This window comes from Cornus florida, unplaced genomic scaffold, assembly GCF_030987335.1.
Source record: "Cornus florida cultivar Cherokee Brave unplaced genomic scaffold, ASM3098733v1 CherokeeBrave_3.0.0_Hap2_Chr08, whole genome shotgun sequence".
NCBI lineage: Eukaryota > Viridiplantae > Streptophyta > Magnoliopsida > Cornales > Cornaceae > Cornus > Cornus florida.
In genome coordinates this window covers 38,102,625-38,246,803 of record NW_026775578.1, presented here as the reverse complement: position 1 = coordinate 38,246,803, position 144,179 = coordinate 38,102,625, and the positions used below count along the sequence as shown (strand labels likewise).

General features: G+C 35.2%; 6 protein-coding genes across 8 annotated transcripts; 2 read left to right on the top strand and 4 right to left on the bottom strand.

Annotated features, from left to right (window-relative positions):
• Positions 1 to 25,313: 25,313 nt before the first annotated feature.
• Positions 25,314 to 26,306, bottom strand: LOC132270078 (protein FAR1-RELATED SEQUENCE 9-like). Its single transcript, XM_059771285.1, has 2 exons — positions 25,558 to 26,306; positions 25,314 to 25,380 (listed from the first exon to the last, which is right to left on the bottom strand). The coding sequence occupies exons 1-2, from the start codon at positions 26,304 to 26,306 to the stop codon at positions 25,314 to 25,316; spliced, it is 816 nt and encodes a 271-aa protein (XP_059627268.1).
• Positions 26,307 to 35,523: 9,217 nt separating this feature from the next.
• On the bottom strand, positions 35,524 to 42,495 carry LOC132271354 (F-box protein PP2-B11-like). 2 transcript variants are annotated; one of them, XR_009469706.1, is made up of 4 exons: positions 42,138 to 42,495; positions 39,854 to 39,972; positions 37,107 to 39,763; positions 35,524 to 35,793 (listed from the first exon to the last, which is right to left on the bottom strand). XR_009469706.1 is itself a non-coding variant. In XM_059772705.1 (4 exons), exons 1-3 carry the CDS (start codon positions 42,435 to 42,437, stop codon positions 39,256 to 39,258), a joined length of 927 nt encoding a protein of 308 aa, XP_059628688.1. In that variant the 5' UTR covers positions 42,438 to 42,495; the 3' UTR covers positions 35,524 to 35,793; positions 39,248 to 39,255. The 2 variants fall into 2 exon arrangements, 1 of the variants encoding a protein (XP_059628688.1); XM_059772705.1 differs by having other exon boundaries at positions 39,248 to 39,763.
• A 12,638-nt stretch (positions 42,496 to 55,133) lies between these two features.
• Positions 55,134 to 106,813, top strand: LOC132271352 (sterol 3-beta-glucosyltransferase UGT80A2-like). The gene is made up of 14 exons (XM_059772702.1): positions 55,134 to 55,689; positions 60,833 to 61,008; positions 64,080 to 64,319; positions 68,359 to 68,470; positions 71,756 to 71,926; positions 74,087 to 74,150; positions 74,283 to 74,340; positions 74,454 to 74,631; positions 78,005 to 78,135; positions 99,846 to 99,948; positions 100,101 to 100,177; positions 104,149 to 104,196; positions 104,281 to 104,430; positions 106,415 to 106,813. The coding sequence occupies exons 1-14, from the start codon at positions 55,512 to 55,514 to the stop codon at positions 106,583 to 106,585; spliced, it is 1,857 nt and encodes a 618-aa protein (XP_059628685.1). The 5' UTR covers positions 55,134 to 55,511; the 3' UTR covers positions 106,586 to 106,813.
• Positions 106,814 to 106,996: 183 nt separating this feature from the next.
• On the bottom strand, positions 106,997 to 116,668 carry LOC132271353 (protein LUTEIN DEFICIENT 5, chloroplastic). 2 transcript variants are annotated; one of them, XM_059772703.1, is made up of 16 exons: positions 116,462 to 116,668; positions 116,201 to 116,363; positions 115,238 to 115,451; positions 115,040 to 115,111; positions 114,800 to 114,910; positions 114,401 to 114,592; positions 114,050 to 114,211; positions 113,505 to 113,600; positions 113,327 to 113,428; positions 112,448 to 112,480; positions 112,269 to 112,349; positions 112,076 to 112,158; positions 110,740 to 110,871; positions 108,198 to 108,258; positions 107,944 to 108,009; positions 106,997 to 107,445 (listed from the first exon to the last, which is right to left on the bottom strand). In XM_059772703.1, exons 1-16 carry the CDS (start codon positions 116,571 to 116,573, stop codon positions 107,287 to 107,289), a joined length of 1,839 nt encoding a protein of 612 aa, XP_059628686.1. In that variant the 5' UTR covers positions 116,574 to 116,668; the 3' UTR covers positions 106,997 to 107,286. The 2 variants fall into 2 exon arrangements, with proteins under 2 accessions (XP_059628686.1, XP_059628687.1); XM_059772704.1 differs by lacking the exons at positions 116,201 to 116,363; positions 116,462 to 116,668 and adding an exon at positions 115,628 to 116,192.
• Positions 116,669 to 132,648: 15,980 nt separating this feature from the next.
• On the top strand, positions 132,649 to 133,794 carry LOC132271351 (2-hydroxyisoflavanone dehydratase-like). Its single transcript, XM_059772701.1, has one exon. It carries the CDS (start codon positions 132,795 to 132,797, stop codon positions 133,695 to 133,697), a length of 903 nt encoding a protein of 300 aa, XP_059628684.1. The 5' UTR covers positions 132,649 to 132,794; the 3' UTR covers positions 133,698 to 133,794.
• A 1,016-nt stretch (positions 133,795 to 134,810) lies between these two features.
• LOC132271350 (probable UDP-arabinopyranose mutase 5) lies at positions 134,811 to 138,885 on the bottom strand. The gene is made up of 4 exons (XM_059772700.1): positions 138,721 to 138,885; positions 136,617 to 136,743; positions 135,320 to 136,520; positions 134,811 to 135,166 (listed from the first exon to the last, which is right to left on the bottom strand). Exon 3 carries the CDS (start codon positions 136,385 to 136,387, stop codon positions 135,326 to 135,328), a length of 1,062 nt encoding a protein of 353 aa, XP_059628683.1. The 5' UTR covers positions 136,388 to 136,520; positions 136,617 to 136,743; positions 138,721 to 138,885; the 3' UTR covers positions 134,811 to 135,166; positions 135,320 to 135,325.
• Between the last annotated feature and the right edge of the window lie 5,294 nt (positions 138,886 to 144,179).

The window sequence follows — 144,179 nt, the reverse complement described above, 5'->3', positions numbered from 1 at the left end:
TTACACTACAGCACACTTCCATGCTCTAAAAGATAATCTAAACTGACTTAGGAACTTGATTGAAAACTGAAAGAAAAGCTTGCAAAGGAGAAATAACTAAATGAGTAGGAATAACTGAATAAGTGGGAATATGAACTTTAACTGAAACCACTAAAGAAAGTGGAATGAAGCCTGAATTAAATAGAATAGATGCTGAAAATACTTTTCTGCAAAAGAAATTATAATATCTTAAACTCCCACTGGATTCACCACTCTCATTAAATATACATGACATATTCCAATAATCTCCATAGGTCTACAGGACAGTAAAATCTCGAATCTTTTAATCTTTCAAGATGCCTAATAAAATAATCATTGATAGTGTGAGTATCAAGCTCCTTTATATCAGCATTATCTAACTATTGCTCTTTAAGACATCCTCACACTTTCTCTTTTCTGCAACTTTATTTTGCGCAGGAGAACTAAGAATGGTGTACTGTGCCATAATGCCATACTCTTTAAGTATGTACTGAAAGTACTACGATTTATACCCTCCTTACCATTCTCCTAATAAAACTCATCACCTTAGTCTAATCTTAAAACCATAATCACTATACCCAACTACTTTCAACTTTAGTCCGGTATATTTTACACACATCAAGTGCTTCGGACTTCTGGTGGATTAAGTACACAATCATACCTGAAGAACCCATCAATGAAGACAATGAAATACCTTTACCGCACTCGAGCTACAATAGTAAATGAACCACAAATTTCAGTATAAATATAGTCCAAAAGACCAAATGACCGATAAGCCTCGAAATTGTATTTCTTCTATGTCTTCCCATCGACACAGTCAACACATTAATCATAATATGAAAATTTTAGTGGTCTAATAATACCATTCTTGACCAAGCATTCAAGTTTCTTTCAAGAAACATTCCCCAATATCCTATACACAACATAAATGAATCCTCTCTAAGTCAAACACGTTTTAATTTGGAAGGCATTAAGTCTATTGAAAAACAAGAAGCAGGTAGGATCACACCCGAATCCATCTACCATGTCTTTACTTATATTTTTACTAAATTAGGCTCAAATATTAACATATCAATTTTCTTTCATGCTTTGTTTTTCTTTTTCACCACAATAACCTTTTTCTTTTTATGTCCTTTTATTTCTACAGAATCAACATTTATCATTCTGTGATCAATGTCTTTTCATGTATTGCTTTGCCTTTCTTTATTCTATTTAGCCTTATACACTTTCGTGCCGCCTAGTTTCTTCTTGAAACTATTCTTGTTATCACGACAAGATGAGCTGACTCAGTTTTAACACCTTGAGTCGCTCCCCTTCAATCACATAAGTGTTAACAGCTGGTTAATGCCACATTTAACTTCTTGTGAATTATAATTCACCTTGAAAGGCTGAAAAAACCTAAGCAGAGAATAGATCACCACGTGGACTAATAACTTATCATCAAATATAATTCCCTACTACCTCAGATCATTAACCAGCTTGCACATCATATAGATGTACTCCCTCACTGAACCATTGCCATCATATCTGACTAACATAAACATGTCAGATAATAGTATTGTAGTTGCTTCTTAATTAATGCCCATTAATTCTTTCTTGATAAAATCAAGAAGTTCATTGGTAGTATCAAAAACCAAAATACCATCCTGAATAATATCACCAATAGAAGCATAAATTCCTAATAGCATAGTAATATATTTAGTCCACATAAAAATGCAACAACTTTTCTACCTAAGAAGACTCTGCACTGGGCATATGGTTTTCTTCCTAAAAAAAAAAAAAACACATACTCGTAGTCCAAGAAACCCAATATAATATCAAAACGTGTCTTCTAGGCAATATAATTTTAACCATTCAATGGTTCAATCCCTATGAGCTATCTTTAAATTGCGGAAGCGTTTGTAACCTGAATAAATGATATATTGAATAACATCACATAAACAACATATAAAATAATATGTCACAGCTTTAGGGATTTTTACTATAATTCGTAATTGAGGTTTTAAGCCGAATTTCTCAGGGTGTTTTACTATGTATAAAAAAAACCGTCCACCCTATGGGAATAGATAAAATGCCATAAAAAAAATATAAAAAAAATAAAAATCACCTTTTGGCAGAAATTTAGATTTTACTTTACCCCCCAAACCTGCGATAAAATCGCACATAAACCTATTTGATTGTATTTAAATTATTGCTAAACACTTCCACATAGACCTATTTGATAATACTTGAATTATTGCTAAACACTTCCATTACCTTTTGGCAAGAGAGTTATTTAGTTATAATTTAAGCACTCTCAAATATTCTATGCACTTATCACACACTAAGATATTGATCACCTTTTGGCAGAACAAATGCCCTCTTATAAGTAAATGCACTATGAGACCTCAATAAAACCAATGCCTTAAAATTTCAAAAAATAATAACTTCCATGAGTGTGTCACCTTTTGGCAGGCATCACCTACTTTGGCTACCACTTTTGAAAAGGTCACTTTATCGGTCTTCCTATACCCCAAGGAAGAACCTATACTACAGAAGTTTCATTTATTTAAGTTCAACAATTTCTTTATAATGCATATAAACTAAACCCAAATATCATGGAACCCTTGATTTCATTGTAATATAAATGACTTTAATACAAATAAAATTAAGCATCCTCATATATATCAAGAAATTACAGTTAACATTATAATAACATGCACATCAATCAAGATTTAAAAAATCTTAGTTCTTTCTGTACTTTAATTAAAAGAAAATAATAAAAACTTGATGTATGTATATTATATATCCGATAATTAATTTAAAGTACTTCAATCTTTAAATCAATTAGATCAATAATACTTGTTTATGGCATTCAAGCCCCCATAAGTTTTTCAACTTAAAATTGAACAAGTATTATGAATTACTTAATAAAAGTATTGTACATAAGGTGTGGCTAGACTGTCAGTCTGCCACACAGCTTCACGATCTTGTATATGTATATATTACATGAAATAGTTTATCCATACATAATATATACTGGACAAACAAATCATTACATGATGGTGCACGTAATCCAAGATCTATAATCTCTTTACATGAATAATTTCATAAGAAACAATTCAAAAGAAATTCTTTTGAATCACTAAATGAATTAATATAATAAAAGGATGAACCTTCAATTGCCTTAACTGAGTCATGTGCCAGAGATCTGTGTTATATACATATTATATATATGTGTGTGTGTGTGTGTGTGTGTGTGTGTGTGTGTACAATTGCATACAAGCAACACTCAATTCTCAAACCAAAATCAATCTTCTAGATTAATTTTGAATGAAAGACAAATACCTAATAGTTTTCTTTTCATACACACATTAATTCATATACACATATAGTTAAAGACTTTTAATCTTCGTGCGTATCAATATATAATTCACATAAATCAAGACATTTAGTCTCATTGTACATCCATGTCAAATTAATTAGGTATAATGATGCACTGCTCATGAATGGTTAGATAATTACACATTACTGCATCAGTTACTATACATGCGTATGAATATATGATTGAATACCAAATTAAATAAATATCCAATCCTGATTTCTTTCAATATATGTTCAAATAGTTTATGGGAATATATATATACAATCACATATTCACATCTATATAAATAATTGTAAATCCATTCAACATAGAAAACTGCAAATCCAAATCGGAATTATAAATCCAAGTATTTATAATTTTTTTTTCAATTTGGTTTCAAAAAAACAATTGGCCCACAATACAGCGGAAGTAAATGTTGGAGTTATGTTTCAAATTAATTTTTAGTAACTCTATATTTATGAAGGCTTTAATTTTTGACTTTACTATTTACTTACGAAGACATAAAGTATTTTTACAAACTCTAACTCAAAGGATCTTCACCTGATGCAATTAAATCAACTATACCAATATGCTATTTATGAGTTAAGTTTAAAGTTATATTAAATACTTTATTTAATTATGTCTTTTATATTTTACTATAAATAGTATGGCATACGAGGCCTACAAATCACACACTCTCAATACAAGTAAGAGAGAAAAAGATATTTGAAAAAGTATTTTCAAACTATTGAGTTTGAGTGTGTGAGTTTCATATTTTCTGTTGATCAGACGGAGATAAATACACAGGTTCATGAAGAAGAAGTGCAACCTTCATGAACATACAGTTTTGATATCTGGGCTTAGTTGAATCCCGGAGATAGTGCTGCCATTTGTCTTCCGTTGCACGTGGGAGAGGCTTCAACTATCTTCAAGAAGCGATTACGCACCTCTAAGCCTCGATATTCCCCGTTTTAATATATTGGTTCCAACAATAAACAAGTATATATGTTTCCACACTTATATCGTTGTTTTTCTCGTTCGGCATGTAGGCTTTATAAAGGAAACAAATTATACATTGCATAACAAACTGATTACTTATACATTCCACAACAAACTGATACTTTAAAAAGATTCTCGTTCAGCGTGCATAATATATTATAGTATTTTAAAAACAAAACATTGCTTAAATATAAATCAATTACATATCCATGTAAAGTTTAGGCAACCATTGCGATTTCAAATACACCGATTCAAGTATATTAGATCATAAATCAATCTTTACTATTTTGATTTCTACAAACCCTAACTTGGCTCTGATACCAATTGTTGGGTTTTAATCAAATAATTTACATGTAGAAATCAAGAATATTACAATTAATTAAAGAGATAATTTAGTCTCGTACCTGATTGATGATTATAGCACCATAAATAATTTTTATTATTTATATATAAAAATTTCCAACATATCTTACTAGTGCTGGACATGGCTTCGCTTCTTTAGCATATGACTTTATTTTTTTAAGGGTCATGCACCTCCAATAACCAATGTCATACACAGAAACGAACCCAAAAAATAACGTGAGAGGGGGTTGTAGTGAATATTTTTTATAATTTTAGTGGAGACAATAGCAAAATTTGATAGGTATATAGTTCAAAAATAAAAAATTACAAGGATATAATACTAAAAAAAAAAAAAAAAATTAAAAATTCAATGGGATCTGTACTTGGTTCCACAATCTTTATATTTCAATTATATAAATTTTAAAACCCCAAACTTCCTATCCTTGACCAATAGCAAGGGGCTATTTTTGGATTTTCACAGGCTTTTCAGTTCACATTTGATAAAATTGAATCAATAAGCTACCTATGCCATAATCCATATAATTGTCCTCTTTGTTTTAGGTTATATATATATATATGTTTGGGTAATTTAAATGGACCTCCCCTATGGTTCGCCATAATTACACGGACCTCTCTTGTGGTTTGGGAATTTACACAGACTTTCCCTAAAAATGAAACTAATCTACATGGACCACTCTTCCTTACAACGGACCTGTCCAATTTACTTAAATGCTCTTATATTGTTACAATAAATTACTAAAGTACCCATTAATAATAGGGGGGGTCAAGCCCACCCAAAACCCCCATCAATCCGCCTGCGCACAATCATCAATACCATCCTCAAGACTTGCAAGACCCAATTGGAAAACCAGAAGGTATACCTAAATTAAAAGGATTAATTTGTTGATAAAAGGTATACCTTCTGGTTTTCCAGTTGGGTCTTGCACGTCTTAAGGATGGTATTAATGATTGTGCACAGGCGGATTGATGGGGGGCTTGGGTGAGCTTGACGCCCCCCCCCCCCCCGCCCGCCCCCCCCCCCCCCCCCCCAAAAAAAAAAAAAGAGTATAGGAAAATTTAACCCAATCTCAAAACAAAACAAATTAGTAGTAGTATTAGCCCCCCCAAGTATTAGCCCATCTAAACAAGTCCAAGATTTAAGCCACAGTTTTAAAATAAAGGCCCAACCAAACATGCCCAAGCCAAAAAAGCCCTAAAACCTGACTACAGAGCCAGAGCACAAATCAGAGAGCTCCTTCCAATATATCTAAATTCCTAGTTTTTTATGTGACCTAGACTCTCTCCCTCTAACCCTATTTCAGTATTTCCTCCAAAAAAAAATTCAACTTTTTCATCTTTCGATCCTCATTCATCGTTAGCCCCCCCATTGACAGTTCCTAGATTCGCCCTTGTGATTATGCACGGCCTTTAATTATTTTTTGATGATCGATCCATTGAATATCAACAGATCCAACCCAAATAACATGAACAAGATCACCTCAAATTGACATGTCCACCATCAACACGCTGTAACTGTACCACCCCATCCACCATCACCGTTGCACCACCTCTTAGACTTGGTATATCTTCTTATTTATTTAATTTTTGTGACGGCCTTGGTTTTCAAGCCAATGCGTCCTATAATGAACCAAAGTTTAACCGGATAACGGATCCAAATGCAAAAGCAAAAATAGAAAACCAGTTTCTAAAGATGCAATGCATCTTTAAGACACCAAAGTGACCTTCCATGAGGCCACGGATCTCAATGAGAACAAAGCGGAAGAAAAAGATCAGAAAAAAGACCAAATATGCCCTTAAGGGCAAAATGGTCTTTTTACATAGAAACAATGTCTCTAGAAATGTATATCATCCCTAAGACACAATCATGACTTCTCGTGAAGCCACGAAAACAAAAGGGAAACAAGCGGAAGCCACGATTTAAAAACGGACAAGTTTAGCCCCGAGGGCAAAATGATAATTTCTAGCAAGATTTGGGTGCCACCGAGCATACCATTAAATAGACAACGAAAAATAAATCAAGTTAGACTCAAAAAGCACTTGATTCGGAGTCCGAATGGAAGAGAAAAGTCAAAACAAAGCTTTGACGTCGCCTCGGCCGTAAATAGTGTTTTAACAGCAATGAATAGTGTTTTGATAGCAGTGAATAGTGACTTGGGCAAAATGCTGAAATTCGTGTGTCGTTTTGAGGCACTAAACGACATTTTTTGGAGAAATACGAAGAAAAAACCCCCCTCAAAATAATTTTTCCAAACTGACCATGTCGAAAGAAAATTTTATTTTTGACGTAAAATTTCTAAAATACCCTTATAACAGACTTTTTCAAAAAGTGCATATGTACATAGAAAATCAAATTTGACGCGGGGTTTTCGAGATCGAGACAGCATTTTCTGGAAAAATATTGTGAAGAAACCCTCCCTAAAATCACTTTTTCTATGTGACCATATCAAGGCTGGAATTTATTTTTCAAAGAAAACTCCCGAAATGTCCCCAGATCAGATAAGGTTAAAAAAACGATGAAAAACAATAACCAACTTTGCACCAAGTGTTCATTTGACCCTAAATGGTGTTGTGTGCTAAAACGATCATGCACGCAAATGTATTTAGTGATTTTAAGCGCGCGGGAATAGTCCACGGCTCCCAAAAATGCCCAATGCAAAATACGACCTATTCGAACCTCAAAATGTAAAGAAAATGCCTTAAATGTAAAACCTGAGACCAATAAGTATTCATTTCATACAAATGTGATATTTTGTGTAAGGTGAGCATTCACACAAACATAATATACATATTTACACGCGTTCCAATGGCCTACGGCCTCAATGGTTGCTAAATATAAAATATCACCTATTAAACCTCAAATTTTGCCAAAAATGGCTTTTAAAAGAGAAACTTGAAACTAAAAATTATAAAATGGTTTTAAAAGACCGTTTGGCCATTGGTCACACTTCATGCATAAATAAAAAGACCCTATGAAAGTGTTAAAGCGCACTTCCCACACCCCGTGCAAATGTAGTGAAGTTAAAACATGCCGTTTTTCTATTTTTCAATAAAATCACTTAGAAATAAAAGTACTTAGAATACAAAATGAAAGTTCTTGACTCATTGCCTCATTACATAAATGTTAAATACATCGCAAATGACGCACTTAAATGTTTATTACATATTTAGAACCAAACATACAAGTTTTGACATTTTAAATAAAAAATAACATTTCATGCTAACATTTACATGAATTAAATACGTGAAGTCTATAAAAACATCCAAGTGATATTATGAGATACCCCTCGGATCCGAGACACGGGTTGATCAGGCCCAGGCTCAAACCCGAGGGAATATCAAACAATTAATATTTTATAATAAACACGGAATACAAAATAAATTAAGAAATGAAATTAAAGCTGAAAGGAACTAAAAATAGAATCCGTAAAATATTATAATTATTAAAATCCATAAAACCCAAACTCCAAAACTCCATCAGTTTACAACTTGGGAATCCACCTCTAGTGGACCCCTATTAAATATCCAAACGGAAGATAGAACAACTGTAATAAACGTCCAGAAATAAAACTATAGAGAGAGCCTTACATCGTCGAAAGAATGAATAGAGACCTCTGCTCAGCACGAACACGTCTAAGCCTGGAACTGTCGTGTACCTGAAAAATAGAAGTGGGTCAGGCCCACGCGCAAGTTCTATACTACTACAATCCAAACAGAGGCCCGATACGCATGTACATCCTAAACAATTCAACAATAGCTAATAGTCCGTAAATATATATATATAGTCACACTAAAGGACTCTCACTTGACTACAGGCCGGTCTCAACCTGAATAGAGGTAACATGCTAAAACGCACACGAAGTGGGCATATGTACCTATACCTAAACAGGGTACACCTCCAACCATCGTAGCCAGCTACACATTCCGATGCATATACGCTCCCTAGCCATCGGTCCTAAGGCTCAAGCTCATACCGAGGCACCATAACAGTACATATATAAAATCCATCCAAAATCCCTTGTATTGCCGCTCAACAAGTAGTTGCCATGACAATACAAATCCACGGGACTTAACTTTTAGTTAATCCCATCCTTATTCCAAGTAGGTGGGTAATAGTATTGTTTTAAAAACCAAACCCATCCTTAGTATGCCACCGTCCCATACCGGTACCTACTTTCCAATCCTCCAGTAGTCAATAATACCAATAAATCAAGTATATATCAACTAAATTCCAACATCCAACATTCAATGTTAGCAGTGATAAAATAAGCATTGATAAACAGGGTCACAACTACAACATAAACATGCCCAATTTAAGTTGTTCCCTTTAGTCTGATATAAAGACAGAATTAATTAAAACTTCCATTTAACACTTTACAAATGACATACAGATATGTAGGGTATGTATCACAAAATCCTAACCTCCACAGTTGATACTAACTGTGATAATGTAAGCATCAAAACAATATTCACAGTATGTATGTAGACATGCTCAAATTATAGTGTTCCACAAAACCGATCTAGTGTTAAACTCAAATCCTCCTAATATTTAAGTTCCAACAGTTGCTATTACAGAAGTTAAGATAGCTATCATCTAGACCCATCCTTCCAATAATTTATACTAGCAGTGGTAAGGAAAAACGTGAACCACAGAACCACAATGCATCCACAAACATGCTTAGTCTAGGTTGAACAAGCATACAACACTACTGTAACTACCAATTTCATAGCAAAACAGATATCATTTTAATTTGGTTTAATCTTCATTAATCCTGAAATCATTTAAGAGTGCAAAGAGTATGAAGCCTAAGGGAAAGAGTAAGGATAGAATCTTGCCTCAGAAACTTTTGTTCAAAGTTTTAACGTCGTCTTCTTAAAAAATCCCGGCGAGTTCCAAAACCTGGTTACTGTTCACGGGTACGAAACACTGTTCCCGAGGTCAAACTCTGATCTCCACCGTTCAGATTATGCGTCAGTGAGTCGTGAACCTCTCCTCCAAAATTCAACTCGATCGGACCACAGACGAAGCGGGATCAAATGTTTGATGAAATCTGGGCAAAATGGAAAAAACCTGCGCGACCCAGTTACTGTTCACGAGTACGAATCACTGTTCCCGAGGTCAAACTCTGATCTCCATGGTTCAGATTGTGCGTCACTGAGTCGTGAACCTCTCCTCCAAAATTCAGCTCGATCGGACTACGGAGAAAGCGGGATCGGATGTTTGATGAAATCTTGGCAGAATGTGAAAAACTACGTTTTTCCTTCTCCACTTCCACAAAACGTGTGCTTTGTTTAAAAAAAACCCTACACAGACGTCTACCTTATACTTATAGAGTTGTCCTAAACCCTAGGTTCATTTAAGTCCAACTCACAATCCTAACCGGCCCATCCAATTAACGTAGAAACCTACGACAGCTATAATATAAAACCCTAATTTATACTGTAATTAAAACCCTAGTTAGATGTATTTACCTAATTACCCTATTCACCATTAAATACTTAACAAATAATCTAATTGAACAAAATAATAATTAGTAAACCCAATTAAACCAAATAAGACACACATAAAATAAGACACACATAGAATAATTAAACCAATTACACTTAAACCATTAATGCCAATTAAATAATTAAAACACTAACAAGTAATTCCAATCAAATAACTAAAAATAAATATCATTTAAATAAATTAAATCACCACAAAAGAAATAATTAAGCACCTAATAAAAAAAATAATGACACATAATCAAATAAAATGCACTTAAATAATAAATTAAATACCATTAAATACCAGGAATATCCTTTTTAAAATTAGGGGTATTACATTCTTCCCCCCTAACAAAAGGAATTTCGTCCTCGGAATTCACTTTTACCTTCTTCCAATATTTCAGGAAACCGTGAGCGAATGACATCCTCTCATTCCCAAGTGGACTCAGATTCATTGTGATGACTCCACTGAACACGAACCAAAGGAATAACCTTATTACGAAGAATCTGATCTCGTCGGTCGACAATACGACACGGTGGCTCTAAATAAGTTGCATCTGGCTGCAACGCAATCTCTCTAACATCGATATGCTGATACCGATCCTCATCTCGAAGAAATTTCGGCAACATGGAAACATGAAACACGTTGTGGACGCGATCCAAAGTATCCGGAAGTGCCAACCGATAAGCAACAGCTCCAATGCGATCCGTAATCATGAATGGACCAACAAATCGCGGTGACAACTTCCCTTTCTTCCCAAAACGCATAACACCCTTCATAGGAGACACTTTGAGTAGAACCTGATCTCCAACCTGAAACTCCAAAGCCCGAGTACGACGATCAGCATAGCTCTTCTGCCTACTTTGGGCAGTACGCATGCGATCTCGAATAAGAGCAATCTTTTCAGAGGTATCCTTGATGAACTCAGGACCTAAGAATCGATTCTCTCCAACCTCCATCCAACAAACAGGTGACCGATACGGTCGACCGTACAATGCCTCAAATGGTGCCATACCAATAGTCTTCTGGAAACTATTGTTATAAGCAAACTCCACAAGTGGCAAATATTCCTCCCAGTGGCCCTTGAAATCCAGAACACACGACCGAAACATATCTTCCATAATCTGATTCACCCTCTCAGTCTGTCCGTCAGTCTGAGGATGATAAGCAGTACTAAGGTGTAACTCCGTACCTAAAGCCTGCTGAAAACTCTTCCAAAATCCAGATACAAAGCTCGAATCCCTGTCCGATATAATAGACAATGGAATGCCATGTAGCTTCACAATCTCTGAAATGTAAAGCCTCGCCAACTGCTCCGAAGTGTAGTCAGTGCAAAAAGGCAAGAAATGAGCTGACTTGGTCAACCTATCCACAATGACCCATATGGAATTATGCCCCTTGAAAGAATTTGGCAACCCTTCCACAAAATCCATAGATATGCTCTCCCATTTCCACTCCGAAATTGGTAGTTGCTGTAGAGCTCCTGACGGCCTCTGATGATCAATCTTAACCATCTGACAAGTACTACATTGAGAAACTAAAAGAGCAATGTCCCTCTTCATACCTGCCCACCAAAACTGCCGCTTCATATCTTGATACATCTTATCGCCTCCTGGATGAACAGAGAACTCAGAGTGATAAGTCTCAGTCATCACATCCTTCCTCAAATTATCAGCAGAAGGTACCACTAACCGTCCCTTGTACCTTAAACCTCCATCAGCCCCAACATAGTAGAATGGAACCTCTCCGGAAGCTATCTCTGCGACCTTGTCGACACACTGCTGATCGGTGAGTTGTGCTTATAAAACCTTGCGAATGATGGAAGGTGTAACCACCACGCAAGCCATAAAAGCATCCGATAACTCATCCACACTCTTTAAAGCATTCCACTCAGTAGTGAATAGAGCAGAAAGACTACCAACAAGTCGGCGACTGAGTGCATCCGCCACTACATTTGCTTTCCCTGGATGGTACTGTATAGAAAAATGATAGTCTTTTACAAACTCCAACCACCTGCGCTGTCTCATATTTAGCTCCCGCTGAGTGAACAAGTACTGCAGACTCTTGTGATCACTGAATAATCTGAAGGACTCACCCAACAGATAATGCCTCCAAATACGCAAGGCAAAGACCACTGCTGCCAACTCCAAAACATGTGTTGGATAATTAAGCTCATGAGGCTTAAGTTTCCGAGATCCATAAGAAATCGGTCGCTCCTCCTGCATCAATACACATCCAAGACCCTGCAACGAAGCATCCGTGCAAACAAGATACTCTATCCCGCTCTACGGAGTAGCCATAACCGGTGCAGAAGTCAGCTTCCTTTTCAGCTCATCAAAAGCTCGCCGACAGTGTTCATCCCACACAAAATATACACCCTTCTTGGTCAAATGAGTGAGTGGTCATGCTATCTTGGAGAACCCCTGGATGAATCTCTTGTAATATCCTGCCAGACCAAGAAAACTCCGAATCTCAGTAAGTGATGTAGGCTGTCCCCACTCAACCACCGCTGAAACCTTGGCCGGATCCACTACTATCCCCTTTTCTGACACCACGTGACCCAGAAATTTCACCTCCCGCTGCCAAAATTCACACTTCTCGAACTTGGCATATAACTGGTGCTCACGAAGCGTCTACAAGATTATGCGAAGATGTCTAGCATGATCGTCCTCCGACCGAGAATAGATCAAGATGTCATCAATAAAGACAATAACAAACTGATCCAAATAAGCCCGGAAGACTCTATTTATTAAGTCCATGAATACTGCAGGTGCATTAGTCGTCCCAAACGGCATAACTCGAAACTCATAAGAACCATATCGCGTGAGAAATGCTGTCTTAGGAACATCCTGCTCCCTGACCCTCAGCTGATGATACCCAGAACGCAGATCAATCTTGGAGAAATATGTGGCTCCCCTTAACTGATCAAACAAGTCATCAATCCTGGGCAAAGGATACTTGTTACGAATCGTAACCTTGTTCAACTCCCTGTAATCTATACACAGACGAAGCGAACCATCCTTCTTCTTTACAAACAGAACCGATGCTCCCCAAGGTGATGTACTCCTATGAATAAAACCCTGGCTGAGTAACTGCTGAATCTGATCCCTCAGCTCTCTCATCTCTACCGGTGCCATCCTATAGGGTGCCCTAGCAATAGGCGCAGTGCCTGGAGCTAAGTCTATCACAAAATCAATCTCGCGACTAGGTGGCAACCCTGGAATCTCCTGAAATACATCCGGGAAATCCTGTACAATCGGTATGTTATCCAATGACACAGTAATCCCCTCCTCATTTTCCTCCTCTACATGGAACAAATAGGTGCTACCGCCCCCTTTAGAACGTGGCATATCTACTACACACATATCCTGACCAGGTATGGTAAAAATAATAGATCTATCAAAACAAATAACTTGGGCATGGTAGTGAAACAACCAATCCATCCCAAGTATCACATCATAAGTGTGCATGTCCAGGACCAATAGATTGGCTAGAAATCTGAGTCTGCCAATATCTAGTGTCACAGGCCCATCACTCTCATGTATAATAGCTGTATCACCCAATGGTGTAGAAATACCCTAAGGTTTAGTGCATACCCTCATCCTCATCCCAGACAAAGCAACAAAAGTCCTAGCTATAAATGAGTGTGTAGCACCCGTATCAAATAAAACACGTCCATGCAAACTATGAATAAGAAACTTACCCTCAATAGTCTGAGGTGCCTGAACATCCTGTGGCATGGGGTTATATACCCTGCCATAGTGCAACTGCTGTGGTACCTGTCCCTGAGTCTGCAGCGGTGCCGGTAAAGCCAGATGTGTCTGTCCTTGAATCCGTGGAACCTGTGGAGCTGGTAGAGGCACTGGCGCCCTCTGTCCCTGCTGCACATACTGTCTCTGTCCCTGTCCTTGTCCTGCTTTAGGACACTGCCTGGTGGTATGACTATACTCTCCACAAGTGTAACAACTACCCTGGAAAGTACCAAATGGCCTCCTCTGTCGGTTAGCCTGTGGCTGACCCTGTCCTGCCTGTGGTCCCCCATTCTGTTGCCTCTGAATAGGTGCCCCATTCCGGTGAGCATCTGAACCACCTTTGTGCTTCTTCCAAGGCTGTTGTCCTTGGAACTTGCCTTTGTCATTCTGCCGGTGACCATTGCCATTTCCCTTTTCAGCTGACTGATTAGTAGAGTCTTTATCTTCCCGCTTTTCACCACGAGCCTGTCTGATGTCCACAGTCAACTGATACTGTTGTAGAGCGGCGTCTACCACCTGAGCATAGGTAGTATAGGCTGGACTACCTGTAATAGCTCTCTTGATAGACCACATCAGTCCCTTGACAAAACTGTTGCGCTTCTTCTCCTCTGTATCCACTTCTTCCGGTGCAAAGAGAGACAAGTGTGTGAACTGCTGCTCATACTCCGCCACTGTCATGTTTCCCTGCTGCAGACTTAGAAACTCGGTCTTCATAGCTGCCCTGACTGCACAGGGAAAATATTTCTCATCAAAGCGAGCACTGAACTCACCATAAGACAATGTCATCCTCTCCTCTGAGGTGGTAACTGACTCCCACCATTGTAGTGCATCCCCAACTAACTTGAAAGTAGCAAGCATCTGCTTCTGAACCTCCGTGCACTGAACCAAACGAAGATGACGCTCAATGTCCTGTTTCCACTGGTGAGCTGCTCTCCCATCGGTTGAGCCTGAGAACACAGGTGGACTCCCCTTTGTGAAAGAGCTCCTAACCTTTCCCCAAGAATCCGTCTGAACCACTGGTGCTGGTACAGGTGCCGGCTATACCTGAGGCTGATTCCGAAGTGCAGCTGTTACCCCAGCCTCTATAGCCCGAGCAACGAGGTCATTGAGGTGAGGAGGAATCTCTGGATCTCTGACCTGGTCCAGAGTCTGTTGAACATTCTCCTGTTCCTCCTGAAACTGATCCATGTCATCTTGAAACCTAAGCCTTTGCTGCTCTTCCTCCATTTGCTGACGCCGTAGGAGATATTGTTGCCTACGTGCCGTTCTCCTTTCCTTCCTAGTTCCTTGCATGTTCTGTCCATTTCTAGCGTTAACCATCTGTTAACACGAAAAGACAGACGTCGGTACCCTTTCTATACGAACCATAAGGAATACAATGAATCCTAACTTAAGCTCTATTCAAGAGAAAACGCTACGCGGAAGACTTAATACGAAACATCCTAGAGACACTTGAACCTGGAGTGCTCTGATACCAACTGTGATACCCCTCGGATCCGAGACACGGGTTAATCAAGCCCAGGCCCAAACCCGAGGGAATATCAAACAATTAATATTTTATAATGAACACGGAATACAAAATAAATTAAGAAATGAAATTAAAGCTGAAAGGAACTAAAAATAGAATCCGCAAAATATTATAATTATTAAAATCCATTAAACCCAAAATCCAAAACTCCATCAGTTTACAACTTGGGAATCCATCTCTAGTAGACCCCTATTAAACATCCAAACGGAAGATCGAACAATTGTAATAAACGTCCAGAAATAAAACTATAGAGAGAGCCCTACATCGTCGGAAGAGTGAATAGAGACCTCTGCTCATCACGAACACGTCTAAGCCTGGAACTGTCGTGTACCTGAAAAATAGAAGTGGGTCAGGCCCACGCGCAAGTTCTATACTACTATAATCCAAACAGAGGCCCGATACGCATGTACATTCTAAACAATTCAACAGTAGCTAATAGTCCGTAAATATATATATATAGTCACACTAAAGGACTCTTACTGGATTACAGGCCGGTCTCAACCTGAATAGAGGTAACATGCTAAAACGCACACGAAGTGGGCATATGTACCTATACCTAAACAGGGTACACCTCCAACCATCGTAGCCAGCTACACATCCCGATGCATATACGCTCCCTAACCATCGGTCCTGAGGCTCAAGCTCATACCGAGGCACCATAACAGTACATATATAAAATCCATCCAAAATCCCTGGTATTGCTACTCAACAAGTAGTTGCCATGACAATACAAATCCACGGGACTTAACTTTTAGTTAATCCCATCCTTATTCCAAGTAGGTGGGTAATAGTATTGTTTTAAAAACCAAACCCATCCTTATTATGCCACCGTCCCATACCGGTGCCTACTTTCCAATCCTCCAGTAGTCAATAATACCAATAAATCAAGTATATATCAACTAAATTCCAACATCCAACATTCAATGTTAGCAGTGATAAAATAAGCATTGATAAACAGGGTCACAACTACAACATATACATGCCCAATTTAAGTTGTTCCCTTTAGTCTGATATAAAGACAGAATTAATTAAAACTTCCATTTAACACTTTACAAATGACATACAGATATGTAGGGTATGTATCACAAAATCCTAACCTCCACAGTTGATACTAACTGTGATAATGTAAGCATCAAAACAATATTCACAGTATGTATGTAGACATGCTCAAATTATAGTGTTCCACAAAACCGATCTAGTGTTAAACTCAAATCCTCCTAATATTTAAGTTCCAACAGTTACTATTACAGAAGTTAAGATAGCTATCATCTAGACCCATCCTTCCAATAATTTATACTAGCAGTGGTAAGGAAAAACGTGAACCACAGAACCACAATGTATCCACAAACATGCTTAGTCTAGGTTGAACAAGCATACAACACTACTGTAACTACCAGTTTCATAGCAAAACAGATATCATTTTAGTTTGGTTTAATCTTCATTAATCCTGAAATCATTTAAGAGTGCAAAGAGTATGAAGCCTAAGGGAAAGAGTAAGGATAGAATCTTGCCTCAGAAACTTTTGTTCAAAGTTTTAACGTCGTCTTCTTAAAAAATCCCGGCGAGTTCCAAAACCTGGTTACTGTTCACGGGTACGAAACACTGTTCCCGAGGTTAAACTCTGATCTCCACCGTTCAGATTGTGCGTCAGTGAGTCGTGAACCTCTCCTCCAAAATTCAGCTCGATCGGACCACAGACGAAGTGGGATCAAATGTTTGATGAAATCTGGGCAGAATGGAAAAAACCTGCGCGACCCAGTTACTGTTCAGGAGTACGAATCACTGTTCCCGAGGTCAAACTCTGATCTCCACCGTTCAGATTGTGCGTCACTGAGTCGTGAACCTCTCGTCCAAAATTCAGCTTGATCGGACCACGGACGAAGCAGGATCGGATTATTGATGAAATCTTGGCAGAATGTGAAAAACTGCGTTTTTCCTTCTCCACTTTCACAAAACGTGTGCTTTGTTTAAAAAAAACCCTACACAGACGTCTACCTTATACTTATAGAGTTTTCCTAAACCCTAGGTTCATTTAAGTCCAACTCACAATCCTAACTGGCCCATCCAATTAACGTAGAAACCTACGACGGCTATAATATAAAACCCTAATTTATACTGTAATTAAAACCCTAGTTAGATGTATTTACCTAATTACCCTATTCACCATTAAATACTTAACAAATAATCTAATTGAACAAAATAATAATTAGTAAACCCAATTAAACTAAATAAGATACACATAAAATAAGACACACATAGAATAATTAAACCAATTACACTTAAACCATTAATGCCAATTAAATAATTAAAACACTAACAAGTAATTCCAATCAAATAACTAAAAATAAATATCATTTAAATAAATTAAATCACCACAAAAGAAATAATTAAGCACCTAATAAAAAAAATAATGACACATAATTAAATAAAATGCACTTAAATAATAAATTAAATACCATTAAATACCAGGAATATCCTTTTTAAAATTAGGGGTATTACATATTATGCATCCTGAAACCACGTCTTCTTACCTGAAATAGGTCGCATTCAGCGAAATGTGAGTAACATGTATTACTCGTAGGGAATGAGCATGCATAGACCTAACTTTTTACAAGTTTATCACATTAATATGAAACCATTCATAAAGTTCATGCCACCTAACGTCTATGTCAAAAGTGAAACTCAGAGATTATCCTAAGTTACTTTAAAACATTTCTAGTATAAACCACAATACTTATGCAAGTAAATAACACAGGGGCATATAGCGTAACACACTGAGACATAGGTATTCAAAGTTGTCAATTTGGAACCTAAAATGCAAAAACAACAAAAACAGTTCATGCCTTCTAACGTCTATGTTCCAAATAAGTCTAAGGAATCATCCTAGGCTACATTAAATAATTAATACCCAAATTACAATTTTAATGCAATTTTAACTAACATTAGAACTTGTAATACAACGCATAAAAATATAGATTATTAAAATTATCCATTTGAAACCTAAAGTGAGTAGATAATTAAATATTACAATTTAGTAAAAATAAAAACCCTAATACAATGCATCAAGGCATAGATTATCAAAGTTAATAAGTTGAAATCTAAAATACGGAAATAACAAGTTATAGCAATTTAGTGCTATTAACTTGTATTGAAAAGTAAGGCATGCAAGTATACTAAGCACATGTATACTACACCTAATTAAAATGTCAAACACCCTATCACAAGTTATAAATAATTCATATTAAACAACTTGGAATTGAATGCGAAAAGTAGTGGTGAAAAGACAAGAACATACTTTCTCAATGACCAAGCAAGCTGATCTCGGGTTACTAGCCCGCAAGGTACCACCTAGTGTGCACTAAACCCAGAATCAAACCGTATATGGGTGTTTTAGGATTACTAGACCTCAGGGAACCACCCAGTGCGCACTATATATTGTAGGAGGAGCTCTCATCCCCCGTACTAGAGCCATGCCCTTGCCATAACATATTACAATGTCCTTATAAGATTTCCTAAAATCAACAAGTTGTGCATCAAGGTATAATACATATACACAATATATTGGTCGACTACCATGCACAAACAAGTCAAGTAAAACATACAATATTCATCCTATATCTTCAAGCTATAATGACATACAATATGTCAAATATATGATGTGCATATAAACAAGTTAAACTATAACTTTTACTCATAGAATACTATAATGTAATCATACAACAAGTTCCAAATTTACAAGTTAAGCATGAAAACAACTTCAATACCTGACTACCTCAATGGAAGCATAAAATGGAATTTAATTAAATTAAATAATTAAATTCTCAAGATTACAAAGTAACTCCAAATATTCTAAAATTAATATAAGTTAAAGGTCATGGCAAGGCCTACTTTAATAATACTTTACAAGTTATTTTTACCTAACTCAAAACCAGGTAAATTAAACTTCATACAAGAAAATAATTAAATAAAGTTCTCCACACTCATTCAAATATTCTTTTTTTCATATATGTTAATGAACATATTAAGACCTAATTTAATATCGCATTGTAAGTTCATTCCAAGCTAAGTACAACCATGTAAATTAAATTTCATACAAAGAAAATAATTAAATAAAAGTCTCAAAACCTATTCATTTATTCTCAATTTAATGTATATGATAGAACATGTCAAGCTCATCAATAATATCAAGTTAAAAATTCAATTAAGTGAGTAGAACACTTAAAATAAAATTAATTAACCTAATTAATTAATTTTTTCTAGATTTTAAAACAACTCCGAATATTCTCAAATTCACATATGTTAAAGAACATACTAAGGCCTAATTTAATATCACATTACAAGTTGATTCCATACTAGTTACAACCATGTAAATTAAATACCATACAAAGAAAATAATTAAATAAGAGTCTCAAAACCTATTCAATTATTCTCAATTTAATGTATATGATAGAACATGTCAAGCTCATCAACAATATCAAGTTAAAAATCTAATTAAGTGAGTAGAACACTTAAAATAAAATTAATTAACCTAATTAATTAATTTTCTGTAGATTTTAAAACAACTTCGAATATTCTCAAATTCACATATATTAAAGAACATACTAAGGCCTAATTTAATATCATATTACAAGTTGATTTCATGCTAGTTACAACCATGTGAATTAAATTTTCATACAAGTGAAAGATTAAATAAAAGTTGCTACACTTATTCAAATCCTCTCAATTTAATATATGTTAATAAACATATCAAGGCCTAATTTAATATCATGGCACAATTTAATTCTAAGCTATATACAACCATGAGAATTAAATCTTATATAAAGAAAATAATTAAATTAAATTTTAGATAAAACACCTAGGCATGCATACAAGTTGTATAAGCTTATAAAATAATCAATACAACATTTATTTAAACCTAAAGCATCCCCTATCTTACTTTGAGATGAAATCTCAAATTTCCACCGGAAGGAAATCGCTCTAAATCCAACGATACTTCTAGGTTATGACGGGGATTACAAGGAAAGTAACTTTAACCCTTGTGGCACCATGAAAATCCAAACCCGAACTCAAAAATGGTCGAAATCGGCTTCTAATAAGGGGGAAAAGACCGCCTTGCCAAGGCCTACGACAAACGCTAAGGCACTACGGCATTTTACAAAGGGAAAGAAGGTTAATTTGAGAGAAGAAGGGTGGCAGCCCCCTTGAACTACCATGGCTGATCTGCAACAGTGTGAGAAGAAGAGGATGAAATGTTTTTAATTTTATAACCCCCTATTTATAGTAAAACCCTAAAAGTGCCTTGAAAGGGCCCCGCTGGAGTCCAGAAAAGTGAAATTTGCGCAAGCGTGCTCAAACAATAAAACACTGTGAACGAAAAAGAATCGAAATAAAAAATAAAAAATAAAAAAGATGAACAATGGAAGAAACAGTGTCAAAAACCGGTCCCGTGCAAAATATATGCCCCGAATAAGTTCGGCGGCAACCGAGGCCTAAAACCCTAAAACTAGGAAAAACGACCGTGAGGAAATTCTAAGAGTACTCGACTCGATGAAAAGTGAAAATGAATCCCGTACGACGATCCAGGCTCAAAACGATACATTTTACAATAATTTTCGTTAATTGCACAATGGCCCCTACAAAAAGGGATAACTGCAAAACTGCCCAAAATGAAAATATCTTCCAAAAGATATTTTCTTAAAAACCACTAATCAAAATATCTCTAAAAGATATTTATGAAAAACACCCCAAGAAACATCAATATTTTTGAAGAATCCTTTCATCCACACCCCTACGGGAGAAAGAAACAACCGGTGAGCTTTTCTCCAAAAGTAAAGTTACGCGTTTTGAGAAAATCAACTAAAATGAAAACTTGTGAAGTCAAAACTCAACTCCGAACACGGAAAGTGAGGTTGTGACAACAAAATGACAAACGGAAAAAGGACGAAAGTGAATAGTGTCCAAAAAAATGAAAATGTGGAAATGACTCAATCTTTAAAGGAAGTTGTCAATCCAAAGGAAAGAGTCTCGGAAACCATTTCTGAGCACTCGAGACGACACTAAGTGATGAGTAACCGAACTCTGAAAAGAAAATTCAACAAAAAAAATTTATCCGTAAAATTTGAGAAAAATGAAAGGAAGGAAAATGACAAAGTCATTACAGTTTTCTTATATCATTTAAAATTAATCCCATTTTATTCTAGACCAAACCCATCACAAGAAATTCAAACTAAACAATTTCCCTAATACTCTCTCTCTAAAACCCCATTAGCAGTGACCCATAATTTTAGAGACCCAAATCGAGAAAGGTTTAGAACAATGACCAACCGACCGGTGAATTTTAGTCCAGATCAATCACTGGAACGTCATTGAAGACCAGAATCCAATGAGTTATATAGTACACACCCAACCCCTAAAATGAAACTTGAATTTTAATTTTTTGAATTTCAACATCATTGCTCGAAATTGGCTAATTTCATAAGAGACCGAGACGAGGTGGAGCAAAAGGCGTTGAAGAACAAAGGAATGGGAGTGGATAAGAAGCGATATACACACCATAATTTGGTATAGGTTTCGCTGGAATTAATGGAGGAATCGGCCGTCTTTAATGCAACTCCAGTCAAAATGGATCTTTGTTGGGTTAGTTTGAAGCTCTGTATTTTCGCCAGTTCTGTAGATATGAGTTTCTATGATTTGGTTGCCGCAACTTTATGGTGTAGACACCCCATTTTCCCTATAAAATTTATTACAAAAACCTACTAAAATTTATTACCAAAAAAACCTACTAAGGATCGTAATCTTATTCTTTTTAATATATTTACTAGTTTAGCCAAATTTGAAAAATAATAAGAAAAGTTGATTAGCTAGATTATAAAATACATATCAATATTGAGTCCGAAAAAATCCCAAAAACCTTGGGGTGCACCTAGAGTTTTGTTCGTAATCGAACTCGTAGGGCTCAATTAAGAAAATGGGCGAATTCATAATTTTGCAACCTAAACTCGTTCAAATCTGTTTAAAACTTAAGAAAAATGATATAATTGGATTAATAAATGGACTCCATCATTTTCTCAGGAGTGGGTTTATGTGAATTAATAAATAAAAAATAAAATAATAGTATAATAAAAATAAATAATAATAATAATAATAATAAAATAGAGTAATAATATTGTTGTTGTTGGTTAATATTCTGGCACACAACTAAAGGAGTTGCAAAGCTTTACAAATGATCTTTGCATTTTATATATTATATAATAAGATAAAATAAAAATAAGGAAAATAATGCCCAGGCCTTCTACTAATTTCCATTTTTCGCCAACGCCAGTTATTAAAATGGGCATATGTTTCAACCTATGAAGCACGGACACCGACACGAGATACGGGTACGATACGATACGGATACGGCGATACGGTAAATTTTAAAAAAATAGAACACGGATACGGCAAAGATACGGTAATAAAATAATAATATATATTTTTATTATATATAAAATTTTAATTTCTCTTAATTTTTAATTTACATTAATAGACATGATCCATTTAAATTAAGTCCAATTCAAATTCTATTAAAATTCAAACAATAAATACATAGTATATCTTTATATCCAATACTAGAATTTGTATCAATACTAGAATAGTTTTAACTTTATAACCAAACACAAAAGATAAGGTTAACTTTGTAACCAAACACAGAAAGATAAGATTACAATCTTATCTTTCTATTTTATTTACCAATAACCACTCACTGACAGAGGAAGAAAAAGGCGATCAAGCCTTTTATTAGATCTGTTCGAAATTGACTCTCTCTCTCTCTCTTCAAAATTGTATTCCTTTTTTATTAACCAATAACCACTCAGTAACAGAGGAAGAAAAAGGCGATCAAGCCTTTGGTTAGATCTGTTCGCACCGAGACGAGAGAGACTCTAGCAGAATTGGAATCTTTGCCAGACGCCATCTCCTCCTTCTCTTAACTTTCTATCTTCATTTTCCTCCATCAATAACCAACCAGAGCATGATCAGTTCATCATCATCTTTTTGTTGATTTTCCCTCTCCCTTCCAATTTCTCTCTCATCCCTTCCATTTTTTTTTTATTAATCTGAACTACCGTTTCCTACATCGGTGTCCTTCGATGTACAGCCGTGTCCTCCGACATGTCTCGGCCGTGTCTTATGGCGTGTCCGGTGTGAAAAAATGAATAAAAAAATAGGACACTGGTAGATCCGTGTCGGACACGTGTTCGAGGCTAGGACACCCGTGTCCGACACTGGTACGTCAGCCCTACAACGGGTGTCCGTGCTTCATTGGTTTCAACCTTTTGTCTAATTCAATCCAAGCTATATTGGGTTCATTAGATAGGTGTAAATTTGGTTTGCCCAAAAGGTGTGACCAAGGCTGCATGGACATGCTGGTTATTTGCAAATCGTTTTGTTCATTATATATATATATATATATATATATATATATATATAGTAACACAGTGGCGTTCTATTGCTCCCTGGAGAGCATAGAGTAGTATACTCACTTTTAATCTTAACCTTAGAATCTAATCATACGGTAATTAATTAATCAATGTTTGTTTTTTATATTTAAGGCAATTGCTTTTTTTTTTTTTATTACCATTCTGTATTATTAATAAGAAATGACAAAACTATACAAGTTTTTAATGGAAACAAATTAAAACAAAATTGGTAAAACTTCTATTTTATATCTTTTATAGGAATTCCTTCCCATCCGAATTCTCAAACCATACCAATTAAAAATAAAAATTAAAAATTAAAAATAAAAAATTAATTATTTCTAATCTCTTCAACGATAGAAGGTTGAAACATAGAAGGCAAATTAAAAAATTGAAATTTCCAATCCCTTCGACAATAGAAGGTTCATTCCCTTCGTTCCTATCTATTCAGTCAAGGAATTCTCAAAGCATAACAATTAATTTTTTTTTTTTTTTAATTGGTATGCTTTGAGAATTCCCTTGCTGAATGGACGGGAAGAATCTATTTATTTATTTATTTATTTTTTATTTTTTTTGAGAATTTCTTAATTAGCTTGCTATACACAAGTTTGCTATTCATGTTGATTTCTATTTGTTATTCTTTCATCTCTCTAGCTACTTGAAGAGACTAAGAGAATTAATTTTTTTTTCATGTTAAATAGATTTTGAAAAGCAGATTAGAGTAAAACAATGTTCAAAGGACCATTTTTGCCGGTCTTTCTAACTACCTGGAGGATAAATTCACCTCATTCACTACTGATCAAAACAAAAAAATTACCTCATTCACTATATTAGTGAATCCAAATTTGAGATCAACAGTTCAAAAAAAAATATTAAAAAAACTTAAATTCAATAATTATTTTACTTAGAATATTTAACTCAAAACCACATTCAATTCAGAGTTTCAAATTTTGTACCCACCTGTAAAGAAATTATTTCAAATTAAAATATGTATACTAGAATTGAATAATCTTCATTAGGGAAATAGAAGTTTAATGTTACACCAAGTGACTAATATTTAACATTGTAAATTATGCTCAACTGAGTGATGTACAGGTCCAAACAAAACGGTAGAGGTACACAATGAAATGAAATAATTTTAAAACATGATTGAATCCTTCCAATAAAAATTCTACATTGAATTCACGATAATGTTAACTTAATAAACAACCCAAACAACCTAGCAGAGTTAGTACAAGGTTTTTCTTCTTTACTGTATCTCCAACAAACACCTACAAAAAATAGAATTATGATTTTAACTAAGTAAACTCAAAAAAAAACTTTAAATAAAGCAAAAATAAATAAATAAATAAAGATATACCTTGAAAATGATTCATTCACATCCACTATCGACATTTTCTAACTCATTTGAAATATCATCATCAATATTTGCAGTTGACCTGTTTAAGAGAAAAGAATAAATGTTGCAACTATTTTAATAAAATTAAAGGAAAAAAACAGTATGTAAGAAACTACTTTGCCTATTATTAAGTATTGGACAATTTCTTTTATCATGGGTTTGTCCGAGTTTGCCACAACCATTACAACGCCTAGCTTTTGTCTTTCCTTTTTCTTGCCATGACTTCAAACGTTTACCACACCCTTTTGCCCTAACTTGAAGGGGATCATTAAAATTTCGTTGTTGAGGAATGTCAAATTGCTTCTCTTGCACATAACTATTATTCTCTTCAACTTTAATTGCTTTAATGCCTCTAACTTGTTTAAGAACTGTTTCCAATGCCCTTGTTAATACTTCACTCCATTCTTCCATGACTGCAATTTCATCAATGACGGTAGCTACAAGTTGAGATAATTTAGTGCGCCTTATCAAAATAGACTTATCCGGCGCATCTTTAATCTCCATACCATCTTGAACTACAATGCTTTCAACTCTTGCAAACTTCATCCATCTTTTCATGATATAATATTTTGGCAAAAACATGATTTGTTTTATTTTGAAAAATGCAAGAATGTGCCTACATGAGATGCCTTCAAATTCAAATTTTCGACAATTGCAGTTGACCACATCAGTGCCTTTATCATGTAAAAGTCTTCGCACTTTAAATTTCCCTTTGCACACTTTGGTAACCTCATAAAAACTTTGATTTTCATCCTCTGATATAAAATTTATTACATAAGCACTACTTTCGTAAAGCTCGACTTGGAACTTATGAAAGTATTGTTTTGTATACAAATCCATAATTTGCATCTCCATAGGCATCGCAGATCTTAACTTTGGCTGTTCATTGACATCAACATGGTTGTCAGTCACCTCTTCATGCCTCAAATGACTAATTGCCCTGTTGAATCTTATAATAAAATCCATTAATGAATTATTTTTATCGCAATATTTTTTGAAGAATGCATGTGAACTTTCCGCTCTTTGACTGCTTGACATTCCGGCAGAAAAATATTTATTAACAAATACAGGAACCCATCTATCACGTAGTGCGAACATTTTTTTAGCCAATGATTATCAAGTTGCTTACTTGCTTCCAATGCATCATTCCAAGTTCTTTCAAATTCTTCTACAGTCTCTGAATTCCATATAGATGATTTGAAAAGATCATAGTGATCTCGAAAAATCATTGAGTCTTTTCAAGAAATTTTTTCATGATGTGCCAAATGCAGTACTTGTGGAAGGTGTGTGGAAGCGCTTGAGCTATAGCCTTTTCCATTGTTGGATCTTGATCAGTGATAATAATGTTCGGTGCACATTTTGGCACTGCCTTTAGCCAAGTCTCAAATAGCCAAATGAATGAATCAACTCTCTCACCACTTAAGAAACCGCATCCAAAAATTGTTGTTTTCCCATGGTGGTTCACGCCTAATAGTGGAGCAAAAACCATACTATAACGATTTGTATTATATGTTGTATCAAATACAACTACATCACCAAAACAATTATATGTTTTTCTTGCAGTGGCGTCAACCCAAAAGCACCTAGTCATCTGACCATTTTCATCCGAGTTAAATTCGAAAAAGAAAGCAGGATTTTTTTCTTTCTCTATTTGAAAGTACTCATACAACATATCGGCATCATGACCTTTGAATTTTTCTCTCATATCTCGCTTGTAGTTTCTGAGATCTCTTTCAGTACAACCAACATTTTGAATTCCACCAGCTTGTGTTTCTAAAATATCAAACTGTTGATATGTAGGCATATTTATAATTCCAAATTGTTGAGCCAGTGCTTTTTTTGCATTTGAAACCTTGCAATGTGACCTCAAAAGGTGTACTTTGCTGGGGGTTGCAGGCGGATGGCTATGGCCTTCATCAAATTGACTGACTATATAATTTTCTCCACGTTAAACTACAATCAATCTTGCTTTGCACCCTTCACGTACTTTTCCTCGACACCTTTCTAATTTCTTTGACCCGATTTCAACATTATCATTAATTTCTTTTTCTTTTTCTTTTTCTTTTTCTTTTTTTCTTTTGTAGGTTGTCTCATCTATTTCTCCTTCTTTATAACAGACATATTGTCTCCAATATATTTCACCGCTATCCTTATTCTTTTTATTCTTATCAATCCGCACACTAAAACCCCCTTCACGTGCGTCCTTGTTATAAAAATCGTAAATCTCATCTAAATACTTGAACTCCTAGCCTTCTTTTGGTTTTTTCTCATAAGCAACTTGAGGAATATATATTTTCTCATTTTCATTTTCCCACAATTTTATACCATCCATACCTGAATAAAAATAAACGTTACAAATAAAATTTGACTATAACTTCTAAAAAAATTTAAATAAAGTTCTTTATTAATTATCGAAAAAAAAAAAAAAAAAAACGTAGCTCTTTATTAAAATTTTGTAAATAAAGGACACTGGAAAAACTTAGAAACGGTATTGAAATGATATTTATACACCTTTTGGCATGCTCTCACGGAATTAACACTTTGAACCATGCAATTTGAATCCAACTTTAATACTCAAAGATTTTATTTGAGGTCAAAACCATGATTTATCCAAAAGATGGAAGTACCATGGTATTCTAATTACTAAGTATCCTTTATCAATCAACCAAAATAAAATAATAATAATAATAAATTTTGATCACACAATCTGTAACAAATACCTAACAATGATACAAGTTATGGAAAATATGAAACAATCAACAAGAGATTTTAGAGAGATACCTTTTAATAAATTGACCGAAGGAAGTATTACAGGATGATGCAATCAACAAGAGTTGCAAAGAAGAGATGTGCCACGCTAATGCCTATGCCAGAATCTATGCGAATTTTTCAACTGGTACTGATAGAAATGAAGGGAATGATCCTTTTATCGTTGAAGAGATTAGAAATAATTAATTTTTTTTATTAATTGGTATGGTTTGAGAATTCGGATGGGAAGGAATTCGTATAAAAGATATAAAAGAAAAGTTTTACCAATTTTGTTTTAATTTGTTTCCATTAAAAACTTGTATAGTTTTGTCATTTCCTATTAATAATATAATTGCCTTAAATATAAAAAAACAAACACTGATTAATTAATTACCGTATGATTATATTCTAAGGTCAAGATTAAAAGTGAGTATACTATTTTATGTTCTCCAGAGACCAGTTGAACGCCACTGTATAGTAACAATGATAATAAAATAAATATGATGACAATAGTAAATAAATAAAATATAACGAACCAAAGTATATATATATATATATATATGGCAATAATAAAATTTTAAACTAAATAACACCTGGTACATGATGCAATATTATTACATTTTATGTTATATATTATTCTGTTATAATAGCTAAGTATTACCTTCTAATAAGATATATAGAAACAAGATAAATCTCAGATATACAAGAACAAGTTAAATTTCAATTCATTCTTTCATTTCTGTTAGTGATAGATCATATCTCGCAATATTATTACATTATGTTATATATTATTCTGTTATAATAGCTAAGTATTATCTTCTAATAAGATATATAGAAACAAGATAAATCTCAGATATATAGAAACAAGTTAAATTTCAATTGAGCTTTTTCATTTCTGTTAGCGATAGATCGTATCTCTAGAAATTCACATTCTTGATTGGCCACGTACTAGAACAATATAAATAGGTCCCTCTCTTTCACAAGAAGGGGGGAAGAAAACAGGGACAAGGAAAAAAGGCATAGAGATACGTAGAAATACTCCCTTTATTTGCAAAACCCCTCCTTGTTCCTAAAGGCCCTCCAGTGTGGTGACGGCTCCGCTCAGCAATCTCAGAGAATCAAAAGACGAAAAGCAAGTTGTGCACCAATCAAAAGGTACCTTTCTTCATAATATTTTTTTTAAAATTGTCGCTCTTATGCATTATTTTTTTTATATTACATGAATATATCCTGGTCATTATTTTATGTTATTTATTCATATTCTCTGATGCACAATATATGAATATCTTATTTGCATACATTTGCTTATTCTCTTGGGCACTTGGGTCTATTGTTATCTTATGCACGTTTTCTTTTGCTTATTTCATGCACATTGTGGTTATCCAATACCGTCCTTGTATTGGCCATAATCAGGGACGGAGCCAATGAAGGGCCGGTCCTCTATAATATATGTAGTAATTTTTTTATATTTTTTCTATATATATAAAAAATGGTATACAGTGCCCCTCCTGGCCTGCTTATACAGTGCCCCTCCAAATTTTGTGTTTTTTAAAATTATCCCTTTATTTTTTTTTTTACTCTTCAAATTTCTTAAATTTTCTTAAAAGAAAAAGTTAAATTTACCTTAAAAGAAAAAGAAACTCTTAACTTTTTCTTTTTAAAATTCTCTTATTTTTCTTTCCTTTTTCAATTTCTACTTCTTAAAATTCATCTTTTTAACGTGCATATTTGAATTTTTTTTTTCTTCTTCTTTTATAGTTTATATTTGTAATGTTTACATACATATAGTGCCCCTCCTGACTTGAAATCCTATCTCAGTCACTAGCCATAATGATTGAACTCATATATGTTTTTATATAAAATATTTACTATGGCTATATATACACTCAAATCATCATGTTATATCATTTTAATTTTTAAAAAGGGAGTATAGCTTCGTGACGCTTGTTATCTTTTAAAAAAAACCAAATAAAATAGTTACATTGCCTAGTGAATGTGATGTTGGCCTATAATTCCTATCCCCATTGTGTATATCGAAATCCTCTTATTGATTTCTTGTTAAACCCAAGTTGTACTAAAAGTGTTTTTTTTATTTTTAAAGTTTATAAAAAGTTCATAAAGTGTCCATCTATAGTTTATAAAAAGTTCATCCCTCAATTAGAACTATCATGCTAAACCAAAAAAAGTGGTCTTGTCTCCTGAATAATCATATTTGTTAGAGACATTGTGTTCTTAGAGATCATGTTTCCTGAATTATATTAATATCATTATTATTATTTTTACTCTCTAAAAATGATTTAATATTTCTGTCTTTGAAGTCCAAGGTAATTTTATTGTCTTAGACTCCTATTTCGTCTCATCCTCACTATACCTTCTAAATTGAGTCTTCTCAAATCCATTCATCACTGCAAGTTGTAAATCTTGCAAATTTAGTTTTCTTACAAAAGAAAAAAAGCTTCGTTAAGTGCAAATTATTGTACAATTTTAAATTCTATTTTATATTTCATCATGATTTTCTTAAAGATTACTGTAAATAGTTTCTGAGCAAGTTTTCTCAAAAAATAAGTCCAAGCTAGGCATGTTTCTAAAAAACAGGTTTTTCTCCTGTTCAGTATATATAAGGACATATTTTAGACCCTTCGCCAGTTTTTTTTTTTTTAATCTCCAAATAAAAGTATTCTAAAACCTTTTAATACGAAGGTACTTCCAATGCAAAAATAAAATAAATAATGATGAGCTTTAAAATTATGCTTAAAGTTTAGTTATTCTTGTATTTCCAAAATTCATGTTCCTTTTTAATAAAAATTTGTTCAAAATATCAAGATAGTATTCTTACTAGAATTCAATATTTTTTAGGACTCTTACGCTCCATCTTCTAATTAATTTCACTTGGCTAATTTGGAAAATTAAATGCTTATATAATCGTCTTTAGCCAATTGTTTTCTTTATATAATTCTTTGCCATGACTCTTTATATGTTGGCCGGTGATCCATCACTGAATTTGTGTTCCATGCTTGTATTGAAAACTTGTATTATTTTGAGAATTAAGTGGTCCCAATAACAATAGACTTAGCTATTGCCAAAAGTTATTTTTAGAGAGTATGAATCAAGAATGGTTAAAACCATTGTTTTCTTAATGTTAAATCATATTTTTTTAAAAAAAATCAACCTTTTTATAGAAATGTTCTTTTAAAAATCAAATATTGGTAACAGGCATAATTTTAAAATAAAACTTTTCTAAAAAGCTATTCTTCTTGAGAGAAAATTTACTTATGAATTATTTTTCTCTTAAAATTAAGCTTTCCTGAGCTAGTGATCTTAAATTTCAAATTCTCTAAGAAATATATATATCTTCTTAAATTATAATATATTTTAAAAATACAAATTTAATATATATTTACTTTCCTTATAAATATACTTTATTAAACTATAAGTTTCCTTATATATATATATATATATATATATATATATATATATATATATATATATATATATTACAAGATTTCCTTGGAAACATATTTAAGATACAAATTTATTTACAAATATATATACTTTCTTAAATAATAAAGTTTCCTTAGAAACATTTTAAAGATACAAGTTTCCTTATGACATACTTTCTCCAATTATAAAGATTCCTTAGAAACATCTTTTAAAAATACAAATCGGGTTGGAATATGTATATTTTTCCTAAAGTACAAGTTTCTTTAGAAATATTTATTTTTTAATATAATCCTCCTAAGATATACAAATTGAACCTAGGTCACTCCTAGGTTCGGCCATGTCATCATCTAAGATTTATATTTATTTATATTTTCTTATAAAACTCATAAACAATGATTTTATTTTCATATAAGTAAGGTTAATCTTATTTAAATAAATTATCTTTATTATCAAATTATACACATGTTTTTTTTTTAGGAATGCGATATAAAAATAAGGTAACCGTATTCCAAGGGTGTCCTGGGGTGCCTAACACCTTTCCCATGCACAATCAAACCCCCGAACTCTTTGCTCTGGTTTCATAGACTAAAACGGTGATCAAATAATAATATTTAAATATTTTCTAAAGTCCTTAGACATCCTAGGGTGACCTAACACACCAAAACCATATGTTAGGTGGCGACTCCAAAAATAAATAATATTTGGCAATAGCCACTCGTCGCATCGAGCCCTTTTTCTTCCCTCAAGTTTAGTATAACCCCTACAGAGAGGGTAAGAGAAAAATATGGGTGCGGGTCTCACATGTTTTTCACAAATGAAGCTTCTCCGGCTGTTTAGGTAGATGAATCACAGTGTATATATATATATATATGGCAATAGCCACTCGTCGCATCGAGCCCCTTTTCTTCCCTCAAGTTTAGTATAACCCCTATAGAGTGGGTAAGAGAAAAATCTTGGCGCAACATCTGGGTCTCACCTGTTTTTCATAAATGAAGCTTCTGCGGCTGTTTAGGGAGATGAATCACAGTGTGTGTGTGTGTATATATATATATATATAATGGTAGGGACAAGGGTACAATGAGAATTTTAATAAATTTTGTACATGACGTCAACACATTATGTCCTTGACTGACGTTGACTATAATAGAAGGGAGATTCGAACAAATTCCCAAACCACAAGAAAAGTCTATATAATTATGGCAAATCATAGGGGAGGTTCGTGTACATTACATATCCTATTTATTAGGCTAATGGGTTATCGGATTCGGATCGTAATCAGATTGTTGGATTTTTTGTTCAATCTATATCCGACTAATCGGATCGGATTCGGATCAGAACGATCTGAATCTGATCCATTAATATGTCTAGTTATAAGGAAGACTTTGTCTTACAATGAATCTGGATGGAGAAGTGAATGTGTATATATAGGTTGGCTATTAGTCTCATCTAATAGCTTAAACTTTTGGATCGGATTACAAAACATTTGACCATTACACTAGCCCAGTCACGATGGTGGTATGCAGGGGTGGAGCCTTTCATCAAAAAAAAAATAATTTACTACTACTATGTCCCATTAGCCCAACAAACCAAAGTTGACCCATGAAGAAGACCAAACTATTCAGCGTAATTTCAAGCAAAATAAAAACCCTTTTTATGTTTTTATTTACCAAAAAAAAATCCCTTTTTAGTTTTTAATCCTTTTCTTTTTTCTTCAACAATGTTTTTTTCACTTTTTTAATCTTAGATATAAAAAATAAAAAAAATAACTTCAACATTCTATTTATAATGATATTTGGTAATTGGATTTTTTTTTTTTTATTATTGTCTGAAAATTTTGAATATCGGTTTCTTTACTTTAAGTTAAATTTTGATTGTTTTGTGTTGAATCATATTGTTGGATCTGTGTTTCTTCATACTTGGATTTCTCATAAGAACTAATAAATTTTTTTCATAATAAATCATCTTATCTGCTTGATTTTTTTTTTTTTTTTTTTTTTTTCTTCTTCAGTAAATCCTCTGCTTGAATTTTTTCTTTAGCCCCCTCTACTTTCAAATCCTAACTCTATCCCTGGTGGTATGGTACTCGGTTAGTCACTTTTATTTTTATTTTTTTTTTTCATAAATTTTTTGAAACATATTTTCTACATTTGTTTGTTTATATATCTATATGCAATATATATATATATATATATATATATAGCATGGGCCACAAACAAAAGAGTACTATTAGCATGGGGCCACAAACAAAAAAAATGATATTTAAAAATATTATTTGGCAAAGCCTTCTTTGGCGAGGATTTGTGTGAGGCCATGTAAACGAGCCCTACACTCCTGTCATGCGAGATTCACACGGAAAATTGAGGCCAAACATACCACTTTTAGACATTTCGAAAAAAATAAAACATACCACTTTTAGTATGAAAACCAGCCTGAAAACAACCTTGCTATGCGTAAGTCAAAATGCGTGGGCTTGGAGCCCTATGTGTCACGTTTGAAGGACCACCACCACTGGCTTCCTTCCGAAGATAAAAAAAAGTTTTGGTACTCTAATGTGGTTGCCTCAAGTAGAAAATATGTAACCATTTGTTTAAGAACAACTTGCGCAGAGCGAGATTACTGTTAGGAGTTTAAATTTGAATTCATTTTTGTGAATGTGCTAATAATAAGCTTAAACACACAAAATTAGACTCGACGATTTTGATCACTTTTTAAAATCATATATATATGTATCCATTAGTGTTTTTTATTTTTTATTTAATAAAAGTCTTCCAAATTTGATAAAATAACCTAAATACTAATTGACCTCTCTAATTAGTTCCTAGCTAATCTTGTTATAATCAAAACAATCCAAAACGTTAAATGAAAAATAACAAATAAATTAACTTAATTTCACACACCTGTAGTTGTATTGTCGCTGTCAAAAGGTAAGCCTTTAATTTTTTAAAAAATTTTTTTTTTGTGAGATCCACACTATTGTAGATATAACATTATAATTACTATTCATGCAATTGTACCACCAGCTTCCTTCCAAAGATAAAAAGTCTATAGTACTACAAAGTCCAACCATAAGTAAAAAATATAATTGATTCCATTCGTGAACAACTCGAGCTCAATGAGATTAACGTTTGGCTCAAACTTTATTAATTAATAAAAGGGTTCGCATTTGAACTCATTTTGTGAATGTGCTAATGATAAGTGTTCATGAACATTCTTTTAAATACTATGTGTTTTGCCTTCGAAAAAAACATTCTTGTAAATGTTACTCTTTCATTATAATTTGTAATTAAATTTTATTCATTGGGCCTCAAGCTCGAGCTTGACAATGTACTCGAGACTAAACTCAGAATAAACTAAACAACAAGATAGAGAGGAGTCGAGCTTGACTTTGAACACACAAAATTAGACTCGATGATCTTAATCACTTGCTAAAATAATACTCCGTATATAAAAGCCTTTCAAATTTAATAAAATAAACCAAATACTAATAAACTTGTCTAGCTAGTTCCTAGCTAATCTAGTTATAATCAAAGATAACCGAAAAACGACGTTAATTGAAAAATAACAAATAATGCTATTCTCGGGCAAGTTGCAGGCGTCGAGGGACTGGGTTTCGGCCGCGGCAATGTGGAGGCAATGTGGAAGATGCTATAGCAGGAAAACCCCGATGTGGTGGCAATGTGGAGGCAATGTGGAAGATGCTATAGCAGGAAAACCCCGATGTGGTGGCATTGTGGATGATGTCGCCGCCGTAACAATTGGGATATATATGGGTGTGTATGGAGATACATATGTATGTATGTATATGTGTGTATGGATATACATATGTGTGTATCTAAAATAGAAGAAATGGAATAAGGAAGAGGTGGTGACGATGGTTGTCCCGCTGCAGCGTGAATCAAACACCAATACTAAAATAAAATCTCAACCTGCTTGATAAGAACAAAACTAGCCAAATCCAAACTCATAGCCAAAAAGTTCATTCATAGACTAACCCTTAAACAACAACTAACATACCCGTGATCATTAAGTCCATAGTCCTTATATACAACCAAAAGTTATATTACAATCACAAAAGGAGATACACACAAGTCCCCACTAGGCTGTTCATTATATGCATAATCTATCACCCGAACCAAAAGACAGCCGCTGGCACAAAAAAAATGTATACATAGCAGTCTCCCGCGGACTACCACGCCTCCGTGAAAGAAACCCACCTAATGCCATCCTTATTCCTGGACCGCGCCCTTTTCACCACCACGAGGACCTGAAAAGAAATTTTAGAAAAAAAGAATGAGCTCAAAAGAGCCCAGTAGGTTTCCGATTTTTATGAAAAATAAATAGAATTATTTGTTTTCAATCCAGATTCAAGAGAACCTCCTTTAATAGTTGAGATAACGAAGAACTATAGCCATGTGGAAATTTTAACTGAACACTTAAGTAGGCTATCGACGAATACAAAAATTTCAAAATTTATCTCATATCAAAACTCATGTATCAGGAAAATCAAGAAATTGATTTGCTTATCAAAGATAAACAATCCCGCAAAACAATAGTAATCAAAATCGATCCAATACTGTGTACCCCCACGCGTCTTTAAGGACCTACCCCTCTGGACCACCGCCCCCGTCCTTTGGATTAAGGGGCTCTCACCCCGGGACCGTGAACACCCCCTCGTTAGGGCCCGGGCCGTTTAAGTTTTTTCAACCTAAGGGAAACTCTTACCCTACCTATTTGATTCTGAGTCACATACACAGTTGGAAAAACATAATCAATTACCACCGTAGGCAGCCTTACCCAAAAACATTTTCATTCTCCTACATAATCACAATTTACTAATATAAATTTACTAATAAATCAATACTACTAATTCATAAATCAAATATTACAAATATAATAATATAAATAAGAAATCTACATGCAATACGAATTTGTAAAAGATAACTTCAAAGAAATACTACCAGCAAAGAGCATAATCTGTGGATAGCCTTCATGAGCATAAAATACCCATTTTAACAAGGCTACTGCTATCTCCAAAAACTTTCAGCAAAATAAACATATTATTTACTCAAAAGTTCATATAAAGTCTTCTATTGAACAAACTGATATACACGAAAACTAAATGTAACCCAATTGATTGTAATATGAAATTCACAATCAATATTCCAGAAAGAAACTACATAAAGGAATTAATTTTAGTCACACAAAATATAGGGATTTTTGGGTGAAAAGTAATCCCATGGACTACCTTACATACTAAAATGATTCCATAATTAATTCAATAGGTAAGTAAATCAAATCAAATAAAATTCCACAAGTTCAATTTATAGGGTATTTAAAACTTCAAAGAAAATAGTAAAAGTAAAATTATGAAAATAGCATTCCGAAAGTCAACCTAGTGTTCTATTCAGATTCCACAACAAGACTAAATTTACAAAAATTTAAGATTATTGGCCAGCAGATTTCACAACTAAAACAATATTTTGAGAGAATATCAGGAAGCAAAAGTTTCAAACTTTCCTTTTCTTTTGAATACCAGATTTGAAAATTAAAAAAAAAATTTAAGATTTGAAAACTTACCTCCTTATGGCACTGGTTCCTCCTTCCTCCTCCCTCTAGTCTCTCTCGCTCTCTCTCTCTCTCTCTAGCCGAGACCAAGTGATGTGTGTGTGTTTGTGGTTTTGTACACTATTATATAAAAATATATACACTTTCCACTAAGCCTCGAAGACTTTTGAGTCAACTAAGCTTCTTCCAAAAGCTTTAATGTAAGTGGGAATACCACCTGGCAACTTCATCCCATGCATAAGGACAAGTGTTACTGCTGCCACCACTAAACTCCTACAAGTGCCACATAACATTATACATTCTTTCTTTTAAACAAAATAATACCCCACTAAATTAAACAAACAGAAACAGTAACGGCTAAAAAAAAAAAATTTTAAAAAAAATACAAATCAAGGACATCACAATGGCGGTCAAGGGGTGGTGGCGGTGGTATACTGGTAGGTGGTGGCAAAATTTGTTTTTTTAGGTAAAGTACAACACTCCTAGATTTGTCAAAAAGACATACGGATAAAATTTACCTATTTTTGAGACAATGACACCCCTTAAAGATTGAAAAGTGAACAAAGACACCCCTAAGGTCAACTGGCATGAAAAATTAACAAAATTGCCCTTTGATAATTACAAGTTAATAAATTAGACAACACTTCTCCTTATGAACAATTTATATGTACAGCCAAAATGCTAGAAATATAGACTATATATATAAATATACATCCACGAAAATTCTCAACATATGAACCATAGTTTGCAATAAAAATGCAAATCACCATTGTGTTAAGGCCGAAACAATCAATCCAGTAACAAAACCAAGTACAAAACCAAACTATGCATCAAATTAAGACCTCAATTTCAATATCGAGGATAAACAAAACCAAGTAAAGGACCATTTTGAATTATATGCTAGTAAAGGACCATATTCGAATTATTTACGGTGTACCCAATTATGCAAGGTTCATGAAACTTGTGTTCCTAGACAAATTACTCCCATTGGAGTCGAATTTGATCCGTGTTGTACCACCCTGTGCCTCAACGCGCTTGATCTCCTCGACGAGGTTTGGCGCGAGCCGTATAATCATGGCGAAGTTCAGAGGGTTGCCGGTGACAAGACTGAACGTCTCCTCCTCCGCCAGAGGGGCTGAGGTGGTGGCACCGGGGTCGCCGCTGCGATTGCGAGGGCCAGCACTGCTACCGACCAAGAGACAAATTCCGGGAGTGGTGCGTTGAATGTGGAGTGGATGTTGTGCTTGCGGGCTGCCGCACCCCCGCCCGGCCTCCACCCATCCCCCTCCACCGCCTTGGCCGAGCTTCCCAAAGCCTCCATACATTGTGGGTCCGATTAGTCGCGTTTGGGGTTGACGTTTCATACCGTGGTTCGATGGTTATAAGATTAGGGCATTCATAGGTTACTAATTTTGTCCTTTCATATGATGTAAGACCTTGTTTAGACGAAATTTCTTCAAGGGGGTGTCATTGTCACAAAAATATGTAAGTTTTAACTGCGTGTCCTTTTGGCGACAGGAAATAAATATTCATCATTTTTCTTGTTTACAAGAAATAATCACTTCCTATTGTATGGGAGCATTATTTTACCAGTATTTTGATGTGCATAATACTTTTTCGTGTTCTCGACTGACAACTTATTTAACTTAATATAACTTGTTTACTTAAAAATATCATATGAAAACAAAAATATGCTGACGGACATAGCTCAAATTTTCTGCTATTCAAACATCATAATATATCACACATAGCATGGACATGCACCAAGTTCCAACAGCCAATTCAATTCCAAAAAAATGGAAAGTTGCTACAAATATATACATTTTATGGAAAGTGGATACAAATATATACATTCTTGATTTCATTTAGTGTACAGTGAAAAAAATAAAATCATACCATAAATAATGTGCAAAAATACAACCCTGCTTTAGTATGTGCATGTAAATCTCTAGCATTTGAAAATATGCCCAAATTGCACCTAATATCTGTCAAGTGTCAAATTTGACTAACTTTTTTTATTTATAAATCCCCCCAAAATACCCCTAAAAACTGAAATCAGTGTTTTTTTTTTTTTTTTTTGGGAAATGTAAGTAAGGGGTGTGGGAATGGGGGTATGCATTCTACACATAACAAGGGGTTGTTTTGCACATTACCTTTTCATTTATTTACTATTCTTTGGCCTGATTTCAATTCCTTGAAGAATGAGGCCACTTTTCCAGTTGCCACCCTTCACTTCTTGCAAACATATTTCTAGTTCCCCATCTTCTCCACTCTTGTAAAGATAGTCACCCAACTCCATCTCCAACCACCCGTCTCCTCTCTCCTTCGGAGATTGATCGCTGCTTTCACTAGGCATGGCGACTTGTGGTCTCTGCATCTTAGCAAGGGTGCGGTTGAAAATCCCCATTCGCCCTCTTCGTCTTGGTAAAATATGAGTTCGACGCCCCTGCCCTCCATTAGGATCCAGATAAAAACTCCTTAATTCCTCTTCACTCCCACGAAGTCCTACCCAACCCTCTACTGGTTGGAATTCAAATCCATATACTCTTTTCATCCACTTGAACACAATGTAAGCTGCATAGTTTGTGTCAGGCGATATCATCCGAGTACTTATCCTCCCACGAATTTCAAGCCAACACACATCGACAAGCTCTGCCACCTCAGCGAATCTGATTTTGTAAATTTGGTTTCATTGAATTAATTAACACCATACATGGAGAAAACAAACGAAGAAAAGAGCAGCACAATGAGAGATAGACCTGGACTCGGGTAGAGAAATCCATCTCCAATACATAGGCGTATCACCATAAACAATTGTGAGGGATCTTGCAGCTAACATGAAACATTTCTTCCCACTCCATTTATCCAATGAAAAACTCTGCTTAATGCCACTAATGAGACGTTAGAGAGAGATTAAAATGAAAACTGAAGCAAACACTGTGTATAAAGTAGATTACAGCCACCCAAATGGACATTCAGATAGAGAAAAAGACTAGAAAGAACCAAAGCTTCAAAACAGAACTGACAACTCCACCCTGTGAATCATATGATTCAACTCAAAAGGTACAAAACAAAGCTAACAAGAATTACATGTTATTTTGCAGTACTAATGAATAACACGAGTCTGCAATCACCAGCAAAGATGGCTTTTGACAGGCTGTTTTGCAACACAACCGGATTCATAACCAACCCGAAATTTGTTGTGTTAGGCATATAAGCACACGTGATTCAAGGGTTCTCTATTTGAAGACTATAAATGATTATCCATAATTAACTAGTGATACAACATATTGGGAGATTGCAGCTACTAACGGAGAAAATAGATATTTGGTATTAGTATTAAACAAGCAAGTAGAGAGAAGCAAAAGGAACAGAAGCAGATAAGTAGTTTATTTTTCCCTCAAATGCTGGTAAGCAAGGCCCTGAGACAGAATACGCCAATGTTCAGTATCCACCTTCATTCGCAACAATATTATTCGAAATACTTGTTGGTTCCATTTTGAACCAATTTTTTTTTTTTTTTCTTTTTTCCTAGTTGGTACTCACACACACATGCCTCCACTGAGACTCGAACCTCTGACCTCTCTTTGAGAAATAGGGGCTTGATACCGCTAGGCCACTGGCCTGTTGGTCATTTTGAACCAAAATTCATCACACTTGCAAATAATTTGGGGAGTGTTCGGATTCTTGCGAACTTATAGTTGACAATTAAGACTTCCGGTGTCTACAGTGATCTGATGTCATGTCTCCCCATTTGAAGATGCTCATGTTTAGCCTTCCAAGTAAATTTCTATTCACAGTATGTGGATCTTGCACAGTACAATATAAGTTTAATATTATGTAGCATTCTATTGCTTGGTATGATAGTAAAAGCTCGACTGACAAGTGTGAGAATGCAGGTTCTTAGCCTGCAAGAGTTAGGGCTTTTTCTAATTTGCCTATGACGATACCCATGTCACCCAGTTACAACTTTTAATTTATGACTATGAACATATAATTTCTATGCACTTTCTTTAGTCAACTTCTGTCCACACTTTATGATTATGAAGAGATTCCACTGTTTGGTATGATGGAATACGCTTGGGCTGACATGTTCGAGAAATCTCTCCCAAACTGTCAAAAGTTAAGAGTGTAAAATTTTCCTCTGCTGCCTTCTATGAACAGTATATGATTATTATAATTTGTATGCACAATTGATGATAAAGGAATTACCATAAATTGATTCCCCTACATATATTCATAATTCACAACACCAACTAGTTATCAATTCAAACTTATTTTCTCCCCCCCAAAAAAAAAAAAAAAAAAAAAACTTTCCAGCAAATCCTCAAATCTTTGTCTGAACCATAATTGCATTTTATGTTTTAAAATTTTGAAGGAGAACTCGTCCTGATCACAATCATTCATCTCTAATCCCATTAAAATTATATATATATATATATATATATATATATATTAAACCCTAAAGTCTAATCCCATTAAAATATTGAATATATTAAGCCCCTAAACCAATTAAAAACTTGACCATATTTTCCACAAAAACAGAAAATTACACATCATTCATGACTAATCACAATCATATATATATATATATATATATATATATATATATATATATTCCTTACTATACTTTTTTTTGGATTGTGTCGAAAGATATATTTTATTCAATATATATTTATATTTATATCTATATATTTAGATCCTGTCAAAAGAGAGAATTTATTCACTATGTTTTTAACATATATAATTTTTTTAGTCTCTGTCAAGAGGGAATATTCGACGGAGATAAATAAATTTTTTTTTGGACAAAATAAAAGAGACCAAAAACAGTAAAGATGTGAGACACCAATCATATTGGAATGCAGTGGTGTAATTTGAAAAAAGAAATATAATCAATCACTTTTAAGGTTAGGATTAGAAATGTCACTTCATTTTAAATGTGAGTGCAAAAGTAAATTAAAATCTTGAACATGTTTCCCTAAATTACACAGCATTCATTTCTACCCACAATCAAACAATACAGTGTGAAACTTGAAATTTTACCTTAGTCCCACCATCGACGATGAGGGGATGATCGGAGAGGCTGAGATAAAGCTCTTTCTTAGATGTGAAAACCGGCGGAGAAGAATCGGAAGCTCGGGCAATGATGTCCTCATAATCTGACGGCAGAAATCTCTCCCAAACTGTGTCAGATTCCCCAGCCGACCGGAAAGTGGACGCCAGCAACGAAAGCCGGCAAGTCTCTGGAGCACTCGCCAGAGACAACATGTTCGCTATGCAATTCTCCGGCAATGCGTTGAAATCGGTCGCCGGACATGGATGTCTGCTGCTCTCTGCTTCCATCTCTTCACTCTCTCTCTCTCTAGATCTCTCTTCTCTCTCCAGTCTCCACAGACTGATATATATGCATTCACCAGTATAATATACGGCAGAGTGAACACAACACATTATGGGTTTTCATCACGACACGTGTTCACCGATCACCCGTTGAATTATCAATAATGGTGAACCTGTCAATTATGAACGAAAAATAAATAGTAATAAAAAATAAAAAATTGTTTGTTCACTTTTTACTTTTTCTTTTTTTAATTTATAGAAAATAATCCTAGGATTTGAGACTGAGAATGTCTAAAAATTCATTTACTTAAACAATTTAAAAAAAAAAAAAAAAAAGAGTAAGACCGACTCACCTACTTAAACAAATTCATGTCTATTTAGATATGTATAATGTTATATAAATTACCATAAATGTTATATAAATTTTCTATTGATATTGCTATTTTTTTAGTATTTAATATTTATATTTTATTAATCAAGAAAAGTATAATAAAAAGGTACCCATATAGGGATGGCAACGGGGCGGGTTTAGAGCGGGTTTCCCTAAATCCCGCCCCACCCCTTTTATTTTTTATCAAGTCCATGCCCGCCCCGAGACCCTCGACGGGTTGAATTTTCCTGTTCAGCCCCGCCCCGTTGGGAAATACTGTGCCCCCGTGCCCGCCCCGCTAACAAATTTTTTTCTCCCACTTTTTGGAACTTAAGCTAATGCTATTTGAATGTGGAAAGCCTGGGAATGGCACAACATAAATGAAATTATGTATCCCAACAAAAATAAAAAAAATAACATGCACATAACATAATTCAGAGAACATAATAAACAAAAATAAAAGTTTAATATAACCAAATCACAAGAAGTTCTAAACTCCAACTTCCACCATAACCAAAACAAAAGCAAATTTAATACCAAGTTTATATATATATATATATATATATATATAAAATATAGTTATATGCTTAACGGGGCGGGGCGGGGCGGGGCTCTTAGGATATGTATACTGAACCCTTATCCGCCCCGTGACCCGCGACGGGTACAAAATTTGTATCCATGCCCGCCCCAACGGTATAAAAAGTGTTTCCATATCCTTTATTAACAGGGCGGGACGGGACGGAGCTCCGGCGGGGCGGTAAAAATTGACATCCCTATACCCATAGGTCATTTCTCAATTGAAATGTAAGAATTTTAGTCCGTAATGAATAATTTGTACAGTAAAATATGTGTGAATGTTTATCTAACTCATATAAATATGAACAAAAAAAAAAAAAATTTGACAAAAAAGTTTTCTTTTTGTGTGAGTGATGCTTCTGTTGTGATTCTAAGTTACCTAATTTATTTCTAATTCAAGTTAAAGAAGAATATGATAAAAAATAATTAATTTTTTATTTTATTTTTGTTGTTGTTGTTGATGAGTAAGAGCATCTCCAACCGTTGTGTTTATGTTTTTTTTTTTTTTTTTTTTTTTTATGTAAATTTGATATGTCATGATGAATTTACATAAAAATTTTGGATTATTTAATTTTAACCCCAACGGTTATTTTATACATTTTGTATAAAAATATATTTTTCAATAACAACCAATCATGTGTCATGTCAGGATCTCACATACTTGTTACAAACTTATGGTTGATTATTTAATGGGATGAGAAAGAAAATATATTGATCTGTCAGTATAAAAATATTTTTACACAATCATTTTATATATTGGTGATGTGACAATATATTTTACACAATTCTTTTACATAATGTGATAATATATCTTAACAGTCGACTGAAAATAAAAAATATTAATACATCTTATGGGATAACGTATATTCTACTCAAAAGAATATTTTAAGAAAGCTGAAAATGTTCAAAAATTAGTATCCGTATATGACTACAACTTACGTCACTCCACCTAATGTTACTTAGTTTATTTATTATATGCAAGTTAAAACGCCATGTATCAATTATAATATCAAGCAGTTTTCATTTATTGTTTTTTTTTTTTTTTTTTTTTTTTTTTTGAATGGAGGGAACTTTGGGAGGAGACTTGACAACCTTGTGATGGTCTGTGACGTGGATGATACTAATCCCACCGGACTTTGACATAGCTATTCAAAATTTTGACTCTCATTGAGTTGACATAATAAAGGGGTTAGCTGTTACAAATAGACTCTCGGAGGGTTCTGCGGGAATTCTGAAAATGGATTTGACTTAATGCGATTTAAATGCGATAAGTCTTTTTATTCCATTCAATAATTGGATGAATTTTTTGTATATGAATTCATATTCGATTCGTTAATGAAGGATATTTCATCTAATAATCTAAACCAATTTTATACAAGTGTAATCTTTTTATTAAAAAAATAAAAATAAAAAATTTAATGAAAAAGAGAATAAAAAACAATGATTAGGAAAAAAAATGATAGAAAACAAAAAATAAATAAAATATAAAAGGAAAATAAAAGAAAAATAAATTATGTACTCTTTATTAATGAATAAATATTATGACAGTATTAATATGTATATTAGCAGATTTATTAGTACGTGGGGGAGAACACCACATTATTATACATATAACATTATGATTTTTTATTTTTTTATTTTTTTATTTTTTTTATTATTACCTTCAAAATTCTAATACAAATCTGATAGGAGTGTGTGTATATATATATATATTCGGATCAGATGAGTATAATCCATATTCGATTTGTTAGGATAAGGGGTTATTGGATTCTGATCGTAATCTGGTTGTTGAATTTTTTGTTCAATTTATTATTTATATCCGACTAATCGGATCGGATTCGAATCAAAACTCAATCCACTGACAGGTCCAGTTATAAGGAGGACTTTGTCTTACAATAAATCCGGATGAGAAAGTGAGTACGTATATATGAGTTGGGTATAAGTCTTATCTAATAGTTTAAATTTTTGAATTGAATCGCAAAACATTTGACCATTACACTAACCCAATCACCATGGTATGGTACTCGGGTTAGTCACTTTTATTATTATTATTTTTTTCATAAAATTTTTTGAAACATATTTTATACATTTGTTTGTATATATATATAGGTGAACAGCATTAAATTCCCCTTTTCTATTTGGGTTTTGCTCTAAACACCCCTTTCTATTTTTTTACCAATAAACCCCCCTCAACTATCCGAGTGGGGTGATTTAACGGACGAGAGTTAATTGAGTGAGATTTGAAATAAAAATTGACTAAAGTGCCCATTAGGCCTGTTTGGAGTCTTTGATTTTTTATTAAATTACCTAAAATATGTAAACTCTTGTTCCATGCCTCATGATCGAGGTTGCCTCACTCACCCTTCAAACCTCACAATTTAATACTTTCAGTCATGGTACACAACACCATTAGGTTTTTAAGGTGGTGGTAGTCTTGTAGTCTCTGTGGTGATTTCTTTTGAGAAGAAGGCAAAACAATAAAACAGTAATTACTTTTCAAAGAAATTTGGTATGTTTGAAATTAGAGTTTGTTTGTTTCTTATTGAGATTCTCTCTAATTGTTTATGATTTTAAAATTAGAATTTTTGTAGTTTAATAACGTTGTATGTATTATTAAGTTGTAAGCTTAAAGAAAAACAAGTCCCTTTAATGAATTTCACTTCATAAATCTTATTATCAACCCACTTCCCAACCTCCACACGAGCAGGCCTGAAGTATTTGTCTAAGGCCACTTTGTTTCTTTTGTGTACATTGTCAAAATATGGTACTTTTTTTACATGGTACCTATACTAGGGTTCTTAAAAATTAGGACATTTTGCACTTTTAAATTGTCAAAATATGGCACTTTTACATCTTATTGGGGTCTTTTTTTTTTGTTCAAGGAGTTACTTTTAATTAATAGTTTCTCGAAAACTGACTATGAGCAATCTGTTTTAATGCCATATCCATTGTTACTGATCTAACTTTTCAATAGGGAAATAATGAAATAAATGGATGGAGATTATTATCCGGACCCAAAAAAAAAAAAAAAAATGGATGAAGAAATTTATCAATATTATTTGAAGTCCTAAAGACTTTTTATTGTTTGAAGTGGTAAACTCTTTCCATCCGTATATATCAAAAAGTACTTTGGAATCAAATAGAAGATATTTTTTAAAAAAATTTAAAATTTTGTTTAATGTAGTGTGTTAATGTAAAAGTACTTTGGAATCAATTTTCGGCTGGTTGTTAACTTTCTGGAGTTAAATAATATTGTTGTATTATTCAAAAAAACTAATGCTAAAATATTTAAAAATAACAAAGTTTGTGCCCTTTGCTTTGCTAGATGTTAAAAGTAGCATGTATCGTTTTAGCCATCCTTTGTTTTAGTCATTTTATCCAGTTATCCATCTTGCTGGTTATTTTTGAACAAAATACTATTTTCTATTTTGTGTGAGTTCTTGTGCTACAGATCATATATCTCACTTTTAATGAATTTTTTCTAGTACTTAAATATATTTGTATTTACTTGGACAGCTTTTATGGAAAATTTATTCGCATTGGAAGTTTATCATGGAGGTTTCATGCTGTTTACCATTTAATAAAAAATAAAAAATTAAAGACAAAGTATATGTCCAAACAAGCTTAGTGGGCACTTTAGTCAATTTTTATTTCAGATCTCACTCAGTAACTTTGGTCTGTTAAATCACCCCCCTCGGATAATTGAGGGAGTTTTTTAGCTAAAAAAAAAATAAATAAAAAAATAAAAGAGTGTTTAGTGCAAAACTCAAATAGAAAAAAGAGTTTAATGTCGTTCACCATATATATATATATATATATATATATATATATTTTGTAGGCCATAGGGGGAGGAAAACAAACAAAAAGAGTGTTATTAGCTTGGGGCCCACAAATAGAAAAAATGATATTTAAAAAGATTATTTGACAAAGCCTTGTGTGAGGCCCATGATGCGAACGAGCCGTACACAACAGTCATGCGAGATTCACACGGAAAATTGAGGCCAAATAATTTAGGTGGACTTGCAAAGTCAAATTGCGCGGGCTTGGAGTGCTGTCACGTTTGAAGGACCACCGCCGCTCGCTTCCTTCCATAGATAAAAAATGTGTTGGTACTCTGAAGTCGTTGCCTAAAGTAGAAAATATGTAACCATTTGTTTATAAACAATTCGAGCTGAACGAGATTAACATATTAACATAGTAACAGTGTTTTGAAGACGCTTTTTTTCTAACCAAATTTTAAATTTTTGTCATTTTCGTGAGCTTAACGAGATTAACATACATATACATATATTTAGTAACACGTGTTTTGAAGACGCTTTTTTTCTAATCAAATTTTAAATTTTTGTCATTTTCGTGAGCTTAACGAGATTGACATACATATACATATATTTAGTAACACGTGTTTTGAAGACGCTTTTCCTCTGACCAAATTTTAAATTTTGTCGTTTTCATGCTCTACACTTAACTTAAAAATTGAATCCAATCGAATAATTTATTAGCTCTGGACTTAAAATTTGTTTTCTTCTAATTTGTAAGCTCCACCCCTTTCTACTCTATTTCATATTTCATATCCATTTTAGAGGTTCTAATTTACAAATGTTAAGAATTCGAATTTCAATTTGAATTCATTTATGTGAATGTGCTAATGATAAGTGTGATTCTTTCATTATAATCGGTAAAGAAAATGATATTAAAATGCAAGTAACTTGCCCTTTGTGAAGTGAAAAGTCAACTTTATATATATATATATATATATGAGAAAAGGGCAAAAAATATATAATAAATAAATGTCTAATTATATTGCTTCACCCAAAAACCTCAACAATCTCAAAGAATATATTGAGTGCCGGGTGCACCATGTTATTATTGGTGTACACATCTAATGATAATATATGTGATATTTAAAAAAAGTTAACTCACATACTTACAAAATTGTTGATAAGGAAATAATTTATTATATTTCATTATATGGGTATACTAACTCGTTGAATTAACTTCACTTAACAATAGGATCAAAATAAGCGCTTTGGCAATAGGCTGTCAAAAATCTATTTGAGAGGAAGCAACCTGTAACAATATCACAATAAAAAAAAAAATTAATCATTGTGTGGGGGACAATAATAAATTTTTTCTATAATTTCAGTGGGAGCAATATTAAAATTTTATAAGTATATAATCAAAAATGGCAAAAAAAAAAAAATGTTTATGATGACAAAAATAAAAATTTCAATGGGAGCGATATGTGTCTATTACCTGTACCAATTGCCTACTATATATCTTGTATATGTTGGAAATATATGAAATATATTTTCAAACTTGTAGGTGCAAATACCAACTGCCTACTATATCTTGTACATGTTAGATATATATTTCTTATTACCCATACCAATTGCCTACTATATCTTGTGAAATATATTTTCAAACTTGTAGGTGGAAAAATTTGCAATGGCCAGCGCAATTCATGCAAAACACTCCATCCAAAAAAGGAGGAGACGAGAGTTGAAAATTAAGCCAGAGAGATTCCGAAAATTTTGCTCATGATCTTTATTGGATTTCGTGATAGGATAGTGTGAGAGAGAGGGGAGAGGATTAGGGTTTGATTTGAATCATGTTGGGTTTATCCCGAATAGCATTCTGAAACTTTTATTTTTTAATATTTTATATCATGGGATATATTTCTCACTTTATTTTTGTGCCATATCAATGGTAAGCATGATCTTTCTAATACTCACCGATAAATACATAATATAATTGTTCTTATAATAAGTACAATGGTTCAGTTGTTTATGACTCGTTTTGCTTGCCCTTCAAGCTCTTTTCTTATAATAAGTACAAAAGTTCACAATCACGTTCGCGAACCGCGAACCACCATCGTAATTCATAAGCTTATACATATATGTATGTAGATCCCAAATTCACCAATGCTAACTACCAACCAAGATCTTCCCAGGAAGTTTCTCCTGACAAGTGTGCACAAGAGCTACCTGGAGTCACTCCTGATACATACCTACCAATGCTGTCATCCGAACCAATACCATAATTAGTACCAACTCGATAACAATCCAAAACTCAAACCACCGCAATCCTAGACTCAAAGTTGACAATCACCTAGCCAAACCACAAATTTTTTTTTTCTTAAGAACATACATATATGTACATCCTGTCTAAAATTATATTAACAATTCATATCAAGCATATCAAAGCCAACAAAGATTCTAAGTATACCAAAGCTTTCAGTCCAATTATATATATTAAGTATACCAAAGCTGGGCCAAATTGGCCGATGAACATTGATCTCCATGCTTGGACTTACATATATTTTGGTCACTAAACCAACTATTTTGACGGCACTGATGGAATTTTGGACGGAGGGGTGTATTTGTCATAATGGGCCACTCCATAGGGGAACACGGTGCAACTTTTTGCACAAATATCATCCGTGTGTAATTAGGCCAAACCTCAAGGGAGGTCATTGTAATTTACCTTAATAATAATAAGAATATGGACACCAAAAAAAAATTGTCAAAAAAATATATTGTATAAATCCTACAACTTAAGAGGAAACACTGATTTAGAATTCCAAAACAAAAACAGGTAAAAATAAACTCAAAATTCTTAAGAGAACTTGAATTAGTGATAAATGGGATTGAAAATCACATAAGAGTAAATTACTGTGAAAGAGGCGTTAATGAAACTCTAATGGACATGAATATGCCCAGTGACGGACCCAGAAAATTATACAAGGGGGGCGGCCTTGAACGACAAGAATAATTTTTTTAAAAAAATTATCGTAATAAACAAAAGAATTTCAGTAATTGATATTTTCGAGTACAATTACCATTGTTTTAGACAAGTTTTCATATTTTGAGAATGCCATATGATAACTTCATTATCTATGTTACCAAATATCTTTCTTTTTTTTTTAACATATACACTCAAATTATGACTCATCCATTGATCTCATTGGATTGCGCAATTGATCGTTCACAATATTCATAGCAAAAAATGCCCTTTGTATAGTGGTAGATGCTAAAGAGATAAAACACACAGAGAGAGAGAGAGAGAGAGAGAGAGACGATTACCATGGATGTGGGGCAGTAGAGAGTGAGAAAATGAGATGTGGGGTGGTAGAGAGTGAGAAAACAAGAGAGAGACTCAACTACTTCACTTTCTTTAAGACTGAAAAATATTAATGGGGACAAGAATATAGAGTGGGGTATTTTTAAAATTTTAACAAAAACTATAGGTCATAATGTAAATAAAACAAATCAGTGACGGTAGACGCCCCCACTCAGCCCATGATAAGTCCGCCCCTGTATATGCAATCATCACGTTTTGAGCCAACAAGTTTGTATATAATTAAGTTACTTGGAAATTTCGTCTTACGAGGGCCATAACATTAAGTGTTCCTCATTCAATCTTTTAGCCCTCTTAGTATTAACCCTCTGTAATCAAAATGTCAAAATCTAAAGAGCATACCAGAATGAATAAACGACTTATACAGAAAAACAGTATCCCACCCTAACTCTATTGAACTTGTTCAATTTTCTTTAACCTTCGTTTTCAGCACAACTAACGATAGGCCCAGCAAGAAATCAAGGCTATTATGGTACCCAACAGCCTAGCTCTAGAGTACCCACACAAAAAAGCTGCCAAATGTTCAATTGAGACTAAAAATTATATCTCAACTATAAAGAAGTTTCTAGAGATAAAAATTAGTCCTGCAATATTCCCAACATATTAAAAACTGAAAGAATTCACCTAAGTCAATATATTGACAAAGCATATTCATTTTGATATAATTTCACAAACATGATTATGCTTGAATACGTTGCCAAACAAAAAATATGTCATGTTAATATTGGGTTGCAAAAAGATGACATTAACTACGGAATCCAGACTGTTTCAAATTTAGTATGGTTTCCAACTTCCGAAAGAATATGATCTCACCTGTGAATCTGTTTCGTGATTTTCTGATTTATGTTCTTCAGTCAGGTCGCCATCCTGATCTGGTGTAGCTAAGGTATCATCAGCTGGGCACTTAGAAGCAGAATTAAGTCACCCATTTTCATACAAGAGACGAGATTTTGTCGATGGTCGCTTTCGCTTATATGTTATAACCACTGTACTGTCAAACATTTAGCTTTGAGCAGAATTCCTGTCACAAATGACTAAAACTGTAACTTTATGACTCAAGAAGAATTAAGTATTTTCTTCTTAATACTGACAACTGTCATTGATGCTACTGAAACAGCAACAATAAAAATTCTCATATGAACCAAATTAAGACAAACAGGCAATGGCATCACTTGGTAATGCAATAGAAGAACAATTCTCAAATACATACAATATCTAATTTATACTAAAATGTCAGAGCACATAGAACTTTCATTTCTCATTTTCGTTTATCTAGAGTAAGAATCGAGCCCCAAACCGCTCCCCTTCCCTCCCTTTTAGATGTCATGTCAATAAGCAACCATTGTGCAACTAGTGTCACGACAATCCTTATGACTTACGATTAGCAGACTTATTATAGATTCACCAAGAAGAAATTGAGCAAAACTGCTCGTAAATAGGAGCCTTCAAGCTTCATATACATTCACCTACTTAAGTAATGAATTGAACTGCAAATTACTAGCTGAAAAACATCATGGTTAAGAGTTTGATGTTCTAATTGTTGTAGTTGCTACTTTATATATAAATCAACGATTCAAAATTTCAAATTGTGATGGTCCATTACATCAATTTTCATTATACTTCAAGAAACATCCAAGGGGAAAAAACAAAGTATGCAAAACACAATAAGTAGCAACAATACACCCAACTCAACAAGAATGAGTAATTCAGGAATTTAAAAAAAAAAAAAAAAAAAAAATTGCGGAAATTAGTAAGTGCCCTTAGTGAGAAAAAACATTTCTATAGCAATATCCCACATCATGCTTCATAAAAATTGAGACCCATAATTACACCCTCATCATTAGCCACCTCTCTAAAGAATACATACCCACACATACATATAATCAAATTGAACTCGAACTACATAATTTAAGCAGCCAATAACACAACTGTAGCAGAAAAACCGATCAATTAACTCACATTTTGGTAATTTGATCAAGAATGCATTTCCCCAAAAAATTGCTACTCTCTCTTACCTCCACCAAAAAATTCCTAATTATATTACATCAAAAAATAATAATAATACAAAGTATGCAAAACACAATAAGGAGCAACAATACACCCAACTCAACAAGAATGAGTAATTCAGGAATTTTTTTCTTTTTTTTGGTTAATTAAAAATTTACCTTTATTATAATATTTCATTTAAGAAAATCATTAACATTTCTTCATCACCTTCATAGTTTGAATAAAATGAAACTATGAAAAAACATGATCAGCCAAATTGATACTCCCGAGGCCACATATATGCATACACAAACACATAGATACAAGTAACAGAGAAAAATCAAACCACGTAATAAAATTTAAAAAAAAAAAAAAAAAATGCAGAAATTAACCTGATGAATTAGAGAAGTGGAGTGAGAAACAAAGTCGGAAAACACGCCGGCGTGAAGGAGAGAGGGATGGGGGAGGGAGTTGCTACACTTTCTCTCTCTAAACGTTTCTCTCTCTTCTTTTTCCCTGTAATGTGTGTGTGTGTGGGGAGCGACTGGACGAAACGTTCATGTGCATACACTGCGTCATTGTCCAGTGACATATCTATATGAACATTAGATGTGAAAAATTATACATTACTTGCCACTCCATCCAAATTCATTCGATGAATAGATTTTGATGAATTATTTTATTTGTGAATAAAAATGAGTTGGATAGAGGATTGGATATGAGTAATTGAACTTGAATCCTACTTTGGTAATTTGGTTGATAATTAATCATTTTAAATCTAAATTGTACCTACTTAATTGATGCTTTTCAGATTTTTGTGATTGCTTTTTACTTTCTCTTGTTTAAGTAAAATTGCCAAATACAGGAGGCACTTTCTCATGCCATGTGCTATCTGGCGATAATTTCTCCCATGTTATCCATCTACCATCCGGGTCATCGTGATTTATTGATACACACAAACAAATCTTTGGCTACCTCTCTCATATATTTTTATGTGAAATTTTCATTTATTTATGTATTTATTCATTTTAATTTGAATTAAAATAATCAGAGACAACGTACATGTTAGTAAGAGAGAGTGAAAGTGAGAACATAAAAATGATAAAATTTAAGTTAAAGTGAGAGCAGGAGCAGAATATGAGAGCGACACCCTTTTGAAATAATTTTGTTACTTAGGGTTGTTTGTAAAGTTGTGGTTTTCATTTTTTGCTATGCTTTCATTTTTGTAAAACTTACAAAATTGGAAAAGTTGTGCGGTCATTTCTGTCAAAACCAAAATAGTTTGATAGAATTTTTGAAAAGAGAAAAGAGAAACAAGAAAATATGTTTGGTAATTTTCTTTATAAAAATTTGACTCTTTTATTTATTATTTTAGTATAATTGAAAAATAATAAAATATAGTCTACTGTCTCTTCTTACACAAATTTTTTTATTTCTTACCTTCCGAAAAAAGAAAAAAAAAATTATTTCTTTTACATTCATTTTCTACTTTATTACAATTATTTCTTACAAGTAAAACTCCTCTATTTCAACCAAAAAAAAAAAAAAAAAAATAAGGCTATTGTTAAAATAATCAAGTTTTACTTGTATGAAATTTTCCACATATGTAAAATAAATAAATAAATACAAATTCATGATAACCAAACCTAACCTTATGAGTTTTAACCAGATAATCCAATCAATTATAAATTTTAATAAAGTTAGTGAATCAGTGATTTCATTGATTTGGGCTTCAAGTAAAAAAAAAAAAATCTAAATCTTATTTAGAGAATAATAATTTGTAACACAATTACACAAACTAAATTTTGAAAGAATAACCCGGACTAAAATAAATTTGATAGTAATAATTGATAAATTTTCTAATTAAAATTATAATATCAAATAATAATCATAAGTTTAGATGATAAAAAAAATATTAGATTACCTGCCGCATTGAAGTAAGACTGAGTCTCAGTCTACTGGTAAATGGATATTGTGAAAAATGTTGAAGACTGAAGATGTGATGGAAACAATCCATTTGTTTGTTCTAAAGTTAAAAAGTGCGATAGAATATCTTGATAAAATATTTATTTATTATTATTTTTTTTTGACAGTTGGAAAAAATATAATGTTTTGAGAAAGTGAAAAAAATATCATATTTTATGAGAAAGTGATAAATTGATAAATATATTACATATTTTTATAATTGTGTCATTAATATATATATATATATATATATATATATTTGTAAAACCGTGAATGGGTTTTTAGTTATATACAATATATATATGTGCACGGTCAAATTTTTGAGGTGGCAATTATACAATTATAAAAATCTTTCCACGTCAAATTTAAAAAAATTAAAAGTTCAGTGGGGGTAGACTGGGTAGTTGCTCCCACTTGTCCTTTTGTGGCTACACCTGCACTCCTAACTTGAATGGTGAGTGTGTATAGGTTGTTCTAACGAAAAAAATATATATATATATTATAATTTTGTGATATAATATCACTTTTACTAATTTAACTTTTTTTCTTCTTCTAGAAAGCACGTTCAAATCGGACCTAGAAGCCGACCCATACAAAAAAACGGGCTTCTCGCGTATCTCAAGTGGCCCTGCGATTTAAATTTGCTTTCAAGACGTGTCTTGTAACGGTTTCCTCTTTCTTGCGTCCTTTTTCTCTCTAGGATCAGAACGAAGAAAAGGAACCAAAGCACCAAACCTTAATCATATATACGATACACACACACCTGTATACGATACACACACACCTGTATATGATTATCTTTCCGACCACCCCTGAAAACCCTAATAGCTGTCGTCCATGTGAAAAGAACACGTTCGCAAAACACCATTAAAGTCTCTCCCTTTTACTTCGACTCTTTATTAGGGCTTCTAAATTCCTAATTATTAATTTCCATAAAAGCGATCCACATCTCTGTTTTGTCTCTCCTCTCCTTTCCTCTCCTTCTATATATGTATATGTATAAATGTGTGTGTATGTATTATATATAATAAATAGCATTAACAGCAATGGTGGTGGAATCATCTGAGAATCACTGTCGCCGGAGTTCTCCGGGTAGTTCCGGCGAGGTGCCGGTGGAAATCACGAGGGAGGATGGCAATGGCAATGGCAATGGCAATGGCAATGGCAGCGAATCAACGAGCACAGAGGCTGTTCAATGTTCGCTGGCTGGCCCGAGTTCTTCAGGTTGGGATTTTTATTTTTATTTTTCCATTTTCATCTCTTTTCTATTTTGTTTTATCTAGCTCTGTGATTTTATTGTTCTGTTGTGTTTTGAATAGTGGTAATCAATGTATTGGATTTGAGATTCTTACAAATGCAAAAGCATGATTGTTTGTTTAGTTATAGCTTCTGTGGGTAATACTCTGAAACACATAAGGGTTGCGAATAAATTTAAGAGTTTGAGAGCCGATTTTGTATTATGTAGACTTGGAATTTGTCCCCTGCATATCAGTTGTGGTAATGACTAATGTGTCTCTTGTGTTTTATTAGGACAAATTTGATGATTACTTTATTAGCTTCTAATGCAATGTAAGACACATTGGAATCTTCCAAATACCATGGGATGTCAGGATCATAACTGTTTTAGTATATTAAGAGTAAGTTATGATTAATAAGGGTAGTGTAGAGTCTTACTAGCTTGATATATTTTATGATTAACTTGGCTTTGTTTAAAGATTGTTTTCAACTTTTTAAAACAAGTCGCTAGTGCTTACTTTAGAATTGCGTGGACACGATACACGGACATGGTCTAATTTTAATTAAATTTTATTAATACACGGACATGGTTTCGTATTGTGTTAATATCCTCCTGATGTTGTTCTAAAACAAGTGAAATGCCTATTTTGCACCTCATATTGCATAAAAAGATTATTTTACCAATGCCCTTTGGTTTTGGGATCTGATAAATCTTATTCTTGGACCTATGCCAGCACCTGATGATTGTAAACGATCCTTGTAATAGTTAAAATGTATTAGTTACATCCAATTAAAAGGTGGATAGCGAAGGACTTCAACAGTTGGTGGTTGAAGACAATGAGACACAAAGGGAAATCATATTGGCCATTCTTCGAAAGGTTTCTCAACGTCTTTCGGAGCCATACATCATCACCTTTGCCTTTTATTCTTAAGTTGTAACAACTTGCATCCTATACACTTCTTCCTTTTAAAAGGATTCCATGTTCCATTATCTCAGATGCCTTTAAGCCATCACTTCTAAATCCCTTCCATAAGGCTCTTTTTCAATGCGCTGCAAGGAATAGTCAGTCTACTAAAAGACAACAAAGAGCGATGTATTCTTCAGTTTTGAGATTATGCTGAAGTGCTGGATAATAATTCTCTTTTTTAGAACTTTAACCACATATTTTTCCATTGTAACATGATAGAAAGGAATTAAGAACTTACCTTGAAATCTTGAATGTTTCAACCATAGCGATTAGTTTGGTTAGATGGAAATAGCAAGTAAGGAAAAGAAATGTAAGTATTTTAACTTTGTAAGGGTTTGGATAGCAGGAGAAGAAAATATTTTTGATAAAGTAACTTTCCATAACCACCTCTTTTTCCCACAAAATTGTTCTACAAAAAACACAAGAAAGTTTTGCTTTCTTGAAAAACTTACGTGAACTTACAATTATACCCTCTTTTTTTTATCTCTCTTAAGATAAAATGTGTTTATGCATAACTTTTTATAATGGTTGTCTATATCTCTCTCTAAATGTCCTACAAAATTATTTATTTAGATTCTTATATTTCTTTTATTTTTTTTAAAGGCACAATATTTATTCCATGCAAAATTATTTAGACCTTTATTCTATTTAATAAAAATAAGGACAATTTAGGTAAACTATTGTTACGACAAACGCAACGAACCCAAGAAACATGACAAAAAATAAGCACTCCACACACAAAGAACACAAAGATTTAGCGTGATTCGGCAAAGCCTACATCCACGGTGAAGATCCGGCAAAAGTTTTCACTGTGCGAAAAAATGGAGATTACAAGTTTCAGCCCCAAACCCTAGCTCTTGCTCTCGCTCTCACTCTCACTCTCTTTTGTGTGATTTTCAGTGTCTCTCAATTTCCCACTCCAAACCCTAAATGCTCTTATATATCGGGTTACAAGATAGTACTAATTAGGGTCCACGACCCACAAGTTAAAAGGGGTCAAAGGCCAACACAAAACTCATTCAATGGGTCGTTGGGTCAAAAATGGGTCGCATGATCCGGCACCAAACCCTAAATGCTCTTATATATCGGGTTACAAGATAGTACTAATTAGGGTCCACGACCCACAAGTTAAAAAGGGTCAAAGGCCAATACAAAGCTCATTCAATGGGTCGTTGGGTCAAAAATGGGTCGCACGACCCAGCACCAAATTCGGGCCACAACATTACAACCATTACATTTCCTTGTAACTTTCATGCTATATAAACTTTTCACAAATTTAGGTAAACCATCCCAAATTTCTTGGAAGCTTTTCATGCTAACCAAATGCATGCTAGAAAATTAGTTTTCCTTTACTTTCTTTCAATTTCAAAGCCCCAATGTGTTTAATTGACACTTGGGGAGGTTGTTTTGTGGGAGCCCACGCTCGTGATTTTTGGACAGTGGTACCCTTTTGTGTTTGGTTGTGCGTTTGGAAGGAACGGAATAGAACATCTTTCGACGGGGAGGAATCTTCCATTGGGGCTTTGAAATTTCATATTATTAGTTCCTTTTTTAGTTGGGGGATGGGGAGAAATTGTATATCTATAGAGGAGAGTGTTGATTTTTTGGGTTCCTTGAGTCCTTAGGATCTCTTTCTTTGGCTTCGGCCTTTGTGTAGCTTCGGGATGCGTTCTCGTGTTGAACACTTTCTATATTATTCTTATAAAATAAAAATCAGTATGCTATTACTTTGAAATTTTGAATATCCTTATATCATATTTAGAAGTTTCAACTGAATCAATTCTGATGGACTATATATCACTCATTGGAGTCTACACTTTACTTTTTTAGGTACCTCAATTTCTCCATGCGGAGGTAAGGCTGGGTACATTTAACCCTCCCCAAACCCCGCAATGGTGGGAGACTTGTGTACTGGGCTAGCCTTTATGTTTCTTAAGAAAAAGAAGCTAGAGCAGGCTTGAACCAGAACTTGATGGATGTGAGGACAAAGATGTGATATGGTGCCTTTCCAATGGGTATTCTTTGTTTGTGAGGATTGGAGCCATTCGAGATTGATAGCTAGCTTTAGGTTCTAATAGTATAGTAATGTAGGAATATAATGGAGTGGACTAACTAAGGGCGGGCCTTGGTGCAATGGTAAGGTTGCTCCATTTGGACCTATAGGTTGCGTTTTGAAATAGGAAACATCTTCTCTGCATGTCGTGTAAGGCTGTGTACATCTGACCCTTTCCAAGCCCTGCAGTGTAGGAGCCTCGTGAATTGGACTAGCCTTTAATTGAGTGGAATAATTATTTAATTGGTTAAGTCAAAGGAAAGGAATATATACAGATATGCTCGTGCCTACATTAATAATTGATGTTGTTAGTTTGCTTAGAAAGAAACAAATAAAGAAGAAAGCTCTTTAATTTGCTTGTGGTTAACATAACTCATCTCAACCTGAGCCTACAAGTTTGTTTTGAGTTGCTACATAAATGCATACACACATATAAGGTAGTTAATCAATTTATAGATGTAGGAAGGTCTATGCTTATTTATCAAAAAAAAAAAAAAATAGATGTAGGAAGATCTGTTTGGGAAGTAAGAAGCTCATTTGACATCACTTCATCTGCACATAATTCTCGATGTGAAAACACATAGACAAAGGGCTGATCTTTGAATAGGGGCATTTTCGGCCCACCAAGCGAAATTTCTTATCATCAATTATCCCTACTCTTTTTTCATGTCTATTTTCTTTTTTTTTTTTTTTGGTGTAATTGAGTTTATATCCTCTAATTTCATTTTCTCTAGCGTTCTCTCCTGCACAAACACAGTTTTTTTATAAGCTCACTATATGAACCTTTCTTCCAGTTGACTACCTCCGTTATCTTGGGATAATAGATTTCATTAAATTTAAGTGTAGTTCTGATCTTTTCCCATCAAGTTTATTGAAAGTGGCTAAAAAATTAGAGCCCTATATGCAGGTATGCATTGCAAATCCATGATTTCCATGAAGAACAAATTAGTCATAAGTGATGCAATGAAGGTTTACCATTTTATAAATCCTATCTACGACCGCAAAGACATAATCAATGTAATCTTTGTAGTGGTCTTAGGCAATGAGGCAATCCTAATAGGCTAATACCAAGTCATTGTTGACATTCTTTGATGATCTATTATCATTAATTAAGGAATCCATAGACCAGCGCTGCATGGGTGTCCTTTGCAACAATGACAATTTTTTTGACTACCTCTTCTTACCAAGGAGATCATCTATTCTCAACATTAGGGTAAAAATATATTTGCTTCACAAGGGAAATATTTTAGACTTCTAGGCTGTCTCAGAGACCTCCTAAGTTGCCATTATGCAAGTTGTGGATCATATTCTTGGGAAGAGATCCCTTAGAAATAGAAAAATAGGGTCATCTATTCTCAACATTAGGGTAAAAATCTTCCATTTCACAAGGGAAACATTTTAGACTTCTAGGCTGTCTCAATGACCTCCTAAGTCGCCATTATGCAAGTTGTGGATGAGATTCTCAGGAAGAGATCCCTTAGAAATAGAAAAATGGGCACCATAAAATAAATATACATTTTGGATCACCTAAACAAGGTGCAATGAGGAAAGATATACATAAGATGTTCAATATGACCAAAATGTGGGTTGCTAGTGAATATGGAATGTGTAAGGAGATGCATAAGAATCCCAAATGGGAACAAAAAGCATAAGAGTCCTATTTGTTTTGGCTTATAGTTGGGTCGGATTGTAACACTTACTTACATTTCTTAGGGAACATTGTTTTCTTACTTTTTATCATGTTGTAAAGTTTTGTCTTGTGTTACGGGAGTCATAGTTCCAATTTTGAAGGAATTAAAACTATTGGCGGCCTTGAAGGATACGGAGTTGTCGTTTATTTACTCTTTAGTGAAATTCTTTTACGTTATAAGAAAAAAGGAAAAGTATGCAGGCGGTTTGTTTTGTAGGAGTATATAAAACTTTAAAAGTTTATCTGGTCATGTTTTGGTTGTATTGAAATTTACCTGTGACATTCTTTCACATTTATCACTATTGAATGCATTTAATTTTGCATTTGTCGATATTTATTCCTTTTTTTTTCTTAACATCAGAATGTATGTTTCTTTAGGTATTTATTTGTGATTCTACTTCTAAACCTTCTTTTACTCAGGGTCTGTTGACAGGAATGTTCCCAGACAGGACATCATGCTTGTGGAAAGATCAACTGCAGATAAATCAAAGCCAACCACCAGTGAGCCTATTAAAACTAGGAGATGCAAACGCAATAATACTTTTGGAATAGTGGCAGCAAAAATATTTGATGAAAAGATTCCTCTGAAAAAGAAGGTCTAATACAATACTACAACTTTTACTTTTGCTTTCATTTCATTTAGTTTCTTGTTTTTCTTTTGTCCAATTTGTGGTTCACAGGGGATCATAATGGATTTACTTTATCCAGCTGATTTTTGATTCTGAATATGCCACTTGTATGACTGGAAGTTAAATTATATATTTTATACTTCCCCAAAAAAAGTTGTCTTATACACTGTTAGTAGGATGCATGATCTCCTTCAAAGTTGGTGTTTTTTCTAAAATAAAAGAAACAGAAAAGAAACAATTATGCATTATCTGTTTTTAAGAGGTCACCCAACAAATCTGAAGTGAGTGTACAGTGACCTGGGCTATTCACATAGAAGCAATGGCGGTAGATTGCTTTGCCAATTGGCCAATTTCTGAAGGTAAGAAATGTATGGACTTCTTTAAATTCGTTACGTTGACCGTCATCTAATGAGAATGCATCTGATTACTAATATTATTCATAAGATCTTTAACACCCTCCACCCTGGACATAAATGTTGTCCCAAAATTCTAGTCCCTATTCAGTGGTTCAACTCTTTAAGGGGATATGCATTGTCCTCTTTTGAGCTTTTAAGTCTACCCATTTGTAATTTAAAAGTTCATATTGTTTATTGGTTAATTTTTTTTTAAAAAAATTAAAGGATATTTTGAAAATATACAATCTTTATACACTGACTTTTCAAATGGGACATTTGAATTTTGGGACAACCAAAAATGAAAAAAGGGAAAAGAATTTTTGGAGGGAGGGAGTTTGAAAAATTGAATTTTTTACCATGTCACTTTTGTTAGTTTGAACTTTCTATACGATCAAATTTGTTTCAGACTCTCTTTTAATTGCTGGATTTAGTATATACCATGGTTCGCTGACTATGCCAACTCAACTGAGTTGCAAAGGACTCGGCCTTTGGTGAGTTTGAGTGGGGTCTACATAGTATCAGCCAAATCGGCCTGACTTAGCTGAGTTGGCTGGTTGAGACGGGAGTTGGCAGTGAACATAAAAAAAGTGGGTCAACTGCTTTTTTGCACCATATTCACCGTTCTAAAGTGGGGCCCAGAGAGAGTTTTATAGAAGAAATGTTGTCAAAGGCGCGCCTAGGCTCTACGCTCGTATAGGCGCAACACTTGCGCTTGTTGTGTGCCCAGGTGTGCCTTTGACAACATTTGCGCCTTTTATATGGAATATGAATTATTAGTAATTTAATTTTTTCCATTGTGAGCCTTACTTCACTCAGGCACATGCCTCGCCTTACGCCTAGGCTCCAAAGGACCTCTAGCGCTTTAGCGCGCCTTGGGCCTTTCATAACGCTGCATAGAAGTTGATTAGAGAGAGAGAGAGAGAGAGAGGGAGGAGGAGGAGGAGGAGGAGGAGTCATGTAGAAATTAAAGAGTGAGGATTGGCCTAGATGTTTGGGGCAGAGAGAGAGAGAGGAGGGGGTTGTGAAAACCCTAGGTGCACCATAGTTGATTAGAGAGAGGGGTGAGGGTTTGGAAACTGAAAACCAAGGTAGAGAAATGTCTGATATAACGTATTAACTTTTTATGTCATAAATCATCATGTATTTCATGTTAAAGTCTATTATCGCTCCTTAATTTAGTAAAATGTCTAACGTAATAACTTTTACTGTTAAATTCATTAACTTTTGTGCTGATAAAATCATCTTTAGGAAATCAACAAAAATCGTTAAAATTTATAAAAGCCCATATTTATTGGATTATGTAATAAAAACTTGCATGTAGGTGCCTTTTGAGCCTGTGTGCCAGTTTAAAAAATGGTTCACAACCGCAATATCCGATTGAGTTACCTTATGCTCGATACAGTCCCACGTCCATTACACCACATCTACATCTGTGTCTGCAAACCATGGTATATACAAACCATTCTATTGAAGAGGTAGCTTCACATAGTCGCATCATATTTTCCACTTCCTGATGTGCTGTATTTTACATATAGCATCGTTTGTCCGTAAACATACACGATGCCCTGGTTTTCTGTTTATAAGGTGCTCTATTTTTTCTTGCTTATGGATTTCATTGTTGAAGGATTAAAATATTAAAGTTACATCCAGCTTAAGGTTTTAGAGGAGATAGTGGTTAACATGGTATCCTAGCAGGCAAGATGTCCAAACCTCACCGTCACACTGATAATTAAAATTTTGACGGTGAGGTTTGGACAAAGGACCTTGCTTAATAACATGTTTTCTGTTGAGAGAAAAATTCTGTGTGTATTTCATCTGAAAATGTTTACATACTGTACAAGTATATATAGGAAAGAGGGAAAACCTATTTAAGGAAAAAAGAGAGTCTAAAGCAAAACTCTACAATCTGGTCCTAACTTACAGCACTCATAATAATCAAATCCCTAAAATAAAGGAGCTAAATATGGCAGCAACTATAGAAAGTCTAAGAGCATCCCCAGTGCACATTCTACTCTTTCAAAAAGTGTAGTGCCACATCAACAATTGTGCTGATGTGGTTCTATACATTTTTTGAAGATTCCTTTCTCTTGTTGTGCACTCTTCTTTCACACACTACACTTATTTATTTTATTATTTTTAAAATTTGTCCCACACCCCCCTCACTCATGATCACTTTATTTTTAAAATCAAAAGTACACACAAGGGCCCACTTTGGGCCCTTGGTCAATGGTGTCAGTCTACACCCCATTTTTCACTATTGGAGAATGGAGTGTGTAATATGGTGTGGGCCCCACCAAACGGAGAAGCCCACACCAAGGCATATCATTCTCCATAGTGCATGATAATATCTACTTTGGTTTGCACTCTGGATGCTCTAAGGTTGGAAGATCCACTGTTTATATAACTGATATTTAATGTTACAAGTAACATCTTCCAACATTCATGTGCGGCAGTGCACTAAACATTAATTTTCTTTTTCAGCGATGTATTTTTTTTAGAATATTATTCCTTTTATAGTCAATAATTACTCTGCTTTTCTGCTTAAGAGTTGATGCATTGTCTTTTAATGGTTAATCCTCAGTAGCAGCCATTTTGCTTTAAACTTAAGTTTATGGGATTTGATAAACCATTATAATTCCACAGCTCAAATGGGTGAACCGACTTGCTACTGTTCAAGATGACGGAACTGTACAATTTGAAGTTCCAGGAGATATTAAACCTCAAAATCTTGATTTTGGAACGGGAGTCATTTATAATGGAGCTACTGATGCAGCTGTTGATGTTGAACGCATGCAAGATCTACCTCCACTGCAAATTGTTATGCTTATTGTTGGAACACGAGGAGATGTACAACCATTTGTTGCAATTGGAAAACTTTTACAGGTTAAACAATTTTTTTTTCCCCAACAAGTGTAGCAATGTTCTTATTTTATCTGTTAGATTTCTTGGAATTTCCTTTTAGAATGCTGCACTTATTTATTCATTTATTTGGGGTGGGGTATAAGAATGCTGCACTTTACTCTTAACTGTAGCTTGCAGCTCATGTCCTAGCTGGTTGCATGTCTCCACATTTTAAGGCAGCATCTTTGGTGGAGGAGTCCATATATATATATATATATATATTGAACATTTACCACTGGTTTTAAAAGGACTATCTGTTTGTTCCTTCTTTGTTTTTGTTTTTTGATAGTTTTCTTTGAAATTTGAACATTGTACTACTGGTTTTCATATATGAAGTTAGAGCAGAGATTTTTTTGAATCATATCCTGGGGTAGACCTGTCAACGGGTTGAATTCGGACCGGATCAAGGTTGATCCAATCCGAATCCGATAAGCATAATACATGATCCGATCTGATCCGATAATCCGACGGATTTTTAGTTAATGAATCCATATCCGATACAAACTCTATCGGATGTCCGATCCGATAAAATATACACAAGATCTCAAATTCCAGATCTCAGCATTGTATGTAGGGTTTACTGCAAATAGGCTCACCATAAGAGTTTATGATCAAAGAAAGAGGATTGTGAGCTAAATTCTGGATTCTGTAATCTTTTTCAAAAAACTAAAATCATAAAGAGAGAAGAGAGAGTGGGGGAGGCAAAGAAAGAGGGGAAAATCTAAAATTACATTGTTGTGGAAGAAGAAAAGTTAGGGCTCCTAACGGAGAAGAAGAAAAGAAGGGAAAAGAGAGAATAAGTAACCAAAATATTCACCTGCACAATGGTTCCGGCTATTGACTGACGACTCGACGAGCTCCCTCACCATCGTTTCTGACAGTACTCCCATAGTATTCTCGATTTAGCTGGAACTTCAATCTGGTGTTTAGGTTATTATATATTAAGAGGTTTATTATTATGTAGGTGAGAGCACCATAGTTTTGTATATCTACCCTGTGATTAGTTTTAAAAAAAAATTAAAGCTAAACAATCTGATGGTTGATATTTAATAGAATATATAAAATATAAATATAATAATATATTATTTTAATCGGATTGGATCATTAACGGATCGGATCGACCATAATCCAAATCTGATCTGTTAAGTTGTCGGGTAATTGGGTTCTGATCATTATCGGGTTATCGGATTTATTACTCAATCCATATCCAACTAATTGGATCGGATTTGGATCAAAATCCGATCCATTGACATGTCTATCCCGGTGACTTCCAAATTTTTGATACATTGTTGGAAATGGGTGATGATACATCATTGAAAAATTATACTTTTAAGAAACTGTTCCCTCATCTTTTAGACCTTTCTATGCTTGTGGGGTTCCTATTTCAGAATCACAGTTTATTCTAACTTATTGTTTGAGATGAATCTCCCTTTTTTTTTAAAAAAAAACAAATAGGATCCAAATGAGCATGAAACTGAAGAGCTCCTCCTCCTCTTCCACTCCTTAATCATGTATGTCCGCAACGACACTATCGAAATGTTGAAAGTTGTTTCATTTATAAGCCAAAATCATCTTGTGCTCCCCTCCCCTCCTAAAATTAGTGACTGTGTTCCCCTTTGCCTATTTTGATTAAGAATGTAGAGTCCCCTTAAAATTTTACTCTGGATTTGTTTGTTTCATCTCAGAGTTGCAATGTGACATTGACCCATCCGTTTATTCTTTGTGCCTTCTCCTATGCATAATGATAAATGCTATTTGTTCTCATGGCCCTTTCTTGTTGCTTCTTAGGTCATTATTTCTATACTTTATATTATTCTTTGTGCCTTCTCCTATGCATAATGATAAATGCTATTTGTTCTCATGGCCCTTTCTTGTTGCTTCTTAGGTCATTATTTCTATACTTTATATGTCCCATTTTTTTCTCTCCTTTGAGATGTAGCTAAAAGTTCTCCATGAATGGTTGTTTCCTGGTTAGGTCTTGAGGTTAGAGTGCTGTTTTGGTCTCTCCTTAAACTCTTTCCTCAATTTGGGTTATCTTCTAGATTAAAGGGCAATAATTGTTACTTATGAAAAAAAAAAAAAAAAAAAAGAGGGCAAGAATTGTTGGGCTTCCTTGGATGGTGAATTCAAATATAATTTTGATTGTTGTGCGGCTGGAAACTCAGGCCTGCTAGGAACTGAAGGCATATTTAGTGATTACCTTTGGTAAATTTACCTGTCATTTCTTAAAGCTGTTGGAAGAGAATCTCACAGTCACAGACGAGACGAAAGGACTTCTGTTAGATACATTATTAAAATAGATATTCTTGCTCTCCTTGTTGGCCTTTGGGAAGACTCTTTATGAAAATCCATGTTAATGTAATTGAGGGCTTATTCATTGGTATTGGTAGGCTGGCTGCAACCCAGGCTGTTTTAGATTTCTTTTGAGTGAATAAGTAGTTTTTAATTTTCTAGTTGTCTAGATTTCTCCCCTTTTTTCAAATAAACTCATTTTTCATGTTAACAAAAAGTTCCTATTTTTCTTTTTGTGTTATTCTTTTTTTTCTTTTCTTGTTTAGTATATTTCCTATAATCTTTTAGCGTACCAATATTGACACTCCACATTTAGTCTCATATATTTTGTTGCAAACCTGTGGAAATCTCGAAAAGAATCAGAAATGAATTGCAAAAAACTTAAAGTTAAGGATGTCACTAACCTACACTGGTGTTAGATTGGCAATCTGGTAATCGGTACATTTGCCAGTAGTTATAGATGGGTTGTAGGGTGAATATGTGTGTCAAATACACAGTTAACAACTGTCTATTTCATTGTGCATAGAGCTGTTTTATTTTTTTGGTTTCTTTTGTAACATTATTGCTTTAAAACGAGTGAAATGGCATGTTGAACATTCTATGTTAAATAAAACAAGATTTTACTTCAGAAAAAATAAATAAAACATTTAAAAAATGTGTATTTTGCAATATCCATGTGTCCTTGGTTTTAAGTATATGATAAATGCAAACACTTAGATACATTTCCGCACCCCATACATGTATATGAGTCCATACAACATAGGTTGAAGTTTAAAAAGTTTAGAATAATTACAATTAGAGAAATTTAATTTTTATTAATTAAATTTAGTAATAACTCTAGTGGTTTCTATGATTATTTAACTTGAAGTTTCTGGTGGCAGAAAAAAAGAAAGAATATATATATATATATAAATGGAAACAAGATTGCCATACTTTGGTTTGAACTATGAAACTTTAAGCATGATAGTGCTAAGTTGCACCGTACCATATTTGAGTTCATTATTATTATTTGAATAAGTCACCATATTTGATTTCATAAATGGGACAACTTTCTTTGTTTTTATAGACAGAAAGAGAAACATGACTTGTAGTCTATTTTTTAGTTACCAGGATGGATTACCAGTTTGAGTCAGATATAGGAGTTGGCTGATATTTAGTTTGTATCATAACTATGAAGATATATCAGACACACTTGAGTGTTATCTCAAATTATAATTCCCTGGATCAGACCTTCTTTTTGTTTTCACTTCTATGATTTCTTGTTGGAGCTGACACTTGCTGCACGGGATTAAAAATAAGCTAATTCTTGAAGTTTATGCTTTACTGACTGGCAGTCACAAACTCCCATTCCCCTGTTCAGTTTTGCTTATTGTGGGAGCTGCTGTTATTTTATATCCTACTGGTCTTGTGTCTTTTGTGAAGCAAATTCAAAACTCATCCGAATTTTAATGTATATTTACCACTGATTTATAAAATTTTAAGTGGCATAATCAGTGTTGGATGCTTTGTAATGGCACTCCACTTTCAAGTTTGAGTTGGAAATATAGTGCATCTGTAAATTGTCAGTGATCCTGGCTTTTTGAAATTGTTGCGTGCATCCATTGAATCTTCAAGGAGGAGATATATTGAGTTATAATATGGAGATTAACTATATGATTGTCACTGTTGTGTAATTTAATTCTATACAGCGTATGCAATATGAATTGATACCAATTCAATACTTTTGCAGGAACAAGGTCATAGGGTGAGACTAGCAACTCACTCAAATTTTAAAGAGTTTGTCTTGGCTGCTGGGTTGGAGTTTTTCCCCCTTGGTGGAGATCCAAAAGTTCTTGCTGGCTGTAAGTGGCCCTTGGAAGTCTAATTTTCATCCCTTTTCATGTTATCCTTTCTGTCTTCACATTGAGGACTTTTCTTCTGGCTATTCTAAAATTTATTATTTAGGAACAGTTGAACCTCTCTTTTTCGTTTACTCCTAAAAGGGACGAGACCTCTTTATCTTGTTAATTAGTGATGTCAAACTTTTATTCGTTTTAGCCATTAGAAAGGTATAGCTTTTAGATTTTAAGGCTCCATTAATGATGCTTTATGAAAGCTCTTTGAATTCATAATCTCTAGCCTCTCAAGTCTCAAGGGTTTAAGCTTTGAACATAAAATTCATGATTTAATAGGAATGCTACAACATTCAGTTTGAACTTGCTGCATTTTCTTACCTATGCACGAGAAGTTAGACCTATGTGTATTTCCTTGTGTGGGTCCCACAGTATAACTACACCACAGGTGGGTCCCACTAACTTGTCTGTTGTAACAGTTAATGCATATTTTTGTTTAATGTGTAAAAGGTATAGTGAAGCATGAAGGTAGAAGGTTTCACCATAGTTCTATTATTTTTCTCCAGTGAGTGCTTTGATAATAGCTATCCACTTATATATTTTCTTATGTATTTGCTTTAATCTTGTCATTTAAAGTTGTACACTTCTTTGTTTGATGTTATACAAAAAGTAACAAAGTATATTTTGACATTAGAGGCTTTGCTACATTGAGACATTTCATGTTGTGACATCATGTATTGACATGTGCATTCGAATTTTCTTGATTCCCATCCAGATAAGAAATCTCAGAAATTGGGCTATATGTTCACCACAAACATCAGGTTCTCTATAGTATGTTTTTTCAATGTAAGAACACAAATAACATAATTACACTTTGAATTGCTGAGAATTTCTATTGGATTGTGATGGGATATTCAGTATCGTAGTATTATAGAAGCCAAACTATAATAAATCATTGTTAATCTCATAAGTATTTACAGGAGGTTAAAGTTTTCAATGTTTCTGCCATAGTGCTATTCTATTGCTGTCTCTCTCTCAAAAAATATATAATATATATGTATGTAAATTGGCAACTGCGTTATATATAACCAACAGGCTTGTGGCCTAGCGGTACCAGGCCCCTATTTCCCAAAGGGAGGTCAGGGGTTCAAGCCTCAGTGGAGGCGCATGTGTGTGTGAGTACCAACTAGGAAAAAAAAAAACTGCGTTATATAAAGTGAAGAACACACTAATGAGTTAGTAAGCAGTGTGTATTGCAGCTTTTGGTTTTAAAGACTTGCTTGATACTCTGTTGAGTGCTTGGGGGAGTTGTGTCAGATAATAGCATGGCAAACAAAATTGGGTTGAGAGAGAGACAGAGAGGGAGGACAACTGAGGGATTGGTATTGGGAGGTTCATTGATGTCAGTTCGAGTCCAGAGGCTCTGAAACTTAAAAGATCAGTCCATTAAAATGGCTGCTTGATTTTAAATAGAGCTGCAAAAAATGTGGAAACCAATTAGGTTTCAGGAACTTATAAATTCAGTCCATTAAAATGGGCTGCTTGATTTTAAATAGAGCTGCAAAAAATGTGGAAACCAGTTAGGTTTCAGGCCCAGAACCAATCGCAAGGCAGTTTGGCCTGCCAACCTGCAGGCTTGGGTAAGTAGTTCATTGAGGCAATTCATTGTTTCGTCATGAAAATAATGCTGCAATTGGCCACGTGTTATAATGATAATTCAGCTCTCTACAAAAGGCAAAAGTTATATGGCATATCTGAGGGGTTGGTACTTGGTACCACCTTGACTAGCTCCCTGCTCTGCTCATTGAGTGAACATCTCCGAGCATCCTGTATCAGGCAATGTGGTTTAGAGTAAGCAACTGATGAGCACGAGCCCACGGGTGTATTTGGATAGAGTTCCAGCCGAGCATGCTTAAAGTATCGTGGTGTAGGAGCTCCCTTTTACCTCTCGGAGGAATTCTTCTGGAGCACATACCATTATTATTATTATTATTTGATGGGGGTGTGTTCTTTATACTTACTTGATAGTCTTCTTAAATGAAAATGCGTGCTCTTCCTATTGCATCCATTTAGAGATTATAGTTTTGGTATTTCTTGTCTTTGGAGCAAATGAGCAATTTCAAAGTTGATTCTGTTAGATACAAATGTAAGTTTTGTTAGGTCAAGAGGACTTTGGTTGGCAAGTTTTATACAAAATGGAATTTGTAATATTGAATTTTAGTTTTGTATATGATTTTAGAAGTTATTTAAGTTAGGTAGTTGAGTTACCTATTTCAAAGGGTAAATCGGAGAATTCAAAACTTCAATATTATAAGGGCTAGAAGATAATTCAACTAAAATCGTGCACTTACCAAAATAGGATTTAATCGTATTTATTAACGTGATATGTTAGGGTATATAAATTACATATTTTGTTCTTCAAAGTTGTGTTTTGAATTGCATAAACCTGTTTCGGAAACTCAAATCCTAATTGAACTTGGATAGGGGAGTTCAATCAATCGAAACCAACTCACTGGACTATTTTCATATATTCTTGTGAAGCAATTTTAGAGTGCATGCTATCATCTTTGTTTTGTTTATCATTTACATAGATGGTGAAAGTTCATGAGTATTCTAGGCTCTAGCATATCAATCTTAGAATTAAAAGGATTTCTGCACCACAACCAATCCCACACAACAAACAAACAGTAGGTGTGACTAATTATTGAAAATCAAATAAAGAGCGGATTGCACGAGGAGCGAATTCGTTGGCTGGCAACAGTAGAGATTGGAGTAGATCATTTGGCACGAGTATAGGTCAGAGGTAACTAAGCGGATTTTGAGCTAGAGTCTGGTTAACCTTGTGCTGTATTACCTTTCTTCTGATAGTGAATTCGATCTGCCTGAATGGAACTACATCCTGTGGTTTTTATCAGATGGAATTTCCCACACAAAGATCGTGTGTTTATATGTGGATGTTTTTCTTTTATGTTTCTGTGCTTTATATCTGTATCATGTTACTTTTTACAGGCTTTGTTTAATATATAGTTTGAAATTTCAAATCTAATAAAGGGTGGTTTAAATTTTGAATTGAATTTCTGTTAAAGTTTGTTCACCCCTCCCTTTATGTCTAGTTCGGACCTTGTGCAACATAGCTTGGGTTACTATCCTCATTCTTCAAGAGCATATCGATTGTAAATTCTTTAGTTTCCAATTGCACTTCTCTATGGATTCTAGTTTTTCATAATAGCTAAAGCTTTATGATACCTGATATTTTTTTAATAATTATATTAATTAGTAGTATGCTTTGTGCAGACATGGTGAAGAATAAAGGCTTCTTGCCATCAGGACCTTCGGAGATATCAATTCAACGAAATCAAATGAGGGATATTATATTCTCTTTACTTCCTGCATGCACGGATCCTGATCCAGACACTAAAATTCCATTTAAAGTAGAAGCAATAATTGCCAATCCCCCGGCATATGGTAAGAATTATTTACTTGTTTCGAATCCTCTTGGGTGCAAACAATTCCTTGAGAAAAGAAGAAGAGGGGGGGGGGGGGGGGGGGTGTTGTTTTCCAACTAGGTAAAAAAAAATTTATTTACTTTTTATTTGTCATTTTATATGGATCGTTTTACTTGATTTGCAGGCTGCAATGCTCACTTAGTATTTGACCATTAACCTTTCTAACATAACATGATTTTTGCTTGTTTTCTTAGCTAACTTTAAATAATAAAAACAAGTTGGAAACAATGCAGGATAAACTTGTTGAGTGTTCAAGATAAACATGGGAGTGTGGGATCTTAAGAATTTTAGTTGGAATGATTATGGAAATAGCACTGGACATATTACTAAATGAACAGGACTTATGATATATTTATTACTTTATAACTTTTCATTAGAGTTGAGAATCATATTGATTTTCTTGTATTCTGGTTATCTGGTTTATTTTAAATTTCCGCGATTATGCTGCAGAATAATTGGATACTAATAGTTGAACATTTTAATTAAGTGCTCGAATGTCATGTCTAAATATGAAATCTATGATCAAACTGGGTGTTATTAAGCTTATTGAAAGATTAGAAAATTGTGTTACTCACCTATCATAATTTATACTACTTGCAGTTGGAAATTATTTAATAAATTATCGATCTAGAGTTTGAACTTAATATTTTTAATCTCAAACAAGGAACTCTTGCATTGAATGGTTTCAAAAATGTCACTGATTAGTCAATGAAATCTCTTATCACCCAGTCTTTTGAAATTGATGCTTCTCACCATGATGTTTTAGTAGAAGGGATTCTTCTGCTAAATTGTAGCTCTTAAAACTCATAAAGGAGCTTTGCAAGTCTTTGTAACAGCAAAAGAAGGGTCCACACACCTTTAACAGCAACAAAGAAACCTTAAAAACCTCCATAGAAGAAGACTCCATGTGCACTGACAACTAAAAGAATGCCACGCTGGTTGCAAAACTGCCTCTTTGGTTGATAAGAAGTAATATCATTTTATTAATCACACACACACACACACACATAGACAAAGAAAAATGATTGTCTCATCCAATTAATTGAAGATGATATAGATATAATTTTGGAAGTTCTCATAGAAATAGTAGCTATGTGATTGCATCATTAATTCTCTATGTTGATTATTAGATGGTTGACTGTCAGCTGAACTTTATCTTGAGGTCATGTTTATGTTTACTTGTTAAATTAAAAAAAAAAAATGCCCAAGCCCTTAATTTAACTCAGCATTTGATTAAATGTACAGTTTCCAATTTCCTTGGGACATTTTGATTTATCCTCAAGGTTTCTAGGCATGATATACTGATGTTTTCTTGTTACCAATTCTCCTTTTTTTACCTTTCTTTTACTTGCACTCCAAAAGATTATCTTTATAAATGCATAGTTGGAAGTTGTTTACCACCATTTACTCTAAAAGCTTAATCTTTTAGAGAGGGCGTTACTTTAATACTTAAATCCTTCAACACGCCCCCTCACGTGTGACCTTCTTTTGGTCCAACACGTGTTTTTCAATTTTATTTTTCAGGGTGATGGTGAGGTTTGAACTCGAGACCTTTGGCTCTGATACCATGTTAACAACCATTTATTCTAAAATCTTAAGCTTTTAAAAAAGGATATAACTTACCAACGGGCCAGTGGCCTAGCGGTATCAGCCTCTTACTTTCCAAAGAGAGGTCAGGGGTTCAAGTCTCAGAAGAGACAAGTGTGTGTGAGTACCAACTAGGAAAAAAAAAAAAAAGAAGGTATAACTTTAATACTCAAATCCTTCAACATAAGTCATTTGATTTGAACATGGAAAAACATTTCTTCAGGAAATACCGTGTCCGCATTAGAACTTGCATATTTTATATTGGGACGTCAAAGTAATTTGCTTTGCCCTCAAGTTTTATCCTCAATATGCAAATGTGTTCTTGACACACTATTTGATGCATTAAGGATTTTTGTGCTAATTCTATAAGCTCACAATTTTTTTTTTTCAAAGATAGAGTACAAGGATAAGCTGTTATTTCTGTATATTTTTTCATTTTTCCTAAAATATATGGTTTCTTGGATTATTTCTCTTTTTAAGCAATGGTTAAGGTCATTCAACTGACTACTCACATGGAAATATAATTGTTCAGGGCATACTCATGTTGCAGAGGCACTCAAAGTGCCACTCCATATATTTTTTACAATGCCATGGACGTAAGTCTTTTTCTTTTGGCAGGATAATCATAGTTTTACAAATGTTAATTTTATAGTCCGTGTACTTTCCAATTGAAATTTCCAACATGCCATGCAATCTAACATTTGGTTTTTTTTCCTCTCTCTCCTCAGGCCTACTAGTGAATTCCCACATCCTCTTTCTCGTGTTAAACAGCAAGTTGCATATAGGGTGGGCCTATTTTAATACCATTTTCCGTAATCTTTTCTTTTTCCAGTTTGTATGGAATCAATGTTTCTATTAGCATATCGATTTCTAAGATTAAGTTGAATGTTTTTTTGCAGCTATCATATCAAATTGTTGACACATTAATCTGGCTTGGAATACGAGACATGATAAATGAATTTAGGAAGAAAAAACTAAGGTTGAGGCCTGTGACATATTTAAGTGGTCATTATAGTTCTCCTCCAGATGTGCCGTATGGATATATTTGGAGTCCTCATCTTGTTCCTAAGCCAAAAGGTTATTTCTCTATGTACATTATATAGCTAAATGTTAACTTACTGTCATAGTAAGCTTAAACTATGAATTTGTTTGTTTTCCTCTCTATAGACATTATTGTGCTATTTGTTTACATTGTTTGGTATGCCTTTAGTATTTCCTACCTTGCACCCTGCATAGGCAGGGAGTAGTAATTGATAATGGCCTTTTTATACTTTTGTGACCTTAACATACGTTGTTAGACTCTCTCTCTCTCTCTCTCTCTCTCTCTCTCTCTCTTGTATTAGTCTTTTTAACAAAATAAGATTTTAGAGCAGTTAGTTGTTAACATAGAGCTTTGCCTTCATCTGCATTTATTCTCTGATTTTGTTTGTGAAGGTTGCATGCTACTTTTCTGTCTTTCTATATGCTGTGAGCAATTTACCTTCTGTGTGTGAGCATCGTCACACATGAGGGAGTGTGTGAGAGCTTGGTATTAATTGTTGGGTCCATTCCCTAGTAGTTTAAGCTTTAAGAACAGTTGGTTGTTAGCAATGCTTTTCTTCTGTTAGTTTTCAAAATAGTTGGTTAGTTTGAAAAGATGTGGCTGGAGGATGCAGGTTTTCTAGAAAAAGTAGCTTCTTGGCGGTTCTCCCTTATTTTGTTAACTATATCAGTCTCATACCTTTCACCATCTTCTTTATTCTTATTCTTTTTCTTTCTATTTAAATTTAGTTTGAGATTATTATCTAAGCTCTAACAAACAGAGAAAATAAACAACTAAATTGATGTAACTAGTGCTATGGAGGGAAAAGTGACATATTACAGAACAAGTAGAGAACCCAAATGCTAGAACCAGACATTATGAATTTTAGTTTTTTTATTTTTATTTTTTTTATCATTATTTGGTTAGAAAAAGGGAAGAGGAGAAGAAAGAAAAGGGAGAGGGTGGGGTAGAAGAGAAAAGGGGGTATGGCCAGATCCCATCAATTATAAAGTAGAAAAATGGATATGATGAAAGAGAAGAGAAGAGAGCCGTTGCCGGGTTCAGTGGTTTAGCACTTGAGCATCATTGCTGTTGCTGCAAGTTCGAGCTTCGGAGTACCACTTTGTTAATTACCATATGTTTGGCCTGTCGAGTCGTCCCTCCTTAGGACAAGATATACAAGGGTGGATATAGGAAAATCCAAATGTTTATTGTCATTGTCTAAGGATAGTGGCTTATGCTTTGGTTATTGGGCCACATGTCACCTGTCAATCCTTTAGATGTCTACGTGGAATATTGTGAGGTGGATATAAGTTTTATGTTCTTTTGTATAGTGGATGTTGACTGCCCTATTGGGATTATAGCATAACCAGAACTGGGTAATATCTTGTTATGACAAACGCAGCGAACCAAACAACAATTACGAAACACGACAGGAAAATAAACACACCACAGAAAGAACACAAATATTTATATGTGGTTCGGCAAAACCTACGTCTACAGTAGAGATCCGGCGGAAGTCTTCACTATGTGTAAAATCAGAGATTACAAGTTTCGGCCCCACTCTCAATTCTGTACAAATTTCAATTCAATTGGTAGATAGCATACTAATTTTTGTTCTTAGGATTCTGGGTTCCTGTCTAAGAAGTATGGACATGAACACGGACATAATATGACACTTATACGCCAACATGTCAAATTCTAATATCTAAAAAAGTAGGACATGGACATGACGTGACACGGATAATATAAATATAAATTTTATTTATATGTAGAACTTTAATTAATTTATAATTTTTGTACTAAAGTTACATAAGTTAGAAGAGGAAGCCATTTGAATATATAAAAATATGTATTATATTATATATGACATTATTCTCCAATCTTGTCATTATAGTTATGTTTTTCTTCATTACACATTAACATGTGCTTAAGAAAAACAGGTTGGACAGTTAGATGTATGTTGATAATGTTGTTTATAGGATTGTCGTGTGTTTGAGAGTGTGGGATGTTTGAGTGTCTGACATTTAAGATGTGTCGGTCAATTGCCTGAAATAATTAAATTTATTTTTTAATTACGGACATGGCCATGAAGTGTCAGCCACGTGTTCAAGATTGTCCATGACGTGTCGAAGCCCAACACGTAATTCCACACAGACACGACACCTTCGTAGAAGTGTCTGTGCTTCTTAGGTTATGGTGTTGTCACCCTGAATATATAAATATAACCATTATGTTTACATAATGTTTTACCGAATTAATATTAAGAAATGAACATTTGGTGGACAAACAACTTGAAGTGGTTCAGTGGTCTTCATCTTGCCACTGTGTCAGTAGGTATGCAGCTTGATTCACACGTCATGATTGTTATGTTAACATATGGTTTTATTGAATTAATTTTAAGAAACAAACATTTGGAGGACAAACAGTTGGAAGTGGCTCAGCGGTCTTCGTCTTGCCGCTGTGTTCAGTAGGCATCCAGCTTGATTCACATACCACTCAGAGGATGTATTTTTAAAATTTTAATGTTGTCTCCAGCTTGACCCACTGACTCTCTTGGAAGGTAAAATTGGTTGAGGTTAGACCACCGTGTCCTGCAACAAACTAGAAGCAATGAGGAAACATGAATCTTTCCTGCAATCAGCACTTTTGCCACCAAGGATCCTAAGAACTGATGGCAGATCCACCCTTGTTATGTCAATCTATGTATTCAGAACATGTTTGAAACTGTGAATTTAGGTGGTGGATTGGGGCAGTTAAAAGAAAAGGTTAAGAGAGTAAATTAAATGTGAAATGGATCCATGCTTTAAAAACCTTTTGCAAGTTAGAAGAAATCATGTTAATAGAGGAATCTTCCAACATGTTAACCCTCCTAGTTTCCCATTATGGTAATCTGAACCATCATTAACATCTTTAGTCAGTTCCTTTATGATTTAAACTCTTTTCTCATTTAATTCATTTAGTTCCTAGGTGTAGTAAAGGTACTTCGTTCATGTCTTAGTTGGCAAAGCAAACAACCAGATATGTTTGTTATGGCCAGCGCTTCATTTTGGATGTTGAAAAACACATCGTGACTCGTAACAATTGTGTGATATTCTGTGACATTCATTTTGGCGGATTACGTAGTTTTTAGTTAAATCTTTTCTTGCTTGGAAAGAGATTTTCCATCATAACTTTATTATTTATTTATTTATTTTTGGTATTTTCAGTGTTGTTGCTATTTTTGATCCACAAATTGGATAGACTTTTGACTTTATTTTAACTTAATTATTTATTTATTTGTATTCTGCTTGAAACACTCTGACCCATGCATTAATTCTTTCTGGCTCTGTTTTAAAATCTCGTAAACCAGCAGGAGCAGCTGCAGCAAAAGCTCCTCCTTATGTAATGGCACCATTTTAACATGTGCAGCCTTTTCAATATCTGCAGATTGGGGACCTAAAATTGATGTAGTTGGGTTTTGCTTCCTAGACCTTGCCTCAAATTATAAGCCTCCTGATTCACTTGTGAAATGGCTCGAAGTTGGTGAAAAGCCTATCTATATTGGATTTGGTAGCCTTGTGAGTTCCTTCTCTTAGCTCTTGCTTTCAAGATTCTGTCTCTAACTTCTGCTTGAAATTACATTTTCATAAATTAGGCTATTAAGGATTGTCAGATGTTCTGCTAAGATCTATTGGCATTGTACTATTGATTTGTAAGTTAAGGTATTTTAACCATCATCTACTCTAAAAGAGTAAGCTGTTAGCGAGGCTGTAACTTAATATTTAATTCCTCAACACGCTCCTTCTCGTGCGGCCTTCTTGTGTTTCAATTTTTAAATATCAAGGTGACAGTGAGGCTTGAAATTGGGACTTTGCTTGCTTTGATACCATATTAATAACAGGTTCATAAAGGTGGGCTTAGTCTAGGGTTGTAGTTTTAGAATTCATAGCGTATTGGGATAAAAGTAAACTGATTGAAGGGCTGGTTATGGGTTACTTACGCACAACAGCGATTTGAAAATAAATAAGAAAAAAGAGAGAAGAACCAGAGAAAGAAGTGAAACCTTAAAATCTTTAGAGGCCACCTAACCATCTTTTTTTTTTGACAAGTAAAGGCCACCTAGGCATCTCACCTACAAGAAATCATTATTCAAGAATTCTTTTTTATTTATTTATTTATATTTTTTTATGATACTTTTGTTTTAGTTGTATTTAGCAGAGCCAGTCACCCATATAGAACCATAGCTAACAGGAAACATAAACTCCAACGTGAAAACTCCTAGTAGACAAATGATATTCACAATATAAAAAAATGCAAAGATATGCATAGAATTTTTTTTTGATGAAACCTTTATTTTAGTTTATTTTCTAGTTCTTGGAAGATGTTATGTTGGAGAATATCATTATAGGAGTGATTAAAGCCCTTAAATCACTCCTTGATAGAATATTGATATGGGTGAATCACAGGATTGATTTTAGAAATCTTTCTTATATCATATTTATCACATGTTGTATTCTTTCACCTTTAAATAGAGGCGATCATTGTATGCAAAAACTAAGAGATAATATTATAAAAGTGATGTAGCCCTTTGAGCTCTGTGTGCCGTGGATGTAGGCCCTAGTGGCTGAACCGCGTAATATATTTGTTTTCTTCTTGTTTCATTTATCTCTTCACTTGTATTTTATTATTTATAACATGATATTAGAGCCTAATTTCTCTCCTCTCTATTGATGTGATTGCCTAGGTACAGAAAAATCCTAGGGCAGTCGCCTGGTGTGTGCGATATGTAGGGAGGATCTCTTCCTAGGTTTGGACCCCTATTTTGGGACATTCCATTAGCGTCTAGAATGTGTTAAGGGTCTCTCGGTGCTATTTGTGACTTGTTTGGGCTGCTGGTGTGTTTGGTATTTGTTCAGATTCACGAGAGAGAGAAAGAGAGAGAGAGAGAGAGAATATATGTATTCTGTATATTTCCTTTAGCCCAAAATGAGGCTTATATAAAGAACAAGGGTTATACCCTAATTACACAATATTGCTTAATTACACAATAATCCTAACTATTATGGGTAATTACATAATGACCCAACATTATGGAGGATATAAACATTCTAACATTCCCCCTCAAGCTGGAGAATATATATCAAATAATCCCAGTTTGGAATAGATAGTCCTTAACCGATTATGACCTAGTGCTTTGGTAAACATATCAGCTAGTTGATCTTCAGACTTCACAAATGGAGTAGAGATGTTCCTACTTAATATTTTTTCCCAAATAAAGTGACAATCAATTTCAATATGTTTGGTCCTCTCATGAAACACAGGATTCGATATAATGTGAACAGCTGCTTGGTTATCACAGAATAATGGAGTAGGAGTTTCAACTGTCAACCAAATTCTTTTAGAAAATGTTGTATCCATGTCAACTCACTAGTGGTATGGGCCATTGCCCTATACTCAGCTTCAGCACTAGATTGAGCTACCACCGTTTGCTTTTTACTTTTCTATGTAACAAGATTTCCTCCTACAAATGTACAGTAGCCTGTAGTAGATCTCCTATCTGAAGGAGAACTAGCTCAGTTAGCATCTGTAAAACCTTCCACCCTGAGATGACCATTTGATTTGTATAGTAACCCAAAACTTGGAGCTTGCTTGAGATATCGGATAATCCGAAGAACAACAATCCAATGTGGCATTCTAGGAGCTCCCATGAACTGACTTACAACACTAATTGCATATGAAATATCAGGTTGAGTGATAGTGAGATAAATTAATTTCCCAACAAGGCGACGAAATCTACCCGGGTCATTAAATAGATCACCCTCATCAGACACAAGTTTTGTATTTGAATTCATAGGAGCATCAACCGGACGACCACCTAACATACCCATTTCTTCTAGCAAGTCCAACACATATTTTTGTTGAGATAAACTTATACCTTCCTTAGATCTAGCAACTTCAATACCCAAGAAGTACCTAAGTTTACCCAAGTCTTTAGTGTGGAATCGATTTTGCAGAAACAACTTCAACTTAGCAATGCCTGCAGAATTATCACCTGTGATCACAATATCATCTACATACACCACAAGAAAAATGAAGCCAGCTTTAGTGCGCAGGTGAAATACCGAATGATCTGTCTGGCATCTGTTAAGACCAAATTCTAATGTCGCCTCAGAGAATTTTCTGAACCAAGCCCGTGGAGATTGTTTCAATCCATACAGGGCCTTTTTAAGGCGACAAACAGTGTGACGATACTCCCCCTGAGCAACAAACCCATGTGGTTGCTCCATATAAACCTCTTCAACTAGGTCACCATGTAAGAAGGCATTTTTGACATCTAATTGAAACAACGGCCAGTTACAATTGGCAGCAATGGAAATAAGAACCCGAATAGAAGAAATCTTAGCAACAGGGGAAAAAGTCTCATCATAATCAACACCATAAGTCCGAGTGTACCCCTTTGCCACTAGACGAGCCTTCAACCGCTTAATAGACCCATCGTGAAGGTATTTAACTGTGTAGACCCACTTACAACCAACCGTTTTGGAGCCCGGAGGTAAGGGAACAAGATCCCATGTTCCATTACGGTGAAGGGCATCCATTTCATCCACCATGGCTTGTCGCCAACCCAAATCAGAGAGAGCATCCTGCAAAGTCCTGGGAACAAAAGTAGCAGATACTTTGGATAAAAAACAAGATAAAGTGGATGAAATATGACGGTAGGAGACAAAGTTAGAAATGGGATGTGCAGTAACACACGATTGAATACCTTTAAGTAGAGCAATAGGCAAATCATCAGGTAAAGGCGTCGGATCCGAAGACTCTGAAGGAGATGGAGGGAGCGAAGTAGGCGGTCAAGGTCGTCGAGTATAAACCTGCAAAGGGACAGCAGAGCGAGGAGGTGCGGAAGTAGGAAACTGAGATGGAACCGTTGGTATAGGTGGCTCAGAAGTAATATCGAGAGGAGTAGTAGAATCAGAAAAATATGGGAGAGACTCAGAAAACGTTACATCAGCATTAGTGAAATAACGTTGAAAATGAGGACTATAACAACGATAGCCCTTCTGAGTGCGAGAATACCCAAGAAAAACACACTTAGTGGCACGAGGGTTGAGTTTATTAAGACCGGGTCCAAGGTTATGGACATAACACACACAGCCAAAGACCTTCAGAGTCAGATTAAACGATATGGAGTCGGGAAATAAAACAGAATGAGGAGATTTACCTTTTAACACTGACGAGGGCATCCGATTAATAAGATGACATGCCGTAAGAACAACATCACTCCAAAATCGTTTGGGAACATGCATATGAAATAAAAGGGCACGACAGACTTCCAGAAGATGACAATTTTTACGTTCAGCTACTCCGTTTTGTTGCGGAGTCTAAGTACAAGAGGATTGATGAAAATAAGTCTCAAAAGGGTCCGAGAAATATTCTTTGGCATTGTTAGAACGTAAAACTTTAATGGAACACCCAAATTGAGTTTTTATTTCTTTGCGAAATATTTGGAAAATAGAAAACAACTCAGAATGATTTTCCATTAAAAACAACCAAGTCGGCCGAAAATGATCATCCACAAAAGTCACAAATAACGAAATCCATTAATAGAAATATGTTTTATTGGTCCCCATACATCTGAATGAACTAATTGAAAAGGACTAGCCACACGATTATTAGCTCTTGGTTTGAAAGATACACGACAATGCTTACTAAGCTGACATGTTTCACAAGACATGGACTCAACACGACTAAGATCGGGGACTTGACGCTGCAAAACTGATAGTGATGGGTGGCTGAGACGACAGTGCCACTGGAAAGAAGACAAAGATGATTGAAGAGCCGTGGGAGATGGTGCAAGATCGAAATAATACAAGCCACCTACTTCATGTCCTGTACCAATCCTCTTCTTCGTCTTGAGATCCTAAAAAAGACAACATATGGGATAAAATGTAACAGAACAGTTAAGAGATTTAGTAATTTTGCTAATGGACAATAAATTAAAAGGGAATTGAGGAACATGTAACACAGAGGAAAGGGATATAGAAGAGGTTAGATGAATAGTTCCCAAACGCAAAACTTTAGTTGATGATCCATTAGCAAGAGTAACACTTTGAGAGGAAGGAACAGATTGAAAATCAGATAAGAGATGAGAACTACCAGTCATGTGATCGGATGTGCCAGAGTCAAGAATCCAGGGACTTTGACTAGAGGACAAAAAACAGGCAGGGGCACTACTTGAGTGGGCCAAGGACCCCATGGAAGATGAGGTGGAAGGCCGTTGTTAAGACAGAAATTGAGCATACTCATCGCGTGGAATCGTGACCATAACAATTTTAACAGCCATATGTGGAGAAGTGGGCGTGGCAGTGAGAGAAGAATCCCCATCATTAGAAGTCACTTGATGTGCATAGGAAGAAGGTGGCGGTTTCCCATGAAGATCCCAACAGTAATTGATAGTGTGATTAGTAAGACCGCAGTGAGTGCAAAGTTTTGAGCCTCTGCCTCTGCCTCGACCATGGCCATGAGTAAAACAACCACCACCGCCACGAGAAGGCTGAAAGCCACCCTGGTTCACAACTAAGGCAGAACGTTCACTGCTAGGAGGAGCAGTGACACCACCTGAAGCACCCCCTGAAGCGCCACTAGATAAAGTGGCACGCTGGAGCCCGGATAACATATAAGGTAGAGAGGGAAGTGCAGGGCTACCCAAAATCTGTGCACGAACAGGTTCATACTCTTGTGACAATCCTGTGAGAACCCGAATAACATTAAAATCCTCACGTTGCTGCTGCATGCTTTTCACATCAGAGGTGATGGGTTGATACATATTCATTTCTTCACAAAGTCCCATTGTCCGTGAGAGGTATTCTTCTAAACTGTGAGTCCCTTGCTGGAAGTAAAAAAATTGTCTGCACACCTCATAAATTTTGGTTATATTACCAGCACCGGAACATAACTGTTGGAGTCGGGTCCATATCTCCTTTGCAGCGTCCAGATATAACAAGTTGGAGCTAATATGAGGTTAAATACAATTCAGCATTAAGGAGATGATCTGAGCATCCCTCTGTTCCCATGAACTGAAATCAGCATCATTGCTTTTGGGTTTATCCTTAACCAAATGAGCGCCAAAGCCTTTGGCTTTCAGGAAAATGGCCACTGACTTGGCCCATAAAATGTAATTTTTGCCATTAAGCTTGACTGAAGTCATGGGAGGATTGAAGGATGTAGAAGATAACAGGTCTGAACTGGAAGCCATGGAGAAGGTAAAAAAAAAACGAACCTGGAAAGGGGGGAAAAAAAAAAAAAAATTGCAGAATCGGCAACCGGGTCGGATCTGGAGAACCAGGTCGAATCTGAGCAACCGGGTCAGATCTGGGTAACCGGATCGGATCAAAACCAGATATCTGCTATCCCGGTTTTAGTAAACTAGGGTTAGAATAGCATAGCCGTGTAGCCAAACACAGCTGTTCTTCTTCACAACCCCATCGACAGACTCCGGCAAGCACGCAGTGGCGACGGCGATAATCAGCGACACTACACCAAATCAGAACATCCGCAACTTCCGACCAAGAGAAAAGATGAATTGATGAAGCCTCACCTCTGCAAATAACGACAGTGGATGTCGGCGAGCTTGCTGACGACCATCACGGCGACAACACGAGCGACCAAAGGGGCTTTAGATCTAACGGCGACGAAGGAGGCTGCAGATCTAATGATGACGATGACAACTACGAGGGATTTTCTCAATCTGCCGGTGACAAGAACTTCCGGCAAAGACACCCAATGCGACAACACACTTGCGATTCCGATCGCGATTCCAATCTTATACAAGGGCAACACAATTGTCGTTTCCCACACCCATGAATCCATATTACTCTGATACCATGTTCAGATTCATGAGAGAGAGAGAAAGAATATGTATTTTGTATATTTCCTTTAGCCCAAAATGAGGCTTATATAAAGAACAAGGGTTATACCCTAATTACACAATATTGATTAATTACACAATAATCCTAACTACTATGGGTAATTACATAATGACCCAACATTATTGAGGATATAAACATTCTAACAGTATCATTGTTCTTCGTCTTTGTTGTGTGCTCGGTGCTATTTGTGCCTTATTTGGGCTGTTGGTGTGTTAAGTAGCATTGTTCTTTGCCTTCACCTTCGTCGCGTCTCTAACAATTTTTATTGTCTTGTTCTTGGTATGCGTTTGTGATATTTTATCGTTGGTGACATCATTGTTGCCATTATCATTGGTGTTGATTGTTGATATCTCGTGCAGTGATCATCATTCTCATGTGTTGGTGATTGTCTCTATAGATTGCCATTGTTGTTGGTCTTTGTGATGATCATTTGTGTGTTGACCGCTTGTGTAGTGGTCATCGTAACTATGAATTAGTAATTGTGTTGGTCATTGCTAATTGTTGACGATTTAGCGTGTTGCGGCTTGGAATTTGGATTATGTGCGATTTTAATGCCTATGTGTTGGCTAGAATCGCTAGATCATCACCAAGAGAGGAATACACTTCAAACATTCTCAAGTTGAGAATATCTTCACCAAATCGTTGGAAAAAGATCCATTTCATGATTTGATATGCAAACTAGGTGTTATTTCCCTACACACTCCAACTTGAGGGGCAGTGTTGGAAGATGTTATGTTAGATAACATCATTATAGGAGTGATCAAAGCCCTTAAATCACTCCTTGATAGAGTATTGATAGGAGTGAATCATAGGAGAGATTTTATGAATCTTTTTTGTATCATATTTATCACATGTGTGTCTTCTTTCACCTATAAATAGAGGTGATCATTGTGGGCAAAAACCAAAAGAGAATATTATAAAAGTGCTGTAGCCCTTAGGGCTCTTTGTGTTGTGGATATAGGCCGTAGTGGCTGAACCACATAATAGGCCGTAGTGGCTGAACCACGTAATATCTTTGTGGTCGTCTTATTTCATTTCTCTCTTCACTTATATTTCATTATTTACAAGACTAATAGAGTCAATCACCTATGTAGAAGCATAGCTAACAGGAAACAAAACCTCTAATGTGAAAACTCCTAGTAGATAAAGGATTACCTAATTTAATTCTGACAATTAATTCCATAAAGTAAGAGGACTTAACAGAACTAAACAACTTACAAGCCAATACAAAATTGTCAAAATTGAAGGGAGAAATAAAGCAATGAAACAATACAAGAATATGCGTGGTTCGACCACTACGGCCTATATCACGGCGCATAATGGGCTACATCACTTTTAGTATATTCTCTCTTAATTTTTGTTTATAATGATCACCTCTATTTATAGGTGAAAGAATATAACATGTGATAAATGTTGCGACAAACGTAGCGAACCAAACAACAATTACAAAACACGATAGAAAAATAAACACACTACACAAAGAACACCAAAATTTATACATGGTTCGGCAAAGCCTACGTTTACGGTGGAAATCCGGCGAAAGTCTTCACTATGTGTAAAATCGAAGATTACCAGTTTCAGCACCTCACTCTCTCTGTACGATTTTCAGTGTCTCTTGATCATCACACTTCAAAACCCTAAGCGCCTTTATATATCAGGCTGCAAGAGAGTACTAATTAGGGTACACAAAGCTCATCCAACGGGTCAGCGGGTCGCGTTGCGACCCATCACCAAATTCGGGCTTCAATATCACAATAAATATAAGACATATATTGATGGATGACTCCCATAAATCACTCCCATCAATATCCTTATCATAGGCTTAAATGACTCATATAATGATATTTTCTAACACTCGCCCTCAAGCTGGTATATGGAGATCTTAATTGAAGTGCCGAGACAAATTGAGCAATTATCATCATTAATGTTGACTTTAAGATATAATCAAATCAAGAGTGAGTGATAAAGAAGAAGAAGAAAAAGAGAAGAAAGTAGATGAGAGAAAAAGAGAGAGATGGGGAAAGAATGAAAGAATACTTTCATCCTTCCACCACATTTTATTTATAATAACAAGTTTAAGAAATTACACATAAGCCCCAACATTATATAAGGAATAACAAATAAGCCCCTGACAACACTCCCCCTCAAGCTGTTGCAAAGATATCTATCATGCCCAGCTTGACTAACATATTTTGCAAGCAAGTCTTGCTCACACCCTTAGTCAAAACATTAGCAATTTAATCATGTGTATTAACGTATGGAGTACAAATTAGCCCAAGACAAAGCTTCAATGTGCTTTGTCCTGTCATGTTGAACAGGATTATGGGCAATGCTAATGGCAGCCTTGTTGTCACAATACAACTTCATTGACTCACGAACATGATAACCCAACTCACCCAACATCGTACGTAGCCATAACAACTCACAAACTCCATGTGCCATGGATCTGAACGCAGCCTCTGCACTAGATCTAGCTACTACAGGCTGTTTCTTGCTTCGCCATGAAACAAGATTATCGCTAACAAATATGCAATATCCTGAAGTAGATCGTCGATCTGTCACAACCCTGCCCAATCAACATCAGTATAGGCTTCAACACGCAAGTGGCCATGACTGCCAAACAATATCCCCTTACTAGGTGAACCCTTGAGGTAGTGAAGAACATGATGAGTTGCCTCAAGGTGAGGTGTATGTAGAGCATGCATAAACTGACTAATCACACTAACAGCGTAGGCAATATCTGTGCGCGTGAGAGATAAGTAAATTAGTCTCCCTACCAATCGCTGAAATCTTCCCACATCATCTAATGGATCTCCATCTACATCGTTGAGCCTATGGTTCTGCTTAATGGGAATATCAATAGGTCTAGCTCCAAGCTTGCTTGTTTCTACCAACAAATCTAATACATACTTCTGTTAAGAAATGAACACCCCTTTCTTCGATCTGCACACGTTGATGTCAAGAAAGTATCTCAATGATCTGAGGACTTTAACCTCAAACTCTGTCCCAAAAATGACTTCATTCGACGAATCTCTTCTGGATCATTTCCTGTGATAACATTATCATCAACATATACAATAAGGGTAGTGGTGCAGCCCTGGTGCTTCTTGATGAAGAGTGTATGATCTGCCTGACTCTGTGTGTACCCTACTCTTTTCACAGCAGTGCTGAACCTCTCAAACCAAGCACGTGGCGATTGTTTTAACCCATACAAAGCTTTATTTAGTTTGCACACTAAATTCTGACCATTGGTAAACTTAAACCCTAGTGGCATACTCATATACACCTCTTCCTCCAAGTCACCATGAAGGAAAGCATTCTTTACATCCAGCTGATGCAAGGGCCAATTCAAATTAGCTGCCAAAGAAAGAAGAACACGTATAGAGTTTATCTTGGCAACTGGAGCAAATGTTTCCAATTAATCGATTCCATAGGTCTGAGTGAAGCCCTTTGCAACTAACTGAGTTTTATATCTCTCAATTGTTCTGTCTGTATGATACTTTATTGTGTAGACCCATTTGCAGCCTACTGGTATCTTACCCATAGGTAATGGAACAATATCCCAAGTACCATTCTTCTCAAGGGCCTTCATTTCTTCAAGCATAGCTTTCTTCCATGGAGTTTGACTTGGAGCATTAGAAACACTAGAAGGAACAGATACAGAGGAGATACACAAAGTGAAAGCACGATACGTTGGAGATAAGACATCATAGGATACAAACTGAGGTATGGGATGCTTTGTACAACTACGAACACCCTTACGATAGGCAATAGGGACATCAGATCAATAGGAATGCTATTAGGAAAAGAAGTAGGAGGTATCAATGTCTACTAAGGAATTACCTGGATTGAGGGAGACTTCTTGGTCCTGGGGTGAGTTAATAACTTGTTTTGCCCTCCTAGTGTAGACAATTGGCTGCTTTCCTTACTACAAATCATTAGTGTTAGGAGGACTAGACATAGGCACCTCAGTAAGAATCTCCCCTTTAATGGGAACCTCCCCCTGAATGGGAACAGGCAAAGGAAGGGGGCATTCTCTCTTAATGGACAACGAATTTTCTACCTGTATAGTAGTCTCCCCCTGTAGAGAATCCCGAGCAGTGGAAAAAAAATGAATAGACTCAAAGAATGTAACATCCACGAAGACAAAGCGACGACGAGTGATAAGGTTATGACACCGATACCCTTTCTGAGTGGCGGAGTATCCAAGAAAGACACATCGGATTGCCTTAGGGTCTATTTTGTCCTTACGATGATGAATGTGAACATAACAGACACAACCAAACACTTCGGAAGGACAGTAACAAGGCAGTGTCATGGTGTAAGACAGAGAAGAGGGATTGATAGCTAAGAACCTTAGAAGGCATGCAATTGATAAGGTATGTAGCTGTTAAGGTTGCATCAGTCCAATAACTTTTAGGCACTGCCATCCCAATTAGAAGAGAACGAATCACCTTCGTAATATGACGATGTTTTCTTTCAGCTACACCGTTCTGTTGTGGTGTATCGACACAAAAGGTTTGATGGACAATCCCGTTATCAGCAAAAAAGGAGGCAAGACCACCATACATAAACCCTCCTCCATTATCATATCGAAGGATTTTGAGGGGACAACCAAACTGAATACATACCATCCTATGAAAGGTTTTAAAATGGAATGAACTTCATTTTTGGTTTTCATAAGATAAAGCCAAGTATATCGACTAAAGTCATCAACAAACACAATAAAGTAATGAAGTACTAGATTCATGACCCGACACATCAGAATGAACAAGCTGCAAAGGAGCTGTATTTTTATTAATACTATTACGATAAGAAACACGACATTGTTTGGCAAGAACGCATGTTTCACAATTTAACTCAAAAGATTCAACAGAAGCAAACTGGGGAAGCACATGCTTCAAAACAGGAAGAGGTAAATGACCTAGTCTATTATGCCATCGCATTAACTGATCTTTATTGACATTACTATTCCTAACACTAGATTGATTTGCAACATAATAAGAAGTTGGCCTCGCATTCAGCAAATACAAACCATTGTCCTCACGTCCACTTCCAATCGTCTTCCCCATGTCCAAGTCTTGAAACACACAGTGAGATGGAAAAAAGGTTACACTACAATTCAAACCTTTTGTAATGTGACTAACAGAAAGGAGGTTATTGGTAAACTTTGGGATATGAAGAACAAAGAATAAGGTAAGATTAGAAGAGGCAGAAACAGTGCCCTTCCCCGCAATGGAGGTGAAGGTGCCATCAGCCACTCTAACCTTATGCTTACCAGAACATAAACTGTACAAAGAAAAATCAGATGTCATACCAGTCCTGTGATCAATGGCTCCTGAATCAATGATCCAGGGTGGCCCACCAGATAATGTAGAAACCTAATGTGCCGAATGAGAGGTACCTGTCTGAGCAAAGTTAAAGGTGGAAACGGAGCAATGTTGTGCTAGTAGATGTCGGAGAGCATCAAGTTCAACCCCGGATAAAGAACTCGGTGGCCCTGAGGAGGCATGATGTCACGGGTAAATTCTGAACACAAATCTAGTGTCCTGTGATGGCACTAAGCCAGAAATATGAACAACTTTTCTTTGAATTTCTAACTTAGCTCGGCCAATTCAAACTTGTTGCCTACAACACACAACAAGTAAAACACTCTCACACATAAGTATAGTTGCAAGAATGTAAAGACAATAACACCCACGAATTTACAGAAGCACAAGGCTTTCAATCTTTTACTATTATTCACAAAATAGTACAAGGAAAGGCCTCAACCTACAGAAGCATACAAGAGTCTCTCATAACACAACTCTGTGTCTCACTCTCAATCTGCCCTCTCTACAAGAGTCTCTCATAACACAACTCTGTGTCTCACTCTCAATCTGCCCTCTCTACAGAACCCACATTAGCAATATATAGGCAAACTGCCCACAACTGCCCACTAAAGTGGTGGATGACACCCCTATCCACCTAGGGTCATGTTGGCACCCACTAAGTGTGCTAACACTACATATGTAGTTGACAAGCCCAACTACTAGCTTGTTGGCATGCTCTGCTCATGCCACGTGTCCATAGGAAGTTGCATTCAGCATAATGGAAGAAACCACCTCCAACCGCCTGTGTGTTGTCCTCTCAAATCTGTGCCACATGGATGGGAAGTTATTCAGCACACCCCCACTCCCCACATGAGTGGGAAGTGCTAGTAACTTCCCCCAACCAACTGAGCCCACTTAGTGGGAAGTGTAACTTCCCCCAACCAATTGAGCCCACTTAGTGGGAAGAGTTAGTAACTTCCCCCCAACCAACTAAGCCCACTTAGTGGGAAATGTAACTTCCCCCAATCAACTAAGCCCACTTAGTGGGAAGTGTAACTTCCCCCAACCACCTGAGCCCACTTAGCCATCTTCTATAACCATAAGCCATGTCTGAGTCCCCTGAGCCAACCTTGCACGCTGAGCCTTGCCTACGCCCACTGCCTTGTGCCCATGTCCCTGACTTGACTATGCCACACGTCCATGACTTGTGTGATCCATGCTTTAAGCAACATCTGAGCCAACCTTATGAACTTAGCCCGTGCTAAGCCCACTAATTAGCACCCACATATAAATGTCTCAGAGTGCACGACATCCAAATCGAGTGCTGTCTGCGCCAACCATCTTCTATGGACTCAAGGTACCTCCCATAAAGATCTCGAGCCAAAACTCCAAGCTTCACTTTTTTGCCATATTTACGAAAATGCCACTGGGCACCCCCAGTGCACGCTGACAGCATCCCATGGCTGTCAGGGGGTTTGTCAAGGTCCAAATCCTGTAACACATGACCAGTAGAAGCAGTCTCACACTCTGCAATATGTGCCATAGATAACCCCTTAAATGGACCAGGCCTTAGCCTAGCATTTGCATTAGCAGGAGCTGGAGTAGGGTGACTGTATAAATTCCAGCATGTTTCCCTAGTGTGGTGCGTAGGCCCACAGTGATCACACCTCAACTTGCTTCTGTCATCCTGTTTCCCTCTTTTTGGAGGATTGGGCTTGTTTAATTGTTGTGTTGCAAGAGCAGACCTCTCAGATAATGGTACTTTTGGCTCAGGCTTAGTGTATACAGGTGCAGACATAGCCTTCAGTATACTCTCCTCAGCCTAGATATACGAAAACACATCTCTAATAGCAGTAGGGGCTGGATACCTGCCTAACATTTGTACCCTAGCATGTTCGTATCTCGGATGCAGACCACCCAAGAACTCATAGATTTGATTCCTTGCTACCATAGCATGAAATGCTTTAACATCAGCTGCGCACACAGGTATGTAGTTTTGGTAGTGATCTAACTCTTCCCATTTACTACGTAGAGTGTGGTAATATATAGCAAGAATCTAGTATTCCTACTCGAATCTTGAAATCTGTTGTTGGAGTTCATACAATTTTGCAAAATTACCATCCGAGGAATACGTCTCTTCCACATACGTCCATAGCTCTTTAGCTGTTTTCACAAACAGAAACCCTTTGCTGATCTGTGGTTGCATTGACTGCAACAACCACGTCATAACTAGTGCATTATTTGCACTTCACTCTTTGAATTTAGGATGTCTCTTGGAGGGATACGTTACAGTCCCTTTAATATGGTCGATCATGTTACGACCAGTGAGATGCATACGAGCAGATTGAGCCCACTCCATATAGTTCATCTCATCCGGCCTAATAGTCGTAATACAAAGGTCTGGATGGTGATCACTACTACCTTCCAATACTGGAGTCAGACTAGGAGAAGACCCAGCTTCTTTTGAAATTACCTCTGAGCCAGACATTTTATCAAACAGTTTTTGGGTATACAATCCTCAGAAACAAAAATAGCAACAAAATACGTAGAGAACCACCTCTTTAACACACAAACTTCAACTAAAAATATTACTGTCTTCTGAGATGCATAAAAAAGCGACCACACAGTCATCACACAAACCCTAGAAAGCAACAAAATAGACCATACCAGAATAGCGAACGGCAAAGAAAAAGCCACTGTTGTATAACTTGGGCGAACACAAAAAAATACCGATCGAGACTGCAATAGATAAAAAACAAGTCTAAATTTTTTTTTTTTTGGGCCTTGCGCTGAACCCTTAGCAGGGGCGTGCTGCCACCTACAACCCCCAGCCAACTCACCGCGAAGTTGGATCCGCGGTACGTGTGGATATGATTAACACTACTTCCTTGCAAACAAATCCCATCTTGGAATCTCTTCAAAACCCTTCACACCCACTAGGGTTTACACAAACTTGCCCTAGGGTTTCAACTACAAACCTAGAGCTTTACAAACCATGCTTTGATACCATGTTGACTTTAAGATATAATCAAATCAAGAGCAAGTGATAAAGAAGAAGAAAAAAAAAAGAAGAAAGCGGATGAGAGAAAAAGAGAGAGAGATGGGGAAAGAGAGAAAGAATGAAAGAATAGTTTCATCCTTCCACCATGTTCTATTTATAATAATAAGTTTAAGAAATTACACATAAGCCCCAACATTATATAAGTAATAACAAATAAGCCCTTGACAACAATTAAATGTTGAGATATCAACACGATGCTTAGACTATCAGACGAATGGAGATAAAAACTGGACTATGAAACGAATGGAGATAAAGGGTGAATTGGGATTTGGTCTAATCAAACCAGTAGCAGCAACCACGATTGATGGAGAGGTGTTGGGTGCAATTTCCATTGTTATGTGAGGATGAAAAAAAAAAAAAAAACTTTTTGCAATGAGAGGGAAAAACTTGATATTGCACACTACGAAGGAAGAAGACGACCTCAATAAAAATATATTCGGACATCCAAGACGAGTTGATCCAAAAATCTGAGACGAGTAGTCCCAGTCAAACCAGTAGTAGTAGCCACAATTGATGAAGAAGCTTTGGATGCAGTTTCCATTGTGATGCGAGGATGAAAAAATGTTTTGCAATGAGAGGGCAAAACTTGATATTGCACACCACGAAGGAGAAGATGACCTAAATAAAAATGGATTTAATGACCGGAGATGAGTTGATTCGAAGATCCGAGACAACACAAGGATATACATGGTTCGGCCACTATGGCCTCACAAAGCCCAAAGGGGTACATCGGTTTTATTAATTCTCTCTTAATTTTGTTTACAATGATCACCTCTATTTATAGGTGAAAGAATACAACATGCAATAAATATGAGACATGTATTAAAGGATGATTCCTAAAATCACTCACATGAATCACTCCAATCAATATCCCTATCATAGGCTTAAATCACGCATACAATGATATTCTCTAACAAAAATAAATTAGATATTTTAAATTTCCCTGAATCTATAAAATTACCAAAATACCCCCGAGTATCAAAATATTGATTTCTTTTTTAATTTCAAAAGATATAGGTTATGTTGAGTCCTTAGCTATTTGCAAGACCTTGACTAGAGTTAACATTAGATGCGGGAGAACTAGTGATGGTGGGACTACACCAGGGATCGATGTTGAGTCCATACATATTTGCGATAATATTAGACGAAATAACGAAAAATATTTAAGAAAACATCCCATGGTATATGTTATTTGCGGATGACGTAGTCCTAATAGATTCATCTAAGGAAGGTTCTAGGATTCCTCTTCGACCTTCTATGTTCGGGAAAAATGATATTGAAATTTGCATCTGCTACTAAAGAGAAAGAGAAATTAAGGGGGCAGAAACAGAAGTTAAAAACAGAAACAGGCATGTTAAAATCATCCCTATGCACCAGCGTGCACACTAATGTGCACATCAGTGCCACTAAAGTTGCACACCAGTGCCCACCAGCATGTACATGAGTGCACACCAAGGCTTTAGCAACAAAATTATAAACATGGAGAAAAGCATTAGAGTCAGGGGCCTAAGAATTAGTAAAACTAAAATAGAATAAATGGCATGTGAATGTAGATAGGACCAAATAATTACTCAAAAGAAATATTTCCGTTACCTAGGATCAATATTACAAAAAGATGGGGAGATAGATGATGTTGTAGTAAGTTAGATTAGAGCCAGGTGGGCAAAATGGAGGCAAGCTAGTGGTATCCTTTGTGACAAACGAATACCAAATAAATTAAAAGGAAAATTCTATAGAACAATTATTAGGCCGGCAATGGTGTATGGAGCGGAGTGTTGGGCATTGAGAAGGACACAAATACAACAAATTCATGTAGAGGAAATGAGGATGCTACGTTGGATGATAGGTATCACTAGAAGATATAAGATAAATAATAAATGTGTAAGGGGAACACTAGGTATAGCGCCCATAAATGATAAAATTAGGGAAAATAGACTTAGGTGGTATGGTCATATGCAATGTAGGCTCGGTGATGCACCTATAAAAAGAGGAAGAGTTGTTTGTGTACAAGGTAAGCGACAAAGAGGCTGACCAAAACTCATGTGGGATAATGTAATTAAAAACGACTTGAAAAATCTAAAATTAAGAAAGAACATGGTGTATAATAGGAAGGAATGGAAAAAGAGAATTCATGTAGCCAGCCCCATCTCTATGGGATAAAGGCAAGGATGATGATGATATAGGTTATGTTGGTTTAACAAAATCTAACTAAATGTAGTTACGTACCATGTGATACCAATGGAATAACCAATCTGTTGATTTGCGGGGCTCACATGGACTCTATCTCTCTCTTCCATATATACTCTTAAAGGTACTGCTTAGCATTTATAGATTCTCCTGACTAGCGATTACAATGCACACAGTTTCAAGCATGGCCTTATTTATCAGCTGATACTGAGACATCAGTTGATATGTATCGACAACATGTAATGCAATCACACTCAAATTGGAATGTGTAAATTTCCAAAATTAACCCTCCTTAAACACTAGTCGATGCGTTCATATTCAACTTGAAGAGGATTCAAGAAAAAAAGAAATGCATCACTCTGTGCATTGACTTCTTAAAGTTGACATCTATTGGGACATCCAGAAGGCAAGATGAATGGAACAGATTGGGATGGAGGGCATATAATTTTATTTTTCCATAATTATTGTTGAGGGTGAAATTCACGTGGTCCGATACGACACCGTTTTCCTGCAAGGAAGAGAAGAGAAGATCGATGAACCTTGACAGCACCGGTGTGGTGCCTGCCAAGAGCTCTCCGACGATCAAGTTAGTCACCGGAGGTCTAAAAAGAAGGCAGGGATTTAATAATAGTTTTTTCGTTGTACCTTATTCCTGAGTCGTCTTCCTATTTATCGTCACTTCCCTTATTCTTGATGAGGGAATATCATAATCCTTATCCCATGGAACTTATCCCATGCAAATCTTATCCTTGGTAAGATTTGTCATTATCCCATGGAATTTATCCAATGGAAATCGTTATCCTTGATAATGAAATATTATCTTTCGAAAGTAGAAGAGATTTGGCATCTGGTCAACGCTTAGTTGGCTCTATTGTTAGGTCACGATAGGTTAGGTTTATTTTTCCCTATCAATTGCTCCCCATTCCCAAGCTTGCTCATCTAGCTTCGGGAATGTAATTAATTTTTTTTTTTATTTTTTATTTTTCTTTTTCTTGCCCTGGGAACAGTACCCACGGATACTATTCCCGCGGTACAGTTCACATGAACAGTAAATACTAAATTTTTTTTTTTCCCTTGCCCTGGAAACAGTACCCGCGGGTACTATTCCCTGCAATACTATTCACATGAACAGTAAATACTATATATATATATATATATATATATATATATTTTTTTTTGGCCCTAGGAACAATACTTCCTTTTTTTTTTTTTTTCCCTTCCTTGCCCTGGGAACAGTACCCCTGCGAGTACTATTCCCGCAGTACTGTTCACATGAACAGTAATACTTTTTTTTTTTTTTTTTTTTCCTACCCTTGGGTACTTTTCCCTTGGGTAATGTTCCCTTGGGCACTCTTCCCTTGGGTAATCTCCCCTCGGGTAGTCTTCACTTGAGTACTAATTTTAGTACCCTTGGGTAATCTTCCCTTGGGTATTATTTGTAGTATCCTTGGGTGACCTTCCCTTGGGTGCTATTTTTGGTACCTTGGGTAATCTTCCCTTGGGTACTATTTTTAGTATCCTTGGGTACCCTTCCCTTGGGTACTATTTTTAGTATCTTTGGGTGACCTTCCCTTGGTTACTATTTTTGGTACCCTTGGATAATCTTCCCCTGGGTACTATTTTTAGTATCATTGGGTACCCTTCCCTTGGGTACTATTTTTGGTATCCTTGGGTACTATTTTTAGTACCCTTGAATACTCTTCCCTTGGGTACTATTTTTGGCACCTTTGGGTAATCTTCCCTTGGTAAGGGAATAAATTGTACGAGCTTCTCTCAGGTTGCCACTCCTTTAATAAGGGAATTAAATTTTACGAGCTTTACTCAGCTCGTCCCTTTAGTAAGGGATTTTTATTTACTACCCCTTATAGTAAGGGGATAGTGATTACGGGATTCATTCAACCCGGGTCCTTATAATACAGGACCCTTATAGTACAGGGATATTGATTACGGGATTCACTCAACCCGGGTCCTTATAATACAAGACACTCATTTACTATCCCTTAGAGTACGGGGATATGGATTACGAGATTCATTCAGCCCGGGTCCTTGTAATACAGGACACTTATTTACTATCCCTGATAGTACAGGGATATTGATTATGGGATTCACTCAGCCCGGGTCCTTGTAATACAGGACACTTATTTATTATCCCTTCTAGTACGGGAGGTAGTCGTCTCATTTCTCTAGTAAATGAAGGAAACTTTAATTATCTCACCCTTTTGTGCAGAAGGAGTAGTCGGCTTCTTGTCCCTTTAATAAGGGAAGAATGTGTTGTTGGCCCTTGGTCCCTTTAAGGAGATAAATAGATTATTTTGAGCTTGATATTACCACATAAGTAGGTAACTGAAAACATAATATTTTATTGCGTAGGAATTGAAGGTCATCCATCTCACTGGTGATGGTGACTTTATTATAAAATGAAATAACATGTGAAATGATGAACTGAGATGCCCCCAGTCTTTATTTTGAATGATTTGATAAGGTTAATTCCAACTGTGAGACAACTGTTAGTCGGTATACTTATCTGAGTCCTCCTCACTAATGATCTTTTATAACCGGTATCCTTTTCATCCCTGGTGAGAGGGGCTGACCTCTTCTTGTCTTCTCCTTCCTTTCCCTTCCGTGCATTCATGGCGTCTTCAGCGTTCATGTGTTTCTGCGCTCTGATTAACAACTCTGCCATGCTGGTGGGAGGTTCTTTGGATAAGGCGAACAAGAATTTGGAGGTTTGGAGTCCTCTTATGAAAGCAGTCAAAGCCACCTTGTCGTCCACCTCTTCTGCCTGTAACATCTCTGTGCTGAATCGGGTGATGTATTCCCGGATCGACTCGCCCTTCTGTTGCTTCACGGTAAGTAGGTAGGTGGCCGGCCTCCTATGCCTCTAACCTGCAATGAAGTGGCTCACAAATTGCTTGCTCAGTTCTTCGAAGGTGTTGATGGTTCCTTGCTTTAGCTTGTTGAACCAAACTTTTGCCGATCCCTAAGTGTAGTGGGAAAAGCTCGGCACATGATTGTATCTGGCACGGCGTGCAAATGCATAAGAGCTTGAAAGGTTTCCAGGTGATCGAGGGGATCTTTGGTCCCATCGAAGCTTTCGAACGAGGGCATCCTGAACTTGCTAGGCAATGGACATTTCATAACGGCGGGGCTGAACGGCAAATTGGTCCTTTGTACCAGGTTGTCTATGGCGGCAGGACCTTTCCCTTTCATAGCCCGAATTACATCTTCCATTTTCCCCTTGAGATCCTCAATTTGTAGGTCAAAATAGGTAACTTTCTTTATCTTTTCCTTAAAACAGAAAGCTGTGCCTTCATGAGGTCGGGAACTCCGTGGGAGAGATGGGTGGACCACCTCTCTATGTCGGTTTCTCACCTGGTTTTGTTCCACTTCGGTCTCATTTTTGGGAGGATGATTATCCTGCTCTTCAAGATTCCCATTACCTCCGTTTGGATTTGAGAGATCTTGTCGTGGCAAGTTTTGTTGAACCGGTGGAACAAGATGTTGCAGGAGCGCTGCATTTTGCTGGATCAACTGGTCCATACCCTGACTCAGAGTTTGGACCTGCAGTTCCAACGCTGCAAGCCGTGTCTGGTCGTTTGGGACGTCTAGGTTTTCACCCGACTCTACCCTTTGACCAGATCCTTGCGACGGTGCTCTTTCGGTAACCATACCGGACCGCAAACGTATATACCCAACTAAGTAATTAATTGATTCAAGGGAATCGTCGTTCCCACAGACGGTGCCAACTGTTGAGGGTGAAATTCACGCGGTCCGATACGACACCGTTTTCCTGCAAGGAAGAGAAGAGAAGATCGATGAACCTTGACAGCACCGGTGTAGTGCCTGCCAAGAGCTCTTCGACGATTAAGTTAGTCACTGGAGGTCTAAAAAGAAGGCAGAGATTTAATAATAGTTTTTTCGTCGTACCTTATTCCCGAGTCGTCTTCCTATTTATCGTCACTTCCCTTATTCTTGACGAGGGAATATCATAATCCTTATCCCATGGAACTTATCCCATGCAAATCTTATCCTTGATAAGATTTGTCATTATCCCATGGAATTTATCCAATGGAAATCGTTATCCTTGATAACGAAATATTATCTTTCGAAAGTAGAAGAGATTTGGCATCTGGTCAACACTTAGTTGCCTCTATTTTTTAGGTCAAGATAGGTTAAGTTTATTTTTCCCTATCAATTATAAATGGCAAAAACTTATTATTGAGACAGTGAAAATGATGCTTTAGTAGTTATTTAGCTTTAATGTGGCAGTTGTTATTAATAATTATCAATGCTTTAGTAGTTACTAATAATTATCACTGCTTCTACGTTGGTGTCAAGATTTTGTATATTGAACTTGTGAAGTACATTTACCATTTTCATTGAACCTAGTGCAATTTCAGTTATCCCTGTTTTGTCATGATTTTATGAGATAGTTACACTTAGTTAAATTTAACATGTAAGCCAAAGTTACACTTTGTATCAGGGCCCACTTGTGCCGTGACATTGTTTGATAATTACATTTTTGACCTTGATCAGGCTGTATGAGGGCCTTCGGATAGTCTTGCTTTTCAGCTTTTGCCTTAAAATTTCCTTTATTTTGACAATGGTTGCTAGATCTTTTATCCTTTCCGTTTCTTCAGGCATGCTCACCATCGCCTTTGTATTGAACTTTCATTCTTCTCATAAACATATGATACACACTCATATACTCTAAAAGGAATAATCTCCCAGCTTACTGACTTTGACTGTAAATTTCTCTATCTACTTTCATTGTTTATCTAATTTTGATTTTACTACAGCCTGTTGAAGAACCAGAGAAAATGACCCAGATTATTGTTCAAGCTCTGGAAATGACTGGACAAAGAGGAATCATTAACAAAGGTTGGGGTGGCCTTGGGAACCGTAAGTCTGTTGTCCTTATTTTGATTTATTCGTGGTTTATCTGAATGCTAAATATCTTCTTTTTAGAAAATTGCAGCTACTCAGCTGTTCAAGTTACAGGACTGTATACTTTATAGTACATACTTAATTTCTTCTTTCTTTTTCTTTTTCAGTGGCAGAACCAAAGGACTTCGTGTACCAACTGGACAATTGCCCTCATGACTGGCTGTTCTTACAATGTGCTGCTGTGGTAGGTCTTCACTACTTTGTTTGCTGATTTAAGATAAGTTGAAGTGGTGCATCACTAATGTTTTCCTTGTTTTGTGTGAATGTCTAATTTTGTTAATCACAAAGAGAATTCACCATGGTCATGGATTTAGCACTTACTAAGTTAAGAAAGATAATGTATTTAGCACAGCATGAATAATAATTATATTTCAGTGGTGGTGCAACATGTGTTTTTCACCCCACGTGAAATATTAGAAATTAGAACTGTGTTGTACGTATGACTGCAAGGAATTATGTGCTCACAATAGGTCTTCCTGTCAGCGGTGGTCCAGCAACAAAATACATTGTCAACCTAGCTATTTTCTCATAACCTAAATTATTGTAAGGCACTGGAGATGAGATGGTGATTGCATGGCCTTACCCTAAGGCATGAGTAGCTCCTCTTTTTGCTTCCTTATTTCTTAACGCAACTAGTTTTATTGTCCCACTTATGCAATGGAAATCTTGATGAATTCAAAATTCAGATCTCTGAGTATGATCTTGAACCATTTAAATACTTTAACTGTGTCAACAAGAAGATCAATATAGACACTGTGGCTTCTGGGGCTAAATGTTAGTTGGTTTTGGTTCCCGGGTTCCATGGCTCCGTTGGAAGGAAATTGTGGGATTGTTATTCACATAAAAATTCATTCTACATTATAAACTTGGTTGTGTTAGGGCCCATTTCATGGTGCAATGGTTAAGACTCGGGATGCTAAGCATGAGAAAGCTTGTTCAAGTTATTTTATTTTTATTATCTGGTTTTATTTTATTTTTTTGTGGAGGGGGGCTATTTGGGTGAATATAATTGGAGGTTAGGTATGTATCGCAATGGGTGATTTGAGGATCTCCATCAACTTTGGAAATACTGTAACTCTGTACTGAACGATTGTGTTTATATTTTAGGGGCCGTCACTCCTTATCATGTCCTAGGATCTATTGGATATCATGTTGAGAAATTGTGTAAGGGAATATTGTGTGTCTCTTTCGGTGGTGCACTGGTGCATTGCAAATGTTCTTGTGATGGTGTGGAATGAGACCCAGTTTTGACCCGAAAAGTGATCTGAGAAAAATTTTAAGACCCATTTTTGCTTGTGGGCTGTGGACCTCTCTTGTACCCAGTATATAAGTGTGTTTAGGGTTTGGAGTGGGTAATGAGAGAACACTGAAAATCGTAGGAAAGAGAGTGAGAACACTGAAACTTGCAATCTCCTATTTTTGCTTAGTGAAATCTTTCACTGGATCTTTACCGTGTGTAGGCACAACTTGTGTCGAACCACATAAATCTTTGTGTCTTGTGTGGTACTTGTTTTTGTTGTGTTTCGTATTGTTTCTTGGTTCACGGCTGTTTGTCAACAGTTCTAAAATTTGGTGTTTGGCTCCTCTGCAAGCTATTGTGTCCTTTATTCTGAATGTAACCAGTAAAAATTTGTCATGTCTGCTTAATGGAAAGTCTCTCACTTGTTATAATTCACAATTCTATGCTTTCATTCATTCATTATTATTATTATATTTATTTTTTTCCCTATGCTTTCATTCATTATGACCTACCTTTATTTGGTACAAATTTTAATGAAACTTTGTGGATCGGACAGGAATCATACCATTTACAATTCCGATTTCATTTGTGGGGATTCAGTAGCCTTTTGAGCTTCACAACAAAGATCTCCTTCATAAATTTCCCCCCAAAATTAGCTTCCTAAAGCCCTTTTAAAAATAAGGGCGGTGAAAATATATTATGCTTTGTCTCTATTCCTTTTCCTTGTGAAAGAAAAGGGATCTTGAGGGCCATTTGCAAGAGACCAAGACTTTATTCTTTTTTTCTCTACAAGCCTCCTAATCTAAAGCTGCGTTATTCCACATGTCCCTCTCATTCGTATAATCTGTAAAGGCTAACTTCTTTTGCAATTAGACTTTAAAGAGGCTCAATGATACTTTGAGGTAACTATAGCAGGGTGTGTTAAAAGACTTTTGTTCTTTTGTTTGATTACAAATGGTTGCTAAGCAAAAGTAAAGTGAATTAGTGATCCCGCAGGGGATCATTTTACTTGCATGATGATGGTAAGGATGTTATTGCTAGAATGCTTTTTAAGTTTATTTGTTGTTTTAGTGTTTGTTGGGTGTGTTATTCTGTTGTAACATTACTTGATTAGAAGTCATGAATTTGTTTTGATTTTTTACAAGTTTCAGAACAAGTTATATAGTTTCTGTTTTCTATTTCTTGATTAGATGAAATGAGGATAGTGGTGATTGTTATTATTCTGTGAAATAAAATCAAATGTCAGTGCAAAGAATGAAACTATGGACGCATTTGTTAAAAGAGATGATGGTAAAGAAGTCAAAACTGATTATTTTAAATATCTTATAGATCTTTGTATGAAGATCCTTTTGAGTTTTATTCTATTTAAATATCGTTGTTTTTTGTCTGGTAATTAAATGTCTTTTATTGTTGGGTGATTAAATTATTTGATGACTTATTATTGCTAGGGTCAATTTTTTTTTTGGTGGGCATGGGGTGGGGGGAAAGGGGTTGGGGGGTGGGTGGGTGTGTGTGGATGTAAAATGATGCAACTTTGGAAAGTACAAAAAAAATTGAGGAGTGTGTTTGGTGAATGATGAATGCAGCTTACCCTTTAGACAATGCAATCACATCATTAGAAATTTTGTTTTTTTGACTATTTTATATTTGTATAATATATTTTTATTTCATATCTTTGCACTCTATTGTATTTCTATTTTCAAAATTGTCAACGTGTTGGAAAAATCAGATATTGGTTCAGTATGCAACTCATGATTGATTACATTAACGTACATATCGGTATGAGGGAGTTATTTGTTAATTTAAGTATGCTAAGAAAACAGCTTGAATTGATATTTTTACCTCAATTAAATATATTAACAGTGTTTATTAATAGATGAATATTTAGTAATGTCTTGGTGGAGAAAGGAGTTACAAGATGGAAGGTTAAAACTTAATAGTCCTTAATGTAAAGTTATGAAAGTTCATGAATACGTCTTCCGTAGTTGGGAGGCATTCAAATGAGACAAGCGAAACTTGGGAGTTCGAGACCCCTTATTATTTTCTCTTTTCTATTTCTTATATACCTGATTCTAATACCCATCATATTATGTTTTTAGATAACTATGGCTGGTAAGTAAATAAATTATGTACAAGAATGTATAATCTGCACCAACGGGTGAGAAGCATGTGCTGCATCTGTGCTTTATGCCTTTATTTTAAGGAAGTCTCAGTGATGTTATTGTGCTAGTTGTGATAGTAGTAGTAGTGGTGCTAGTGGCTGCACTTGTGATAATAGCTCGAATTAAATTAGTCACGGTTCAAAATCTCAGTAGGATATGTTAATTAGTATGTTCTAGTTACCTACTTAAAAAATTCATCAATTTTTACTTACCAAAAGACAGTCCATCAATTGTAGGAAGGGAATGAGCAAAGAGAGATGGATTATTCAAAAGGAATTGAAGTTTGAAAGGCAAGGATGCATGGCGAAAATGGGATCTCTGTATAAAATTTTTGGAGGCAGTAAATAAAGGCAACAATGTAGGAAGTGATTATTTAAGCAAAGGAACGGTGAGGCAAGTGGTGAAGCTCGTTTTTGGGATCCTAACAGCTGACCTTTTTGTTTTCCTTGATTTTTTTTTTCCTCTTCGATGTCCCAGTCAAGCATTGTTGAGAAGTAATCACAATCAAGTTCTACAACCTGAACACATTTGTAATTGCAAAGTTTTCCTTGTTGAAGCTGTTGGTTATTTCTATTAGTGCTCTTTAACTGTGAATCTGTGTATCTTGAGTTATGACGATGCTCTGTAAAAATTTGGTTGAACAAATATCATTAATTTCCTTGCTTCAGTATTTAGTTAACTTTTTGTTGGTTTCAGCTCAAACTGTCAACCGTAATTTGTTTTGTTGATATATTGCTTTGCATATATTTTCAGGTGCACCATGGTGGTGCTGGAACAACTGCTGCTGGTCTTAAAGCTGCAGTAAGTTATTCTGCTTTTGGGGGGGACTCATAGTCTTTTGATTGTTTATCTAACTTTTCCTGTATCCACTTCTCTGAAATTCAGTGCCCAACAACTGTTGTACCCTTCTTTGGAGATCAACCTTTCTGGGGAGAGCGAGTACACTCTAGAGGAGTAGGTCCCCCACCCATCCCTGTTGATGAATTCTCACTTGAAAAGTTGGTGCCTGCAATAGAGTTCATGCTAAATCCCATGGTATTTATGACTTCCTCCCTAAATTTCACTTCTTGATCCAAGTGAACTACAATATCGTGCATATACCAGGTGCTGTGTTTTAATAAGTTGTCTATTAGCTCTGATTGTAACCCAGTTGTGAGTGGTATTGGTGGGACTTTCTGAAATATTAATGGTGAAAATTTTCTTTAGGTTTGATGCCCTATTGGTTAAGGTTAGTCATTTTGGAGAGTGAATTCTCTCCTTCATGCTTTAGGTTGTATTTGGTATAATAGGAGGGAAAAGAAAAGAAAGGAGAACATTATTTAGGCGAGAGAGAAAAAGAAAAGAAAAGGTCTTGTTAACCTATCTGTCTGTTTAGTTGATTAACCGAGGAAAATAAAGGAAAAAATATATCAACCTTATATTGTGTTTGTAAATGGTAATGGATAGAAAAGAAAGCATTGTTTTATTTTTTTGAGTAATAAGGGCAAAACTGAAAGTCACTTGTTATAAAGAAGGAAGGGTGGGGGGATTTTTTCCCCTCATTCTGTCCACTTTTGAAAGAATAAGAAAATCATTGTGCAAGGGGTTAGTGAGCCCCTCCCTCCAAATCCTTCCATTGCTCTCCACTTTTCCAAAACAAACACAAGATAAGGTTTCCCTCCAAATTATTCCCTTTCTTGCCTTTCATTTCCGTCAAAACAAACGGGGCCTCAAGGCTTGCCATGGAGCATGGTTTAAATGAGCTTTTGGTTGGAGGTTATTCCCACTATTAGTTCTTGTGTATGTAGACTCTTTGCTGCTACTTGAGGATAATTGGCTCTTTGTCTTCCCAATTGGGGTTGAATTCTTGGAAGCATCATTCTCACCAATTTGGAGGCTGGATTTTAAGCCAAGTGTGTAGCCATCGGGTTCAAAATTTTCTTTCTCACTATCCTTGATAGGGTTCTATAGCATGCCGTGTATTCTTGTCGTCCTAGGGTTCAGGAGTCCTTTTGTTTTTCCCTGTGTACTCATTCCTTAAGTTATTAATTTATTTGTGTATGTTTGTGTTATTTGGTTTTTCCCCCCTTCCTTCTATGTCTTTCTTCCCTTGTATTTTTGAACTGTTATTCAATTAATCTTCCATAAATACAAAATATATTGGCTTTTCATCTATATAGTTACTCTTTTTTGGTGGCCTTAATGGACACCTTGATATTTATGCTTGTAGACGGCACTAAGGCATGGCAGGTATTGCTGTAGATAATAATTATAAAAGAATGTTTTGCTGTTACTTGTTAGTAATAATAATCTACTTCTGCTGTTGTTATTATTAAATTTTGGTTGCCATATAAGACAGCTTATGTATTGTATTGGATACTGAAATTGTTCGAGTATCTACAAATGCTAAAACCATGAAGGATACTATAGTTGACTGGCTTGAAGTATAAAAGCTGTAAAATAACAACACATTTATTATTTTTAATCAGCCTGAGTTTTGGTTGGCAGATCTGATGGTCTTACCCTCTCCCAGAATATTTTCTGAAATATATATGACTGATTGAAAAATAGCTAATAAAATGTTCAGCATTTTCCCCAACTTATTGCAAAACACAAGTAACGAAGGAGGAAAATCACTGTAACCTTTGAAATTGTTTGACTGTTTTGAGTAATTTGTTTGCAATGAAACAAAATGAGTTGGGGGAGGAAAGAGTATTCAACATACAACCATGGGGAATATATGAGATATATATCAATATATTATTTGTTTAGCTTTTCCATTATAATAGAAGCACTTTGTTTTTTTTTTTTTTTTTTCTTAGTTGGTACTCACACACACATGTCTCCACTGAGGCTTGAACCCCTAACCTCCCTTTGGGAAGAAAGGGCCTGATACGGCTACGCCACTGGCCCGTTGGTCATTATAGTAGGAACTTAAACTCATTTTTTAGAAGTTTCATACTTTTCTGGGCAGTGCGGTGATTTTTGTCTCGTACTGTAGATGGAATAAAAATTATATTTCCTTATGCTCCGAGTGCAGGTGAAAGAACGCGCTGTGGAACTGGCCAATGCCATGGCAAATGAGGATGGGGTGACTGGAGCAGTTAAAGCCTTTCACAAACATTTTCCTCGCAGTAAGCTTGAGCCTGAGCCTGATAAATTGCCTCGATCCAATCGTTTTTCCTTGAGACGGTGTTTTGGCTACTCTTAATTTTCAAGGTCATTGTTCCGTCAGTTTATCGTGTAAGTAATCGAGTGTGATCATCACAAATACTGGAATGTTGTAAGTTTGCCTATTAACTCTCTGATGACACAAGAACTGAATCACATATCTCAGTCATGGTTGTATTATATAGAAAATTGCTTTGTTGTACAACTTGTATTTGAGTAATTCTTTGGTTTTATACTGTTGCTAATGTTGTTGTAATTGTTGACCCTCTGTGTGTGTTTCTCACTGTGTGTGGGGCTCGCGCTTGTGAAATACTGCTCCCCAAATAGGGTTTCACTATGGATCAATGAAAAGAAAATTTGGGATCTTTACAACAATTCTCAGCAACAATTATAAACTAAGTAGTTCAACATTCAGAAACTGCATTTGTTACTTTGTGATGTGTACCGAAACTGAAATCAAGCAAAATGATTAAGAATTACAGAGCAGGTAAAACATCATCAATTTTGAGCAAAAAATTGGAATTTCCGTTCTCCGGTAGAATATATCATCTCTCTTTACACTTGAGACAGTTCCTGCATAATTACAAAATTGGCTGCTTTAAACAGCCAATAATGTGTACTAAATTATGGGAATTCTGAAGAGCTCAATCACTATTTCTTCTCTACGATCTTTTTCGGACTGTGTGGCTCGAATGTGATAGGCCTTGGTAATTAGGAAGGTCCTGGAAAGGCTTCACCTTTCTAACCTAGTACTGGGTCCACTTCAGAAATGCTCACAGATGAATCCACTTTAAATGTTGGTGCCGCCGTTGTGGGAATTATGGGAGGTTTCATCCGTCGTGTAAATGTCATCGTCAATCCTTTTGTTGTATGAATTGTTGCTCCTGTAGTCATCTCAACCTGTATGCAAGTTGGTTCTTTTAATTAGATTTTGTATTCAAATATCTATTTAGATCTTGAATCCAAATTAGTACCTGCAACGTCTACATTTTTTTTCTTTTTTTGATAATTAATCGCTTAATTCAAAAGAAAACAGAGAACAGCCATAAACGTATACATTGCTCACTGAATTTTGACCAACTAATTGACGAGTCAATGTAACAAATAGGGTTAGGAGCTAGTTGATGCTGAACCAAGGCCAATTGCTTATTTCATAATAGATGCCCATATTTGATGATGTATGGCCTCCACTAACTTTATTGTGTTCTAATTAATAGAAGAATTTTGGTAACATAAAAGTACAATGCCAAATTGATACGAGTTGGGTTAAGTTATATATTCTAACTCTTCCGAGCCAACTCTCTAGCCACACATCAAATTACCATGTCTTCAAAATATAGATTTTTGATTATCTAAAGAACATTTTAAGGAAAGGAAAGGAGAAACATAACGACTTACTGGAGGTGCTCCAAGTGCCACCTGAAAATCGAACCGTCTAACAAGCATCGCAACTGCTACTACAGTCTGCAAATAAGTGAGATGGAAGTTCAAAATTTTACAAGACAATTTGTCTCTTTTGATTGTCGAAGAATTTTTTCATCGGAATCTGAACCAGGAAAATATAAAATCATCCACTTCATGACAGAAAATTACCCATTAGTTACTCAGCAGTATTTTTTAGGTGAGTATTTAGACAAGTATTAACAAATTACCTCAAATGAAGCGAACATGTCCCCAATGCATTTTCGCGGTCCTCCACCAAAGGGCAAGTAACTGAAACAGCATATTCCGATATTTCATATTTTTAGTAACTTCTTAACATTATATAATAGTAAGAATAGAGCCACTTAGGAGGTTTCTAAAGTCAAGTGTCTTAATACAATTTGAAACCAATTCCTAGTTATTCAAAACCATTCAATTCCGAATCTTGACCCCTATCCTGATTATGTGCTGAACTTTTGAACGATTCATACTGGACCTTAACCTTTCTCCTGGTTATAATGCTAAATTTCTAAAAGTTCTTCATCAGAGGATGTAAGATTTTCAAGTCTATGATCACAATTTCCAATGTTCAAATGTCAAAAATGATTAAAGCATTCTGATTTAGATGATGGCCACGGTGGTGGGCATTTTCTATGGTTAGCCTTTGCACATTTCATAATGAGGAGAAATTGGAGTTGATGTGAATCATAGAATCAAGTTAAGATGGGTGTGGCAGAAATGCAAATATTGTGATGGATGTGCAGTAAGACTAGAAAGGATAGAATAAGAAATGATCACATTCGTGAGATGGTTGGAGTAGCACCAATTGAAGATAAAATGAAAGAAAATCGGTTAAGATAGTTTGGACACATGCAAAGAAAACTTAGTGTGTCGGTTAGGCAAGAGAAATAGTCCACATTGAGCGTAATTTAGGGGAAAAGGAAGACCAAAGTTATCATGGGTAGATAGAGCGGAATGGAAACATAGGATTCATATAGCCGACCCCAAATATTTCAAAAAAAAAAAAAAAGAAGCAGCTTTGGTTGTCGTTGTAAGCAAGTGTGCAATTTTACGCTGTGAACTTTAAGTATCTTCATCACCCCCATTCCCCCAAAATAAATAAATAAATCTAACCCACCACTAAAAAAACCACCAACATTTTAAAATTATGATATTCCTAACCAACATGATGTACAATAGGCATAAAATGAATTTGCCCACCCACTGCACACAATTTATGGAATTCGTGTTTAGATTAAAATTGTCATTACAAATCTCAATATTTTATATTTATTTTCAATTTTAACCATTTTTGAGCTTAAAGAACTTCAAAAAAGGTCTTACACGTTCCTTGAGGCTTCCACTTCAGCTCAACACATATAGACTAAAGCAGCCTGACAAATGTCTTTCTTTCTTCTTTTTTTATGTCCAGCTATGGGGGTCTGGAAGTGCATTCGGAAGGGTTGGACTGATTTCTCCATTCATGTTCGTTTTAGACTCAGGGATGGCAGGGGGATCAGTTTTTGGGAGGATGTATGGTGTGGGGATATTTCTCTTGCTCTTGCTTTTCCACGGCTCTTCAGGATTGCTTCGAATAGGCAGGCCATGGTGGTCGATTGTTATCATCTTGATAGCGGGAGACTGGTTTGGGATGTTAGATTCAAGCGTCTTTTTTAGGATTGGGAGGTTGAGGGTGCCATTCGTCTGTTGGAGATGTTGTATCGTCAGGGAGTCATGGCTGGTGATTCTGATTGTTGGATTTGGGCTCCCAATGCGCAGGGTCGTTTTGATATGCGGTCCTTCTTTAGGTGTCTTTCAGTGGAGCTTGGAAGGCCCTTCCCGTGAAAGTCTGTTTGGCGCTCTAAGGCTCCTATCAAGGTGGCCTTCTTTGCTTGGACTTCTGTGTTGGTTAAGATTTTAACCCAGGCTAATTCGAGAAAGAGAAATCAGGTGGTGGTCAATCGGTGCTACATGTGTCTTCGAGACGAGGAGACAGTGGAACATCTTCTTTTGCATTGTACCATGGCCAAGGAATGTTGGGATTTGATGCTTGGTTTGTTTGGGTTCCTGTGGGTCATGCCACAATCCTCCAGAGAGCTGGTTGAGGCTTAGAGAGGGTGTTTTGTGGGGGCCCCTATTCGTGATGCTTGGAGGGCTGCGCTTCTTTGTGTGTGGTGGTGTATTTGGCTAGAGAGGAATAGGATATATTTTGATGGGAAGGAGAGGCCTATTTCTTTTCTTAAGTTATCTATTGTTTCCACTCTTTTTTGTTGGGTCTCAGGTAGAGATTATAGATCTTTAGAGGAAATAGTTGATTTTTTGGCCTCTTTGAAGGCGTAGAGGCTGTTTTTGGCCTTGTGTTTGTTCTCTTGGGATGCGCTCCCCTTTTGAGCGCTTTTTATACAATTCTTACTTATAAAAAAAAAAAAAAAAAACTTGACTCTAATGTTTCATAGGAGAGTGTTTAGTATGATTAAAAACTCATGCTCATGAACACCTCCATTCACTTGTTCTGCAAGAACTATTTCAAATTATAGAGAATTTTTTTTCTACTTATAAATAATATATGGATGGGCTAATTCAGCAAGTCCTCTATTCATTAACCATACTACTTCTGTTACTAAAATTTTGCAATTAATCCAAAAGAAATGAGGATTTAAAAAATTCAGGTAATTAGCCAACTGAAGATGACAACGAAGGTATGATAACCATGACATGGTATATGTAGAATGAGTTCAAACACTGCAACTAGAAAAAGTACAGATTTTATACCTGAAATTTTGGTTTGTCTCATTTGGATTTGGTCCATCTAAAGGCCATCTGTCAGGAATGAACTTATCTGAGTTGTCCCAAAGACTTGGACTGCGATGCAAATTCCAAATGGATATAAAGATATCTTCACCCCTGTCAAAGAAACATAAGATACCTTCAACATTATATATAAATAAAAAAGTATATATATATATATGTGTGTGATAATTAAAACAGAAGCTGTAACAACCACAAGTAATTTATGCCACGGCTACTCTAAACAACAGAAATGGAGAGCAATAGAGGATATCAGTTACCAGTAACTTAAATGATTTCCAACCAGAAAATCACCTATGGGGACCAGTTTTGGTGAACAGATGCAAACATCCCAACCACCACACCATCAGATGAGAACTTTTACACTTCTTCCAGCCACAGTGCCATGGGCACAAACATCCCAACTGCCATACCATTCTGAGTCTTTTGTTTTCACAACCCTCCGTCCAACTACACTAGACCTCCACACTGATATAGACAATAAAATTAATGAAATCCCAACAAAATAAGGAGGTCCATATGTGGAATGATGGATTAGCAATTTAACATATGATCTTTATCCTCTTCTCTCTTAACACATACGACAAGAGAACTTTTCCTCCACAGTCCACACACCAAAATATCAGTAGTAAAAAAATCTTCTCTTGAGCTGCTTTCCAACAAAAATAGCCATCTGCAAACGCCCTTAAGGATGCCAAAAATCCTTCAAGACAACTGAAAGACTACCTTGGCATCTAGGATGCAAATAAAGAATGGTGCTTTGAAAAGTGTCTGTTGTTTAATGAAGTCAAAGTTCACCCTTGTTTGCACAAAAACGTATAAATTAAGGTTTGGAATTACGAAGTGTTAGCTTAGGAAGCGGTAAAACGTATAATGCTGTGTGGGGATTCTAAAAGTTATTCGAGGAGAAATCAAGAGTCGTTAGAAGTTATATTATATAAAGGGGCAACCCTCTCTCTGCTGGAACAAGTCTTAATCAATATAATTTTGAGATGTTTTCAGATTATTAACTTCTCTCAAGGCTTGACCCATATTTCCCTGAGAAATCTAAGCTCGTGATTGGAGGAATTCTAGTCTTTCTTACTTCTGTAAGGAGACTTTTGTTTATCTCTGTTTGCTTCAATCTAGAACCTTATAATAGTAACCCACATTTTGCCAAAAATCAACATTGCCTCAAATCACTAAGGCATGCGTGTTTGAGCGTGAGCATGCATACAAGATAAAAACAGAACAGTGATATCACATAAATTCTGACATTAGCTAGCTTCCAAGAATAATATTCACAATATTAGGATATGACCTTTTTATTGGGTACTTTCCAAGTACATCATCTTCAAGAGAACGACGAATCAAGACAGGTGGTTGCGGGTAGAGCCTCAACGACTGCAAAGAGACGAAAAAGAAGCTAGATAAAAAGATGCCACCATAGGAAAAGCAAAAATAGAGGAACTACTTCAAGGTAACATAGGAGACAACAACATGCATCTTCTTACTTCATTGATTACTCGGGTTGTGTATTTAAGTTTCTTCATGTCTTCAATAGTTGGAAAACGGTCTCCAAGAATAGAATCAACCTAAAATCAACAACGTAGTTTATAAGGAAAAGGGCATATACATCAATACAAAATTAAATATAGTAGTTGACACTACTAATAGATGTTCAAGAACTCACCTCATTTTGAAGTTTAGACAAGACACTAGGTTCCTGCAGTCAATGAACATGAATTTTGGTGATAAATTGCAAAAATTAACACTCAGTCCACAGCAGAAGTAATATCAGCACGAAAATGTAAACCTAATTTACAACAATAGAATAACTACCAAAAAACCAAGAGACTGATGGTTTACAAACAGATGCACACACAAAAGAGAAATTACTAATAAAATAATATTATTGTGTCCTTACTGTATCTGTATCTGTATCCAGTCTTTTAAATATTTGTTTTTTCCATTTGTGTCATGACCGTATAATGTATGTGTGCCCATGCTTTATAGTCTAAGACATTTTTCAAGGGTTTTGGGAATCCTTTACAATGATAAGAAATTAATTTGGAAACTTTTGGATGATTTTTTATGTTTTAAAAAAATTTGGGCTTTAAAACTTCAAAACTTCATATATTTCCATTTGATCTGGGCAGTTGTTGAGACCGGCTGATTACATGTGGTGCTCTGGTTCACTTCATGTGGTATGTTGGTAGTATTCTTTGTAATTTCAGTTTCCAAACATAGCTTCTCTTTAAGCAGGTCTTTGCTGGTCGGGCGTGCTTTAGTGAATTTTCCCTAGCATTCTGGCTAGATCTTGTGTGTTTGATTGTGTGTTCCAACCTTTGGTTGAGGTCTCGTGTGTTCATTGTATTTTTCCACTTCTTTTGGATGGGTGAACTATCTTCTCTGGTTCTGAGGTAATTGCTTTCTTATGTTGCCTTCGAGTATATGTTGATCTTCATTGTAACATCTCTTTTTGGTAATAAAAATTCTCTACTTACCTACCCCCACCCCCCAATAATAATAATAATAAGGACTAAACCTTTACTCAGCAGGCATCATATACCTTAGAAAGAAGATAAAAGGTCCACGTAAGTACTGCAGCAGACGTTTCATGTCCAGCTATAAGCATTGTCATCAAATCATCACGGAGTTGCTTGCTAGAAACCTACAAATAGGTGCCAGAAAATCTTAAATTTAGTGTGGCAACTGAGAAATACAATTTTTTGTAAATATTGACATACATCATCTCCCGATGCCAGTAGAAAGTGGAGAATACTAGGATCTTGTTCATTCATGTATTCCTCGTGAAACTGTAATTCTTCTTCATCCACCATCCTCTGCAAATGCATTGGGGGCCAAAATGAGATCAGAACCAAAAATAGCAGCCATAAATCATTTAAAGTGTCCCAAACTAATGAATGCATAAATGAGACAAACATGCAAGAGTAGTAGGGATTCATGGTTATTAAACAAGAATGTGAGATAACAGATTATGGCACATCATGATATAATATGTTCAATGTACTCCTAAATTTTATAAATGACTGTTTTCTCAAATGATATAATATCATATTTAATAACTCAAGCTCTAAAAACATCTGAGCGCAATAAGATGAAAATGCAATTCGGCAACCAATTTCAAAAGAGCAATGTATCCCAGCTCTAACAGCCATAAGTTCACTCAAAAAGATATCCAGAAGTGCACATAGGTAAATTATAGTTATTGAGAGAAAAATCGAATGACACAAGTCTGTGATGCTCCCACAACCCATATAGAGAACTTTACCTTACATATTGCAATCAGATTGTCAAGTGTTTCATTTATCAGCTTGAGGGCAGCAGTGACCTTTCTCTGCTTTGGTGAAATATCCTTCCAGATGGGAATATCCCAGAATGGAATTGGTTGCACACTTCGGTCTTCTGCTTCTCTCAATACAGTGTATACAGCCTGCTCTAGACAAAATATGAACATACGGATTTATGAGTCATCAGTTAGTAAGCAACTTCAAAAGAACATAGATGAAAAATGGATTGTTAAACAAGAATAATTCAATGAACTAAAGAAAAGGTTTTTATTTTTATTTTTTATACAAGAAAAAAAGAAGGGAAGAATGAAAGGGGGAAAAAAAAAAAGTACCTCAACTATCCCAGTATCATTTTTTAAAGAATCAAAATCATAATTAAATAGCGCTTTCCCAATGATATCTAATGTCAAGCGGGAAAAAAGTGACTCCATCTCCACATCTTCCCCATCAGATGCAGCGGCATCAAGCTTCTTGCAAAGCCTATCTGTAGCTTGACCAAATAAGCTAATCATTGCTGCCACAAACTGCATTAGAAGTAGTAAAAAGATAACAACAGTATAAAATGTAGCAATCTTAACTTAGCGTAGAAGATAGGAGAAAACATTTGAGGCTTAGTAAATGAAACCATTTCAAATTTTTCATTGGCAAGATTACATTGGGAGACCAACCTACAGTAAAGATGGTAAATTGGAAAGAAAACCACACTGAACCTATAAAGCCATTAATGATACCTTCTGATGCAATGCCGGCACTATAGCACGTCTTCTAACACGCCATATCTCCCCATCAGCTGGAATAAGTCCCTTTCCCATTACAAATTCTAAAATCTCTGCCAAGATACCCTGCATACCAAGGAGTTACAAAATTCTAAGGGGGGAAGTTTTTGAAATTATAAGTGGATGCTTGTGCATTAATTACTTAAAAGAAAGGAAAAAAAGATGAGAGAGAGAGAGTATAAGCAAATGATTTACCTTTGAATACGCCTTTGAGTTGTCTTTCAATATATGTTTAGCAATGGAAGGATCAGAAACTATCAAAAAGGACTGTGACAAAAGTTCAAAAACATCAACCAAACATATCATATGGACCTTGCCCTTAATATTTGTAATATATTTTCTCACCCTCAGTTTAATAAAAGGAAAAACACATAAAAATTAGAAGAATCAAACCTTTGGACCAAAGTTTAATCTGAAAATTCCACCGTAAGTAAGGTAAAGCTCATACAGGGGGATGAAAAATGCCTCACTCCGAATGGCACTAATTGCCCCTTTTGCCACAGAAATCTTTGGATTCTCTTCGCCATCCATCCATTTGAATAAAAATTCAAGAACCCCATCAGGAACACCCAATTTTGACAAGCCATTCCGTAATTGAGAAGGAATTCTTATCCACCAAAACACAAAAACAAGCAAATATAAACTCGTAAGAAATTAGAACCAAAAGAAAAACAAATAAATTGGTTAACACATAATATGTACTTTTGACTGTATATGCACGAGAAACAGCTAATTTTAAGCAAACCCACATGACACTTTAACAAATCAAGTAAAAGATCATACCCCACTTATTCATGCCAATACATACACACACAGAGATGATTGCATTGCCTGTTCAGTGGTTTAACACTTGAACACCAGTGTCATTGGTGCGATTTCAAACCTCAAAGCAGCTACTTTGTGATATATCACAGCCTCAAAGGTTAATTAGGTCTTTCTATCTTGAGTCCAGCCTCCCAGAAACCTAGTGTAGGGGTTTAAAACTGGGTAATGTCCTTTTATTTATGTGTGTGTCATTGGTGCGATTTCGAACCTCAAAGCAGCCACTTTGTGACATATCAAAGTATATCTCGAGTCCAGCATCCCAGAGAAGCCTAATGTAGAGGACTAGAACCGGGTAATGCCTTTTTTATTTATATGCGTGTGTAAATAAGATTTATGTTCTTAATTTAGCGAACATAGATGCCTTTTTTTTTTTTAATAAATTAATTAAAGATAAATAAAGGGTCTCGTTTTCATACAAATTCAAGCACACTATAAAAGTAATTCTTTGTGTATAAAAAGTGAAAAACAAAAACATAAACAAATGGGTATTGTTCATCATGGTGTTGCAATGTTCTTCATCTAACAAAATACCCAGATTGCTCCACCGTGAACTCTCCAGAAGAGATTCGATTGGACAACTCAGCTCGCCGTTTCTCCTCAAGACGCCGCTCAACGCTCTTGACGCCGTCGTCAATCGAATCAGGGACTCGCCCATTCGAAGAGCAGCAGCTTATGACGGAGCACCGAGATGTTCCTGAAACGAAAACAAACCAAAACCCAGAGTCAATTCCACAACAGTAATTGAGTAAATGAAAAGCTTGAGGTGTGAATTTGATCGAACGGTGAAGAGACCGTTCAATTTGGCCGTGGATGGTGGTGATGCGAGTATGAATTTGGTGGTGTGAAGTCTGGTAGTGTGGAAGGATTGGGTTGGGACTTGAAGGAGAGGGATGCTGGCAGCCATATAGAAACTAGAGAGAGAAAGTAAGAGAGAGAGTGAGTTGGTGTATGTAGCTTTACATAGATGATAATATGTGAGTGAGAGATTGTTGAAATGTGGCGGTCTCAACAACCGCTAAGAAACAGAATGGGAATCTTTCAAGTTGTCAAATTTGTAGGATTCGCTTTGCGGGTCTGTGTCGCGTCTATCAAAAGGTTTTCGACTAAAGAACTCAATCTAAATACTATTTAAGAGAAATGATAGGAAAATAGTAAACCTGATCGGTCATTCTTATCTGTTAAATAATTATTTTTTAAAATTTATTTAAGTAAATAAGATGGACAACAACACGTCAGATTTCATATTTGTTCGAAGTTAATTCTTCGGTCTCTCTATCATTATTCTTTATTTAATAATTATATCAGGAAGTCTAAATGCTAAACTGATTTTTTATTAAAAGAATGACACATTTAACTCATTTAATAACCTATTTATTAAAATAAAAAATTATATTATTTAAATTATTAATAATACTTAGTTAAACAATAAATTTTAAAAAATATAAGTTTCAATTAACCCAAATTACAAAAAGTAAATTATAAGACACGAGTTTTAGATAATTATTTTGAAATCTAAATATAAATTTATTTATGACATGTATAATTAAACGAATTATATGAGTTAAACTACCTCAACTCAAACACGACACGATTAACTAAATGGATTGATTGTGTTCAACTCAAACACGACACGATTAACTAAATAGATTGATTGTGTTAATTCGTTTACGACCCGAATCTGTTTAACTAATGTCGTATTCGAGTTGTGTTGGTGGGTCGTATCAAATTTTGTTACCCCTACAAATTTCTCTACATTTATATATTTTATACCATTATTTAATTTAATATAATATAAAATATATCAAATCAAAAGACTCTATTACCCATTTTTTTACATATTTTTTTTGGAGAATAAAAAAGAAACATAATCAAATGTCACTAATAAAAAAGAAAAAGTTATTTTTGTAAAATTTAATGATATAAAATTAATATGAAAATTAACGCTTTGCATTTCAATGGCATTTTATGGTATTTTTGTCATTTTATATCAATAGAATATTATTAAAGTATTTTAACATAAGGAAATGACAATTTAGTCATTTTTAAATTTTCATTAACAGAATGAGTGGTGTTGGGCGCACGTGCCAAATATCAGAAAAGGTCAAAATAATAAAGGTAAAACGCTCTACCAGTCTGTAATTTGTCCAAATTTGAGGGGGGATCAGTATAATTTACCTTTTTATTTCTTATTTTTATTTTTTTGTCAAAGGCAAATCCCATTTTATCTTGCAAAAATTAAAATTTCCAAGAGATATTGCTAGATTATAACTCTTATAACTAAACAAGTTCACTAATCTCTATGAAATTCTCTACAAATTTTAACCTTCTTTTTTTTTTTTTTTTTGGTCTTTTTTCTTTTTTTTTGTCAATTCTTGTAGTTAGGTGTTAGTTTGGGCAGATAGCATTACCCAACAAAAGAAAGAAAAAAATTATTAATATTAATTCTTAATCATTTCGTTGTGGGAAAATTAATGTGGTCCGATTGAAAAGAGCTATGATAAGGAATCGAAATCCGACGAAGTATCATTTTTTTTATTAAGAAAGATAACCGCGAGAAAAAGAATCCAGTTAGTATTACATAAAAGATATGATATCCTTGATCCTTATTTTTCTTTTCACTTTGGGAGGGAAAATGATAAATGAAATCACAAGTTGAGAGGTTAAGGACCCTTTTTGCTGCTCTTTTTTCATTTTTAAATTCAATTTGATTTAAAGAGTTTTATGGAAAGTCAAATATCTGTAGATTAAAATTGTAACTCTTAATTAAGGTGTAGCTCTAGAAAACACGAAGCTAAGCACCAGTATATTACAAGTTAATGGCTCAATAATAATTAATTAAGTCAGAAATTTGAAAATAAAGTACTGGTACTTGTAGGTAACACATCCATATCATATGTACAACAAATAAGGATCACATGCCATCAAATTAGGGTTTAGAGAATCTTCAACCTTATCCAAAAGTTGAGCTAAGGTAGGGTCTCAAAGTGCCTTCTTGTGATGTACTTTCTTTTCCATAAATCTAATCCCATTTAGGAAAGGAGCTCTAAAAATGTGGAAGACGACTTTCGTAGCTCTAAACTCCCATTTAGAGTACTGATTTTTCCAAGAGTAAGGCGGAATTGGTTGTTACCGAATTCTATTTAAATGATGGATAATTGTCAAATTCAGTCTACAAATTATTATTCTTTTCTCAAACTCAAGTTTTAAGGTTGTTTTATCTTCAGGAGATTCACCTTGTCAATAATTCCATATATTTGACTTAAACGTTTTATATCGATTATCAATAGGGTTATAAATGAATCAAGCATTCGATGAACAACCCGGACTCAACTTGCTATGAACTCGATTCGTGTTCATGTGTTTAATAGATGAATCAAGCTAAAAAAAAAATTAATAATAATAATAATAATTCATGTTTAATTACTAAACACACCAAGCTCAAAAAACTCCCAGATCGACTCGTTTGTTTAAAACAAAAAGTTCTAGAACAAACTTGTCGATCGGCTCATTTTGAGCTTGAGAATATATCTATAGAGGATATTTTGAGAAAGCTAATTAATTATTGGGTGATGTTTGATAAAACTGAAAATTAAGTACCAAAAGTTTTAAGTGTTGAAGTTTGAAACTAGTAATTAAAAAATAAATATATATTTTTTAATTTTTAGCGTTCAACATTGTCACTTAAAATTTATCCCATTTTAAGTAGCGCAATTATACCTCAGTTGTGTTATCAAACAAGCTTGGTGTTTGGGGAGCTTTTTAACACCAAATGTCCTTTCATTAATAATTCCTTCCTACAAAGAATTTTGTCAAAATGAATTTAGCACAAAAAGATGTTTGGTGAGTCTACTTTCTAAAAGTCATTTAACTATTTAGTAATTTTTTATTTGACAATATTATCCATCTCCTTTGTAACCATTTTCATTCGAACCATCTCCTTTATACCCCATTCAAACCCATTTCCATCATCACTGTTTGCAACTTGAAGTATCAATCTCAATCAACACTGTTAGCCACGCCAAAAACCAAGGTTGAGGAAATACCAAATAAAATTTTTTCGAAAAAAATTATACTCCTTACCCATTAACCGGCTGATTTCCTCCCAATTCTGTGTCTTTCTAAACCAACAACGGCGAAGCTTCAAAATAGTCCACTGCTAAAATTATGTCTCTCTCCTCTCCCCTATTTTCTCTTCTAATTTTCAGATCTGTCACACTTTTGAAGAATAAATCAAAAGCAAAAACACCGTACACAATTAATATTGGGGGTTTATGCAGTTGCGTTGCCAGCAATAAGGCGGCAGAGGAAGGAGTGGTGGCGGTGGCCATCTGGTGGTACTGGGTCGCTGGTGGCCAGCTTGTTATGTTTCCATACGATAACTGGTGAATATAGAAGTATTAGAATTTGGATATAAGAAAGAGAGAGAACTTATACACGGGAGAGAAAAGAAAAGAAAAGAAAAGAAATGATTAGTAGAGAAAAGAAAAGAAATGAAAAGAAAAGAAAAGATGAAAGAAACTATCAAGTCCAAAGAGATCGTATTACCTCCCCCTGCAAAACAAATTTAGAAATCCTAATGATGTTTACGCCTATACAAATCTTTATGCGTGTACTTAATGGAGACAACACAGACTGCTTTTGTTAGACATGGGGCCTCTGTAAGGATATTGTATGAATGAAACGAGAGAAAGCAATCTATCATGCAAACCGTTGTTTTAAACTAATCAGATGATAACCACCACCAACTTCCCACAACCACACTGCTCAATGGATTAGAATATAAATGTATTGTGGCAATATAGGCCACACACGTGTTATAAATACACGTGTCTAACATTCTCCTACTTGGCCAATATTGACACACTTATTATCCTTATAAGTTTGAGAACTAAAACTTTATCTAAAGAATTTAAGTGTATAAAATCATGGTGGAAATCACACTCTACATATGAGTGTTACCTTCCATGTATCATTATATCACTGTCTTTCTTTAGATAAATATCTTTATGTGGTAGTACTTTATAAATAGTTATTTCAAAAAACTATTCAAGGAAGTCAACTTTATTGTCCCAATGGACTATCTGTATGAATAAGCTCCCATAAGCCTATTATGAGGTCCAACTTTATTATCCAAAAGGATAATATGTCATTTATAAACTTTATGTATACTTCCTTAAAAATGACAAATAAATACTAAGAATCATCAGAACATAAATGCAATTGCAAATTTTAAAGTGTCTGAGTAAATCAAACACAAGACATATCAATAAGCCCCATATGTCCTACATGTTCCTTATACAATTTGGGTGGCAAACCTTTTGTCATAGGATCTGCAACCATTGACCTTGTTCCTATGTAATCTACTAACACTTGATGATTCTGAACTTTTTCTTTAACAACAAGGAACTTTATGTCAATCCATCTGTTTGAACTCCAACTTGCATTGTTGTTACAGAAACGAACTGCAACGGAATTATCACCATAGATTCTCAATGGCTTAGAGATGGAATCCACAATTTTAAGACCCGTGATAAAATTCCGTAACCATAAGGCATGTCCTGTAGCCTCATGACATACTACGTACTCCGCCTCCATAGTAGAGGAAAAGATTGATTTCTGTTTTAAGCTTTTCCACGAGATAGCTCATCCTACAAAGAGGAATACATATCCTGATGTTGACTTTCTAGAGTCAATGCATCCTCCAAAATCAGAATCAGAATATCCAACCACTTGTAAAAGATCTGATCTTTTGTATGTCAACATGTAATCCTTTGTCCCTTATAGATATCGCATCACTTTCTTTGCAGCTCGCCAATAATCCATTATTGGATTACTTTGGTATCTGCCTAACATTCCTACTGCAAATACAATGTCTGGTTTAGTGCATACTTGCACATACATTAGACATCCTACTGCAGATGCATAATGAATGATTTCCATCTCTTCCCTTTCCAAATCATTTCTTGGGCACTGATTTAGACTGAATTTGTCACCCTTGACAATAAGAGCAACACTTGAAGCACAACCCAACATTCGAAATCTCTCTAAAACTTTATTGATATAGGCCTTTTAGAATAATCCAATCAATCCTTGGGATCTATCCCTATAAATTTCTATGCCAATGCCATAGGATGTTTCACCCATATCTTTCATATCAAAATTTCTAGAGATAAATTTTTTAACTTCATGTAGCAACCCTAAGTCGCTACTGGCAAGCAAAATATCATCCACATATAGGATCAAAAGAATGAACTTACTCTGACTAACCTTAAGGTATATACATTGATCAACGATGTTCTCTTTAAACCCAAAAGAAGAGATAACATCATGAAATTTGTAATACCACTGACGTGAAGCTTGTTTCAACCCATATATGGATTTCTTGAGTTTGCAAACCATATTGTTTTCTTTATCTGAATGAAAACGTTCAGGTTGTTTCATGTATACCTCCTCATTCAAGTCCCCATTAAGAAATTCCGTTTTCACATCCATTTGATGTAACTCTAAATCAAAATGAGCTACCAATGCCATGATAATACGAAGGGAATCCTTTGTAGAAACGGGAGAAAATGTATCATGGTAATCAATGCCACCCCTTTGGGTATACCCTTTGACTACAAGTTTGGTCTTATATCGTTCAATCTTACCTTTTGGGTCTCTTTTAGTCTTATAAACCCATTTACAGCCAACTGCATTAACTCCTTCTGGCAATTGAACCAAATCCCAGACTTGATTTTTAGCAATAGAGTCTAGTTCCTCTAACATGGTATCATACCATAACCTTGAATTTTCCCCACTCATGGCTTATGAAAACGTAATTGGGTCTTTATCAATTCCAATATCATGGTCAATTTCTTGTAGATATACAACATAATCAGAGGGGATTGCAGGTTTTCTTACTCTTGAGGACCTTCTTAACTCTATCTGTTCATTTAGAACAGGTCCATTGACAACAGGATTCTCGTGGGTAGGAACTTCTTGATTTACCTGTTCTTCCATAATAACATCTTGAGAAATGTCTTGAAGTATAGGTAAAGGTTTTTTAGTCACAGGTCTAACAACCAAATCCCGTGTTTCCTCAAAAATTAAAATTTGAGGTTATTCACTCCCACTAATGTCAACATCCTTAAGAAACCTAACATTTCTAGCATCAACAATAATGAGTTTATGCGAAGGACAATAAAACTTAAACCCCTTGGACTTTTCTGCATAGCCAATAAAAAACTCACTTATTGTCTTTAAGTCCAACTTTTTCTCTATAGGATTGCACACCTTGACCTCAACTGGACAACCCCATATATATAAGTGTCTTAAACTTGGTTTCCAACCATTCCATAACTCAAAGGGTGTTTTTGGAACCAATTTGGTTGGAATCTTGTTTAAGATATACACAGCGGTTTTTAAGGCCTCACTCCATAGAAATAAAGGGAGAAAAGAATTACTAATCATATTTCTTACCATGTCCATTAGTGTTCGATTCCTTCTTTCTGCTACACCATTTTGTTTTGGTGTGCCAGGCATCGAATATTGCGCTATAATGCCATTATTCATAAGGAATTTTGCAAATGGACCTGATCTTTGTCCTTATTCTGTATATCTACCATAATATTCTCCTCCTCTATCCGATCGCACTATCTTGATTTGTTTTTTCTTTTGTTTCTCTACCTCCACCTTATATGAATTAAAAGCATCAAGTGCTTCACTTTTATCATTTAGAAGGTAAAGATATATAAAACGTGTGCAATCATCAATAAAGGTGATAAAATATTTTTGACCATTGGAACATGAAATTTGAAAAGGTCCATATATATCAGTATGTATGATTTCTAAAACTTAAGAACTCCTTCTGGCACCTTTATTGGTTTTGTTAGTCTGTTTACCCTTTATGGAGTCACACAAATACCAAAATCAGAAAAATCAAGAGTATCAAGTACTTCATCATTTACTAATCTTTTAATTCTTTGTAAGGAGATATGTCCTAATCTCCTATGCCATAATGAAGAAGATTTCTCTGTTTTAGCCTTACGCTTGATGCTAATATTTCCATGCAAGGTTAAGTGGTTATTATCAATATTAGGGTTTAAATCTAATTTATATAAACCATCAACCAAAATACAATTACCAATAACAACATAATCTTTTACAATACTTAAAGAAGTATTAAAGAAATTAAAACTAAAACCAAATCCAACAAGTTTCAAAATAGAAATCAAATTTTCTGAAAAAGTTGGAATATAAAAAGTTCTTTCAAGTTCTAATGTAGAGCCAGATAGTAAGGTGAATCTGTAGGTTCTAACCGCTTCCACATGTGAACTCATCTTGTTTTCCGAATAAATGAAACGTTCACTTTTCGTCGGTCTCCTTAAGTTGATTGAACCCTGCATGGTATTGGCAATGTGAATTATAGAACCAGAATCAATCCACCAAGCATCATTAAATGTATTAACTACATTTGATTCATAACACACAAAGGAAAAGAGATTACCCTTTTTAAGCAGCCAAGCCTTATACTTAGGGTATTCCTTTTTCATGTGTCCTTTCTTTTTGCAGAAGAAGTATTTAATGGTACCCTTATCGTCAACTTTACTAGTTGATGCATTCCTTTTCTTCTTAAATTGCACCCCCTTTTCGATATGTCCCTTTCCATGAGTCGCTAGATGAGCACTTTCTAGCTTCTCCTAATTCAATCTCCCTTCCTCTTGAACACACATGGTAAGCAATTCATTAACTGACCATTTTTCTTTATGTGTGTTATAAGAAACCTTGAATGGCCCATATTCAGCAGGTAGGGAGCCGAGTATAAATTGGACAAGGAACGTCTCTGAAAAGGTGAACTCTAATGAGTTCACTTGGGCAGGCAGCTATATCTCTCATTTTCATAATATGTTTACGGACCCCTTTATCACTCATATGCTTCATTGATAATAATTTGGTCATTAGGGTGCTAGCCAATGCTTTGTCAGAATTTACAAACTGTAGTTCAATTACTGCCATGTATTTTTTTGCTTTAGTACATTCAGGAATTGAACTCCTTATGTTTTTCCCAACATGACTTTAAATGAGACACATACTTAAGCGATTTGATCGCTCCCATCTCTCATAAGTAGCCTTTTCACTTGGTGTACTTGATTCCATGGGGACGGGTGGTTCATACACACGAAGTGCTAAATCAATGTCCATGCACCCCAATGTTAGAAGGATTTTCTCCTTCCAATCCGAATAATTATCACCAGTTAAAAATGAGATATGAAATGAACCAATATTGACAGAACCAGATGAAATTATTGCAAAAAGAAAACATACTAAACATTACTCTACTATACAATAAACTTTATTGAAATTCTTAACCCATGTTAAAAAAATTCATATCAAAACAATGTATCATTATAATCTTCCTGTGGGCAGAAATTTTAATACAGTAAAGTTTTAAAAATATAACCATAATGGGATAAAATATTATTTACTGGCATTAAACTGATAATGATACAGTCCTGTGGGCATTTGTATTCATTGCCAGTTTAATTCCATATCCCTTTTTTTTCCTTCTTTTTTTTTTATCCACGTTCATTCATAAACAATGATTATTTCCTTGTAGGGTAGAATAAAACACTTTTTATTAATGAACTATAACCTTTTAATGCATAATCTTTATGTGATATAAATATTATATATTAAAACTTTTTTTTATCACAAAACCAACAACCAAAAATGTTGTGGTTACTCTCTGGTTAAAAATACACATTAAAATAATAATAATACTCATACTTTAATAAACTGCATGTATGAGAATATATTGGACATGAATTTTTTTAATATGCAATAACTGTACAACTTTGAAGTATTCTTCATTTGTATAGAAATTTTCAAAACTATACAACTCCAGAGTATTCTGCATAAATAAAAATTCATTATAAAACAACTCTTTATGGTCTTATGATGAGATTCACCCTTTTTTTAAAGCAATCGTGAAACCGCTCGGGTCTGAATCACTTTTACCATCAAAAGGCCAACGTATGATTTCCCATTGTATGATTTCACGATGACATTCTCCCATATTTAAAGCAGTCGTTAAATCGCTCGGGTCTGAATACTTTATTCATTGCAATCTGTTTGGGTGTATTATTTCATTATTACTTCATTCTGTAACCAAAACACTTTACCGGCCAAATAACCAAACAATAAAGCAGTACCGGAAAAGTATTACAGATATAAACACACTCACCAAAAATAATACAGAACAAATAGAACACAAAGGAAATATTACAAGCCAAAAAGGCAAGGGCAATATAGCCGCTAAACAAATATTACAGGCCAGAAAAGAGAACGATAACACAGTTGCTAAACAAATATTACAGACATACAAACAGAAGAATAACATAGCCAAAAGGTATCGCTCTGATACCAAATGAAAGAAACTGTCAAGTCCAAAGAGATCGCATTACCTCCAGCCATGAAATCAGATTGGTTAATGTCTGCAAAACAAATTTAAAAATCCTAATGATGTTCACGCCTATACAAATCTTTATGCGTGTACTTGATGGAGACAACACAGACTGCTTTTGTTAGGCATTAGACTTCTGTAAGGATACTGAATGAAACGAGAGAAAGCAATTCATCATGCAAACCCTTGTTTTAAACTAATCAAATGATAACCACCATCAACTTCCCACAACATGTAACGTTGTGTCAGACGCAGTGGATTAGAATATAAATGTATTGTGGTAATATAGGCCACACACATGTTATAAATACACGTGTCTAACAAAGGATAGTTATAATTTATATTCATGTTTTGATGAATAGGTGAGAAAAGAAAGAAAAGTATAATATTCTTGTTAGGATAAAACAGAAGAGAGAAAAGAAAGCAAAAGATAATAATCAAATTACTGTATTACTCTAATTTAATGTGAAATGAACGTATTACCCTCGTATGATTTCGGGTCGGGTGGAGACCCAGTTAGGGAACCGGATTATGTGGATTGGGGTCGTTACAATTATAAAAAAATTGTCTTGCATTGCAAACATCTTTCAGCAGGATTCTTTTTTCTATGTGATAGCAGCTGCCCTTTTTGTATAACAATTAGGTGAAGTGGAGATTTTCTTTTAGAAATTTGTCGCATAGATGTTATACTACATTACTACTCTGATTTGAAATCTGATGCACTCAAGTCCGGCAAATCTTTACATTGGCTGATGAGCATTGTAATATCTTGTCCACCCTTATTTAATTTAATATGATAAAAAATATATCAAATCAAAAGACTCTTTTATTCCTTTTTTTTTTTTTTTATCTTATAAACACTATATTATCCTCCATAATTTAATATAATAAAAAATATATCAAACCAAAATTTTATTATTTATTTATTTATTTATTTATTTATTTTTGAGTAAAAAAGGTTGTGACTTGAAACCCAAGGTTCCTTCTTAGTAATAGTTCTTACACAGATAGGAAAACCCGGAAAGATTTTCTGAAATCCTTCTTGATACAAACATATATGTGTATATATGTCTATATATAGAACAAATGAACAACCTCTACCCGATTATCTTCCTAGCGAAGCCGCCTATATTCACATCGCGCGTGTGGCCAACGCTTCTGTCTACGCGAATTTAACGAGTGTGTAGGAGTGTGTCTATATATATATATATATAGATCTGAGTTGGGCTTCTGTCTACGCGAACTAGTGTGTGGGAGTGTGTCTATATGTAGGTCCCAGTTGGTCTGTGGAAAAATTTGGTAATAGTCTGAAGAAACGATGGTCTGTTCGGGGACGAAGGCCACCATTGAGTGCTCAAAAAGAAAAGGAGAGAGTGTTTGAAGAAGAAAACGATGGGACTCTCTGTTTTGTGCGACATCAATGCGTGTACGATCTGTGTGGAGCTTGAAGGCGAGATCGAGAAGTGGCCGGAAAACCCTAGCGATGTGAAGAAGGTAATCAAGGTTTACAAAAGAAACGTGCAAGAAAGGCCAAGTGATCAAGAAAAGTACTGATGATCAATTGATTCAATTGTCGGCGGATGAAGAGAAGCAGAGCGATTATGTGCAGAGAAAAGATGGCTTCAAGATGGTGATACCAGATTGGTATGAGTCTTGGCTTAATGGGTTATCAAGTGAGTCACTAATGGGTTTCAAGGGATGCTTAATTAGATTCCAAGTTGGAGGCCATAACAAAGAGAATTTAATTTCTGAAATTTGGCTCACAGATGTCCTCACTACCGGTTGTGTCCATCACCAACCACCAACAGAATGCATGACTAGTGATATTCAATACTAACTACCAGAAACGTCTTTAACCATGCCATTTCTATGTGATATTCCATAAATTATTTTCTGATCTTATCTGAGTAATAAGACTCTTTGAATTCTTCTGTTCATTGCACTTTTAAGAGTCTCCTTGGGTTTTTCATAAGATTTTGTTTATCATTTTGTGAGGTTTTTTAAGCTGTTTCAATAGACAATGTAATGTATCTCATCCTTCTAAAATAGAGAACTTACAACTTTTAATTGAATTATGAACATAAAAAGATTATATTGACTACACCTACAGTTGTAAAACTATTGCTTTGGAAGAGGTTCAAACTTCAAACAAGGATCCAAGTAGCTTGTCTTTAACCTAGGCAGCAGATGGTTTCAATGATTACATTGTCTATCGTCCAAATACCCTAGTTTGTGTGCCATTTTTTCCTATCCTACGGAAAGAAAAAGTTATTTTTGTAAAATTTAATAATATAAAATTGGTATGAAAATTAATACTTTGCATGGTATTTTTTTCATTTTATATCAATAAAATGTTTTAAAAGTATTTGAACATAAGAAAATGACAATTTAGTTATTTTTTAATTAACAGTAAGGGATGGTGTTGAGCGCACGTGCCAAATTTGATGAAATGTCAAAGTAATAAAGATCAAACACTTTACGGGTGTGTAATTTGTCCAAACTTCAAGGGAGATCAGTATATTTTACCTTTTTATTTTGTATTTTTATTTTTTTGTCCTAGGCAAATCTCATTTTATCTTGCAAAAATTAAAATTTCCAATAGATATTGCCAGATTATAACTCTTATGCCTACAAGTTCAGTAATCTCTATGAATTTCTCTACAAATTTTAACTTTTTGTTTTTTTTGGTCAATTATTGTTGTTAGGTGTGAGTTTGGGCAGATAGCGTTACTCAACAAAAGAAAAAAAAGAAAAAAAAAATTATTAACATAAATTATCATTAATCATTTTGTTTTGGAATAATTAATGTCTGGTCCTATTGAAAAGAGCTAGGCTAAGGAGTCGAATCCTGACGAAGTATCATTTTTTTTATTAAAAAAAATTACGGCGAGAAAAAAAGACTAAAATGAATGTTTTACTATGCAAAAAAAAAAAAAAAGAATCCAATTAGTATTACATAAAACATATGAAATCCATTATTTTTTTTTTCACTTTGGGAGGAAAAATGAAATCACAAGTTGAGAGGTTAAGGACCCTTTTTGCTTCTCTTTTTTCATTTTTAAATTTAATTTGATTTAAAGAGTTTTATGGAAAGTAAAATATTTGTAGATTAATTTTATAACTTTTAATGGTTGGCAGTATCGGTCACACTCGTAATATCGTCGTGATCACAGTATAACGGACTCGTACAAAATCAATGTAAACTGGTCGATACAAATTGCGTATCGAACTTAGAAAAGGGTTGTGTATCGACCGATACATTGAACCATATTAATTAAATTGTAGCTTTAGAAAACATGAAGCTAAGCACTAGTATATTACAAGTGGCTAAATAATAATTAATTAAGTCAGAAATTTGAAAATAATGTACTGGTACTTGTAGGTGACACATCTATATCCCATGAACAACAAATAAGGATCACATGCCATCAAATTAGGTATAGATCAACTAGGGTTTAGAGAATCTCCAACCATATCCAAAGGTAGAGCCTAATTTGTGTGTGATACTGATACTAATTTGTCTCAAAGTGCCTTGTTGTGATGACCTTTCTTTTCCATATATCTAATCCCATTTAGGAAAGGAGCCCTAAAAATGTGAAAGACAACTTTTAGCTCTAAAATCCTATTTAGTGTATTGTTCTGATTTTTCCAAGAGTAATGTACTGGTACTTGTAGGTGACACATCTATATCACATGAACAACAAATAAGGATCACATGCCATCAAATTAGGTATAGATCAACTAGGGTTTAGAGAATCTCCAACCATATCCAAAGGTAGAGCCTAATTTGTGTGTGATACTGATACTAATTTGTCTCAAAGTGCCTTGTTGTGATGACCTTTCTTTTCCATAAATCTAATCCCATTTAGGAAAGGAGCCCTAAAAATGTGGAAGACAACTTTTAGCTCTAAAATCCCATTTAGTGTATTGTTCTGATTTTTCCAAGAGGAAGGCCAAATTTGGTTGTTACTGAATTATATTTATATGATTGTGGAATTCGATCCACAAATTATTATTATTATTATTTTCTTAAACTCACGTTTTGAGGTTGGTTTATCTTCAGAAGAATCACCTTGTCAATAATTTCATATATTTGACTTACACGTTTTATATAGATTATCAATAGGGTTATAAATGAACCAAGCATTCGACGAACAACACGGACTCGACTTGCTATAACTCTGATTCGTGTGTGTTTAATAGATAAATCAAGCTCAAAAAAAAAAAAATGTTTAATTACTAAACAAACCAAGCTCAAACAACTCCCAGATCGGCTTGTTTGTTCAAAAAAAAAAAAAAAAATCATGTTTATATATATATATAGGCTATTTTAAGAAAGCTAATTAATCATTAGGTGGTGTTTGATAAAATTGAAAATTAAGTACCAAGTTTTAAGTGTTGAAGTTTTTAAATAGTAATTAAAAAATAATTATTTTTTTGAATTTTTAGCCTTCAACTCTTCCTGTCACTTCAAATTTGATCACATTTTAAGTGTCACTTATCGTTTTTAGCGATACTTAAGTTGTGCTATGAAATATGCTTAATTGGATAAACACTTATTCCGTTCACCAAGCACTTATTCCGTTCACCATGAAGCGCAAGACTTAGGCCTCATTTTAACTAATAAGTAGTCTATACCCAGCCCAACCTTACCCAATCTGTTATAGTCATTCATTTCTTTTACAGAAAAACCCAAGCCCGTCTATTCAACCCAAGCCCATGTACTATATCATCTTCACCCTTTGCAACACAATCAGCTCGGTCCGTTTGAACAACTTTACAGTGCTTCCATTTCATTCTTTTTCTCAAGCATTTTTAGCTTTATTATGGGTTTATCCACTTCTTTCTCAGTTATTTCCAGCATCAGTGGTGGCTGCTATTCGGCGTATCCCCCTTAGTGTGCGAGGTTGCACTGATCGTCCAACCTGGGCTTTCACTGAAAATGGCCTGTTTTCCGTCAAATCGGCTTATCATGTTGCTTTTTCTTTGCTTCATCCCCATTTTGCTGTTCAATCGGAAGCTTCTTCATTCTGGAACAAAATTTGGAACTGCTGTTGTCCGCCTAAAATTAAGCATTTTTTGTGGCAATGTGCCCACGGGGTGCTCCCAACGAGATCAGCTTTGCAATCCAGGGGCTTGGTGAATGATGCTTGTTGTGCTTTATGTGGGGATGGTCCAGAATCTGTGGAGCATCTGCTATTCCCAAGCTATTCATGTTTGGAAGATGTCTCCTATACGCAGTTTTCTCCCCCTCATCAAATTGTGCACTTGGCTGTTTCCGCATTTTGGGAGTTTAAAGAAGCTTCACATCGTCAACCGGTCATGCCTTCTTCATCTGTTCCTTCTCCTTCTCTTTTTTGGCAGCCTCCAGTGTTTGGTAGTATCAAATGCAATATGGATGCAGCTTTCCTTTCTCAAAAGGGTTGGGCAAGAGGTAGTCTTGTGTTTCGTTATCATAGGGGTGCCGTTTTGCGTGTGGTTGTGCTTAAGACTTTCCCTGCTTCTTCCGCCCTTTCAATACTCGTATCTTGAAAGTGATTCTCTAATTCTTTGTGATGCTGTGAAGAAGTTGCGTGTTGTCCTGCTGTTATTCTTGCTTTGGTCTTTGATATTCAACAGCTTTTGGATGCTTTTCCTTGGGTGCAGCTTGCTCATGTCCGTCGTGAAGCAAACTCGCTGGCTCATGCTATTGCTAAGGTTTCTTATGCGAATTCAGCGGGCAGCTTTGTTTTTCATGGCTTGCCTAGTTTTTTGGTTTGGGTGTTTGCCCCGTAGCAGAGATGTTGGTGTTTCTCTGTTTGTGTCTTTTGGCTTGTTTGTTTGCCTTGTAAAAAATAAAAATAAAAAAATCTTGTAAGATAGAAATAGCAAACCCAAAAGAGTAAAAGAATCGTTGATTGCAAACGCCTTTGTAATCCACCAATCGCTGGATTGTTCCATGTTGTCTTGGGGAGCCTAACTTTGAGCTTTTGTCCACTAACTTATAATCTAACATTCATACTATAAAAATAAAAAAATAAAAAGACTCGTTGATTCCCAAGATGCTGTAGACAAGATGATAAACCAGTGAAAAGAAGAGAGAGAGAGAGGTGAATCCAAATAGCATCTTTATATACCTTTGACTGCTGTAACTCATCTTTCTTACTCGTGTCGATATAAAAAAAATGCAACTACTTGGACCAAAAATTGAGCCAAAATGAAACGCAAATGAACAAAAATTAGGGAACAACTAACCGGAAGTGAAATCTTATAAGGGTATTTTTGACCTTTTCTATTATAAGAATGTAGACAAGTTATTGAAAAAAAAAAAAAAAAAAAAAAACTTTCACGATAAAATTAAAATTTATTTAAACATAGATGTTGGTTGAGCTATTTTCTTTGGGAAAAAGTGTTGAGCCGCACTACCAGTCTAACAATTGCACCATGGTGCTTGAATTTCCAATTGATGTGAAGAATTGTATATTTGTATGACAACATTTATAACCAAACAGTCCATCCCTCACCTACTAAAGCACACACCTCCTAGTCAAACGCCTTCCTTTCCAACACACCTGAACCACTCCACACCTCTATTTATTTCTCTCTTTAAATCTACTCTATCCCCAAACAGAGAACACTCATCCTCCATTTCCACTCTCTTTCTCTCTCTATAACTCTTACTCTCTCTCTCTCTATAAAATTGCAATGGATTCAAGCTCTAAGGAAATTACCCAAGAATTCCCGCCATTCTTCCGAGTGTACAAAGATGGCCACGTCGAGCGCTTCATGGCCCGTGACGAAGTCCCCCCAGCCGTTGATCCCACAACTGGGGTCCAATCAAAGGACGTTGTGATCTCCCCAGAAATACCCTTAAAGGCACGTGTCTTCATGTCCAAGATCAACGGTCCGGATCAAAAGCTCCCCATCCTCATCCACTACCACGGTGGAGGCTTCTGTGTCGGATCACCCTTCGACGACATCGCGCGCACGTTTCTCAACTCTCTGGCATCGAAAGCCCAGCTCATTGCCATTTCCGTTGACTATAGACTCGCCCCAGAACACCCTCTGCCAATCGCCTACGACGATTCCTGGGCCGCGTTGCAGTGGATCATTTCCCATCAAAACGGGTCGGGACCCGACCCGTTTTTCAACCAGCACGGGGACTTCGGTCGGGTCTTCCTCGCGGGTGAGAGTGCCGGGGCGAACATAGCCCACAATGTGGCTGTCCGGGCTGGCGTGAGCGGGTTGAAGCTGAAAGGGGTGATGATTGTGCACCCGTTTTTTGTGGGGAGTGAACCGGATAAGATGATACAGTATTTGTATCCGACGAGTAGTGGGTCGGATGATGACCCGAAACTGAACCCGGCGGTGGATCCGGATTTGGGAAAGATGGGTTGTGAGAGAGCGTTGGTGTGCGTGGCGGAGAAGGATTGGTTGAAACCGAGAGGTATGGGTTATGTTGAGAGCTTGAAGAAGAGTGGGTGGGGAGGGAGCGTGGAGTTTATGGAGAATGAAGGTGAGGATCATTGCTTTCATCTGTTCAACCCCACTAGTGAGAAGGCTGTACCTCTCATGCAAAAGTTTGTCAGTTTTATAAATCAAGATTAGTATCGGAGTAACTTCGATCCAACGATAATGATACCTTTTGTAAGATGTGTTTTTATATAAATGATAAAGTATTAACTTCCGGTTTTTTGTTTTGAAATTTGTACATGCAATAAATATCGTAGACTTAGTGTTGTATACTCATTCATACGATATGAGACAAGCCATCTCTAACATTCTCTTTCACCCGCACTAACAAATGTCCCCCTAACGATGAGAGGGCAACCTAGACCCACACTTCACCCAGGTGGGCTCTTCTCTACCACCCTACTACCCGAACTTACAACACCCTCGTTGTCATCAAACAACCATGCCTACCCATTCCCCTAACGTAACAAGAGGATCCAATAACGACTTGGACTCACACTCGACCCAAACGAACGTTTGGTATGACATCGGATTAATGTATAGGTCCGACTCAACTTGTAACAGGGCGACCGCTTGCCGTTTGACCTAAAAACTATTGACTAATGATATATGCCCGCCCCTATATGCTCGCCAATCAGCTTCCTTGCGCCTTATGGATTTGATAGTCCGTTGACTCGCACACATGTCAGACTCCTTGGTCCATGTTTCAAGATGGGCCGGATGGGGAGCCCGCTGGCCATTGCTTGGAGCGCGCAGATGCCGTTGAAGAATGAACTGGCGACTCATAGGCAGTGGCTTGGTTAAGGGAACCCACCGGAGCCATAGCGATAGCAAAAGCAAGTCTTCACACAGCAATTGCAACTGCTTATGTACCCGAATCTGGGTGATCTATCCATGATCAGGATGAAGCTTAACTCCACCACCCGAAGGTGACTTTGGACGAGCCCCCTCTAACACCTATCCAATTTCATATGTCCACTTCAAGTGCCAACAATTCTGAAAATTCCTCGAACTTTCAGCACCTCATCACACACATAATCCACTCAAAAAGTACAGAAATGGAAACAAAATGCCAACTTTACTCAGCTGCTGAATTTGAACTAAATGCTGGAAGTATAAGTGTTAAAGTAAACAGTTAGTTTCATGTGTTACAGAAAAGAGAGCCCATAATACAAAAGCATGGCAATTATTAAGCAGACAATCTCTCAAAAGGCATGAATGAATGAAAAGGGAAGAGCACACCAGAGCAGTACAAAGTCTAAAAATGAAGAGGCATCCGAATACAGTAAAAAGAATCAGAATTGTTCGTTTTTATAAGGTTTTCAGGAATAAAAACAAGTACAGGTTTATATAGTTCTTCGATTGTCCTTTATAGCAAGGGCAATATGCGCTTCAAATAGAACCAAAAACACCTAATAAAAGCGACACAAACTAACATTGCTGCATAATGTGCTAATCCTCTAGAAGACCTGGACGTAAATGTTGCTACATCAGGATGAAGATGTTTCCATTTGTAGCAGTAGAAGCTGTGAAGGGTAAGCCATTGATTCTCTATATATGTATAAATGGTTGAGTCAAGAGCAGCATAATAGAAGTAACATAACCTACAAAAATGAAAGTAAAACAGAGGACATCTGGTGTTACTCTATAACACTTTTTATTTCCATACTCCTATCTAGTATAAATTAGTAATAAAGGGACATTGAAAAGGGCGACACTGGAAATCAGAAGCGTTACTAAAAAAAAATAATTAGTACCGTCTTTTAGGAAACAGGGGCCGGTGATCTAGCTCCGACCTTCCAGAGCTTGACCCACTCCACCATGGCTTTGGCAGCACGAGCAAACACGGGATCCAATTGTCCCAGTCGCTCCTCCACTGCTGCAGCTATCTCAACCACACATTCCTCGGCTGTAGTTGCAGTCTGCGACAACTTCAGTGATTGAAAGAAAGGGACCACTTCCTCCATCAGCTTTACCCCTTCCCACTCTTTCTTCAAGCTCTCCACGGCATCACCTCTTTCCTTTCTCCACACGTATGGCAGCCCACTTTTCACACCAATCCCCATGTGATCACATACCACCTTAACACACATTCCACACCATATATCTTCCACTGTTTCCCACCTCAACTTTCCTTCCCCTGCCAACCTTAATGCTGGCAACAAGGCAGGCCCAATCACCTCGCGATCAAAAGCTATGTTGATCCCGCTCACAGGCATCATGGTGCCTGCAGGCACGGTCAGCACAGCATCAACATACCGAGAATTCCTCTGCTCCGGCTTGAGGGCTTGTGTTGGTGCATCATAGTCAGCTAAATTTAGCCAGAGTCCACATGAAAGAGCACACGTCACCCCATTTCTCATGCTAAATGGATATCCACGTACAAAATCTGCCCCCTTCCGGAAAGGGTCATAAAGTGTATTAAAGAAAAAAGGAGTAGCTGGGGTCGTAAGGTTGGTGATATGCTGAGCCACAACATCTACTGAGTTGCCATTATTTTCCCTGGCTGGGATGCAGTCGTCATCAATTGAGACAATATATTTCTTCTTGGACATAAAATAGCCAAAGTACCGGCATGAATAACCAGAAAAGAGACTGGCAGTGAAAGAAGTTCCCACCACTCGTTCTATGTCAGACTTGGTATAGACATCAAGGTTAAAGCCTCCTGGTATTTTGAGTTCCTCTTTGAGGTCAGGATCTTGGACAATTATTAGGTGGAATCGGGAGAATACCGGTCTCCACTCATCCATGAAGGATGTTAGGTCAGAGTGGAGTGCACCAATCACAATGTCAACTTCATCGTCTTTGATGCTTACTTGAGACATTCTGTCAGAAATGGGGTAGCAATAATCAAAAGCAAAAATTGATTTGGCCTCTCAAAAACAGCTGGTGTCTGAATTGCAAATGTTTATGTGTGCTCACAAAATGTCAAGCAACATTAGACTTTCTCCATGCATCCTGTCCATATAATTCTGAAGGTCAGAGAAGAGCCCTTCCATGTTTATGCAGGATTTCCATGTTTATGCAGGATGGACATTATCAGATAGAACTTACCAGTTGTAAGGACAGGAGTGAGAATATGCTAGATATTACGTGCCTGATGAGAGAGAATTTCTTCTTTTCCAATTTGTCTGAAAAGCTTCAATATCTAATCAGTCAGCTTCCCAGCTCTAAAAGTTCTCTGCAAATGAAGAAAATATATGTCACTAGACTCCCTACCATAAGGATGATGCATTTATGCAAAACACAATTAAGGGTTTAAAAAATAAAAGATAACTGAAAATGCTCTAGTCTCTATTCCTAACACTAGAATTGATACTTCCAATGGAATTATGTAGAAAAAAGAACAGTTTGATTCATAAAATTATAATGACGATACAGGATCAACCAACATTTATAAAATTTGAAAGTGAATCGAAAGAAATGGTTCAACCCTATCCCTTTTTTTTTTTCCTCTCTCAGACCAATGAATCATTCAATTAAAGATCCTCAAGCAAGAATTATAATGGACATTTGGAACAAGTATTTCTGAGCAAAAGAGCCATACGCAAGTAGATTTTAATCGATTACGTATTTATCAACATTCAATTGATTGGTCTAATGTTATCTAATGTTATCAAAGAAGAAGATTTGTTTAATTCTTTGACCAAGTGACTGAAATTTTATTTGGCAAAACATATTCACGAGACTTGCCAAAATAATAATAATAAAGGTGAAAAAAGAAAAGGTGGAACTACCAAATCAATTATTTAACTTCCAAACAAATACACAAAACCTAGGTCACATACTTTCTTTTAATAGCATCAAGAATGGAACCTTTACCGGTCCTCTTGTAGCCTCTTGGCTTACACAAGCCAACCTCTAGGTCTAGAGTTCGGGGGGATTGGTGGAGAAAAAGAGAATCCCATTCCTCCTTAAATGCCATGACAGCACTTAATAACTATCCTAAATCAATCAATCTAAGTCACATAGCACTTCTCTATTGTGAAGTTTATTAGGAAGAACAGGTCCATCCAATACCATCCGGTTTCATTCTAATTCACAGAATTTTCTATTTAATAAAGACAAACACTGAAGGGTGAGTTTGACAGAGCACTCTAAGATGGGAAATCCTTTGTGGGAAAAGTGTGATCTTAGAATAGAAGCAGTTCTTAAGAAGGCATTTACGAAAGAAATAACATTTTTTAGATATAAATGTTGGCTTTAGATGGCATCATTTTCTACACATGTTATTAGTCACCAAAAGTATTAATTTTCATAGACTTTCAACAGGGACAGAGCTACATGGAGCCGAGTGGGGGCATCCGCCCCAAACACAATATTTTTTTTTAATATATTTATGTTGAATGCCTAGGATTTTACAAAAATTCTAGTAATGCCCCATTAAAATTTGGATAAAGCACCCATATTATGGTAGTTTGAATATAGCCAGAGTGAGGGAGAAAATAATAATAATAATAATAATAATAGCACCAAACAAGAAGATCTTTAAAATTAAAAATGTTAGAAGAGTAAAACTAGCAGATTAAATGCAAACGCATTATCTATCAAATAAATTCTTGAATATTCGTTAATAAAATTAGGAGATTAAATGCAAACCCATTATCTATCAAATAAATTCTTGAATATTCGTTAATAAAATTAGCAGATTAAATGCAAACCCATTATCTATCAAATAAATTCTTGAATATTGGTTAATACAACATCCTACCATCCATTATGAAAAACAGGGAAAAAAATAATAATAATAAGAAAAACGAGAGAACTTGAATGGGTTAGATCGCCAATGATCTAATTTATCTAATTATAAAAATTAATCCTTCTCGTTTATCCCAAAAAGGTATTCTGCTTCTACTTGATCTACACATATATACCCTATATGATGATGATACCCACATCGCCAAATAATCATACCCAAATCTGAAACTCAGATTGCGTAATAATAATTAAGACATTGGCTGAGCTTTAACTTAAATATAAATAACATAAATCACAGTCAAAGAGAGGTGTACAATTCCATGCAATAACAAGGAACAAAATAAATCACCGAAATAAAAAATATGCGAAAAAGTAACTCGTACCCAGCATTCATGTGCTTAAAAGCTACGAAAAAATATATACGTATAGAGAAGAGAGACAGAAGACAGAGAGAGAGTACCAGGAAGAGCTCAAGAAGAATGTGCTTGGGCACGAAGTAGATGAGAGATCGCAGATATTGGAGAGGCAAATGAGGGCAGAGTCAATTGCGAGGGAAAGAAGGAAAAGCGGGGTTCTCATTCATTCTCTCTCTACTCTCTCTCTCTAGAATTATATATAGCGTGGAATTGGTCCAACTTTCCTGCGAAACTACAGTTATCCCAAAAAATTAGGCATATATAATCATTTTTTTATATAAAAAAATACATATAATAATATTCTTGCATAAAAAATATTATTATTATTATTATGATAAAAATATTTTTACCCAGATCGTGCTAGTAGGGAAATTTGTAAATACAGTATAAGTTCCTAATTTAAAATTGGAGAAAATTATTAATTAGTCATACATTTTAGCTCTAAAGCCAAATAGTAAGTCCTATAAAATCTTGGTGACAAATTTTAAAAAATATTTCTAAATAAATCCAGATTCTCTAACAATGAATATTTTTTCAGTATTGCCCTTTACTGCCATGTTACCAATCCTTTTTTTTTTACTAAAATACAAATTCTCTGTCCACTTTCAATATTTTATAACTAATTACTTTCATAAAAAAATTATTTGTTATCAAAATAAATAATCTTTAAAAATTTTAAAAATATTTCAAATGCACTTTTCGTAAATACTCACATGTTAAAAAGATTGAAAATAATTCATTTGTTATTTGTAAATGTATTTAATGAAAAGTTTTTCATCGTATTTTAACATGTGAGTATTTACGAAAAGTGTATTTGAAATATTTTATTATTATTTTTTAGGATTATTTATTTTGGTAACAAATAAATTTTTTTTTTATAAAAGTATTAGTTACAAAATATTGAAAGTAGAGAGCAAATTTGTATTTTCATATAATTTTAAAAATAATAATGGTAACTTAACAATAAAGGGCAATACTGAAAGGATAATGCTTCAGTCCTGCTCCATCAAGACAGATTGTGTACTGCACACTAACGTGTCCTAATAAGAGATTGACACATTTTTTAAACTTAAAAAAAAATACAAAACATGAGTTATATCTATTTTTTAAAGTTAAACTCGATAGATCTATTTTTTTTTCTTACTCAACTTTTAATATTATTTTTAATTAGCTTATGAAAAATTATATTTCCTACCTTTTCTGTTATTTTTAATTTTCTTAAGATAGAAAACTATCCTTAAAAAAATTGAACTAACCATTTCTATTTCTCCCTTTTTAAAATCTACCTCAACTATTTTGTATGTATGCTATATATGAAAATTATTCATTTTTTCGTCAATGCAGTTTCTATCTTATTTATACAATGTATATACTCAAATTAATAAAAACTCAAAATTTGAAAGCCAAAAAAACTCAAAATTTGAACAAAATCTCTTATTCGATTTAAGCTATTTGAAAGAGAGAAAAATTACACGGTCGGACAAATATAATGTTTTAACAAACCTGTTTATAAAAATAAAAATAAAAAAATAAAAAAAAATGAATCAATCCTTTCTAAGACCAAATCGAAATCGAAATCCCATCTGAAGCAAAGTGGTGGAGGTGCTGGTATTGAATATTAGGTTTGGAATGATGGGCGGCTAAGGAAAAAAGAAAGATGCAGATCTAATATATATATATATATATATATAATGGTTATTTGTCTCAACTCTCATATACGAGAATGGTTATTTGTCTCAACTCTCATGTATGAGAGAAAGATACCGATCTAATATATATATATCAAAACACAAAAATAATATATATCAATGTGTGAGAGAGAAAGAGGGAAGAGTTAGTCTCTATTGTATGTAGTCATCATTTATTTTTTATTTTTTATTTTTTTTAAACTTAAACACCTGTCGATATTTTATTGGGTCACCTCATCGTAAGGAGATACACAGAGAGTGCAAAGAGAGGAAAATAATAGATCTGTCGAGTTTAATCCTAAAAATAGGTATAATCCATGTTTTGTATTTTTTTAAGTTTAAAATATTGTCAACCTCTTATTGGAAGGACACATTATGTCTTCATGGAACAGGACTGAAGTATTTTTCATGCTAAAAAATTGTTCATTATTTACCGATGAACTTATTGGAAATATTTTTCAAAAATAGGACTTCTTTGCACATGACTTTTTTTTTTTTTTTTTTTTTTTTTGGTCTTTAGAGCTAAAAAGTATAACTAATTAGAAATTTTCTCTTAAAAATGTGAAAAACCTAAAAATAATATAATATTTATTTATATATTTTTTTAGAACTATTTGGAATTTTATTTATCTGTAACCCAATTTGATACAATTTGGAAGAAGTGCGTTCAATATAAAATACTAGTTATCAAATTTATCTAGAACTCAATTTAATCATTGAAATAGACTAATTAATTCAGGTACACAATTCCCTTATTATGTTGCCTTCGTACAAAAATATTTATTTATTCTAAACTCTGTAATCTTATGCCTTTTTTAATCATCATGATAAAATTCTTATAGTCCTTAAATTTAATACTAAATTTTAGATGAACTATGTATTTTATATAATTTTTTTTTGTTTAATTTCGCAACACAAATCACAATACTTATCAAAATGGATGTACGTGTAGATCAAGTAAAAGCATAATTTCATAGCAAAATAAAATACTATTTTGGAACATGGAAGTGCATTTCAATATAAAATACTAGTTATCAAATTTATCTATAGCTCAATTTAATAATCTAAATGGACTAACTCAAGTATTTTGGTATTTTTGGCACTTATTATGTTACCTTCCAACAAAGGTATTTATTCATTTAAACTCTCCATATTTTGTGTCCTTTATTTATTAGTTGAATTTGTTAAATTGACACGTGACATTTAAAATCTACTTACCGCTTTAAAAACTACGTTCATCATTATTCCTATCTTAAACAAGTGACCCACGTTCTCTTTCATCTTTTCTATATATAGTTTGAGATAACAAAAATTTACTAAAGTTTAAAAACTCCTCCTCTCTCTCTCTCTCTCTCTCTCTCTCTCTCTATTCATATTTTAAATAAGTTACCAAGGTTCTCTTTCATCTTTTTTACATATAGGGCTTTTGGTTATATTTTACTAACTCCATCAACATTCATGCTTTTTATATAGATATACATCAATAGCGTTCAATTACTCCCTGGTGAACATGGAGTAGTATATTCACTTTTAATTCTGACCTTAAAATCTAATCTTACGGTAATTAATTAATCAGGTTTCTTTTTTTATTTAAGGCAATTGCTTCTTTTTTTAATTACCATTATATTTTTATATTTAAGGCAATCGCTTCTTTTTTTTTTTAATTACCATTATTTATTATTAATAGGAAATGACAAAACTAAACATGTTTTTAGTGGAAACAAATTAAAACCAAATTGGTTAGGATATTCTTTTATACGAATTCCTCCCCATCCTGAATTCTCAAAGCATATCAATTAAAAATAAAAAAATTATATTGTTTTCCAACCATTACTATTGGCAGTAAAAATTGCATAGAGAGGGATTTTAAATATCACGTGTCAATTTATAGCGAATTCATCTTAGAATAAGTTAGAGAATATTTAACTTATAGGAAGTTTCATAATAAAACCCCTACAAATCATTAAATATGGTCCTAAATTTTACATGAACTATGTAAACATTCATATTTTCGTTTAATTTTGCAACACAAAACAAAATCGACATTGTAGATGTAGATAAAGTAAAAGCATAATTTCATAACAAAAAATATTAAAATTCATGAACCCAGATCATCTAATAATTCATCATGATATTATTTAACTACTGCCCCCTCGGTGGTACTAGGTTTCGTAATACCACTAGATAATTCATTAAAAATATTTTAGTACCACGTCATCCCCTTCGTCTTCAAATTATTATTATTATTATTTTTTAAAACGCCTTCGCTCTCAAATAACACTATATGAACAACATGATCAAACAATAGAACGTGAAAAATGAATTGCTTTAAGAAAAAACAATAAGTTAGACTCGATTGCTCCATTAAGTGTCCTCTATTCTGTTTATCCCCTCCCGCCATTGCAAAGTCGAGAACCATCTTACGCGCAACATATAAACTGACCTAACCACAACATATAAAAAAATCCCATCCCGTTTACTTTGTAATTTTCAGAATTTCTTAGAAAATATTTTGATAATTTTCGTACTTGTTAATTTAATTTTGAACTCTACGTATCTTGTCCTGCAACCCTTGAACATAACTCTAAATTTTAGATGAACCAATTCCGCAACAGAAATCACAATACTTAACCCTATCACACACAAACAGTCGTCATTTCAACTCTCTAACCTCCAAATCACAATACTTACCTCTACACATGAACAGTGGCCATATCAAATCTATGACCAAGGCCCGACCTCAATAAGAACATAGAATAGCAAACCCAAGGGTTCGGATTCGATTCCCACTAGGAGCTTTCGTGGAGCTAGATCTCCGCTATCCTTCCTGAATCTTCGGTAATTAGTCAGGGCAAAGCTTCGGATACCCCGGGTCATACAAACAAATATATATATATATATATATATAGAATAGCTACCAGAAAAAAATGTCAAATCAAAATTATCTACTCAGCATCTATAGAATATAAGGTCCTTAAAGAAATCTAGCAGTCGCATTAACAACTCTTCATGAACAAACATGAGATATAAAACATCCGATACTCATATTACCTTGACTGCTACAGCAGCAAAACTCTGCTCCATACCATACCATATCATTTAAAAGTATGCCATTGCATCATATTATCTTAGCTATAAACCTCCCAAAACGAAAATAAAGACAACAGCAATCATTCACCAACAAGTCTATGAAAGAAAAAAAAAAACTAGTTTTACTTCACTCCAACTATGGACATGAGAAACCGAAGCTTGAGATTGACCTCCGCGAGATCAGAAGGGTCTTTAAACGAGGCAGGGGGCTCAACTCCAGTGAAGATGTAGAGAGCCTTTAGTTCCTCCAAGCATGTTAACTGAGGTCCGGCTTTATAACCCACTATCGTTCTCATTGCATCCATTTGTTCCCATATTTTCTCCTCGCTGAGCAATACCTTCGACAAAGAGAATTGTTTCAGAAACCGGATTTTAAGAAGTATAAAATTTACATTTGTGCAAATGACCCTAGGAATGATACGAGCATCAGTGTCCATACAATCAGGCTAAGCATGGAGTTCACATTTGTGAGATTAAAGGATCATGCCTTGCCGAGCTGGATACAAGTATTGGAGTAGTTTTCACCTGAGTGATTTTTTTATCTTTTTTTCCAGAAGAATAGTTGGTCTTCTGCATTAATACAATATATAAGATATCTTACCTTCCAAACATATTCTACCTGACCCTAACTAAGCTTGAATTGGCTGTGTATTTCAAGAAATTACCAATTCAAATATTAAGTCAATCAGAAAATAAATTTCCAGTGACAATGAAGGTATGGACCA

Excerpts from the sequence above, each read along its gene's own strand:
- LOC132270078 (XM_059771285.1), bottom strand. The coding sequence starts at position 26,306 with ATGGATTTTATTATAAGATTCAACAGGGCAATTAGTCATTTGAGGCAT. Across the intron at positions 25,381-25,557 it reads GGTAAACGTTTGAAGTCATG|GTCAACTGCAAATATTGATG; the intron begins GCAAGAAAAAGG and ends TCTCTTAAACAG.
- LOC132271350 (XM_059772700.1), bottom strand. The coding sequence starts at position 136,387 with ATGTCTCAAGTAAGCATCAAAGACGATGAAGTTGACATTGTGATTGGT.
- LOC132271354 (XM_059772705.1), bottom strand. The coding sequence starts at position 42,437 with ATGGAAGCAGAGAGCAGCAGACATCCATGTCCGGCGACCGATTTCAAC. Across the intron at positions 39,973-42,137 it reads TCGTCGATGGTGGGACTAAG|AGTTTTTCATTGGATAAATG; the intron begins GTAAAATTTCAA and ends GGCATTAAGCAG. Across the intron at positions 39,764-39,853 it reads ATTTCTCTACCCGAGTCCAG|ATTCGCTGAGGTGGCAGAGC; the intron begins GTCTATCTCTCA and ends TTACAAAATCAG.
- LOC132271351 (XM_059772701.1), top strand. The coding sequence starts at position 132,795 with ATGGATTCAAGCTCTAAGGAAATTACCCAAGAATTCCCGCCATTCTTC.
- LOC132271352 (XM_059772702.1), top strand. The coding sequence starts at position 55,512 with ATGGTGGTGGAATCATCTGAGAATCACTGTCGCCGGAGTTCTCCGGGT. Across the intron at positions 68,471-71,755 it reads TCCAAAAGTTCTTGCTGGCT|ACATGGTGAAGAATAAAGGC; the intron begins GTAAGTGGCCCT and ends TGCTTTGTGCAG. Across the intron at positions 74,632-78,004 it reads TCTTGTTCCTAAGCCAAAAG|ATTGGGGACCTAAAATTGAT; the intron begins GTTATTTCTCTA and ends CAATATCTGCAG.
- LOC132271353 (XM_059772703.1), bottom strand. The coding sequence starts at position 116,573 with ATGGCTGCCAGCATCCCTCTCCTTCAAGTCCCAACCCAATCCTTCCAC. Across the intron at positions 114,212-114,400 it reads ATGATACTGGGATAGTTGAG|GCTGTATACACTGTATTGAG; the intron begins GTACTTTTTTTT and ends TGTCTAGAGCAG. Across the intron at positions 110,872-112,075 it reads GGAAAGTACCCAATAAAAAG|GGGTGAAGATATCTTTATAT; the intron begins GTCATATCCTAA and ends TTTCTTTGACAG.